This window comes from Oryzias latipes, chromosome 6, assembly GCF_002234675.1.
Source record: "Oryzias latipes chromosome 6, ASM223467v1".
NCBI classification, from domain to species: domain Eukaryota; kingdom Metazoa; phylum Chordata; class Actinopteri; order Beloniformes; family Adrianichthyidae; genus Oryzias; species Oryzias latipes.
The window spans coordinates 3491594-3603398 of NC_019864.2; the positions used below are offsets into that span (position 1 = coordinate 3491594).

General features: G+C 42.1%; 4 protein-coding genes across 7 annotated transcripts; 2 read left to right on the forward strand and 2 right to left on the reverse strand.

Moving 5' to 3' along the window:
- Nucleotides 1–586: 586 nt before the first annotated feature.
- Nucleotides 587–54322, reverse strand: LOC101173614 (plasma membrane calcium-transporting ATPase 1-like). The gene is made up of 21 exons (XM_023955477.1): nucleotides 53953–54322; nucleotides 51734–52026; nucleotides 42913–43110; nucleotides 42447–42704; nucleotides 40328–40453; nucleotides 39687–39842; nucleotides 37850–37873; nucleotides 27589–27735; nucleotides 26736–26950; nucleotides 26267–26509; nucleotides 21932–22173; nucleotides 21582–21819; nucleotides 21310–21489; nucleotides 21143–21230; nucleotides 15623–15729; nucleotides 15340–15531; nucleotides 7169–7382; nucleotides 6814–7025; nucleotides 6632–6739; nucleotides 6087–6275; nucleotides 587–1986 (listed from the first exon to the last, which is right to left on the reverse strand). Exons 2-21 carry the CDS (start codon nucleotides 51927–51929, stop codon nucleotides 1609–1611), a joined length of 3711 nt encoding a protein of 1236 aa, XP_023811245.1. The 5' UTR covers nucleotides 51930–52026; nucleotides 53953–54322; the 3' UTR covers nucleotides 587–1608.
- A 2855-nt stretch (nucleotides 54323–57177) lies between these two features.
- Nucleotides 57178–65111, forward strand: bet1l (Bet1 golgi vesicular membrane trafficking protein like). The gene is made up of 4 exons (XM_004086221.4): nucleotides 57178–57267; nucleotides 59698–59783; nucleotides 60663–60719; nucleotides 64571–65111. The coding sequence occupies exons 1-4, from the start codon at nucleotides 57249–57251 to the stop codon at nucleotides 64736–64738; spliced, it is 330 nt and encodes a 109-aa protein (XP_004086269.1). The 5' UTR covers nucleotides 57178–57248; the 3' UTR covers nucleotides 64739–65111.
- A 1019-nt stretch (nucleotides 65112–66130) lies between these two features.
- Nucleotides 66131–82687, forward strand: deaf1 (DEAF1, transcription factor). Of its 4 annotated transcripts, none has more exons than XM_011472866.3 (13): nucleotides 66131–66590; nucleotides 66955–67049; nucleotides 68757–68883; nucleotides 69615–69764; nucleotides 70290–70429; nucleotides 70532–70597; nucleotides 75033–75077; nucleotides 76464–76587; nucleotides 76666–76794; nucleotides 78509–78801; nucleotides 78893–78976; nucleotides 81094–81183; nucleotides 82037–82687. In XM_011472866.3, the coding sequence occupies exons 1-13, from the start codon at nucleotides 66398–66400 to the stop codon at nucleotides 82136–82138; spliced, it is 1638 nt and encodes a 545-aa protein (XP_011471168.1). In that variant the 5' UTR covers nucleotides 66131–66397; the 3' UTR covers nucleotides 82139–82687. The 4 variants fall into 4 exon arrangements, with proteins under 4 accessions (XP_011471168.1, XP_020557173.1, XP_020557174.1 ...); XM_020701514.2 differs by having other exon boundaries at nucleotides 81097–81183; XM_020701516.2 differs by lacking the exon at nucleotides 66131–66590 and adding an exon at nucleotides 66647–66801.
- Nucleotides 82688–90366: 7679 nt separating this feature from the next.
- LOC101173126 (D(4) dopamine receptor-like) lies at nucleotides 90367–103766 on the reverse strand. Its single transcript, XM_023955478.1, has 4 exons — nucleotides 102945–103766; nucleotides 101214–101326; nucleotides 92710–93293; nucleotides 90367–90785 (listed from the first exon to the last, which is right to left on the reverse strand). The coding sequence occupies exons 1-4, from the start codon at nucleotides 103188–103190 to the stop codon at nucleotides 90580–90582; spliced, it is 1149 nt and encodes a 382-aa protein (XP_023811246.1). The 5' UTR covers nucleotides 103191–103766; the 3' UTR covers nucleotides 90367–90579.
- Nucleotides 103767–111805: the final 8039 nt, after the last annotated feature.

Below are 111805 nucleotides of genomic sequence, written 5' to 3' on the forward strand. Positions count from 1 at the left end.
TTAAGATGTTTAGGTTGTGGGACTTTGGTTAAACACTTCACAATCAGAATAAAACACCACTGAGAACATTTTGATTAAAAACACATTTTCATAAGGGGATTTCAAATGTTCACTACGACCTGTCGCCCGTAGAAAAAATGTGCACGTACATTTTGACTCTACAGGTTCACTATGATCTAGATATTTCATAAAAGCCATCTGCATGCCTTGTAGAGGTTTTGTGCCCACCGTTTTATTTTTCGTGCAGTTTTGACTAAGAATTTCTTAACCCCACAGAGATGTCGATCTTACAAATATTTTTAATTCTATTTCAAATTTTATTTTAAATAGATTTAATTCCATTCTTCAAAAATATGACAGTCATCTGAGTTGGGTCCCTCTTGAAATGTGTTTGCATTCATCACACCTTTTGCATCTCTCAGATACAGTAAACATAAATAAACAACATGCATTAATGACTGCATTTGATTCTAAAGACACTAAATTGTCCACGGAGGATGTCCGGTTGTTCTGACTGTTTCCTGTTTCACGTTACCATGTTGCCTTTGACAGTGTTACCATGTTCTGTTTTGTGCTTAAACAAGTAAACAGTGACAAATATTTTTTTTAAGAGTTTTATTCGCCTGCCAACCAGGCCCCCCCTCCCACACACACACACATGTACACTCACATGAAGAAAATAACTTTTCCGCACAAACGTGTCGTTTTCACACCTGGTGAGGAATGGAAATAGGTTTTTTTCTTAGTTGCCTTTGAAAGGTGAAGCTTATCTAAAACATACATTCCGCCCAAGAATCCCTTTTTTAAACCTTTAATAGCAATTGTTTTACACTTTTTCAGACAACAACAAGCTAAAACATAAAAAAACGCTAAAACATAAAGTTAGGATTTAGGTTAAACCGTCTCCAAACACACATCTGAGAAAAGCCCCGGACACAGCGGACACAGTCAGCGGGTGGAGAGCTGCCGGTTGTGACGGCGATTGACTCCAGACCGTGAGCTTTCCAAACACAGGTTACTGAATACAGATTTAGATGCAGTTTCTTTGTCTGTGATGTAAAACCTCAGCCTGGGAAAAAAGAGGCTCCATGTTTGTTTCTCCATGGTGTTGTCTTCTGGTGGGATTGTGTGGGAGTGGGCAGCACTTCTCTGAAACATCCTGGTGAAGCTTCCAGATGAAGAAAATGAGCTTCACTGGTCTGCAATGTGTCCAGTGTGTCAGGGAGTACCCCCCTCACCCCCCCACCCCCTTCAATAAACAGAAACTACACATCTGTGTGAGGGATTCCTTAAATTACAACGCAGAACACTGACCTTGAACTCATCCCCACCAGTTCACATCAGCTTGACTGATCATAAACTGTGGGTTGAATGAGCTGACTACACCAACAGATTATTTACACATCAGAACCAGAATTGGATCACGTCACAGAAACTCCTCAGCTAAACATCAATAGATAAACTTCCTGTGTGTTAAAGAACAAAGATGTGGGTTCAGCGCCACGGCCGAACCCTCTGCTGCTTCCCCGTCGGTTCCTCCAACTTTCAAATGTCTTTTTATTCCTCATCTTTCAGAGGAACTCCTGAGGTCAAAAGCAAACGGATCTTTTATAGAGAGGTCTCCAGGCTGTGCAGAGGGCTCCCCGGACAAGGGGGCAGCCCCGCTGAGTTGGGGGGGATGAGACCAGACCTCGAGCCGTCTCTGTGGAGAGGGGGAGGGCGGTCCACAGCATTGTTCTCGGTGGGCGAGGACAGAGGCAGAGCTGACAGGTTGGACAGTCCAGTCAGAGGAGGGGGGACGGAGTTTCGCTTAGTGGGGGGCTCATCCTCGCCCTCATTTTCATCGATGAGGGGTATCTGGGGTTCTAAGTCCTCGATGCTGAACTCAGGGTAGTTGCGGAAGTTGTGGATGGAGTTGCGAGACTCGGGGGTCTCCAAACCTTCGTAAGGAGACATGCTGTCTCGGAAAGCGTTCACCACCCGGATCTGAGAGGAGGAAGCAACAGTCGGGACAGAAAACAACTGAATGAGATGAACCATCTGCTGCTGCTATCATTGTCTCAACCTTTATCCAGGAGCATGAAAATCTTTATGTCAAATCTTTGAAAACTGGAAGTTTTGTATAATGTATGTGAAATTGGAGTTGAAGTGTTTGCTTGACTTTATGACAAGTACTCTAAAATAACAAAATTGAATCAAAGATCTTCCTTTCTTGGAGCAGATATTCTAACAACACAGGTGGATACTAAGCAAGGGTCACTGGCCAACGAAGTGTGCATTATCAGAAATTAACGCACGACGAGGAAGCCTGATCGCGTCAGACGGTTGCTTCCGTGAAGTACGTTAATACTGATAATGCATATTTTGAAGGCCTTAACCCGCATATACCATGGTCACTTACAAGGGGGGTCTAAGGGCAGGGATGCCAGTTTAGTTTAGTCTGTTAAGTTAAAGTTTTAGTACCATCCTATTGAATTCTACGCATTTATGATCCTTTTTGATTGTATGTTTACTTTACAATTATCGGCACGAAGCCCACTGAGACGACTGTTGTTGTGAATTTGGGCTATTGGAAAATGTGCAAAATTGTGCATGCATAATTTCTACACAATGCATGTTTACTTTACACAATAACCAACTTAACTAAGCCAGCTCTATATCAACAAGTTGCTACAAGCTAACAAGTTGACTTTTGTGTCTAAATGAGGAACAGTTGGTTTTATGCGCGTTAAAAAGTACAATAAGATGTAACTGTGTCCATTCTTCTTCTTTCTCTTTCGGCTTTTCCCATCAGGGGTCGCCACAGCGAATCATCCTTTTCCACCTCACTCTATCATGAACATCTTCTACCCTAACATTAGCCAACTTCATGTCCTCTGTTAAGACATCCATGTATCTCCTCTTTGGCCGTCCTCTTGCCCTCCTGCCAGGCAGCTCCATCTCCAACATCCTTCTACCAATATATCCACTATCCCTCCTCTGAACATGTCCAAACCATCTCAGTCTGGCTTCTCTGACTTTGTCGCTAACACAGGCAACATGAGCCGTCCCTCTGATGTACTCGTTCCTTATCCTGTCTAACCTGGTCACTCCTAAGGAGAACCTCAACATCTTCATCTCCGCTACCTCCATCTCAGCCTCTTGTCTCTGTCTCACTGCTACCGTCTCTAACCCATAGAGCAGAGCTGGTCTCACCACTGTCTTGTACACCTTTCCTTTGAGTCTTGCTGACACTCTTCTGTCACACAACACTCCTGACACTTTCCTCCACCCGCTCCAACCTGCCTGCACTCGCCTCTTCACCTCTTTTCCACACTCCCCATCACACTGAACTGTTGACCCCAAGTACTTAAACTCCTGCACCTTCTTCACCTCAGCCCCCTGTAACCTAACGCTTCTACCTTGATCCCTCTCGTTCAGACACATGTATTCTGTCTTACTACGACTGACCTTCATGCCTCTTCTTTCCAGAGCAAACCTCCACCTCTCTAGCTGTTCCTCCACCTGCTCTCTACTCTCACTGCAAATTACAATGTCATCTGCAAACATCATTGTCCAGGGAGATTCCTGTCCTACCTCGTCTGTCAGCCTGTCCATCAGCATAGCAAACAAAAAAGGACTCAAAGCTGATCCTTGGTGTAGTCCCACCTCCACCTTGAACTCCTCTGTCTGACCTACAGCACATCTCACCACCGTCATACTTCTCTCATACATGTCCTGAACTACTCTGACATACTTCTCTGCCACTCCAGACAATCTCATACAGTACCACAGCTCCTCCCTCGGCACCCTGTCATACGCCTTCTCTAAATCTACGAACACACAATGCAGCTCCTTCTGACCATCTCTGTACTTTTCCATCAACATTCTCAAAGCAAAAATGGCATCAGTGGTGCTCTTACGGGGCATGAAACCATACTGCTGCTCACAGATCTCCACCTTCTTCCTAAGCCTGGCTTCCACTACTCTTTCCCACAGCTTCATTGTGTGGCTCATCAACTTTATTCCTCTATAGTTGCTGCAGTTCTGCGTGTCACCCTTGTTCTTAAAGATTGGGACCAGAACGCTTCTCCTCCATTCCTCAGGCATCTTCTCACTCTCTAGAATCCTATTGAAAAAACTCGTTAGAAATTCCACTGCTGTCTCTCCTAAGCACTTCCATACCTCCACAGGTACGTCATCAGGACCAACGGCCTTTCCGCTCTTCATCCTTTTCAGAGCCTTCCTAACCTCATCCTTTCCAATCTCTGCTACTTCCTGCTCCACAACAACCACATCTTCCTCCCTTCTTTCCCTGTCATTTTCCACGTTCATCAGCTCCTCAAAATACTCCTTCCATCTTTTCTGTACACTCTCCTGGGTTGTTAGCACCTTTCCATCTCTGTCCTTAATCGCCCTTATCTGTTGCACGTCCTTCCCATCTCTGTCTCTCTGTCTGGCTAGCCTGTACAAGTCCTTCTCTCCTTCCTTTGTGTCTAACCTGTCATATAGCTCATCATAAGCTTTCTGTTTGGCCTTTGCCACCTCTCTCTTCACTCTACGCTGCGCTTCCTTGTACTCCTGTCTACCTTCCTCAGTCCTTTCTACATCCCACTTCTTTTTAGCCAACCTCTTCCTCTGGACGCATTCCTGTACTTCCTCATTCCACCACCAAGTCTCTTTACCGTCTTTCCTCTTTCCAGATGACACACCAAGCACCTTCCTACCTGTTTCCCTGATAATCTCTGCTGTAGTTTCCCAGTCATCTGGAAGCTCATCCTGACCACCCAGGACCTGTCTCAACTTCTGCCTAAATTCCTCACAAGTTTCTTCATTCTGTAGCTTCCACCACTTGGTCTTCTTTTCTGTTTTCCCTCTCTTCTTCTTCCTGACCTCCAGAGTCATCTTACACACCACCATGCGGTGCTGTCTGGCTACACTCTCTCCTACTACCACTTTGCAGTCATTAACCTCTCTCAAATGACCTCGTCTGCATAGGATGTAGTCCACCTGAGTACTCCTACCTCCACTTCTGTATGTCACTCTATGTTCCTCTCTCTTCTGGAAGTAAGTGTTGACTACAGCCATTTCCATCCTCTTCGCAAAGTCCACCACCATCTGTCCTTCCAGATTCCTTTCCTTCACACCAAACCTGCCCATCACCTCCTCATCACCTCTGTTGCCCTCACCAACATGCCCATTAAAGTCTGCTCCAATAACAACTCTCTCTCCTCTGGGAAAACTCTCTATGACCTCATCCAACTCACTCCAGAATCTCTCCTTCACTTCTAACTCACAGCCAACCTGTGGCGCATACCCACTGACTACATTCACCATCACCCCTTCAATTTCCAACTTTAGGCTCATCATCCTGTCTGAGACTCTTTTCACCTCTAGAACCCTGTTTACAAACTCCCCCTTCAGAATCACTCCTACCCCGTTTCTCTTCCTATCAACACCATGATAGAACAGTTTGTATCCTCCTCCAATACTACGTGCCTTGCTGCCCTTCCACCTTGTCTCCTGCACACACAGTACATCTACCTTCCTTCTCTCCATCATGTCTGCCAGCTCTCTGCCTTTCCCTGTCATTGTGCCAACGTTAAGAGTCCCTATTCTCAAACCTATGTTCCTGCCTTTTCCCTTCTCTCTCTGGCCACGGACCCTTCTGCCTCCTCTCTTTCTTCGACCAACAGTAGTCAAATTTCCACCGACACCCTGTAGGTTAACAGCATCGGTGGCGGTCGTTGTTAACCCGGGCCTCGACCGATCCGGTATGTCTAAAGTGGTGTGGATGATTCGCATAGTTATTTTGGCAATTTTTACGCCGGATGCCCTTCCTGACGCAACCCTCTCTATTTATCCGGGCTTGGGACCGGCACAGAGGCAACTGGCTTGCAACCCCTGTGGCTAGGTTATGTAACTGTGTCCATTCATGACAAAAAAAGCACAATGGGAGCAAAACCAAGCAGAATATAAATTCATTTCAGTTTAAGTCCAAACTTTACTTCCTTTATGCATTTAACCAGAGTCCCCATGGCAACGTGACTGAAAAAAAAAACCTCAGGGCAACCAGCTCAAACTGAACCTCCCAGCTTAAATCATACCTGTGTCTGGATGCGATTGAGGCTTCGGACCCAGAGCACCTGGCCCTTCCTCAGCTCCATCTCTGCGTGATCAATTTCATCCTTGTCCTTCATCTCCTCCAGTTCTTCCTCAGGGATCTCCTCCTGCTGCGTCCCGTGACCCGCCGTTTTTAGAAACGTCAGCCACCTTGTAGGGACACTGGAGACAAGCTGAGACGGGAAAAGGGCAGACGAGAAGTGTAGATCAGCTCTTAATACTCGAGATGCAATTCGTTCAGGTGATTCATTTTCCTTCATCTGACATATTTGTCTCAAAGTTAATAAAGACTTCAGCTTTGGAATATTCATTGGTAGTTAATGGTTTTTTACTGAATGTTACAAGCTGTTCAAATAAATTATTGTAGCTTCTGTCAGTTTTTTTTTCTACAATAAACTAAAGTTCCTTCGGGTCACTGGGGTGCCAAAGCCTAAAGGCACTTGCGGGCGAAGGCTGGGGACACCCTGGACAGGTCGCCAGTCTGACGAAGGGCATAAACTAAAGTTGATTTTTCAAAATAAAATCGTACCTGTCCCCACAGAAGGCTGCTGAGGCCCAACAACACACACCAGAGCCACTGCTCCAGGGTGAGAGGAAAGCAGCTGAACGGTTTGCCACCAAACTGCACGATTACAAACTACAGGACAGAAGAAATGGATGGAATTGATATTTTTTTAGGAAACAGATGGTTTTGTAATGAACAGGAGTCACCTGCGCGATGATGGTTCCCAGGACAATGGAGCAGAAGATAGGGTTCCTGAACACGCCGTCAAAGACGTTCCTCTCTCCGTGGATCTTGCGAGCATTGAATTCGTTGAAAATTTGCATCAGCACAAATGTGTTGAAAACAATGGTATAGTGCTCAGAGGGGGGCGCGTGCAGAGGGGTGTTTCTGCCACAGTCAATGTCAAAGATCTCCTCACCTTCAGAAAAATAAAAGCGTCACAGCTATAAAATAGTCTAATGGACACACTGACACATTTACACAAACAGAAAAAAATCTTTTAACTGTTTCATTTGGAGGTTCGTTGACTTTACCCAAAGCAGTTTTAATAGCTACACTCACCAACAAAAAGCAGAGTGAAGATTATGGTCAGCTGGTAGACAGCATGACCCAGAATGTTCTTCATCATTGTGCGCGAGATAAGCGGCTTCTTGCGGCCGTATGGGTTCCTGAGCAGCAGGGCTTCAGTTGGTGGTTCGGTGGCAAGAGCCAGTGAGGCGAAGGTGTCCATGATGAGATTGACCCATAACATCTGGACAGCTTTAAGAGGAGAGTCCTGCAAACACATGCAACACTTTCAGGGTTTGACTTGTCATGGTTTCTCAGAATAAAATGAAAATCCGCTGCCCCCCCCCCCCAACCTTGGCATTCCTACCCCCCCCCCCCCCAAGTGAGCACTGCCTGTAGACGCGCTCTTATGCAGCTACGCTCAGAGTGTATCACAGGGGGACACCCCCCACCCACCCACTCCTCCCCCCGACACTGAACCCTGTGTACTGTGTTGCTCGTGTGAATATGTGCTTTTGTGTTTAAACTTTGTTGTTTTTTTCGTGTATCATTGTATCACAGTGACGAGATATGACTGTCACCAATGCCCCCCCCCCCCCCCCCCCCCCGTAACCCATCTACACCCATCCTAAGCAAGGTGCGCATCCCAAGAAGCTGCAGCCTCAGTCAACCCTGAACTGTATGTGTGTAGTTGTTGTATGTCTGATCTTGTTCGGGTTGTACTGGAACAAATTTCGTATGTCAGTGTAAAAGGATTCTGATTCTATTGGGTTCATGAAAGCAACCTAAGCTTGAGATCACTTCCAAGTGTGTACAAATGCAACATTCCAGGTCTATCCTCTCTTTATGGCAACACTTCATTGACATGACGTTAAACCAAATGAAGATATTTGGAGTTTTGAAACGGAAAAGTAGAATGTTGTGCAATACATTGCAACAGTATTCATTCACCCATCCAAATCCCAATTACTTTTATGGACACAGGAGCATGCAGACTGCATCATAGATTTATCCAGAAGAGTTCTGAAGAGAGCGGGGGATGCAGTAAACCTTTGTTTTGTGCTGAACTTGGTTTAGCGTGAGGCTGGTAGGTCCGTCAGAGTCTCAATTGGGTTCTTTGGTTCTGAAGACCTCTAGGGATGACTTGTTGTTTGAGCGCCGTATTGACAAATTAGCAGTTTTATACCTGTGTGGCCTTTTAACCCTGTACAGTATGAAGAAACAACTCAATCCCATCACTGTGTGTTGCAGAAAGCTCTCACATCTCCTCCTTCTCTCTTTGTCTTCTACTTCACTTGCAGTGTCCAGCAGTAATCCAGAGTTCTGGTGTTCTGCATGGGTCTAATGTTGATTATTTCCTGGAAGCTGCATGTCTGTGACAGAGCAACAGTGGTTTTAACCTCACACTGATCACAGTATCTCGCTCTTGTGTTGCAGTTTCTAAATACACAGCCATATTTGCTCAAAGCTTCATGGTTGAGCGGACAAAGTTTTCCCTCCCATCTAAAACCTTGTGTGTGTCTGAACTATTTATTTCTGAAGCTATCGCACGTTTTCTCAACATAGCGAGACTGTGTTAGACCAGTCAAGGACACAACCAGCAGGAAAGAACAACAAAACAACTTCTGGTGTCAGAAAGAATCCTATCCAATCTGACTCCCCTGAGCTGAGGATGCAGCCCTTGGTTCTTCCAAAACATGTCTGCTTCCACGTGAAAAGCAGCTGTGTGTGGAGGATGACACTGGCTGCTCATCCCACTCTTGACCTTGGCATTCCTGCTACCCCCCCCGTGCAATGTCTGGCGCTTCTTAGCTGCACCATCAACCCCCCAACCCCCCACCTGTTGGACTTTATGTACTGTAGTTTTGTTTGTTTTGTGCTTCTGTGCTAAAATTGTGGATTTGTTTCCTTTTGTCTACACATTAGACATGGTGTGGAGACAACTTTATTTTGTTACCAATATCCTTACCCTCCTCATGAATCCTATCTGCACCTACACTAAGCAAGGCGTGCATGTTTACAGCTGCTCTGAAGTCGAACCTTTAACTGTATGTGTTTATGTCTGTATGCATATGAATGTTGAAATTTGTGGGTGGATAACTTCACATCTGACATTCAGTGAAACCTTTTCATCTCACTAAGGAACTGAGGTTTTTGGAAGTTGTCATTGTTTTGCAACACTGAAGCTACCGTCTTCCTATCAGGGCAAAAGTGCAGGGGTCATTATCAGAAACCAGTTTACTGTAGGATTAGAAACCAATCAACATCTGGTTTAATATTCAAACTGTAGGTTTTCACTGTTGTCAACAAGCAGAAAAAAGTCCTTTTGTTGGAGTTCTAGTTTTCCACAAGTAGGACAAACGTGGCCCCAGTCTAAGGAAAAATAAATCTAGGTTAGAGATGTGTTCATAACCTCACGTTCTGGTCATTGTGGTTCTGTTCAGAATCTCACGTTCTGGTCATTGTGGTTCTGTTCCTAATCTCACGTTCTGGTCATTGTGGTTCTGTTCATAATCTCACGTTCTGGTCATTGTGGTTCTGTTCATAATCTCACGTTCTGGTCATTGTGGTTCTTTTCATAATCTCACGTTCTGGTCAATGTGGTTCTGTTCATAACCTCACGTTCTGTTCATTGTGGTTCTTTTCATAATCTCACGTTCTGGTCATTGTGGTTCTGTTCATAATCTCACGTTCTGGTCATTGTGGTTCTGTTCATAATCTCACGTTCTGGTCATTGTGGTTCTTTTCATAATCTCACGTTCTGGTCATTGTGGTTCTGTTCAAAATCTCACGTTCTGGTCATTGTGGTTCTTTTCATAATCTCACGTTCTGGTCATTGTGGTTCTGTTCAAAATCTCACGTTCTGGTCATTGTGGTTCTGTCCATAATCTCACGTTTTGGTCAATGTGGTTCTGTTCATAACCTCACGTTCTGGTCATTGTGGTTCTGTTCATAACCTCACGTTCTGGTCATTGTGGTTCTGTTCATAATCTCACGTTCTGGTCATTGTGGTTCTGTTCATAATCTCACGTTCTGGTCATTGTGGTTCTGTTCATAATCTCACGTTCTGGTCATTGTGGTTCTGTTCATAACCTCACGTTCTGGTCATTGTGGTTCTGTTCATAATCTCACGTTCTGGTCAATGTGGTTCTGTTCATAATCTCACGATCTGGTCATTGTGGTTCTGTTCAAAATCCATTGTGGTTCTTTTCATAATCTCATGTTCTGGTCATTGTGGTTCTGTTCATAATCTCACGTTCTGGTCATTGTGGTTCTGCTCAAAATCCATTGTGGTTCTTTTCATAATCTCACGTTCTGGTCAATGTGGTTCTGTTCATAACCTCACGTTCTGGTCATTGTGGTTCTGTTCATAATCTCACGTTCTGGTCAATGTGGTTCTGTTCATAATCTCACGATCTGGTCATTGTGGTTCTGTTCAAAATCCATTGTGGTTCTTTTCATAATCTCATGTTCTGGTCATTGTGGTTCTGTTCATAATCTCACGTTCTGGTCATTGTGGTTCTTTTCATAATCTCACGTTCTGGTCAATGTGGTTCTGTTCATAACCTCATCTTCTAGTCATTGTGGTTCTGTTCATAATCTCACGTTCTGGTCATTGTGGTTCTTTTCATAATCTCACGTTCTATTCATTGTGGTTCTTTTCATAATCTCACGTTCTGGTCATTGTGGTTCTGTTCATAACCTCACGTTCTGGTCATTGTGGTTCTGTTCATAATTTCACGTTCTGGTCATTGTGGTTCTTTTCAAAATCTCACGTTCTGGTCATTGTGGTTCTGTCCATAATCTCACGTTCTGGTCAATGTGGTTCTGTTCATAACCTCACGTTCTGGTCATTGTGGTTCTGTTCATAACCTCATGTTCTGGTCATTGTGGTTCTGTTCATAATCTCACGTTCTGGTCATTGTGGTTCTTTTCATAATCTCACGTTCTGGTCATTGTGGTTGTGTTCATAATTTCACGTTCTAGTCATTATGGTTCTTTTCATAATCTCACGTTCTGGTCATTGTGGTTCTGTTTAAAATCTCACGTTCTGGTCATTGTCGTTCTGTTCATAATCTCACGTTCTGGTCATTGTGGTTCTGTTCATAATCTCACGTTCTGGTCATTGTGGTTCTGTTCGTAACCTCACGTTGTAGTCATTGTGGTTCTGTTCATAATTTCACATTCTAGTCATTGTGGTTCTGTTCATAATCTCACGTTCTAGTCATTGTGGTTCTGTCCATAATCTCACGTTCTGGTCATTGTGGTTCTGTTCATAACCTCACGTTCTGGTCATTGTGGTCCTTTTCATAATCTCACGTTCTGGTCATTGTGGTTCTTTTCAAAATCTCACGTTCTGGTCATTGTGGTTCTGTTCATAATCTCACGTTCTGCTCATTGTGGTTCTGTTCATAACCTCACGTTCTGGTCAATGTGGTTCTGTTCATAACATAACGTTTTAGTCATTGTGGTTCTGTTCATAACCTCACGTTCTAGTCATTGTGGTTCTGTTCATAATCTCACGTTCTGGTCATTGTGGTTCTGTTCATAATATCACGTTCTGGTCATTGTGGTTCTGTTCATAACCTCACGTTCTGGTCAATGTGGTTCTGTTCATAACCTCATCTTCTAGTCATTGTGGTTCTGTTCATAATCTCACGTTCTTGTCATTGTGGTTCTTTTCATAATCTCACGTTCTAGTCATTGTGGTTCTTTTCATAATCTCACGTTCTGGTCATTGTGGTTCTGTTCATAATCTCACATTCTGTTCATTGTGGTTCTTTTCAAAATCTCACGTTCTGGTCATTGTGGTTCTGTCCATAATCTCACGTTCTGGTCAATGTGGTTCTGTTCATAACCTCACGTTCTGGTCATTGTGGTTCTGTTCATAACCTCATGTTCTGGTCATTGTGGTTCTGTTCATAATCTCACGATCTGGTCATTGTGGTTCTGTTCAAAATCCATTGTGGTTCTGTTCATAATCTCACGTTCTGGTCATTGTGGTTCTGTTCATAATTTCACGTTCTAGTCATTATGGTTCTTTTCATAATCTCACGTTCTGGTCATTGTGGTTCTGTTTAGAGTCTCACGTTCTGGTCATTGTCGTTCTGTTCAGAATCTCACGTTCTGGTCATTGTGGTTCTGTTCATAATCTCACGTTCTGGTCATTGTGGTTCTGTTCATAACCTCACGTTGTAGTTATTGTGGTTCTGTTCATAATCTCACGTTCTAGTCATTGTGGTTCTGTTCATAATCTCACGTTCTAGTCATTGTGGTTCTGTCCATAATCTCACGTTCTGGTCATTGTGGTTTATGTTCATAACCTCACGTTCTGGTCATTGTGGTTCTTTTCATAATCTCACGTTCTGGTCATTGTGGTTCTTTTCAAAATCTCACGTTCTGGTCATTGTGGTTTTGTTCATAATCTCACGTTCTGCTCATTGTGGTTCTGTTCATAACCTCAGGTTCTGGTCAATGTGGTTCTGTTCATAACATAACGTTTTAGTCATTGTGGTTCTGTTCATAACCTCACGTTCTAGTCATTGTGGTTCTGTTCATAATCTCACGTTCTGGTCATTGTGGTTCTGTTCATAATCTCACGTTCTGGTCATTGTGGTTCTGTTCATAACCTCATCTTCTAGTCATTGTGGTTCTGTTCATAATCTCATCTTCTAATCATTGTGGTTCTGTTCATAACCTCACGTTCTGGTCAATGTGGTTCTGTTCATAACATAACGTTTTAGTCATTGTGGTTCTGTTCATAACCTCACGTTCTAGTCATTGTGGTTCTGTTCATAATCTCACGTTCTGGTCATTGTGGTTCTGTTCATAATCTCACGTTCTGGTCATTGTGGTTTTGTTCATAATCTCACGTTCTGCTCATTGTGGTTCTGTTCATAACCTCACGTTCTGGTCAATGTGGTTCTGTTCATAACATAACGTTTTAGTCATTGTGGTTCTGTTCATAACCTCACGTTCTAGTCATTGTGGTTCTGTTCATAATCTCACGTTCTGGTCATTGTGGTTCTGTTCATAATCTCACGTTCTGGTCATTGTGGTTCTGTTCATAACCTCATCTTCTAGTCATTGTGGTTCTGTTCATAATCTCATCTTCTAATCATTGTGGTTCTGTTCATAACCTCACGTTCTGGTCAATGTGGTTCTGTTCATAACATAACGTTTTAGTCATTGATGTTCTGTTCATAACCTCACGTTCTAGTCATTGTGGTTCTGTTCATAATCTCACGTTCTGGTCATTGTGGTTCTGTTCATAATCTCACGTTCTGGTCATTGTGGTTCTGTTCATAACCTCACGTTCTGGTCAATGTGGTTCTGTTCATAATCTCACGTTCTAGTCATTGTGGTTCTGTTCATAACCTCACGTTCTGGTCAATGTGGTTCTGTTCATAATCTCACGTTCTGGTCATTGTGGTTCTGTTCATAATCTCACGTTCTGGTCATTGTGGTTCTGTTCATAATCTTACATTCTGGTCATTGTGGTTCTGTTCATAATCTCACGATCTGGTCATTGTGGTTCTGTTCAAAATCCATTGTGGTTCTGTTCATAATCTCACGTTCTGGTCATTGTGGTTCTTTTCATAATCTCACGTTCTGGTCATTGTGGTTCTGTTCATAATTTCACGTTCTAGTCATTATGGTTCTTTTCATAATCTCACGTTCTGGTCATTGTGGTTCTGTTTAGAGTCTCACGTTCTGGTCATTGTCGTTCTGTTCAGAATCTCACGTTCTGGTCATTGTGGTTCTGTTCATAATCTCACGTTCTGGTCATTGTGGTTCTGTTCATAACCTCACGTTGTAGTTATTGTGGTTCTGTTCATAATCTCACGTTCTAGTCATTGTGGTTCTGTTCATAATCTCACGTTCTAGTCATTGTGGTTCTGTCCATAATCTCACGTTCTGGTCATTGTGGTTCTGTTCATAACCTCACGTTCTGGTCATTGTGGTTCTTTTCATAATCTCACGTTCTGGTCATTGTGGTTCTTTTCAAAATCTCACGTTCTGGTCATTGTGGTTTTGTTCATAATTTCACGTTCTGCTCATTGTGGTTCTGTTCATAACCTCAGGTTCTGGTCAATGTGGTTCTGTTCATAACATAACGTTTTAGTCATTGTGGTTCTGTTCATAACCTCACATTCTAGTCATTGTGGTTCTGTTCATAATCTCACGTTCTGGTCATTGTGGTTCTGTTCATAATCTCACGTTCTGGTCATTGTGGTTCTGTTCATAACCTCATCTTCTAGTCATTGTGGTTCTGTTCATAATCTCATCTTCTAATCATTGTGGTTCTGTTCATAACCTCACGTTCTGGTCAATGTGGTTCTGTTCATAACATAACGTTTTAGTCATTGTGGTTCTGTTCATAACCTCACGTTCTAGTCATTGTGGTTCTGTTCATAATCTCACGTTCTGGTCATTGTGGTTCTGTTCATAATCTCACGTTCTGGTCATTGTGGTTTTGTTCATAATCTCACGTTCTGCTCATTGTGGTTCTGTTCATAACCTCACGTTCTGGTCAATGTGGTTCTGTTCATAACATAACGTTTTAGTCATTGTGGTTCTGTTCATAACCTCACGTTCTGGTCATTGTGGTTCTGTTCATAATCTCACGTTCTGGTCATTGTGGTTCTGTTCATAACTTCATCTTCTAGTCATTGTGGTTCTGTTCATAATCTCACGTTCTGGTCATTGTGGTTCTGTTCATAACTTCATCTTCTAGTCATTGTGGTTCTGTTCATAATCTCATCTTCTAATCATTGTGGTTCTGTTCATAACCTCACGTTCTGGTCAATGTGGTTCTGTTCATAACATAACGTTTTAGTCATTGTGGTTCTGTTCATAACCTCACGTTCTAGTCATTGTGGTTCTGTTCATAATCTCACGTTCTGGTCATTGTGGTTCTGTTCATAATCTCACGTTCTGGTCATTGTGGTTCTGTTCATAACCTCACGTTCTGGTCAATGTGGTTCTGTTCATAATCTCACGTTCTAGTCATTGTGGTTCTGTTCATAACCTCACGTTCTGATCAATGTGGTTCTGTTCATAATCTCACGTTTTGGTCATTGTGGTTCTGTTCATAATCTCACGTTTTGGTCATTGTGGTTCTGTTCATAATCTTACATTCTGGTCATTGATGTTCTTCTGGCAGCGTAAACAAACACGATGCTCTCATATTCCTGCTTAAAGACGCAGCAGCAGCTGCTGACCTGAGTAATGCAGGCTCCGGTGAATGCAACAGTAACAGCAACCACATTGACTGTGAGCTGGAACTGCAGGAACTTTGAGATGCTGTCGTAGACGTTCCTGCCCCACATGACAGCTTTGACGATGCTGGTGAAGTTGTCATCCGTCAGGATAATGTCCGACGCCTCTTTTGCCACGTCCGTTCCTGCAATGCCCTGTAAACCAAAGATGATGGCGTTTACAGTATAATCAGAAACATCAGCCAATTTAGCTTGAAATTCTTGGGACAGCAATGGCAGTGGTTACCATCGCAAAGCCAACATCTGCTTTTTTGAGGGCGGGGCCATCATTCGTTCCGTCTCCAGTTACTGCGACCACCTGCCTCTGCTCCAGCACTGTACTGTCAATTATACCTGACAGCCAAATAAACATACGGTCAGTGGAGGAGTTTACTATTAAAACTCCTGTAATACACAGAAGGAAAAGCACATATTCAATTTATGATTTTTAAAAAGCGTTTCTAAACAGTCTGATTTCTAAAAATCAATACCAGAATTTTTTCTGATCATCTTTTCCAAACTTCCATTCATACCAATTGAGTTTTTTCTTATACATAAGAACTCCTTTCAAGTCGTTGTCATTTTGGTACCTCTGGTAGTTATTTATAAGCAGTGAGTGTTCAGAGTTTTCTGAAGGATAAAACCTAATTTCCTTTGAGGTTGACGTGGACTTTTATTCCTTTTTTGTTTTTGTTAAAGCTAAGCTAAAGGCCATTTACACCGAGTGTTGCAGGATAGACCGCCCCCCCCCCCCCCCCATGCTTTTCGATACAAAAAAGAAGAAGAAGTGACCTGTAAACTGTGGTTAGGAACTCTATCAGCCACACCAAAGTAAGCAGGATGTGGTTGTATGTTCTTCAGTCTGTATGAGTCACTGATAGTGGAACTGCTTAATAAAAAATCATGAATTTTGTGGTACAAGCACCAAATTTGGCATGGATGAACCTGAGGATGCCCTCTTTCAGAAACATATGTTTCCAAGGGAAAAAATCAAAGATTTAAAAATATAAAAAATTGTATTCTGTAGGTACCCCTCAAGTTAAAAGATTGCAATTTGTGCACGGACAGCCCAAATTGTTGAGGCTGAGGCAAGTAAAATCCATATTTTGTAACAAATGAGTGTATGGCTGTCATCTTTAAAAATAGCCACTGTTTTGGATTTTTCTCATGATAAACATGCTTTTCTGAAAGAGGGGATGTTAAGGTACATCCATGGTAAATTTGGTGCTTGTACCACAGTTTGTGTGAAATATTAATCTAACTGGCTATGAGGAATGGATTAAAGATATCCTGTCAGTTTTCCTGTGTAACCATAAACATGTCTGCGCTGTTCCCTTAAAAATGTCCGGTCCAACCACCTGTTAAACATTAAATGCTAAAAAAAACTAGATTTGAGTTTATTTCGAATTAATATGGCTATATTTATTTCTTCTTCATGTCAACTCTTTGTTTTTTAAATATATAAATATACACCTGCCTCAGATTCAAAATCAGAATAGCTTTATTGTCATTGTACAGGTAAGACAAAATTTAGTTATCAGCAACTCCCTTTTGCAAGTTATGTAAAAAAAAATAAAAAACAAGGAGCTGTTTAAAAGTGAAGCTCATTTGGCTCCTTCATTTATTTCTTCATTTTTAAGAAGCCGGTCTGGAGTTTATTCATTTTATGCTGGAAATAATCACATGGAGGAATGATGGGCTGACATCTGAATCAGCAGTTTCAAACCAAACCCAGCTTTACCACCAATTTTGGATCATTCTTGAAATATTAATTTTAGCTTCATTTGACAAGATTTCAAAGTCGGTTATGGATTTATGGTAAATATTTCACGACCATATCTTTCTGAATTAACCCAGAGATCACTTGCTCTTAGTGCAAATATATGTAAAAGTACTTTGACCAAAGTTTTTCCTGCAACACCTAAATACACAAAGACAAACCAGACTACAACAGAGTTTTATGTACAAGCTTTTAATGAAAAGTTATATCAGAAGAACATTTTAAGAACAGAAAAACTCAAAGGCAACTAATGGCAGATGCTCCTCCCTGTCCTTCTACTGCTGTTAACTAGTGTTTTTTTCTGAATCAAGCATGCACAACTCATGCTCATGAAATATAGAGGAGGAGCTTGTTTCAGCATCTGTGTGAACCACAGGTGTGAACTCAAGTCAGAGAGAAATGAAAAGAACGAAAAAGAGGACAGCTTCCAACCAATCGTGACTTTGTTCCAGTTATTTTCATGAGATGTTGAAAAAAATGTTTTGGTTCATTCGTGATTGTCACAACTCTAGAAGAAAACGTCTCTTAGTCTATCAGATGACAATGACCTGTATGTGAACTGATGTGGGTCCATGGGGAGGCAGATGTTGATGTGCTGAATTGAATTGGTAGAACTTTGAACAGTGCAGTGAGTCGGTAATCATTGAGATTGGCTGTGGGAGGTTTTTTTTGGGGGGGGGGGGGGGGGGGTGATGGTTGCCAGCTTCAGACAGCGTAGGATGTTAACTTGGGTCAGAAACAGGTTGAAAAGGGGATCCCAGGTACACCGTCCAGGCCAGTCGCCATCCTAGGGCCCACTGATTGGAGTAACTGTTTAACGTCCTTTACTCTGAGAGTAAATGGAGCAGCACCAACGGTTGTAATGAGCGTAGTGGCAGGGTATTGTGCTTGAAACCCAAACCCAGTAAAGCTGTTTAGCTCTTCAGGGACCCCCGCAAAGCCTCTATGGTTGGTGGATGTCTAGACCCCTGCCATAACTGTTGGAGGTCTTCCACAAGCCTGTTATAGGCTGCCTTGGCCTCTTTGATGGCTCTCCTGAGGTGGGCACGCACAGCTCTGTAAAGGGTTCTGTCTCCAGACCTGAAGGCTGTTTGGCGGGCACGGAGGAGCATGCGGACCTGATTTGTCATCCAAGGTTTTTGGCGCGTGTGTATCTGAATGGCCTGATCCACAGTGACGTTTCCATGGCAGGACTGGATGTAGTTGAGCACAGTATCTGCAAAAACAGTCAGGCCCTCATGATGGACGGCGTCCCACCGGGTGGTCTCAAAGCAACTCTGAAGTTGGTGGAGGGAACCGTTGGGTTTGGCTCGATGGCAGAGGGGAGAGTAAGCCGGGACAAGTCGCAGTGGGGGGTGGTCCAGATGTGGGAGGGCGGCTGCTCGGTATGCATGTTCGATGTTGGAGTAAACATGATCCAGAGTACGTCCCCCGCTGGGATGTCGGTGGAAGTTTGGCAGCACCGATTGGAGGTTTGCTTTGCTGAACTCCCCGGCTATGATGTGAACACCGTTAGGATGAGCGCGTTGGTGCTTGTCGGTGCGGTGCAGCAGTAGATTCAGGGCGGCGTTTACGTCAGCATCCGGCGGGATGCAGACGGCCGTGATGAAGACGACAGTCAGCTCTCTGGGGAGGTAGAAGGGTCTGCATCTGACCGTCATGAACTCCAGGTTTGTGGAGCGGTGCGTCTCCAGCGCGGCGCTGTTGTTGCACCAGCCTTCGTGAATGTAGAGACTCAGCCCCCCTCCTCCGCTCGTGCCGCTGTCCCCGGCACAGCGGTGTAGCGTGCGACCCGCAAGCGGCACCGGCCCCGTTTCAGTGATTAGTAAAACGCAGCAGTCCCGCACAAAGCGATCTCCCGCCACTTCTAGCTCCAGTGCGTTCGCTCCGAGTGCTGAGGATCTTCCGCTCGACAGGTAAAGGCTCGGTACCGGAGGTCTGAGCGGCTTCTTCCTCAGTTTCAGCCACAGACCGGCCCGACAGCCCCGCTTTCGCTTCCGCCTGCGGCTCCTTCCGGGCCCGGCGACAATCCACGGAGACCCCGCTGGGCGCGCGATCTCCACGGGGATGTTATAAGCGCGGTGAAAGTCACTGGAGATGCTCAGCGTGTGTCCTAATCCAATGTTTATTAAGTCCGACCGACTATAGTGCTGGACAGCGAAAGTAAAAATAACATTTATGCAAAAGAAATAGCATAAATAGGGAGAGCTGTTAGCTGCTGAACCGCCGCCCGCCGCCATATTTGATTACTTTCCAGGGTCCAGGGAAAAATGTGTTTATCTTCTTTTGAAGAAGAAGAAGATCATCTATGTGGCGAACGTTACATTTGTAAGATTATGCTGAGCCCGCCATCAAGAGGTAGAGGTGTGGACATCTGTCAAACTCACTCCTGATTGGCGAGAATGGTTGGCATGGAAACGATTTGGACCAATCACTGCTCACTGACCATGACTGTAAATAAGAACCAGACTGACCCCTGGCGTTGGAAACAGGAAGTACCTGCTAAAGAAGCTAAAATCCCATAGACTTCTACAGAGAAATAAACAGCTATTAACAGTCACGTTGCTCAGAATAAACATTCCTGATCTAATGCGGTTTTTTAAAACATTTTCTTGATAATCCTAATTTTTCCCATATTGTTTTTTCTGTAGTGACAAATTATTCAAGTTCTAGATATTATTGCTCCCTGGGTGTTGTACTATAAACCTTAGAGTTTGAGCCACAAGCGTGGTCTCCTGGATGTGGGTCCTTCATACACCACCAACTCCGTTCACACCGGCCACATGTCTTGCCTTCAACACAAGTTAATGAACGCGTTTTTAAGATTATATGTTGTTGACACAGGAATGTCGAAATGGTGCAAATCTTGCTCCAGACCTTTTCTTTTACAGCTCTATTTCGATATATGAGAGACTTGGGCTATGTCCAAAGGTCCTCCCTACTCTCTAACTACTAAAAGACGATATACCAGTCGTGCAGGACTTTTCAGTGCCCTGGATTTAAAAAAGCAATTCAGACAACATGTTCGTTCCTTCTTTTTTTTTATGAACAACAAATACGACGTCACCATTTTCCAGAATTGAAAACATACCAAATGTGGATGTTTTACAAAGACTGTTTATGAATCCACTGAGTTCTGATGAAGAAAATGTGGATCGTTTATTTTATAAATTGAAATAAAAAAATATTGATGCAATGCATTCTGGTCTATCTTTTTACCACTAGTGACAAGATCGTATTAGTTTTTGCAGACTTCTGGAAAATTTCTAGGGCACTGGATTTAGGAATTGTAGATTCAGACAGCGCCACAAAATGGCAAATGCACCATATAGTTCACTAAGCAGTGAAGGAATTTTGACACAACCCTGATGTCGTATAATTCCAGCTGGGCAGAAACCAAAAATGTTAATTTTTTCTCCATGATATAATTTTCTGTTAGCATTTTACGTGTTTTGAAAAGACAAAAGAGCGGTGTGGACGTAGCATCACAGTTTGAAAATATTGTCAAATGTTATGTTTGTCAAACAGCAATGACTGAGCAGTCGACTATTTCTGAAAAAATGTTCTTTATGAAGCCTTGATTGTGTGAAATGGAAACTTTAAACGCCAAACTGAATTAAAGAACAGATGTTTTTATTTAAATTAGGACAGATGTATTTTGAACTAATCAGAAGTTTAATAAACTGGTCTATTTTGAAAAGTACTTGTGCAAAAAAAACAGATTATCAGAATCAAAGGAGAACATAAACTGTTGAAATATATTAGAGCACATGTGGTGTTCATCAAAGTTCACTTTACATCTCATGGACCAGGAAAGAAGCAGAAAAGTCCTTAGGCCTTGCTATTGTTTGCAAAATCAGCATTTTGTTTAACTGCAAAACCCACGACTGTGCATGCCTGAAAGTTGTTATCATTGGGGATTTAAGCAGCCGTTTAGCAGGACTCATTAGTTCAGCTGAAAGAAAAGGTCTGTAAGTCATGCCTCACCTTTGACTAAAGTGTGTTTGTCTGTCGGAGAGGATCGAGCCAGAACTCTCAGCTTGGGCCAAATCTTGTCTAAACGTTCCTGCTCAATCTGAAGGAAGAAAGGAGCAGAACATCTGACTGCAGTGTACAGAATAATAAATCCATGTCTATGGATCCCTTTCTCTGACCTCGCCTTGCTCGTTGCGAATCCTGCGGTTGAACTCTTTGCCCTCCATGCACAGAAAGTCATCTCCAGGTTGCAAAATGCCACACTTTGTGGCAATGGCCCGGGCAGTATTGATGTTGTCTCCAGTCACCATGCGGACAGTGATTCCCGCACGCTGGCATTTCCTGATGGCTTCTGGCACCTGAACATAAACAACGACAATCCATACAGGGACGTGTCGACTGCTCTACAGATGTAAAAGCCTGGTAAAATTTAAAGCAAAGGATGGTGCACCTCAGGTCTCACAGGATCCTCAATCCCGACCACTCCGATGCATGTGAGTCCAGTGAGGATTTCGGCCTCATTGTCCCAATCAGGTTCTCCTTCAGATACAGGAAAGTCTCTGTAGGCAATGCAGATGGTTCTAAGCCCCTCTGAAGCCATTGGCTCAATCACCTTTTTCACCAGGTCTTCTCGATCGTGAGGTTTGAAGACTTTAGGTTTGCCACTGGCCATCAAGATCTGGCAGCATCTGGAGAAGTTTGACACAAGAAATTAAAAATCATTCCATCCAGTCCATGTGAATTCATCATCTCAAAGAGCTAACATATGAGCACAGGTTCAGTCATCACAAGTAAACCTACTTCTTGAGCAGAATCTCAGAAGCTCCTTTGCTGAACATTTGGTAACTGCCATCGTGGTGCCTCAGAACTGTGCTCATTGACTTCCGTACAGAGTTGAAGGTGTAGACTTTGAAGAGCTTCTCTTCAGGGAACTCATTGCGAATGGTCTGGTAGTCTCGTCGCAGGTCGAGGCAAAGTCCCAGAAGAGCACATTCGGTCTTGTTTCCAATCTGGCGGGGCAGCCCACCTTCCCTCTCCGGAGGCTACAGATATGAGGTGAAAGCAAAAGACTCAAGACAATTTTGAAAACAATGTTTTCAATCAAGCCATCTATTCAGTAGTTTAAAAACAAGGGATTTAACAGAGGATGAATACTGATAGCAGCAGCAATTCTGTTGATTCAACTGATCTCTTCAAAATTCCCATGTACTTTTTACCACGTTTCAAAGCAGACGAAACCCCCTCCGTGTCAGTGTCAGAAATGAGCTGAGCAGGTCATACTTACATCAGCAATAAAACTCAACAAACTACAAAAACTAAAACAACTAGCTACAACAGCAGTAAAATAGTAAATGTAGCAGTTCCAGGTCGGTCTTCCCTGCAATACAGAATTCTTACAGCTGTGTCCCAAATTTCTTGCATTGATTTCTAAGTCAATTTTATTAATACCCGTAAGGGAAATTAAGCTGAGTAGCAGTACAATATATATATGTATATATATATATATATATATATATGTATATATATAACCCTAACCCTATATATATATATATATATATATATATATATATATATATATATATATATATATATATGTAGATATATACATATATATATATATACATATATATATATATATATATATATATATATATATGTATATATCTACATATATATATATATATATATATATATATATATATATATATATATATATATATATATATATATATATATATATATATATATATATTTAGAAATATTGGCATAAATAAATACGAAATATACAGGCAGCGTATTTCAAGTTATCTTAGGTGAGCATTCCCACATCATGACACCCATGGTGAATTGGTTAGTTCAAAAGGGGCCCAAGTCCACAATTTTTTAAAGTAGAGATGTTATATGTTCTATGGTCCTCAAGGGAAAAGCTATCTGATTATGTGCAAAAAAGTCCCAAGTCCGTTGTAATGTATTGACTATGCTTGACATTTAAAATGCATTAAGTGCAAAATTCCTGGACTTGGGCCTCTCTTGCCTGGGTTTTGCTTCATCCCATAGATGGCAGCACCAGTTATAGAATATGGTAGCGCCCCTGTTTAATTCAAGAAGGGCCCAAGTCCAGAGACTTTAATTTGCTAGTCCTCTGAAATGATAAAAGTGAGGTGCTTCATATTGTAGCATTTTTAAGCTATGAACTGGTGCTAAATCAGTGTAAAGTATTAATCATTTGTTGTAGCCTCCCTTTAAGCTATGCAATTAAAATCATTTCCTGGAAAAACAAACCTCTTGGATTTGGGCCCCTTTGGTATGGAAGCGATTCTGTAGCATAATTAAAAGTAAAAGTCAAAACCAGAAATGCTTTTTCATTTTCTAAATGAAGCTGCATTTTTGAGTCAAAATTAAAATGAAAAAGCAATCCGCCAAAATGTTTTTTTTATTTTCTTCTTCAACATTGATTATTCTGTCACTCAATTAAAATGATAAAGAAAATGGTATTTGACATTTCATTTTCAAAAAGTTCTCTGGTAAATGTGTAGAAAAATTCATTTAGAAATGTCTAATTTGACAATTAAAATGGATTAACAGAAATGCTTTTTCATTTTCAAAATGTAACTGCATCAAATGACTCAAAATTAAAATGGAAAATCAATACTTCAAAATGCTTTTTTCATTTTCTACTTAAAAACCGCTTATTCTCTGTCATAATTAAAATGAAAATGCAAAGAGGGGATTGCATTTTCATTTTAACATCCACCCTGCGAACAGTGTCGCATATTTCAATTCCACTTAGCATTTCCAGAGGGGAGGCGGGGCGATGACGTCATTTCTATCTCCGTGTGTCCGGCTGCTAACAGACACATGCTAGGAGCAGTGTAGCTTTGTGTTAGCGGCAGAGGAGAGGGCTTTGTGATGGTTGTGAACTTCTGATGATTTTACACAGCTTCTCAGGACTACGTAGCAGCATTTGCGCCTTCTGCGGTCCTCCTTCGGACGCACCGCGGTTCGTCGAAACTCCCTCCTCCGGACAAGCTTTGTCTTCGGACCGGCAGCCGCCTTCGCATAGCGGAGCGCTAAGCCCCGCAATCAGAAGCTCCAGATTGCTGAAGGAGGAAATGCTGCTAAGATCTGAGAAACCATCATCTGAATTTGTGTTTCCAGTGGTGTCCAGAACAAAATAAAGGATGATGTAATTCCCACATATTTACATCCAAGATGCTCATTGCCCACACAGAGTTTTAAGTCCCTCCACGGCTAATGTTTTTAGCACGTATTAGCCTAATGCTAACTCATCTTTCGGGTCCTTTCAGTGAAGAAAAAATCACTGACCGCACAGATTTAAAAAAATATGAACGAGCAGGCCCTTAATAATAATCATAACTGTAATAAAAGCACATTTAGAAGATAGTCTCCTGCAGCTTCACGCTGTGTGTGTTGGTCCAACCAGCAAACATTTAGCATTGTTAAATCTGCTAAAGCTGTTGATGGGGCACCAGTTGTCCTCAAACAGTAAAATCAACACAAAGCTGCTTTTTTCTTCGCTGCAAGGACCCGACAGACGGGTTAGCATTGGGCTAATATGTGCTAACAACATTAGCTGTGAAGGTACTTAAAATCCGTGCAGGCAATGCCAAAATGAGCATCTTGGATGTAAATATGTGGGAATTACATCATCCTTTATTTTGTTCTGGATATCACTGAAACACAAATTCAGATGATGGTGTCTCAGATCGTGGCAGCATTTCCTCCTTCAGCGATCTGGAGCTTCGGATCGCGGGGCTTAGCGCTCCCCTATGCGAAGGCAGCTGCCGGTCCGAAGACAAAGCTTGTCCGGGTGGGGGGAGGGGGGGGGGGGGTTTCGACAAATTGCGGTGCGTCCGAAGGAGGACTTCATAAGGCGGAAATGCTGCTACGTAGTCCTGAGATGCTGTGTAAAATCATCAGAAGTTCACGACCATCACAAAGCCCTCTCCTCTGACGCTAACACAAAGCTGCACTGCTCCTAGCATGTGTCTGTTAGCAGCCGCACACACAGAGATAGAAATGACATTCATCGACCCGCCTCCCCTCTGGAAATGCTAAGTGGAATTGAATTATGTGACACTATTCGCAGGCTGCATGTTAAAATAAAAATACAATCCCCTCTTTACATTTTTGTTTTAATTATGAATTTTAAGTAGGAAGAAAAAAAGGACTTTGAAGTATTGATTTTTCATTTTCATTTTGAGTCATTTGTTGCAGATTCGTTTTGAAAATGAAAAAGCATTTCTGTTAATCCATTTTAATTGTCAAATTAAACATTTCTAAATGAATTTTTCTACACATTTACCAGAGAACTTTTTGAAAATGAAATGTCAAATACCCTTTTCTTTATCATTTTAATTAATTGACAGAATGAGCAGTGTTAAAGAAAATGAAAAAGCATTTTGGTGGATTGCTTTTCATTTTAATTTTGAGTCAAAAAATGCAGCTTCTTTTACTTTTAATTTGCTACAGAATCGCTTCCATACTTTTGAACTAACCGATTCAATTACTAGAAGGTTCTTTTCTTGGAAGGCCCTGCTGTTGCCAAACCTGGTGTCTGATTGATTTCATTTTAGACCCAAAAAGGCAACAGTCCAGAAATGTTGCCCTTTGTAACGGTTTTTCTTAAGGTGACATTTGTGTGGTCCCTTCATGTTTTCTTCTAATCTATTTTCAACATAATCGTGCAGTTTTTAGCCGAAATCTTTAAAAAATCTGGGACTTAGTTTCTGCAGAGCGGCAGGAGTTCATCTGAAATTCGCCTTTGAGTGGTGGGCAGAACTGTCGACACAGAGCAAACTCGCCCCTACTTCCGGTCACCTACATATTTACCCACTGTCCTGCTAGCTTACAGCCCCTCATAACCTCAACCAAACATTACAGGTGAAACAAAAACCACAAGCAATATTGGAGCTGAGAGCTCTCTGTATAAGTAGGGAGCTTGTGGTCTGCCCAGAGTATTTTCTACGTTACAAATAAGCTATTTTGTTAAATGGCATTTTTCATCTGCTGCTGATGTATTGTTAAAACTGCTGAGCTGCTGCCATGACAGCTCTCCCTATAAATACTTCACTCACAGAGCGTCCTCAACGAAGAGTTATTTTTAAATCTCACCATAATCTTGGTGGTGTAGGCGCTGTTGACTCCAATGCTTAGGATGAGAAGATCTAAGATCTTGGCTGGGAGGAGGTCCGGATCAGGCACCTTTTTGAAGTGTAGTCCAGCGATGTAGATCTGCACCACCCTCATGCGGTTCATTGTGAGTGTGCCAGTCTTATCAGAGCAGATAGCTGTGGCATTGCCCATCGTCTCACAGGCATCCAAATGGCGAACCAGATTATTGTCCTTCATCATTTTCTGAAAAAAAGAGCCAATTTTGATTGTTTAATCTGTTTAAAATGTCAAAAAATGAACAAACTTTGATCCTAAGTTGTCTTAGGAAGGTAAAAATCCCTCATAAGTCCAGATCTGACTTGTGCACCTGATCCATCTAAGAGTTTAGAAACAACTCAATAAACTTTATCCTCTTTCAACCTCCCCAGAGCCCTGGTTTTGATTTATATTCACATAATGGCAAAAAGACCTTGACAGAATATGCCAGGGAGATGGTGACAGCCAGAGGGAGACCTTCAGGCACCGCCACCACCAGCACAGTCACACCAATGATGAAGAACTTGACCAGATACTGCACGTAGACCGGCACACACTCAGGCGCGAAGGGGACGCCCTGAATCCAGAAGCTATCAATCAGGAAGCGAGTGATGAGGATGATGAAAGTCAGAGCAGACATGAGCAAACCTGGAGACAGAACGCAAACATGTTAAGACTCTACAATGCCTAAAGGATGAAGGAGGGTGTCCACAAACTGTCAAAGAAACCTGGGGGGACGACACTAGATAAAATGAGCCTCTTTTTCACAAGAAATCAAGAAGGAAAAACATTTTTAGAAACTCAGAAGCCATTTTTAGGACAAAATAATAGAGATCAGTATATGATTAGCAAAGAAACAAAAAGGCCATCTGTGTATTAAGCTGTAAGTAAGGATGCAACGGATCACAAAACTCACGGTTCGTAACACGTCACGGTATGAGAGTCACGGTTCGGATCATTTTTCGGATCAGTAAAAGAAAAAAACAACAGGAAAAATAACAAGATAAAAGCCTACAGTTTATTTTTTGAAAAGCTTCAAAACATATTTATTTAATATATACTTATTATTATTATATATTTAATATATATATAGGGTGTTTACTTCGTAAAATGGGTGACATCATATGGCCACCCGTTTCAAAGTAGTGAGCATGCTGTCTGAATTGTTCTGAAATCCAGGGCACTACATAGTCCAGCACTTGATAGTCTTTAAGGGGGTTGGGGAGCAGTGAGGGGATTTGGACACATTCATACTGCCTAAAGAGAATGAGTTTCTCCATCTGTACCTGCTTGACCAATCTGAACAGCAAGCTTAGTGAGCTTCCCCTGCAGGACAGATTTCTCCTTCTTGGGTAAATTCTTTTTCTTTTTCTCTAAGTCTCCATCTTCGTTTAGTGGTTGCATCTCCACAGTGGCTCCATCCTTGTTTTTTCCTGCATTTCAGAAGGGAACAAGTCAAACAAGTGTTGACACAGCAGAGAGGTAGCACTGAATGAAAAAGACGAATGTGCACAGGTGTGCATCAGAAATCAAACTCATTTCTCTGACAATTGAACCGATTCTGCAATACTGCAATAACATCTTTAAAATAGAAACAATGAGAGCTATATCTTTGTTACTTAATACATAATTTGCACTTGGACTGAAAACGTATTAAATACTTTAAAAAGCTGTAAAGAACCAGGTAATATGTAAAAACAGTTAACATGTAACAGGGTTGGGATTATATATGCACCACTTCAGTCCCTTTCAAGCAATTAATTTAACTATATTAGACAATCATAACATTCAATGGATTCCATTTGATCTATGTGTGTAGTTTATGTACAGCACAAGCACAAATGTGTCTAGTTTGGATATCGAGTAATTATAATGTCAGGAAGATATCATCATTTTCTTTAATTCATTTTCTAATCATTTTATGAATTATTATCTCAAATAGATTATATCTATTTTTATCATTGTTTTTTCCCTTGTTATTTTTTTAAGTGCTTCAAAATCAACCAACTCTGGAGTCTCAACTGTTGAGAGGGTGTAGAGATGATAACCAATAATGAAGTGTGTCAGCAGTAAACATACCAATTTTTCCCGAACATGAATAACATGGCAGAAATTACAGGTACAAATATAGAAGAGGCAGATCTCACAGAAAATGAAATATTGATCCGACATCAGTGCAGCGTTGGGTGGAAATGCCACATGACTTCCTTCACACAATCGTGCGACCAAATAGGTAATGTTTCTTTCTAATACACATTTATTGTTTAAAATTCTCAATCAAAGTATCCAACAAGAACTTGCTTGAGGCATTCCATTGATTTCACAGGTTCAGTGTGGCCAACTGAGGTGAAAACCAGCAGGTTTGATTCTAGGCCCAGACAAAAGATTCTGCAAAGTGATCATGCAGCTAAAAGTCACATTCCAGTTTAAAAAATGTGCAGAAGCTATAAATGATAAATACCAAACAAGAAAACATTACAAATGAGGGTTAGAAACCAGTCTCTTCTGGAAAGGCATGCTTCTGCAAAGATTCACATCTTATGGGGGTTTCTGGGCTTCTCATTTGATCTGTGCAGGTTGGCTGGATGCTTTGACCTTCCTTGAAACAGTCACAGCTGCCTGCAATCACCAGTAAGGTTTCATTACTTAAGCCTTAGTCACAACTGCCCATAAGGATGGATAGGGGCTGTCTGCAGGTGAATAACTGGTAAATGTGTTCATGCACATTTTTTTCTATGGGCAATAGGTCAGAGTGAACACGTCAACACACATTAGGAAAGTAAGAGTGAATTTAGTGAGACGCAGGGGGAAAGATGAGTTTTCTTTCTTTTTTTTGACCCACCAAACCCAGCGCACTACGCAGGAAGCCTGTTAGTGCTGTTCACATGAAATGTGGACACTCCTCGCTCGTCCATTGTTTGCAGCCTGACTGTTAGAAATGAGGAAATGAGACAATCAGTGCAGTTTGTGGGGACGTCCTACAGGCACTTACCAAAACCATGCTGATCCTGTGTCTGCAGCATTTGCCAAATGTGGTGTCTGACTGATTCCCATTGCTAACGACTAGAGTGCGGCATTAAGGGCGCCATACCACAGCATCACCCGTACGTTTTAAGCAGGGGTGAAAGTAGATTTTTGTGTATGTTGGTACTATAACAAGTTTCATCAACATATTTTTTTCAATAGTGTGAAATGCAGATCAGGGGTGTAATGATCAATCGATTAATTGATTTATCCAACCAAACTAATCTGTCTGATTCAAGTTGTTAATTGAATCAAATCAAACAATACCATTACAAAATCATTTCAAAATGAAATAAATTAATGATAATCAATCTTTAAAAATACCATTCAAATTAAGACACGGTGAGTTTAACTTTAACGTAAAAACTATCAGCGGACAACACTCATGATGACATCATCAAGAACTGATCAGTCCGTCATTCCAGTCCAATGTGTGGACAGACTTTGAATAAAGTCACGTGACCATCCAGTGTCTAGAATGTTCTAAGAATGTGAATGGATTTGAAATTCATTCTAGTTTACTTGTTTGTTTAGACACAGATTTCATTTATACTTGATGATCTGGAAGAAATCCAAGAATCTGGAAAACTTCATCTGTACTGTTCAGTAGCAGGTTTTTCTGTCTGAGTCTCACTGGTTGGAGTTTTGGATAAAGATGACCTGGATTCATTTTAGGTCAGAGAATCAGATTGATCAAAATGAAAAAATATCGACTATGAATCAAATCAGCAACCACAAAATATGATATGAATCGTCGTTAAAATAAATCGTTACACCCCTAATATGGATAAATGCATTTGAGAACAAATCTTGACTGTGAATAAAAATGTAGACAGGGCTTTGTGGAAAAATATTTGAATGGATTATTCTACTAAAGAACTTGGTAAAAGCAGAAAAGGCACCTTTCTCAATTTCTTCTTCTTCTCTTTCAATTCCAGTTTGTACATCTTCATTCTCACTTGCAATCTTCCTCCTGAACAATCTTCCCAGCAGTTTTTTCCCCATTAATTTTTCAAATATAAATGAATTATTCAAAGAAGTAAAGAGGTACACAAGAGATAATGAAGCAAGACGGATGGACAGGCTGTTCGCAACTCAACCTGCGAAAGTGCACGCTCAGTGGCAGGATCAAAACAGCCGATCAGACCCACCAAGGTAGAAACTGAACAGTACTGGAAAAGTATATGGGAGAAAGAGACAGCACATAACAGCCTGAATGGCTGGTCTCTCTGAGAAAAGAACATAGCAACCTCCCTGAACAGAATCCAGTAACCATCACAGTGGCAGATATCTCAGAAAGAGTGTCAGATATGCCTTAGTAAAGATTGCCCTTACAGGAAGATACCACAACCTCGGTACAGGAGCATATAACTAAGGCTTAAGCCAAATGTTATAACATCATGTTGTAACTTTGGTAAAGTCACATCATCTGTTTGAGCTGCATTTGTCTTCTGTACCTCGAGTCCACGCTCTCACTGCCCAATTACTTTTTACAGATTCCTTTATGATAACGTTCATGAAGGTACATTTTGTACAGGCAAACATTTTACTAGTTCATTTTAGAACAAGACTAAAAATGTATCCAAAGTCTAAAAACTCTTTAGATTTCAGTGCGCATGTATCCTTAAATAACACAATTTCAGAACATAAGTGTATTTTTCATTTTGACAACAGAGAATCATTCAAGCGACGTTTTTTTACAGCATCCAGCCAGTCTTAAAACTCTTTTTTTAAAACCATAACCGTGGTGTAATGTCACCCCAGCAAAGCTTTATCCGTTGTCTTAAAAATGGACAGAAATCCCATCAACTGTCTGCAGTGGTAGCATCACGATCAGCCCCTCCAGCAGAGTCAGGTATCTCTGCGACACAGTGGGGGGGGGGGTCTGCAGGAGTGTGTGTACAAGGGCACTGATCTCATCTCTGTAATGAGGTTATTAGTGGACAGGCAGGCAGCAGTAGGCAGGGGAAAAAAGCAGCTGCCACGCTTAAGGCGGAGAATCCTCTTAGTTCTAATCTCGATCAACAGAGTCAGGAGCATCTGCTTCCACTTTAACCACAGACACTGTGGGCGACCCACAGAGGCAGAAACACAGACACACGGGTCATGTGATCATGTGGAGTGACTTTCATCATCAAAACGGAAATCTACCGTCATCATCGCGATAAAGTCTATGGTCATCTGGTTAAAATTCAGAGCTTTAACATCCTCGAATGCAGCATGTGTGTTATGACTGCACCAACAATGACATCAGAATTCATAGGTAAGAGCCTCTAACATGCACAATTTAGCTAAAATTACTTTTTTTAATCCAAAAAATTAAACCTTCAAAAACACAGGGTTGCTGCAACCTATCCCAGCTACCGTTACGTGAAGGCAGGGTACAGGACAACAGTCAGTCTTGAAGGCACACAATCACATGCACACCTAGGTGCAGTTAAGAGTCAACAATGAATGCATGAAGTGGGTTTTTGGACTGTGGGAGGAAACCGGAGACAATGCACAAGGAGAACATGCAAACTTCACACAGAAAGGCCCATGCCGGGATTCAAACCTTCTAGATGGTAGGTGACATTGCTAACCACTACACCACCATGCAGGCCCCTTCAAATACATATAAACACAATATTAAATTCACTATTTGAACTTTCCTTCTGGCTTAGTCCTGATAGTAACTATAAATTGTGTCTGACTGAGGGTCTGAATGATAGATTTCACTGTTGTGTGATAAATGTCTGCAGCCGCATTTCACAAATGACAACGGTTTTCACCTTTATACTTTTATATGACCTAGACTTTAAAAACAATTACAGTTCTTAATATCCTCTGTCCAGGACACTGTTTCACAGCCTCAGTGTTCGTGCTGCTCTCCACTGCCTGAATGCCTCTCAACAGCACACCAATCGGGCCGGGCAGACAGCGCCAGGAGGAGTTGACTGCTCTACGCTCTTCCTGCAGTCAGTGCCCAGGCCTTTGGTTTAGTGTGAAGTGGTCAGCAGTGGTGACAATACATATTAAATAAATACGTTCATCGTAAACTCTTAAGACCCAAGTTAGTGGAATATTAAAGTTAACCTTCTACACACATAGTCATAGGTTCCCAGTTAAGCAGAATTAACCAACCCAAAATGATTCTCGATTTAAATGATGAGCATTTCTTTCCAAAGAGCCACAATGAAGGAATGAACGAGCCTCAGGTTGCAGGAATGACACCAACAACATGGCTGCTCTCACCACAGTCTCCACACCTTTCCTCTCATTCCTGCTAACACTATAGCCACACATCAAAACAGTCCTCCACCTGTTCCAACCTGCTAGCACACACTTCTTCATTTCTTTTTCACACTCTGTTGTTCTGGACTGTTAACCCTAAGAACTTAAAGTCCTCCACCTTCTCCACCTCTGCTCCTTGTAACCTCACTGTTTCTCTTCAGTGCCTCCTATTTACACACAGATACTCTGTCTTGCTGCTGCTGACCTTCGTTCCTCTCCTCTCCAGAACAAAACCACCACCTCTCCAGGTGTTCATGGCATCTGCAAACATTATGATCCAACATGAGATTCCTGTCTAACCTCATCTGTCAGTCTGTCCGCCACCACAGAAACAAGAAGGAGATCAAAGCTGATCCTTGGTGGAGTCCAACCCCCACCTTCAACTCTGCATCATCTGCAGAACATATCACCACTGTCTTCCAGCTCTCATGTCTTATAGGTTCTCATGTCTTCCAGCTCTCATGTCTTATAGGCTCTCATGTCTTATAGGCTCTCATGTCTTCCAGCTCTCATGTCTTCCAGCTCTCATGTCTTCCAGCTCTCATGTTTTCCAGCTCTCATGTCTTATAGGTTTTCATGTCTTCCAGCTCTCATGTCTTATAGGCTCTCATGTCTTATAGGTTCTCATGTTTTCCAGCTCTCGTGTCTTCCAGCTCTCATGTCTTCCAGCTCTCATGTTTTCCAGCTCTCATGTCTTATAGGCTCTCATGTCTTATAGGCTCTCATGTCTTCCAGCTCTCATGTCTTATAGGCTCTCATGTTTTCCAGCTCTCATGTCTTCCAGCTCTCATGTCTTCCAGCTCTCATGTCTTCCAGCTCTCATGTTTTCCAGCTCTCATGTCTTATTGGTTTTTATGTCTTCCAGCTCTCATGTCTTATAGGCTCTCATGTCTTATAGGTTCTCATGTTTTCCAGCTCTCGTGTCTTCCAGCTCTCATGTCTTCCAGCTCTCATGTTTTCCAGCTCTCATGTCTTATAGGCTCTCATGTCTTCCAGCTCTCATGTCTTATAGGCTCTCATGTCTTATAGGTTCTCATGTCTTCCAGCTCTCATGTCTTCCAGCTCTCATGTCTTATAGGTTCTCATGTTTTCCAGCTCTCATGTCTTATAGGCTCTCATGTTTTCCAGCTCTCATGTCTTAAAGGTTCTCATGTCTTATAGGTTCTCATGTCTTCCAGCTCTCATGTCTTATAGGTTTTCATGTCTTCCAGCTCTCATGTCTTATAGGCTCTCATGTCTTCCAGCTCTCATGTCTTCCAGCTCTCATGTCTTATAGGTTCTCATGTCTACCAGCTCTCATGTCTTATAGGTTTTCATGTCTTATAGGTTCTCATGTCTTCCAGCTCTCATGTCTTCCAGCTCTCATGTCTTATAGGCTTTCATGTTTTCCAGCTTTCATGTCTTCCAGCTCTCATGTCTTCCAGCACTCATGTCTTATAGGTTCTCATGTCTTCCAGCTCTCATGTCTTATAGGTTCTCATGTCTTCCAGCTCTCATGTCTTATAGGCTCTCATGTCTTTCAGCTCTCATGTCTTATAGGTTCTCATGTCTTTCAGCTCTCATGTCTTATAGGTTCTCATGTCTCATAGGTTCTCATGTCTTATAGGCTCTCATGTCTTATAGGTTCTCATGTCTTCCAGCTCTCATGTCTTATAGGCTTTCATGTTTTCCAGCTCCCATGTCTTCCAGCTCTCATGTCTTATAGGTTCTCATGTCTTCCAGCTCTCATGTCTTATAGGTTCTCATGTCTCATAGGTTCTCATGTCTTATAGGCTCTCATGTCTTATAGGTTCTCATGTCTTCCAGCTCTCATGTCTTATAGGCTTTCATGTTTTCCAGCTCTCATGTCTTCCAGCTCTCATGTCTTATAGGTTCTCATGTCTTCCAGCTCTCATGTCTTATAGGTTCTCTTGTCTTCCAGCTCTCATGTCTTATAGGCTCTCATGTCTTCCAGCTCTCATGTCTTTCAGCTCTCATGTCTTATAGGTTCTCATGTCTTTCAGCTCTCATGTCTTCCAGCTCTCATGTCTTCCAGCTCTCATGTCTTATAGGTTCTCATGTCTTCCAGCTCTCATGTCTTATAGGCTCTCATGTCTTTCAGCTCTCATGTCTTATAGGTTCTCATGTCTTCCAGCTCTCATGTCTTATAGGCTCTCATGTTTTCCAGCTCTCATGTCTTCCAGCTCTCATGTGTTTCAGCTCTCATGCCTTATAGGTTCTCATGTCTTATAGGCTCTCATGTCTTATAGGTTCTCATGTCTTCCAGCTCTCATGTCTCATAGGCTTTCATGTTTTCCAGCTCTCATGTCTTCCAGCTCTCATGTCTTATAGGTTCTCATGTCTTCCAGCTCTCATGTCTTATAGGTTCTCATGTCTTCCAGCTCTCATGTCTTATAGGCTCTCATGTCTTTCAGCTCTCATGTCTTATAGGTTCTCATGTCTTTCAGCTCTCATGTCTTATAGGTTCTCATGTCTTATAGGTTCTCATGTCTTATAGGCTCTCATGTCTTATAGGCTCTCATGTTTTCCAGCTCTCATGTCTTATAGGCTCTCATGTCTTATAGGTTCTCATGTCTTCCAGCTCTCATGTCTTATAGGTTTTCATGTCTTCCAGCTCTCATGTCTTATAGGCTCTCATGTCTTCCAGCTCTCATGTCTTCCAGCTCTCATGTCTTATAGGTTCTCATGTCTACCAGCTCTCATGTCTTATAGGTTTTCATGTCTTATAGGTTCTCATGTCTTCCAGCTCTCATGTCTTATAGGCTCTCATGTCTTATAGGTTCTCATGTCTTCCAGCTCTCATGTCTTATAGGTTCTCATGTCTTCCAGCTCTCATGTCTTATAGGCTCTCATGTCTTTCAGCTCTCATGTCTTATAGGTTCTCATGTCTTCCATCTCTCATGTCTTATAGGCTCTCATGTTTTCCAGCTCTCATGTCTTCCAGCTCTCATGTCTTCCAGCTCTCATGTCTTTCAGCTCTCATGTCTTATAGGTTCTCATGTCTTATAGGCTCTCATGTCTTATAGGTTCTCATGTCTTCCAGCTCTCATGTCTTATAGGCTTTCATGTTTTCCAGCTCTCATGTCTTCCAGCTCTCATGTCTTCCAGCTCTCATGTCTTATAGGTTCTCATGTCTTCCAGCTCTCATGTCTTATAGGTTCTCATGTCTTTCAGCTCTCATGTCTTATAGGTTCTCATGTCTCATAGGTTCTCATGTCTTATAGGCTCTCATGTCTTATAGGTTCTCATGTCTTCCAGCTCTCATGTCTTATAGGCTTTCATGTTTTCCAGCTCTCATGTCTTCCAGCTCTCATGTCTTATAGGTTCTCATGTCTTCCAGCTCTCATGTCTTATAGGTTCTCTTGTCTTCCAGCTCTCATGTCTTATAGGCTCTCATGTCTTCCAGCTCTCATGTCTTTCAGCTCTCATGTCTTATAGGTTCTCATGTCTTTCAGCTCTCATGTCTTCCAGCTCTCATGTCTTCCAGCTCTCATGTCTTATAGGTTCTCATGTCTTCCAGCTCTCATGTCTTATAGGCTCTCATGTCTTTCAGCTCTCATGTCTTATAGGTTCTCATGTCTTCCAGCTCTCATGTCTTATAGGCTCTCATGTTTTCCAGCTCTCATGTCTTCCAGCTCTCATGTCTTTCAGCTCTCATGCCTTATAGGTTCTCATGTCTTATAGGCTCTCATGTCTTATAGGTTCTCATGTCTTCCAGCTCTCATGTCTCATAGGCTTTCATGTTTTCCAGCTCTCATGTCTTCCAGCTCTCATGTCTTATAGGTTCTCATGTCTTCCAGCTCTCATGTCTTATAGGTTCTCATGTCTTCCAGCTCTCATGTCTTATAGGCTCTCATGTCTTTCAGCTCTCATGTCTTATAGGTTCTCATGTCTTTCAGCTCTCATGTCTTATAGGTTCTCATGTCTTATAGGTTCTCATGTCTTATAGGCTCTCATGTCTTATAGGTTCTCATGTCTTCCAGCTCTCATGTCTTATAGGCTTTCATGTTTTCCAGCTCTCATGTCTTCCAGCTCTCATGTCTTATAGGTTCTCATGTCTTCCAGCTCTCATGTCTTATAGGTTCTCTTGTCTTCCAGCTCTCATGTCTTATAGGCTCTCATGTCTTCCAGCTCTCATGTCTTTCAGCTCTCATGTCTTATAGGTTCTCATGTCTTTCAGCTCTCATGTCTTCCAGCTCTCATGTCTTCCAGCTCTCATACATGTCCTGAACAACTCTACATGTTTTCTAGTTCTATAAAGCCTTGAAGCAGCTCTTTCTGACCTTCTCTGTTCCACTCTGTTTACGTCTCCCTTCTTGAAACTGGAAACAGAACATTTATCTTTCATTTCACACCATCCTCACTCTCCAAGACCAACAGTTCAACAGTCCTGTCAGAATCTCTTCTGCCATTTCCCCTAACCTCTTCCAGACCTCCACAGGTATGTTTTCAGGACCAACTGTCTCTCCACTCGTCATCCTCTTCCTCACTTGCTACTTCTTGCTCTTCAGCATCCTCCTCTGTGCTCTCTGACACGTTCCTCCTTCATCAGCTCCTCAAAGTTCTCCTTTCATCTTTCCATCACACTTGCAGACCCCATCAACACATTTCCATCTCTGTTCTTGATCCATCTAACCTGCTCCTTCCATCTCCGTTTCTCTCTCACCTGTGCAGATCCGCCTCTTCCTCCTTTGTGACCAACCTACTGTAAGTCCTCATCTGCGCTTTGTTTGGTCCAGGCCACCTCCACTTGGGATAGGCTTCACCTTCTCCTTGTTCTTCTGTCCTCTCAGTGTTCCACTTATTCTTAGCTAACCTTTTCCTCTGAACAAACTTCTGAACTTCTTCCTTCCGCCATCAAGTCTCCTGAACTGTTTTCTTCATTTGAGATGTTACTCCAGATTCCTTCCTCCCCATCTCTCTGATCTCTTGAGCTGTAGTTGTCCAATCATCTGGAAGAACATCCTGACCTCTCAAAGTCTGTTCCATCTTCTCCCTAAAAGCTACAAAGCACTCTTCCTTTTTCAGCCACATATATACACACAGTGACACACTTTCAATGAAGCCAAATGTGATGCATAAAAACATATGGACAGGAAACATTTTTGTGGTTACATTATAAGGTACTCAGTAAAATAAACTGTGGGAACCGAGATGAGAACAACCTCAGAATAGTTTTAGATAAATGAGTTATTTTCACTTGGGTTCATTCACTCATGTTTGAGGTTTTTATGTAAATGTGCTGCTTACCTTTCAGATCTTTGTCTTTTTTACCTGTAAAAACACAAAAACGTTTACACACTTTATTGAGAGGACTGAGATTATAGTTTTTCATTTCGTTGTGTTTATAGTTTTCCCTTTAGGGTTGAACTGGATCTTTGTAGTCCTTTGAAAAAGTATGAACTGTTTTATTTTGTCACCTTCAAAAGGGTGTTTCATTTAAAAAAAGTCCCAGGTGCTGATTTCTGAAACATTTTAGTTCTGGGCTCCAGATCTCATGACTTGACTCCTACACGCTTTCAACCTTGATAAGAAAACTACATCAATGGATTCAATTGTAAGCGTTAACTACAAAACATTTAGAAAATTCTTTTATTTTTTAATAAAGTAAACACCTTATAAATTGTTTAAGGTTTTTTTTTTTTTTACTTTAGCAAATATTCGTTTGTTAAGTAAAAACGAGTCCCTTGTAAAAACTCCTGGCCCTTCGAGGGTGTGATAAATAATTTACCCACTCTGATCATCCTTTGTCCCATTTTCTAAGCTTTTCCAGAGGTCTTTGAAGTATGATGAGCCCGTTTTTAGCCCAAAAAAACCCAGCGTCGTTTTCTAGGACTTAGGCGTTCACTGGACATTTGCCTCTGAGTTGTGGGCGGGACCAAGACAAGGAAAACAAAGACGTTCATGGATCCTTTAGTCTCTCAGTGGAGGCATCAGAATGGAGCACAGCAGGGAGCTTTTCCTACCCAGCGTATTTTCTATGTCACAACTGGGATCTTTTTCAAACAGTGTTTTTTCATTTGCTCCTAATTCACAACAGTTTCAATAAAGAAATACTCCAAAATGCAATTTCAACCTTAATTTGTTTATATGGCTTTTCTATATTTGTCTTCCATTATCAGAAAAATGTTAAAAACACCAAAATGACCGTTTTTATTGGAGTGAGTCTTTTAATATTTTAAGAATTTAAAGACATGAGTTACTGAGAAGAGGTGCATGATGCAACTTTACCATTTTTCTCAAAGTCATGTTAAGGATGTGACCTTCATGTCCGTGTCTGTGATTGGCTGACTTAAAAATTAGTAATGTGGTGCCCTGCTCTGTTTCAAGTGCAGAAGAGACAGAATCTCTCTCAGGTGAATATTGTTGTGATTGCAGATATTTTTCAGTTTCAAGAATAGAGTTGTTTTGTGTTTCAAATGCATTTCTTTTGTTGTTTCAAGTGCAAAATAACGTTTTGAGCACACAACATTATTTTAAGGTCAAAACTGTGAGTGTTGCTCTTGGAATATTGGCACAAAAATCACTCCATTAAAAATGACACGGGTTTCTTGATTTTGGTTATAATCAAAGTTAAAAGACCACTGAGAACACTTTTAGAATAGATCAAAAGATGATCAGAGTGGGAGCAGTAATATCTTCTAAATTCCTTCATGGTCAGGAAGAGGTCCTTCAGGGACTAGGAGATCCCTCTGGACCTCCAAAGCACCTCAAGTCAACAGAGGTCTAAAAACAGAACATAATATTGTGTTTTTGCTTCACTAAACACAAACATACTTTATAAAAACCTGAGGGATATTTTCAACTAAAGAAAAGTTTTATCAACACGTTGACTGGTTTTCAGTGGATGAACTGCCTGCCAGTGTTTTGTCCTTCACAGAAACCTGCTAGAGAGGAGGAAGGTTTTTTCCCAGCATGCATTCTGCAGCCTCCCCTGTCAAAAGTAACTGTGGTATTGACCAGGACACTGAACTTCTAAAGCTCCTGGTGATTAGCCTAAAGCATCGGGGCTTACCATCAGTGTGAGTGTACTACATATGTGACTGACTTAATAGCACAAAGGAGCCGCAGTGAATTCTCAACTTACTCTTCTTGTCCTTCTTTTCTTTCTTCTTTTTTTCCTTCTTTTCTTCACTGTCACCTTCATCGCTGGCGCCGAGTAGCGTGAAGATGATTCCAGTCTGAGAGTTGACGCCGACAGCAGTGACCACCATCTTGCCGGATCCCTCCATGACGTGAGTCCCTGAGGAGGAAGGGACAACCCTGAAGGTTAAAATCCACCCTCAAAGACAAACGTGGCTACGTCCCAATTTACAAATGGAAAAGCAAAGAGACAATGAACCTAAGTGAACCTTCTGATTCTATTCCAACATTATACTTCTTAGTGATGTTGCTGCAGAGAAGGAAATGCAGCATTTATTGTAAAAAGATCTTCCTTGTTGCAAACTTTTTTAAATTCTGCATCATGTTTTCTTTGAAATGGCAAAGATTGATTCACACAGCAGACTAAGAATGTAATCATACTGTCTAAAACTCAGGTAAATTGTACCATTTTGAGTTCATTTGTGACAATAATGCATTTATCAGCAGCTTTCATATGAGAAAACCATCTTTTCTGAAGAATAGAAAATGATGTGCACAAATCTGAAGAGAAGAACCAATCATCTGAAAGCAGGTCACCCGGGTCACATGGCTGTAATCTGATGAGACAGAAGTGGAGTCATGTACCTGACAGCAGCATGGGGTCTTTGTCAAGACTCTTTTTGACATGATCTGACTCTCCAGTCAGAGAGCTTTCGTCTATCTTCAGGTCGTTGCCCTGGATCAAGACTCCGTCAGCAGGAAGGAGGTCACCTGGAACAGATTACACTTAATAACTGCAAACACTCACTCCATCAGTGGGTCATCTTCATCATTAAATGCATCCTCTGCAAGCAGGAGGCAAAAGATCCAAACCCATGAGGAGATGAAGGCCTTCTATTAATGATGAAAACATGATGATGCAGCTTTTTCTAAACCCTGAAGTTAAATCATTAGAATGAGGAGAACATTTGTATCAGATTTCTGTTTAAATCTTCAAAACTGCATCTAATTGAGACTACGTCAACCTGAAGCCCTCAATCCATCTCTTTTCAGAACCTGCCTAATCCCTTTTGGAAGGTTGCTGGAGCCTATCCAACTACTGTTGGGCAAGGTTAGGTAAAACCTTCCACAGGTCACTAGGCTGTTTCAGGACCTCACATAGACACCTGTGAAGCATGTTTTTGGACTGTGGGAAGAATCTGAAACAAACTCACTCATACACAAGAAGAAACTCCACATAGAAAGAGTCCAGCTGGGATTTGAACCGAGGCCTTCTCACTGGGAGGTGAGAGTGCTAACCACTACACCGCCATGAAGGAAAACAACAATCGCATGTTCTGTGTGTAACCAGGATGCCATAATCCCAACACCTGACACTGATGGGCTTCCTGGACCAAGTGGACCAGTTTTAGCACGTTTGGGATGAGTTCTGAAGCCAGCAGTCATGCATTTGTGTGAGGATCATATTTTCTCTGTTCATCTTTGAGCTTCTCGCTCTTTTCTCGATGGACCACAGGATTTCTGGATTTTTATACTAGCTTCAGACTGTGGATCCTCAGTTTGGGTTTAATCTTTATTTTCATCCGGTAAATCTGTGTTCTTGAATATTTGTACTTCACGGTTCCTTATTCTTGCCGCTGTTTTGGTTCGCACGTCTGTCTTTCTGCCAAAACAGCAAATCAACCAGAACACATGGACTTCATCAAATGTTAGAATTCAGTTATTAAGCTAAAGCTTTGTGATGACCATGTTATGTTTCTCGCTTTAACTCAGTTCATCCTGTTGACTTTAGGTCCCTTACCTGAGGTGTTACTTTGACTTTACGTTTAGTTTTGCAGTGTGCCATTCTTCTAACTTGCCTTCGTATCTACATGCTGACTGACTGTCCGTACTTCATGCTTGGGTTTCTGATTGAATCCTCTGATCTACATCTTTTTGACACCCATCCAGTGCATGTGGTCTTTGTGTTCTGCCCTCATTTCCAGAACGTTTCTGTTCCGCTTCACATCCATGACTGCTCTGTCTTTAAGCAAGGCATGTCCAAAGTCCGGCTGTGGGCCACATTTCCCCAGCCCACAGGCACCAGTCCTGAAATCCCTAATATGCAGCCCCCAACACCTTCTAAAAACTGATTTCTTAATAGGGATTGGTTGTGTTATCAGCCATTTTGAACCTGTAGCAACATTACCGCACAACCCTTTCTGGTTAATGTCGAGTTCCTCTCTAAAATGTCGACTTTAAAAAAAAAAAAAAGAAAGTTAACAGCGAGGGCTGCGGCTTTTGGGACAAGTGAAAATAGGAGTATTTTCATCAGTAAAATACAAAACAACAGTGTCTTCCTAATCTGGCTGTTTTTTAGAATCTCAGTATCAAGAGGCAGAGAATACATGCTAACTAAACATGCCATGTATGGTCTTTACATATGAAATTCAGAGAGATTTGGGTAACAATGTTGAAATGAATGCCATTGTATATAAATTTCCATTGGATAGTTCAAGGGTTTAAAGAATGCTGGCTCATTGGTCGGACCTCACACATTTTCACTAAATCTGATCCTCTTTGTAAAAAGTTTGGACCCCCCTGCTTTTGGCTGTGAGCTGCTTTGTTCCTTATGCTCACGTTTTGCTTGTTGCTTTTCATCTCCCAGCTGGAATTATTTTGATAAAAATTACATTTCCAGTTTTCCAGTCCTGCTTTTAGAAGTGTAGGGACACGACTTGACATGATGAGAACCAGGCGTGCACATCTTGCTGTGTTTCCTTACCATACTTGACTTGTGCGATGTCACCGACGACAATCTCAGACACTTTGATCTGGACCACCTGTCCCCCTCGGACCACGGTGAACTTCTGCTCCTGCTCGATTCGGTTCTGCAGCCCGCGGAACTGCTTCTCTTTGCTCCAGTCATTGAAGGCTGTCACCAGCACCACACAGACCACCGACAGGAGGATGGCTGCACCTTCAATCCATCCAGTCTCCGCCTCTCCATCCTCCTCAACTCCGCCCGCTGCTTTGCCACATTCTGGTCACAGGCAAACAGAAACACACCTTCCAGGCACTTTCCAGTCTAAAATGAGGTTACAGGATGATTTTGTTGGCTAAAGTTTCGGCATTAAGCACTTGCACAATTCCAGTTTGGAGCAAACCAGATCACAACAGCTCAAATCAGTGATTATTTTCCATTTTCCCGTATGAGGATTGGGTTGAGGATTGAACGCAGGGGTACTTACGCTGTCTTTCGGCATTTGGTGGGCTGTAAAATGAAAGGCCTAGTGAAATGATGGCTGCCACCTCCAGGATAATGAGTGTGACATCCTGCAGGGCTTCCCACACTAACTGTAAAAAGGTTTTTGGCTTTTTGGGAGGTATGAGGTTCTGTCCAAACTCTTCCTTCCTCCTGTTGATGTCCTCTGAATTCCCTTCCAGACCTGCAGCAGGACAAACAACAAAACAACGCTTTCTTTATTACTGTCAAACATTTGATAACTCTTCAAGCACTTCTAAATTTTTTCGGAGAATTCTGTTTTACAATTTATTTTGGGTCCCAAAGTGTTTTGTAATGTTTGTGATTCTTAATTCTTTAATTATTTAGAGATGTGTTTTTACGTCCCAAAGCAGTCCTGAACGGCAGATGTTTTTGCAGTTCTCCTTTCTTTCTACGCTCAGTTTCAGAGATAATTTTGGCCCCGAAACAGACTCCAAAACTCAGCTAAATTTCCCCACACCTGGTACTTGGTGAAAAATGAATTTTGGGCATCGTGAATGACCCCGCCCAAAAATGATGACATCACAGAGCGAGAAACCGTTAAAAAAATGAATGAGGTCAAAATCTCTTATGGGGCTCAAAAGCATTTCAAAACCCACTTATGAAACCAAAATACACGTCTTGGGAATATCCCATGGAAGATTTGAAATTATTATGGGATGGCTACAGGACCTATGACATTTGTGACAAATGGTGAATATGCAGATTTTTGTATTTTTCTACAATATGGGAAATAAAAAAAACCAAAACCAAAGTTGTATTGACCTTTGACCTCAGGAAGAGGCCACCAGGGAATTAAAAAGGCCTTTAGTACCCCAGAGATTTCAGTCTATCTCCTCTCCTCTAACTCCTCGAGCATCATAGGGAAACTTCTTAGAAAATAAAAAGTGGGTTGTAAAGTTAGTAGATTTGGAACAGCATTAGCATGGAGAAGTCGCTAAAGTGGCGTTGCTCTGTTGCTCGCACATTTTTTACCAGAATGTCATGGACCTTCATGAGTCCTTGGCTCAAGATGAACAAAACAGTACAACATATGATATAAACATATTAGGAATGTGGGCGTGGTCAACGATAAACCTTTGTCGCCAAGGAAATTCAGAAGTTTGTTTTGCCGATTCTTCTAAATAATTTTTTTTTTAAAGTGGTAACTATGGAGATGAAACAAATAGAAAAGCAACAACGTTTCTTATTTTTTTCTGAGTTTCGTCATGATCCTGCCTCCTGTCTCGACCTGTGAGGAGCTGACAGGTAAAAAGGGAGGCTCTCCCCTGAGGTCCTTTGTCAACCAGATGATTGCCAACTTCCAATAAACACTACAAAGAAGAAGAAGAAGAAGGCCCTTTGCCACAAAGTCATCTGTAGCCAGAGACTCCCCAGCCATCTGATCAGGGTTTGTGGTCCTCATCGGTTTTTCCAGTTTTGGATTTCCTGGCTTCATGTTTCTGACCCACAGAGTTTGGCTGCTCTTTCCTATGTCTCTGACAAACTTACATGTCAGATAGTTTCCAGGTTTCTGGGGCTCTCTCTGTTTCCTGAGCTTGCCTGTGCATCACTCAGATTTTCCTGCTGTGTCCTCCCCCTCTTCCTCCAATCCCTCCTCTCTGCTGCCACCCAAAAGTGCCCCCCTGTCCTCCCCTTCCTATGTCCCTGATGCCTCCTTAAGGATAAAGGACTTGCCTCATACTTATCAATAAACTCTTTTCTTATAAACTCTGAGCAGTGTGCTTTCCGCAGAATTAATGCAACCCTCATAAAGAAACTCCTAAAAGAGTTGCAGATTTTCCCTTCATAGGTTGAGGAAAGCACTAGCTTGCTGAAAGCCCAGATTTGTGAATGTATCTAAATATTTCTGACATTGTAAATCATAATTTGCTCTCATGCAATGTGAATAGAAATAAAGCTTAGATTAATACCGTCGTGTTTTGTTAGTTTACAACTTAATGTCTTATAAATTAATCCAAACTTATTTGGGTTACTAACAGAAAAACGATTTAGCGAGATTTATATCTGTGTTTTTTTTTCAAAAACACAATGTAGTTTTGTAATTCTGTATTAGGGATGTAAAGGTTAACAAACATACTGTATATCAAACATTGATGTAGTACTGGGAGTAACATTAGAGGAAAACCACTACATAAACCAGATGTTGGTAAAAAGGTAGCAGATCGATCAGGAAGTCAATAATCTGTTTCTGTCAAACTTTGTCAGCTTCTCTTCCTGTTGTGTCTCTACTGTCGTTGTCTCTTTATGAAAATGTGATGTAATCAAAAAGATGTCCAATCACAAGCTAGCTTCTACCAAGTCAGGTCAATTCCAATGGGCTGAATGTGTGTTGTGTTCACTAAACAAATGATACAATTTTAGTTCAAACAATCCCAGAATGAAAAGAAAATGACAAACTTTATGTAACAATACAGAACACAACAGTCTAAGACCTGAAATGCAGGTTTGAATGTTTGAAACTTTTATGTTTTTGTTGATCAAAATACAAAGAAGAAAAAAATGAGTTTCTTTGTTAAAAGACATTTTCATTTATACTTTTACCACCAAATGAATAATAAATGTCTAGATGTGATCGATTTCAGTAAAATAATTGGACTGTAAGTCCTCCTCCCTCGGTGAACCTCCTCTTTGGTCTTCCTCTAGACCTCCATTCCACTATGCGCTACCTTAACAGTGAATAAGAATAGCTTCTCTTCCACTAAGGTAATGGGATCAATGAGAATGCAGTGCAGTTTAGGATTAAACAAAGATGTTATATAAGATTAATTTACAATGTAATTTCAGATTAGGATTTACAGGTCAGAAAAATAACATTGTTTTCCACCATCTGAGCTTGATGTTTTAAAATGTAAAACCTGGTTGACGAAGTCTCGTATTTGGATCTCATTAGGAAAAGGGAGGGAGCTGAAAAGAGACTGGTTTTCCCGCCAGAACAAAACAAGCACAAAGAACGCCGGGACCCTCTAAAATCCCACAATTCTCAGTGCAGCTGCAGTTCTGCTGCAGTAGAATGGTTCCTGTCGGTTTCTACCCAAACATTTTCCAACTGCCATTGAGTGGGATGAAACTACAGATGTGTCCACAGCCATATAGAAACACATGAGCAGAGGAAATGACCTTCACGTCATTTCAAGCCGTGGTGACATTTTCCTTCATTCACCAGCAGGAGAGCAAACACTGGAGGTGTTATCTGGGTGCTTGCAAGATGGACAGACGGGATCAATTAATAATAAGGAGAAAATGTCAGGGCCAGATCAAGAACAGAGAGACCCCATTAAGACATGCTGGAAACACACTGTCATAGGTCATTAAGGGCCACACAAAAATAACCTGCCACAGTTTAAAATTAGCATTTAAGGGAAAACACACCACAGATGAGTCACTGATCTGACACAAGCCGATGTGTTTTCTCAAAGAGCCCAAGAAACAATGAGAACAGACATAAACAGCACTGGGTTCTTCTGTTTCCACATTCACTAGAACAGTTTATAATTAAAATGAGAATCTACAGAGGGTTCAGGCCACAGTTGACTTTGACAAACACATGCAAAACAGTCCTAAAACCAGACTAGGGCACAGAATTACCTAATATGTCTGCCACTGATTTAACGATGTCTGTGCCGGAGGGACAGGCTTCTGAGTCAGGGGTCAAACGCACTACAACACCACCACTAAAATGTAAATCTCTGCAACAAGTGTGGCCTGCATGGGAGAACATGGACGGCTTCAATTCTATGATCTCATTGAAGCTTGAGCTCAGGAGCAAACAGACAAAACCGTCAACTTTAACTCTTACTTTTTTAAGGAGCCATGAAACCCATGCTTCACGGACGGAGTTGCAGTACACAAAGGATGCAACATGCGTGAGCCAGCTTGCAGTTCTCCTCCATGTTTATTGATCATGTCAGTGGCCGAGCAGTTGAGTGTCTGCCCTGCGTTTTGAAAGTGGTGGGTTCAAATCCATGGCCGAGTTACACCAAAGAATCTAAAAATGGGACTCAAAGCCTCCCTGCTTGACATTGAGCTTGAAGGGGCTGGACTGGATTGAATGGATTCAAACGCGGTTATGTCTGCAGCTCACCCTGGGGATGGGTCAAATGTGGAGGACAAGTTTCATTTCATACTGTGTGACAACCATTGACGGTATATGAAAACTGGACTGAGTGACTCCTCCCCCTTTATGTTCCAAACAGGAAGTTCCTGCTGGTTCCATGAAGCTAAAATCCCATCGACTTCTATGGAGAAATAAACAGCTTTTACTTAGAAATTCTATTGGTCAGAATAACCATTCTGGCTCTGATACCTTTTTCTAAAATCTTCTTGATAATCTGTAATGTCTGTTATTCGCCTCACAGCGAGAAGGCCCGAGTTCAAATCCTGGCCCTAACAACGGCTCAGTTAGGTGCGTGTGGACTGGGCACGTTTCCCAGGGGTGCGATGAGTTGAATCCAGTGCGGTTCCTCATGCAAGACCCTTCAAGCTACTCTCTAACCCTTGTGGCCACAAAGGGGCTGGGAACGGGAACGGGGGCCTAAGTCTGGGTCTCCTTGTGCTGGTCCCCAGCCTGAATCCTTTGTGTCAGGCATTTGTAGTAAAAATCTCTGACAAACCACCTGTACAAATCACTGGAAGCTGATTGGCTGTGGCAACAACTGAAAGAATATGCTGAAAAGTGAACAAAGATGCGTCAATAGAAGTGTATGGTCTCACATCCAACGTTCAAAATGATTGACAGATTTCATGTAGCTTGCCTTCAAGTGGTAGGGGCGTGGACTTCCAAAAAACCCACTCATGATTGGTGAGACTACTTTTCTTAGAAATAAGACACAGACCAATCATTGCTTACTGATATTTTGGTAGTTGAATTGACTTTATTCTGTTGGAGCTGTAGTTTAAGTCATTTTCTATGGGTGACGTCATACTCACCCACTCCAGGTTTCAGATACAGTCAATAATGCAACTAATGCAACTTTAAATTAAAAGTGTCTTTATCTTCCTTTAACTATCTTATGTTAATTAACTTCACCGTTGTAGTTTGTGGAGTGTTTGCAGTCAAATGTTTGGTTTCTTCCTATTAATACGAATTTGTCTTCCACTGTTACTAAATTTCAAGCACAGAATTAAGAACCACACCAAAATGAATTCTGTTGATCACAGAGTTTTGAGGTTCCAGCTTCATCCTAGTTTGGTGTTGATGGATGAGTTTGTATTTAGCTAATGTGTAGTTTCATATTTATTAGTTGAATTTGTCTCCACTAAAACCACGATTTTGATTGACACGTGGCCCCCTTCTGTGGGGATGATGGTGAAAAAGGGATCATTTGATCATATTAGATAAATCCAGAATAAACTGGGTTTTTACCACCATAAAACAATCAAAATTATTCAATTCAATTCAGTTTTATCAATATAGCCCAATATTACAACACAGTTGTCTCAGTGGGCTTCACACTGGGAATTGTACAAAACATAAAATCAGTCACAAATACAATAGCTAATTACTAAACTAACCTAAACAGAATGAGATAAAGTGGGCATCCCTGGATTATAATCCCTGGATTATAAATTGCACTAAAACATTGCACTTGATCTGATGGTGACATGCTTTCTGATGTTTTACTGACGCTTTATAAATTAGAAAAATGAAACAAAAAAATGTGATTTTCTTCCAGAAGTTTACCTAAACATGTGCAGGTCTTATTTGATGTATACAGATTTTTTTGTTAAATTGGTTTGATATATTCTACAGCTAATAAAAAAAAAAAAACTAAGTTCAGTATCTTCAAAATGAGGACTTTTTGGGACTGATGGTATCACACTCATCTAAAAATCTATTTCTAATATTTCTTGGCCTTTCCATGGTCTGTCAGTGGAGCAATGAGGCGATAAAATAATTTCAGGAAACCAGGACCAACATCTTTCATGTTAGATTTTACACACAAAACTAAACTGCGGCATTTGATGTATGTCATGAAACAAAACTGTAAAAATGCAATACATGTGGCACTCATGAGTAGCGTGCAGCATTTTGGTCAGAAAAGGACTATTTTAGGTTCACGGAAGACATCCACATGTTTGAGGACATATGACGAGGAAATAATATGAAAATGACATCTATCCAGCTTTGATTTAGCCTTTCATTTTTGTGTTCTCCCCAAATCTCCATTTATTCCCTTTGTTGTGCACAAAAATTTGCACTTGATCTGATCAGAACTGGATTATGAAAACTATGTAAAACTATCAAAGTAGTAGGTTTAGGGGCTGTCATCTGGACTTAGTTTTTAAAGTTAGAAGACATTTCATCTCTTATACAAAAGGCTTTGTCAATTCTGGCATTGGAATTCAGAAGTGACAAAGCTTTATGGATAAGAGGTGAAACGTTCTCTAACTTTAAAAACTAAGTCCAGATGACAACCTTTAAATCTACTACTATGATGGATTCTACCTGGATGAATGAGAGTCTTCATCGACATATGTAAAACTATAAAATTAAATTACTCAGTTGGGGTGGCATTATATAATTTGTAATTTGAGTAATTCTTTTCTTGTAGTGTCTACAATTAATGCTTGAAATAAACCAAATCAATCAATCAATCAATCAATCAATCAATCAATCAATCAATCAATCAATCAATCAATCAATCAATCAATCAAGGCATAGCAGGAAAAACAAATATCTAATGTCAACATCAAGAATAAACCCGGAGATCTCTGCCAGATGGCTCACTTCTCCCAAAATATGAATGAGCCTTTAAACAGAACACAGACTTTTGCATTCTTTGCGTCAAGTCTTACTTAAACAATGACAACATCAGTGGTGTCGCTTCAATGCCAATAATGAAAAAGAACTGCTCAGTGGTCATAGTTCCACTTAGACAAAAGTAAATGTCCAATTCTTTTGGAAATCAAGGTCCTGGTATGTATGCAGGGATCAGTACAAAGTTTTACCAGTCAGTCCCTGTCCAGAACTCAACAGCAGCAGACACAGAGTGGACGCTCTGTCATCTGCTGGTGTTGGTACATGGAGTTATCGCCGCTCAAAAGTTATCGCAATCATCTACCAGAGAGCCTTCAGGCCTTCTTCTGCAGCAAAGCTGTGTGGAAATGTTGATTTCCTTTTCCAGCATCTTTAGGGATCATCACACACAGCTCCAGGATCACATGATCCATGTGTTGATTGGATCAGTGACCCGAATCAAACCCGACAGGAAGTTGTAAGACGGTGGTTCAAAAAAACGAGAAGAGCTGCCAGATCAAGCTGGGTTTTCATAGCAGCTGGAGCTGATCGCCTCCATGCCATGGTGCTGCAGTAAACCATGCAGGAGGAACCTCCATCAAGTGTTCAACATGTCATGAATTTTCTCTGATGAAATCTTTGGGGTTTTTTTTAGCTGAAAGTTAGAACTGTGTTACACAGGCATGTTCAAAGTCTGGCCTGTGGACCAAATGGCCAGAATTCAAATTCCTTCCGGCACCCATTATAACATCAATTATAGCACTTTAACTTTTAACACACCCAGCACTTTTTAAGAACTACAATTTCTTGAAGGTAATTCAAGAAATTGAATTACCTTAACATAACGTGAATTACGTTATGAGCCGTTGTGAACCAGTGGCAACAACCTGTGGATCCTTGACCTTCAGAGTTTTAGGGAAGAACTGATTTCTTTTGTTTCTGTGATCTAAATCACAGTTCTTTTTACTTCTGAATAAGATAACTACAGTATATGTTATTTTTCTGTTTATTGGGACATTGTTTAAATTTAAAATTTTACAGTGAGCATTTACTCATGAATAATTTTTGACAGTTGATTTAAACCCAGATTTAATGTTGACAAAAGTTTTAATTTCAGACTTTTTCTCCATTTTCTTTTTGGTCTTCAAATATGAAATTCACAGTAACTTTGAATGTGATTATCCCTGACGGTTCACATAGATATGATTCTCTTCTATGTGAAAAATGAAAAGCATCCCATTGCTAAAGAAATTCCTTAACCACGTTAACCACATTTATTCCTGTCTGTATGAGACCACCCGTAGTGGATGCCCATGGACTACCACCTTGTCGTGGTTGGGGGGCTTGTGTGTCTTGATGACCTTGGATAGCTGTGCTGGCTGGAGCTTTGTGCTCCTGGTAGGTTCTCCCATGCCAGACGGATCGAGGGGTAGAGGCCAGACTTAGAGCAGTCCACTGGCCCTCCAGGTTGGGGGTTTGGCACAAGGCTAACCACCCGGTCCTAGAAAACTGAGATGGTTACAGAAACAGCTACCAAATCAAAAACCACTCTAACGTGCAACGGGTCTCCAGAGTCCCAACAAGAGACTGTATGAAAGACTGACCTTGGAAGCCACTGACAGGAAGATGGAAGTCTTTAGCACCAAAACCAAGACCAGATAAGGATTCTGGAATTTACGAACAATGTACCAAACAGGAAAAGTAGCACAAGTGACATCATAAAGACAGCACTATACTGGACACCAGATGGAAAAAGAAAAGGAGGGCGGCCGAAGATCACCTGGTGCCGAACAGTAGAAGCCGAGCTAGATGAATGTAGACAAACCTGGGGAACGTCTACACCTTGGCCCGCAACCATCAGAAATTGAACGATTTCGTTGCTGCCCTATGCGTCTCAAGGTGTAAAGCGCAGTAAGAATCCCATTTAATGTGATTTTCAAGGGTTCAAAGAATGCAAGCTGAATGGTTGGCCCTCAGCCATTTTCCCCTCATCAAATCTGGCCTCTAGTGCAATAAGTCAATATAAAATCTGTTTTTATTGATTTACCTTCTACAGATGACGTTCTCAGTTTGAGACAAAGTCCATTAACGTCTCCATAAGACTCCTGGATCCTGGTGATTGCCTCCACTCCTCTTAGTTCCATGAGTGAGCGAAGCTCCAGCAGAGAGCAGCTAAACTCTGCCTCGCGGCTGGCTTCGCCACGCTGCACATATTTGGAGCCACGAAACGAGTTGTTGGCCATGTCTTCTTTGTCAGGAACTCAGAAAGGAACTTCCCCAAAAAAGTCAGACTCAATCTTGAGCCTGAAGCGCAGGTCTGTCCTGACAGGGATCGTGTGCCTGAAGAGGAAAAGAAGAATGGAGGATCAAAATGGCAAAACACCAAATGATGAGATCAATATAGTCTTGGCAAACATTCCTAACATTAAAATGCTTTTGAAAACATTCAGGCAGGAATAAAGTTTGCATGGAAGGGAGAAATATTTGAACGTTTGAACTCAAAGACCACTTTTCCGTTCTTTTTTTTTTTTAAATAAAACCTGCCTTTTCTCTCACTGTACACTTAGTTAAAGTGTCTTCAGTCCTTTAGCAGCCTATTTTATTGGTTTTCTTTACTTTCCATTTGCCAGAGAGGCTCCACTGATTTAAAGATTTAAGCCATAGTCCTTTTTTTTACTTAAGTTTTATTTTACATTTTTTAAACAAACACAAATGTACATGACATCAAACAAAATAAGTCTTACAAACAAAGAGAAGAAGAGTAAAAAAAAACAAGTGAGGCAGAAAAAAAAAAAAACAGGAGAAAAATAAGTCATGACAGCCACCATTCCAGAAATGTAAACAGGTCATACAATGGAGTTTTTATATACAGTCCATCTGTCCCATTTTTCCTTAAAATGTCCTTCTCTCAATCTTAAAACAAAAGCCTTTTTTTCCATGATGTAGATCTCCTCCACTATTTCAGTCCAGTCTGTGAGGGTTAGTGGTTCTGGCTTAAGCCATCTCCTGGTTATTGCTTTCCCTGCTGCAATTAGGAACATTTTCAGCAAATACTGATCTTGAGGAATGACTGTTTCAGAAATCTTATCCAGATGTAATAGTGCCTGAGTGAAGGGCAAAGCCATAGTCTTTTTAAGTTTTTTTTTTTTTTCAAATTTACATTTTGCTCTTCATTTTACATTTAAAAGTGGGATTTTTCTGTGGCAATCCTTGATATCCATCTTTTTAGTTTAACCCTTTTTATTATTATATTACACAATACAGTGAACCTGAAGCTGCCCAAACAAGTCAAGTGTAAAATGTTGTAATTTTCTTTGAAAAAAACAGAGAAATTTACAAAAAGTGAGATCAAACTAGAACAAAGGTCAAATATGTAAAGACAAAATAGAAATGTATAAAATATAAACAAAGTTGAAAGCATGTGAAAAGTGTCTTTAAATACAGGCCGAGCTCTACTCCAAGTTTCCAGGTTTATTCCAAAGTATTGCGCTTGTTTTAAATCTATCATCTCAAACCTAAAACCCTTTCTTAACCTTCTTGTTTCATTTTGAATAAAAACTATACTGATGGGGGGACGGTGTCATTTAAACAGCCCATGAGTTCAGAGACTACTGATGGTCAAATTCCCATAGAGGCATAACCCAGAAGGAGGGTCAGAGGGCAGGGATGTCCAGCTCAGTTTAGCCATTACCTATTGAATTCTGTGACTTCATGTTCTTTATGATTTCATGTTTACCATACAATTACAGCCCATTTAGACAACTGCTGTTGTAATATTGGGTTATATAAATAAAATTGAATTGAACACCTGCACCGTAACACACTCTCCACTTCTGATGCCTTTATAATTGGCAGGAACGTGTTCAGGTATTGCACAGTGCTTTGCCTCGTTTTATGACTCCCTTTTGCATTTGCTCCTCATGGACGGAAAACTCTGCGCCTTCAGCTGTAAGCTGTGTCAATCAGTCAGATCAGGCTTAATCTGAGCAAACGAAAGATAGCCTTCTTGAGGCCGAGGCAGGAGAACAAAAACATGGCTCTCAAATATATTAACACTGTTTTGTCTTTTATAAGAATCCAAAAGCAAAGACAAGCTGATATTTATTGACATGCTTCCCACACAAACTAAACCTACAAAACTCAGAAAAACTCAGGATTTTTGCAAAATGGTTTCTATTATTCCTTTTTTTTTGACTGTAGTCAAATCACTAATTATTCTGGTAAAAACAGACTGATTTCCAATTTGAAAAAAGAGGTTTTACTTACAGAAACTTCCCCCATTGCCTTCTGTTAGTAACAGCAGGTATTAGTGGCAGTGCAATTACTCTGAGCAGCGTCACAATCCAAGCTCCAGGACCGGTCCATAACCAGCCACAACTCTTCAGGGCACTTTCTCAGAAACCACAGTTTCCTCAGCAAACCCTAAATTCACAAATTCACTGGAGCTTCGCTGTCTGACGGGCATAGGCAGCCCTCTCTGTGGTGAAGAAGAAGAAGAAAAAAAAAAAGACAACGAAAAAACAGAGCCGGCTAAATGATTATCTGAGGAAAGCCTCGCCTAATCTAATTAGACAATCTGTGGCTTCAGTGAGCAACAGGGAGACGGTTTCTGCTGCTCCTGCAGCTCCTCCTGCTGAGAAACACTCACACGTCTCCTACTGAGACACACACATAGGTGGAACGGGAATACTCACACAACACCCAACAGCAGCAACTGAAGCTCCTGTGGTCAGGATGAGCAGACCTGAGAGGAAGACGCAATAAAGACAGGTGCTGCATCTTTACGCCACCTCAAATATTCTGCCTCATCCCAGCAGCATCACATACAAATCAAGCTTTACTTACAAAACTCTGAAAACACCCTTGCATCAGGGCTGCCTTTACGGCAAAGTTGTTTTCTTTTGTTGTGCGTGCACACATAGCTGACACAACCCACAAAACACACAAACACGTGACGCACACAAACACAAGCGCAGGTAGGTGGATTACAGCACACAGGAGGATTACTGAACATGCACACACACAGGACTGTTACTCTTTAACATTCAGGACCAGAGTGTGTTTGCACAAAAGAAGACTAACTCTGACCTTTCTGCACACTTTTTAAAGGTGAGCGCTATAAATATGATGTTCTGAACACACCAAAAGCAGGAAGAGTCGCTGTGTCAAAGCCTGCTGCCAAAGGGATTAAACCTGGGTGTGGGACAGATGCCCAGTAGTTTGTGTTACCCACCTGGGTTTGCCTCACACAACATCATCATTTGAATTTGAGTAATTTGCTCTTCTTGGCACTATGCATGCTGCTGCGCATCAAAGCTTGTGTCTCCCACTGGAAAAATATAAAATTAGGTCTTAAGGTATGCCAGCTCAGGCCCCTGCTGTTCTGGTTGTACATCACTGACCTCCCACATCATCCTTACATTGTGACGTATGCCGATGATGCTGTGCAGTTAACACAGGGCAGAGATGATTAGACCAAAGCTACAAACCTCACAGTTCCTCTTAAGACAAACTGCAAAGCTAGTTAAAAACAGACCTGTCTAACGCTTAGTCCGAAAAACACAAGTAATCTGGCCGATGAGGGCGCAGGCGTAACCTGCCTCCACCCTCACACCCCCTACTACCCCCTTTTTACCTGCCCTCACTGGCCTAGGAGATGCTTTGAGCCCTTCACATTCCTCTGCCAGACTGGTCAACATGTGACAAATTCATGAGAAAAACATTTTTTTTCCAAACAGAAGGGTTTACTGTAGTCTCCATAAGAACCATTGTAGTTTTTGTTTGTCTGAGAGTGAAGAACAGATCTACATCACTTTATAAAAATCTGCAATGGTAAACTTTTTCCTTGGCAACTGAGGTTTTTTTGTTAACCACGCCAATTCCTAATATGTTCATATCACATATCAGTTTGTTCAGCTTGAGCCAACATTCATGTATCACTTTTATTTTTTTAATTTTCCAGGAAAAAAAACATGCTACGAATGAAGGAATGCCACTTTTGCTTGTTTAAGTATCTCAGATTTTTGCTCTATTTCAACCTCACATTCAGACATTATCGATCACCCGGACACCAACTCCCTGGCAAGGCAGCAGGGGCAGACGTGACCCCCCAGACACCCACACAGAGAAGCAGATCGAAGGGGTCTGCCCCCCTAGACAAACGGCACCAGCCACCCAGTCCAGAGGTAGCACAAGGTCCAGCGCAAGGTCACACCCACCTGAGAGTTCCCACAGCCGCAGATCAGGCGTCCACCAACACCCAGGCGTCTGCATCCCCCAAGAAACACTCATGTCACAGCCTAGCCAACTACCTCCCTGCCCTGTGGGGAGTCCAGCACAGATCCAGGCAGGAAGAGGGCTCCAGCGAGAGACAAGGATCCCTGCGAAAAATGGTTAGCATGGACCGACCAGGCTCTCTGGTGTTGATGATGATGAGGAGTTACATAGCAAGAATGCACGGACCAGAACCAGAACCAGGGACACAAACACCACCAGGCTCAGATGATGCTAGAAATCTCAAGGATCCCCCTCCCTATATGTGGAGAGAGGATTGCCGGGTCAATGAAGCCAATACCCAAAGAACACAACCAGCACGGCTGAGCCGCTGACACATGATTTCTGTGAGGACTCTCATTCATACAGGAGAGTTCCAGAGCAGAACAGTTTCCAGAAAACAAGGGTCATCCAGACCCAAGACATTTTGTCAATACTGTAAACACAACAACACAAAACACTTCAATTAGGAAAAAGCACAAGCTTGATTAAAAAGGTGTGAACGAGGTATTTCTGCTCATTGTTTTTCAAAAGTGTGATTTGTAAACAAAAATGTTATTCAAGAACTGAAGAATGCAGTCAATTTAAAACGAAACATAGCAAATTAAATTAAAAAAAGAACAGATTTAATCAATAGAAACAAGGGCCTTAGCTTAAGCGTAAACAGTTCAAGAGTGATGTGTTTAGAAATCTTTTTTTTAATCAAATACTTCTTTTTTAAAATAACTATTCCTTCCTTGTGACCTAGATTTGACTAAAATTCACTTTAGAGTCTATAGTTTTAATTTGTTACCTTCTCGCAATAGAAAATAAAATAGTTATTTACCAGAGCAAACTCTTCGCAAAAAGTAGTGTATTTAAGTGTACTACAAGTATACTTAGTCTACACTAAAAGGTAGGCAGTATACTTTAAACTTTTATATCCATGCATTGTAGACTTAAAATGTTCACATTTCTTCAGAAGGACTCAGTTAGTATACTTCTTACACTACATGTACATGGTCTACAGTACACTTGCAATACTCATACTCAAGTAACAAAAACTTCAAGTAATTTTTACTAAAGGAACTTTGAATTGTTCTATAGAGCGTAAGAAAGAAACAAAAAATGAATCTTAAGAAATTATATAAATTGTGTTTTTCATCCCGATGAAAGCAGAGAACATTAATAAATTATGCGGTTCTGGATTAAACTTTCATTTCAACCTGTTCCGTTTCCTTCAGGATCAGAACTGATAACGTGTCGTAGTCACGTGTTCCGGGCAGCTGACTGTGACGTCACAAAGCAAGATGGCGAGCTGGGACAGAGGTAGGAAACCGAACACGTATTCACTTTTTAATATTTGTTCATCTTCGGTGTTTTAATCAGGATAAGACGAGTCCCGTAGATCGGAGGGAGTATTTAAAGCGAAATAAAGTCGGATTAGATTACGACCGGAAATGTGGAGCGTCTGACTCTGAGCTAACAGTAGTTTAGTTAGCTGTTGACAAGTCAGTGTAGCTATCATGAAGTGAACTAACTTTGAGCTGTCAACAAATTCGTTTATTTACATAAAACCACCTTAAGTTCTGAGGGATTTTTTTTCAAATAAATGTTCAAGTTTCACTCTATTTTTTCATCTTTTGGTTCCTATTTAGATAAACAAATTTCCTTTTTTTCGGAATCCGTGTAATTAGTAATACTATGGTCGGAAATGACATTACAATCTCTCATGTCCGTCGGTAACTTTGGTTTAACCTGAAATTCTGTGGTTCTGGTTCTCATTCGAGTTTCTGCTCAGTATTTAAAGACCCACTCCCATGAAAATTGTGTTTTTAACTTGTTCTTGTGCCATTGTTTCTCATTATGGAGAAAAGTAAGTAAGCTTAAAATTGCATTTCTGAGTTTCTTTATTCAAACTATTGTTAATCTGGAACAGACGGAAAATTGCAGTTTGAAAAAACTTGTAGTTGTGACGTAGGAGCTACAATCGGCGAGCCACAAGCTTCCTGCTCCGCTCCATTCTGATTCATCCCCTGTCAGTCAAATGGATCCATCTTCTGTCTTTGTTTTCCTTCTCTGAGCTGGACTCTGGATCTAAGCTGTAGGTGGTGTAGGTACCATAACCGCTACCACACTAGTCCCTGGAATCCACAGATGCATATGGGCCAGTTTGGAGAGCAGAGGGAACACATGCTGTTGAGATTTCCACCACAGCAGTGGATCTTCAGTGAGAGGCAGAGAAGAGGCGTCTTGATATTGTTTGACCTCTTTTTCTGCGAGGCTGCTGCTGTAGAGGCATAAGAGGTCTTCTTGAAGGTTTGACCCAGAAGATCTACTCGTGCAGACTTTCTTTTCTTGGTGGTGCTGGTGTCGCTGCTGGAATGTGGCGGCTCCTCATCCTCCAAATCCTCCTGTAGGTCATCACAAGACACTGGATCCCCTTCCTTTAAAGCTGCTTTTGACTTCAGTTTTGCAGACGTGTCTTGCAGAAACAAAAGAGATTTAAATCTAGGGTCTAGGGCTGAGGACATGCGTAGGAGATCTTTTTCCACCTCAGACTGATATCTCTTTGAAAGGTCTTGATCTCTCGAACCAGAGGAGAATCTTCTTCAGTGCTAGTTGAGTTGTACAGCAGTTTGGCATGAAGAGGAGCAATCATTGAAATGGTTGGATTCTTTTCCACAAGCATTGGTTTAAGTGCTTTAACCATCTCTTCAGCGCTTGAAATGTCATCCTCTGTCAATGCACAGTCTGTCACATTCTTTCTAACCTTGAGAAAAGAAAAAGAAATTCAAATTTTAGTGCTCTCAAGAAATGTATATTTTATCATTTATATTTAACCAATTATGCTTTCTAACTATAATCTTAATGTGTATTAGCAATATATATACATGCCAAGTAAATTTTTTAAGTGTAATGTAATTTACCGTATCCTCAGTCGAAAGGCCCCCGAACGGTTATTGCAGGCGAACGGTTACGGTACCTACACCAGATAGCTCTGATATTGCTCACCATTTTTGTTGCACTGCTAATATTAGTTTGGGGTTCTGAGCGGCTGTACGCTAGCAGTAGAGAATGTAATCACAGGGATCATAGGAAATGAGGACGGGCTTTCTCTGCACCAACAGTTCTGCCCACAACTCAGAGGTGAAGTTCTGATGAACTCCTACCGCTCTGCAGGAACTATGTCCTAGAAAACAACACAGTTATTTAGATTTGGGCTAAAAACATCATCATCATCATCATAAATAAAAAGACCATTTCTGGCTGCTGGTACCATTACAGAGAGTAAAAAGGTCCTCGGAAGTGACTCCTCCCTGAAAGTACACAGGCTCCTCGGCAGTACTGCAGGTACAGTCAGTACAGTCAGTACAGCCTTTCTGCAGGCACACTTCAGTCCAGTTTTTATGAAGGTGTTAGTTATATTCCCCCCTAAATATTCCTGGCTTGGGTGTTCAGTGATGATGGAGCAGCAGGCCGATATCTCATGAGTGAACTATCACCTTTTCTTTGGTTTCCTCCAGGTCATGGTACTTCCTACAGTCTCATCAGTAAATCTGTGATCAAAGATCTTAACATAGCATTCAAAAGTGCAGCTAGAATGAAAGCAAAACTTGAGGTCTGTTTTAAACCCATTCACGTGTAGCTTCTTTTAAATTGGGCTTTATTGACAAAAGTTTTTAATGTGTATGTCTGATTAAATGTAAAACCTTTGGCTAAAACAAATCACTTTTAATTCATCTTGTATGTTTTCAGATCATGACTCAGTGGATGACATGCTGGATGCTAAAAACAAACGTTTGGCTGAGAACCTGGCCACCAAAGTCTCCAGACTGAAATCTGTGAGTCAAACTAGAACATTTCTGCAGATTCCTGAAGATGATGTACTTTTATTTCTCTATTTGTAGCTTGAATGGAAGCAGAGAGACGAATACGTTTATACATTTATGCTTCTGTCAGACCTTACAGGATTTCGCAATGTTGCCATTGCACCAATTCACGGCAGTTTAACCAAATCCCACAACATTTTCTCGTGTTGAATTTCATCCAATTGCCCCAACTTTTTTGCGGCATTCTCATTTTGGAAAAAGTTGGACAGGTCACGCTTCTCAAACAATCAGTTTTAGAGGCTTAATCGTATATTTAATCAGTCAGACGTGTCCATTCTTTGTTCCGCCATGGCTGATAACGTCTCTGTCACATCTGTAGCTTCCTGCAGGTTCTGTTGTCAGGCTATGTCAAAAGTGCATAACTTAATGAAGCTTATGAATGTGTGAGTGTGGAACATCTAAATGGCAGGTGCAGACTTTATGCTTTAATGACTACAGTCAATGTTTCAAAGACTACCACTAGGTTATAGGGCGCAGTTTCAGTTATGGGGGATTTTTCCTGTATTTGACACACAAAAGGCGCTCCGGGGGTTAGGGCGTGGGCACGTTAAAACACCGGTACAACATGCTTGCTAGTGTGTGTTTTAAAAAAAAGGCAGCGGGAGCAAAACTGAGTTGGTTGTGATTTATTTTTTGTTTTTTCAGTCATCAATCAGCATCCAAAAATCCATCAAAGTCCTTTTCTTCTGTCCCGGGTTAAATAAAAAAAATGAATACAACCGCTGCATAGGGCCCCACGTTATTGTTCACCTGGGGCCTCCAAACTGCTAAGTCTGCCACATATCTGTCATCTTATGACTGCAGTTATATTTTCTCCTGCATGTCTGACAGCTGGCGTATGACATCGACAGAGAGGTTGATGATCAGAACGACTACCTGGACGGCATGGTAAGTAATCGGGAAATCCTCTTTTTAAATCTCATCCATCTGTACAAAGATGTTAGGTGGAGTTTTTTTTTTAGCTGTTTTTATCTGAAAACTGTTTTTTTCTTAAAATGATCGAAGCTGTTTCAAAACAGACAATTGTTGCTATACATCCCAGTTTTTATTTAGAATTTGCAGTTTACTTGGTTTATTACAAGTGTTGTGTTCTAAAAATAACCCGGGATAGGTCACATCTGCAAAGTAGGAATACAGATGTTTTAAGGCTGTAAAACTCCTCACTACACACTTTCTACACTCTTTTCAGAGAGACATGAACATTTTCACACTTTTCTCTTTTGTTTAAACTTTTAAAGTTCAAACCTTCCGAGAAAAATAATCCAGGATTATAGAAGGAAAACAAAGATCTGATTGTGATCAAAGATTTATCTTGATTTGGCAAACATAATACATTCTGAACAGGAGACACGCTACAAATGAGATACATTGACTAGATCTACAGCCAATCAGGACACAGAACACTGAAATAAAAAAAACAAAATAAAAACCATGTGAAATTGCATTAAGAAAATCAACGAGACGGTGAAACTGCGATATAGCAAGGGAAGACTGCGAGGAACAATGTTGAAGGCTGGAATGTCGTCACATTATCCAACATGGAGACACTTTCTGATACCAAAATGTTGGATTAAGACCCAATCACAGTTTTGGGCGTAAAATGCTTAGAAATAGAGCTAAATGTTTTTCTTGTTATTTTTATGAGCTACTCCTCTGTGACTCTAAGGGGCGATGAAATCAAATCACTTGTACCTTTTTTGTTTTTTTGAGTGATTTATCAAACAAAGGACTATAATCCAGGAAAGGGACTGCGTTTGTGTTCCCAGGGTTCTGCATAAACAGTTGTCTTGCTGTCACAGACGTAAGTGGAAGTGTTACTGGCTTCTTCACAGATGAGTGTGGAAAACCTGCTGTCTATGTGGTTCTCGCAATCCACCTGGAGAGTTAATCCTCCAAATTCAGGCCTTACAACTGTGTCTCAAGCAGGAAGGCAGTAGATCCCAGAAAGCAGAAGCTGTCAAATGAAGGTGTATTTTCCGCTCCCTGGTGATGATCGTGGAGTTTATAAGAAGCAGAACAAACACTTATTGATATTCCACTAACGTGGTTGTAATGCTGAAGATTTGTCAGTCTCTCTATCTTAAATAAAAAAAAGGCAGATAGTTGTGGGAAATTTCTAGACGGATCAAAGGCTTTAGTCAGACTGGACACATTTGGTTTCCTTAACTTGAACCGGCGTTCGTTTTCCCTGATAATCTGTAACAGATTTTCAGACTGAATACATCCAAGCGGTTGGGGACCAGGAAACGCTCTCTGAGCCATCTTTGGGGCTGTCTCGGTTCGTTTCCAATCAGACTGAGCTTTGGTTCGCTCTGAGATACCTCTGTCTGAATACAATCCGTCCTTGGAGCGAAACACCTGAACCAAAACGGCCACCGTAGCCGATTTAAACAGAGTAGGAATGAAGGAACGGGCGAACAGTTTTCAGCTGTTATTTTAGCACAGATGAAAAAGTTTCTTACACGCATTTCTGTGTCTCGTTACGCGGCATACACTCAGTGCTGCTGTGACGTCACCCTTGTAGTTCAGATATCTCTTCAAAACAATGCCATAACACCACAATGATGAGACAGCAACTCATTGAAATGTGGTCGGATGAGTTCAGACTCATCAACACAATTTTTAACGTGATACAAATCACTTCTCCCAGTTTCCCCAACAATCTAGATGTCATAAACACTCATTAGCGTTCCTTCATACCCAACATCTCCTCATCACTACAGTTGCTAGCATCCTCTGAGTTGAAGCTCACATGGCCCGTCTCCTTGCAGTAGCCGCCTTACAGCATGCCTCTGCCATACCAAAAAAAACAAATAAAACATGTTGTTCCTGACCTTAAAACCTGGTAAGCTTTATTAACCCTTGTGCTATCTTATGGGGTCCAGATGACCCCACCCTTCCATTGACGTGTTCTCCCTACCATGACAACGGTGGATAAAGGTGGAAAGATTTCATGTAATCCATGGACACCAGTGAAGATCACAAATCATTGAAGAAAAAAGGTTCAGAGCACTGTCTAGTGGGTCTAGATGACCCAACTCCCAATGGTAAAGTGCCTAGGATAGCACAAGGGTTACGTTAACAGTCTCAATACGGATTGTAAAGTGCAGCACGTCCGTCTTTCTCTTGTTGCTTTGACCCGTCCTCGTAGTTCCTGGCCAATGACTGAAGAGATCTTTAGTCACATGGTTTTGTTTACAAGCTTTGGTCTGGAACAGAATGGTCTGCTTGATGAAAGTTTGAATACAGACCAAACACAAGGTTTGGGACTCGATCCGGAACAAAGAATTTTTTAAGTCTGAATACACCCTAAAGAAAGTTAGGTTTAGCCTCGTATAGAAAATGTCTACATCCTTTACGGCATGGAAAAGCTCTTTCTGGTTCCATTTAACATCCAAATCCACCTTATTCTACCATACAAACAAAACTGGCGGAAGATGGTAGCAGATGCGTTTCAGCCGGAGTTACTCTAAACCAAACGACTACCCAACCCAAATCTAAAGGCCCGTACACACCGGGACGAATTTCGCCCGCGATATTCGCCGACGTTTAACGCCTCGTGATTAAACAAAGGGCACCAATGTGAGTGTGCACACCGACGCGAAAAAACGCCACGCGTCAAAGCGTCATGTTTTAAAAAAACGCCTCGGGTTCTTTTTTTTGTACGGGCCTCGCCGCGCGTCAAACTATTCGACCAATGAGAATGGCGCTTTTGCACACGTGTCTGGAGCTTCTGAAATTACAGTAAAACACAACTTGGGGGCGCTCAAACACAAAACTGCCTTGCTGAGCACACATACCAGCGAAGAAGATAGACGCCAAGTAGCGTCTACACTGCCGCGAAGAAATAATGACGGACATTCTAAAATATCCCCGAACCAAGCACCAGTTGGAGCAACTGGTGCTTGAAATATTCATGTTTTCTTTGTATGATTCTGAAAAACGCGTAAATACTTGCTCTCTTCTTCTGAGTGAAAAGCGACTTTAAGAAGCGTAAAGTTGCGCAGCGCCACCTTGTGTACAGGAGTATTTCTGTTTACATTAAGCGCCATTTAATGTCAGGGAATGAAATTGCATGTTCGCTCGGCTCATCGTCAGCGAAAATCGCCTGGGTGTGAACACAAAAGACGTGGCGAAAGACGCTGGCGAATAACGCCTGGCGAATATTCGTCCCGGTGTGTACGGCCCTTAAGACTGAAACGACTTCTGTCCCAGGGATGTGGTTTGGATATAAGACTGACTGGGACCAGACGACGGGGTTTTGTAAATATTGTGACTCCCTTCCAACACAACAAACCTATTTAATCAGCAACGATAGAACTACGACAAAAAACACAGTGTATGAGCTAGAGCCGCAGCATAGAGTGATGACATAAGCACTCAAAAAGGTTCAGACACCGTTACAGTGTGCACTCGTACACGTTAAATATTCTAATAGCATAAGTTAAAGATCTTGATTGAAAACAGGTTCTAAATAAAATAAAGATTAAGTTCCAACTAACTTTGTTTAATACTGCATAACTGTCAAACTGCACTTTACTGCACAACTTTATTTAAACTATTTGTTTATTGAATTTACAGACAAAATCGGATTTTGCAGAATATTGATACTGGGATATAAAACGAGACATTTTGGTCATATTTCCTAACCCTACTTCTGAAATGGTTTAGCTGGTCACCAAATAATTAAGATTCAAAGACTTCCAGCAACAACAACTAACTTCTTCTCCCTCTTTCAGGACTCAAATATGATGAGTGCAACAGGGCTGCTGACCGGAAGCGTGAAGCGTTTCTCCACAATGGTTCGATCCGGCAGAGACAACCGCCGCCTCCTCTGCTACGTTTCCTTGGGGCTGGTTCTCATCTTCTTCATGCTCTACTACCTGGTTTCCAGGATCCAGCGGTGATTTCAGAAAAACCTTCTCAGCCAGAGACCTACGGATGATGTGAAGCTGAATCTATAGAGTATAGATCCAAGTTTACATGCAAGGAAGAGGAGTTTTCTTCGAATCCCCAATGGAAGGAACGCCAGACTGATAATCAGAGAGGTGTAGAGAACTCCACTGATGTTGTGGAAACAAAAACCTTACCTTCACTAAAACCCTTCTTGTTCCAACTTGGGGACACCTCACAAGAAAAGATCAGCTCTGCAGCACAGGGGAAGTCAAAGTTTCTGAGCCAAACAAAAAATTATAAATTGGCATCACATGTCAATGATGCTGACAGTTACATACAAGTGACCCCAGACTATGTCTCCATTAAAAATCTACAACAACTGAAGCACTTTATTATTATTAGTTAAAGATTACGCATGATATCACTGCAGAGAAGGAAAGTCCAGAATAGTGAAAAAGGTATCAGCTGTTTTTTTATTGTCCTAAATTCCTTTGGAAATATTTGTTTTTCTCTCTCTCTGTTCTTCTTGCACACATTTATTTTTATCAGTTTTTGTCAAACGAGTTGAAGTCCCACTCCGATCACCTTTTGGTCTATTGTAAAGGTGTTACCCGTGGTCTTTTATGATGATGCGGTTTTCAGCCAAAATCAAAAAGCCTGTGTCATTTTCAAGGACATAGTTTCTGCAGAGCGCCAGGAGTTCATCAGAAATCAACCTCTGAGTCGTGGGCGGGGCTGTTGGCGCACACACTCCCGTTCTAACATTACTGGTGCAACAAAAAATGGCGAGCAATATTGCAGCTATCCAGCTGTACAGTTTGCATCCAGAAAACAAAAGTTCATGGATGTATTTGTCTGACAGTGGATGAATCTGAATGGAGAGCTGCTCAGTGGATTTTTTACATATTAAATACAATCTTTTCCAGCTGATTGTTTTGATCTGATTCCCAATGATTTGAGTAAAGGAAATACTCGATTTTAATCTTAATTTTCCTCATGTTTCCTGTATAAAATGCCACAAGAGCATGTTAAAAACTGAGTTTTCATCCGAGTGGGTCTTTAAAATGAAAGATGAGGGTTTTTTTCTGTTTTCAATTACGTAAATGATTATCTAACAGTAAATTAATATTAAATGAGTAGCTTACTCGCACGGGGGCAACTTTTAAGTTCTGGTTATTCTATAAGTTGAACTGACAGATTCATTTAATTTTTTATTATTAAATTTCACAGCAGGTTTTTAGGATCTTGTTAAATATTTATGTAAAGAAATGTAAACATTTTTATACAATAAAAACCTTTAAGAAACTATATATCGTTCTATTTTAGTGCTTCTGCTTGTAAAAATAAACTTGGTTAATACTGCTGCGCTCATTTTTGAATTCCGATTATGTAGGCGTGATGTTCGTGCTTCGCCTTCGGTGGAGCTCGTGTTTTTCCGGCATTTTCCGGAGTATCTTCTCAGCAGGCTTCTTGCTAACAAACAACAGCAGGCCCCGTTCCCGCTGGCCTAATCGATTTACGCTTTTTCTAAATCTGGACTTGTTTCTGGAGAACCGGTGCAGGCTCCATATCCGTGGTTGCTTTCCGGTTCGTCCAGAGGTAAGCTCGGCTTGCTCCGTGCGTCGTGTTTTCGCTCGGTCATTCTCGGCTATTGTCGTTTCGGCGGAGACATGGAGGAGGCAGACTCGGCGACGAAGGCTTTCGGGCTGGTTGAACCGCCCATCATCGGGCCGCCGGTGGAGGGAGTGGGCTCCGAAACGGAGTCGGAGGCCGAAGTCGCAACGATGGCTGTGATGCCCGAACCGGGAAACATCGACATCGGAGCCGAGTCCATGCCGAACTCAGACGAGGCTTCGTACTCAGGTAGCGGGCTCGCGCCGTTTAGGACGGCCTTCACGTGCAGTGGGAAAAAGGAAACGCAGCGTGAAAATAATATCGCCGTAGTTTCGTTAGCGTAGAACGCAAGAGGAAAGCTTTACTGCTCTAATGGAGAATTCAGAGCCTTTGTTGTTGTCATCGTCAGCGGTGGCAGACATTAGTCTGAGTCTGTATGCGATACAGGGGAGAGATTTAGGTGAACTATCCACCCATATTTGGGACATGTGTACACATTGAGTGGGTCAAATGAATGAACCAATTCAAATAGTTGTTGTAAGCATTTAATAATGATAGATTGTGATGTGATGGTTTTCATTGTGAATTCTTTTCCACTTGTGTTGTTGATCAGAGGTGACAGCGGATCATGCAGATGTTCAGACCACAGAGGACAGTGTTTTCACCACTACAGTGGCAGCATCAGCAGCCCTGTCTGAGCACATGCTGGTAGGTCACATCTGCTTTGTTCCAGCAAGTTTGGATGAGGTCAAGACATTACAATAACCTCACACTCTGGGGGGTGGGGGGGTTCACCGGAACACACAGTGGGATCAGAAAACATACAATTAACAAATCATTTTTACAACGATTTACACCAGAAGGTGTGGTCGCTGATTCAATATACTTCTGATTTTGGTTCATTTTGATCGATCCGATTCCCTGATCCAGAACATCTTTATCCAAAACTACTGCTCCCCCAGGAGATGGATGGGTCAAATGCGGAGAAGAATTTCCCCATTGTGGCATAAATAAAAGTATCAATCAACCAGTGTGACTCAGAGAGAAATACCTGGTAATAACCAGTGCTGGTGAGGTTTTCCAGATTCCTGTATTTCTTCTAGATAGTCAGGTATAAATGAAATCTGTGTCCAAACAAACAAGTAAACTAGAATGAATGTCAAATCCATTCACATGTTAGTTTCCTAAAGTGCAGTCCACATCCAAAGAATCCAGACTTGCCTCAAACAGATTGATCTGGTTGGATCACAGGAATAGAAATCGATTGTGTCGATCAATCAATACACCCCTACATACAACAGCCAAGAAAACAACCCATCAGGATGAGTCCCCTGGTGGGTCTATGTTCACCTGGCAAATGTTAGATTAGTACTTTTGTCCCTTCATGAGGATTCTTTAAGGGGGTCGGATCCTGCAAAAATAAACGCCCACCTTGATGTTTCCTGTAACGTCAACCAGATGTTTCAGTCTAATATCATACGATTTACAGACTGATGATTCACCAGGATTTTCCTCCTAAAATTGACATTATTAATACAATGTTTTTATGCCTGCTCAGCTTTGAAATACACATGCAGAAGAGCAGGCCTAAACCATTATACTACCACCACTGTGCTTTTGACAGGCTTTTATCCCACAGCAGCGTATTTATTCTCATCAGTTTGTTTTCTTTTTCAGTTGCATCTTCACATTTTCTTTGTATTTTTGAGAGTGTTGTCTTTTTTCCTTTGTGTGTTATTTTTGGTCTTCATCTATGTGTTTGTATATTCAATGTTGGCACGTGATGATGGATTTGATATATTGTTCTGAATATTTATAACTTTGTTACGTCTAACTGTACAGGAGTCTGGAAACCTTCCACCTACAGAGCCTCAGTAACTCTCTGTATGAGGTTAAGAACAGACCATAGGCAAAAGCAAAGACCCACTCAAATAAAAAGGGGTTTTGGTTTGTGTTTTTAACAGCTTTCTGTGGCATTTTCTGATGCTGGAGGACATAGAGAAAGACAATTAAGATCAGAAGCGATTTTTGAGTTTTTTCTTCCTTCCAATTGTGAATCGGGAGCAGATCTTCTTTGTGACAGAAATCATGCTGGGTGGCCCACATGCTCCCTTCTCCGAGCTGTCAGTAACTAATGGGAAAGGGGGCGGGCTTACTCTGCGCCAACGTTCCAACCCACAACTCAGAGGGGAATTTCTAATGAACTCCTGCCACTCTGCAGAAACTATGTCTTAGAGAGCTACACCAGTCTGGCTTAAAGCTGTATAATCATAACCAAAAGACCAGTGGACACACTTAAAAAATAAATGAAAGGATGATCAGAAGAGATCTTCAATGTTGAGGATTTTTCTTGTCTTTTCTCTGGACCTGAATGTCCTCCCACTGTTAAACTGTTGTGTGTCTGTGTGCTGACAGAACAACAGGACCACTCTCCAGCTGGGTGAAGGTCTCAGCGCTCAGAAGGCGACTCTGATTGTGGTTCACACTGACGGCAGCATCGTAGAAGCTGCTGGACTGAAGTCTGCTGCCAGCATCACAGCAGGTGCATCTTTGTAGTCATCTGATCTGGAAGAGATCTGGCCTTTTCCCAAGTATTTTAGGATTCCAGCAACAACCCCCCTTGTGGGTGGATACGGGCTGCCTGCGGGTGACGCTCAGGTGGCCTGCACCACATAGCATGGTTGTAGATTGCATGGTGAGCCTTTAGAGCGAAAAAAGTTCATGCACATTTTTCCTGCAGGCCTGCTGTACTATGTAAGTGTAAGTAGGTGAGAAGTCATAAGCATTTTTTTTCACTCCCCCCGATTCTTTTGTGTGCAGCCCGACTATTAGAAATAAGGAGATTATCTGATTGTAGCTTGTCTGGACGTCCTATTGGCATCCTACACCATGTGTATTGTCTGCACACCCTGTGCTGTCAGCCAGGTGCCAGTGGTGAACCTTAGTGACGACTAGAGTGGGGCCTCAGGCCATAGCATCGCCCCACTTCACAAGTGCGATCAACGTCCTTACAAATACGTGACACTGACCACGGGCACAACAATGATACGTTCCATTTTCATGACGTCTATTGAGGCCGTGTCAGCCTCAAGGGCACTAGACACACCTGTAGTCCCCTTAAAATGCAGCCCCTCCTCTCTATGACCCTTGGCTGGCCTGGACCACCCAAAAACCTGCAGGTCGACCCCCCCTTCAAACAAGTGTATGTGACTAAGGCTTAACGCTTAATCGCTTAAGAATAAAAACCTTACGCACTTTCAATGTCTGCTCCAGGCCCTCAGACTCCAACGACCCCCCTGACTCCACCCCAGGACAAGGACTCCTGCTCCAAGTACAACTGGGACCCTTCGGTGTACAACAACGAGCTGCCGGTCCGCTGCAGGAACACCAGCGGGGTTCTGCACAAGCTTCGCCTGGGATCAGGTGATTGTTGGCTTCACTCTGGGAAGCTTTCAAGTTGATCTGCCAACAATTTTTTCTGATCAAAAGTTCTTTCAGCGCCAACGCAGACGGTCCTTAGCTCGGATTTTCAGTGTTTTTCTGTTTACTAGAAGAAAAAATTGTCTCCTGTGTGTTGAATCAGTCGGATAATAAAAACTGGTTTTGCTGTAGTTTAAAGACAGTTGAAGCAAAGGGACGGGTCATTTTCTACCCAGCAGGCCTTGCTGGGACTTTAGACCAGGTTAAGGCTTAAGACAGTAGAGTGGGCGGGGCTGCCTGTGGAGTTCAGCCTGACGCTTATTGTGCTTAGCACAGATCTAGATTTTGATGAATCTAAAATGCAGCTTAAAGTGTTTTTTAGTACTATTTATATCAACAATAAATGAAAGAAAAGGTTTAGAGATGGGATAAAATGACTGGTCAAAGCGTTTTTAAAACTAAAAGCATGTCAGCACGGACAGCAGTAAAGTTGCTTTTTAAACAAATTGATTTTTGTCTTTTTTGTAGGTGGCAAAGGTCGCTGCATTAAACACAACCAGCAGTGGTTCACTCCTACAGAGTTTGAGGCTCTGTCAGGCAGAGCGAGCAGCAAAGACTGGAAGAGAAGCATCAGATACGCCGGCAGACCTCTGCTGTGTCTCATACAGGTTCTGTGACGCTCTGCTCTGCCCAAGTCAATACTAGAGGCTTCCTGTTGTCTGTTTGCAGCGTAAGACGCTGGTCTTCAGTGTGTGTGTGTTTGTTTCTAGGAGAGGATCCTTAACCCTCACGCTGCCTCCTGTACCTGTTTAGCCTGTTGTGATGATCTTACACCGGTGAGTCAACAAGGTTGGTTCTGGTTAATGCAGGAGATCAGTAACTAATGGGTAAAAAATAAAATAGGTGATGAAGCTTGAAAGGGAAATGACTGACTGTGCAAAAGTAGGAAAAAATAAATTGTAAAAAAACAGAATTTTGTCCTTAAAAACTGAGAATATGAAAAGGAGCAACGGAAAAATAACAAACAAAGGGGGTAATTTTGACTCTTTTATGGTCAGTACTGCCAAAGTGAAACAGTCTACCGAGATAAAATCCTGCCAGAGGTTTTGTAAATATGGAGATTCACAGATGTGAAGGTTTACAAATGGGAATTCTAAAACTATCAGCACCTAGGATTTAGAAAAAGAATCCAGGAAATCACTTTGAGTGATTTTTAAGAATATATTTTTAAATTGGAGCAGAAAATAAGCATCTCCTACAAACGATCAATAATTCAATCTTCACAGACATGTTTCTTTTAATTTAAGAAGCTCTTCCATCTTCCACTGGTTACCTGTACTAATGGCTCCAGTTTGAACTGGTTATCTGTCTCAAAGACACCTGTTTACAGCTTTAAACAGTCAGACTGCAACCTCTCCATCATGACCAAAGAGCTGTCAAAGGACACCAAGGGCAAGATTGTAGACCTGAACCCCAACTGGGATGAAGCAATCAAAAAGAAGCAGGCAAGTTGACTGTTAAAGCAATTATTAGGAAATGGAAGAAGTACAACATCACTGATGATCTCCCTCCACCTGGAACTGCTTGCAAGATTTTACCTGGTGGGGTAGAAAATCATCCAGAGAACAGTGTGGAAACAGCTCAGAACTACACAGAAGAACTGGCTGAAGATGTGAAAAGAGCTGGAACCACAGGAGCAAAAGTTACTATAGTAACGCATGAACTCATGGATTCAAATCCGGCAAAGCTTCAAAGGTCCCCCTGCTTAAACCAGTACTTGTGTGGCAGGACCCGTGATTGTTTGGAAGAAAAGAATGCTGAAGAACACCATACCCACTATGAAGCATGGGGGTGGACCGTCATGCTCTGGGACTGGGAAATGACTGATCTGTATTAAGGAATGGATGGATGGATGGATGGATGATGGACGGATGGATGATGGATGGATGGATGATGGATGGATGGATGGATGGATGGATGGATGGACGGATGTATGCATGGATGATGGATGGATGGATGATAGATGGAAAGATGGATGATGGATGGTTGGATGGATGGATGGATGATGGATGGACGGACGGACGGATGGATGGATGGTTGGATGGATGGATAATGGATGGACGGATGGGTGCATGGATGATAGATGATGGATGGATGGAAGGATGGATGATGGACGGATGGATGGATGGATGATGGATGGATGGATGGTTGGATGGTTGGATGGATGGATGGATAATGGATGGACGGATGGATGCATGGATGATGGATGGATGAATGATGGATGGAAGGATGGATGTATGCATGGATGGATGGATAGATGGATGTATGCATTGATGATGGATGGATGGATGTAAGCATGGATGATGGTTGTTGAATGGATGGATGATGGATGGATGGATGGTTGGATGGATGGATGGATGGATGATGGATGGAAAGATGGACGGACGGATGGATGGATGGCTGATGGATGGATGATGGATGGACGGATGGATGATGGATGGATGGATGAACGGATGGACGGATGGATGCATGGATGATGGAGGATGGATGGATGGATGATGGATGGATGATGGATGGTTGGATGGATGGATGGCTGATGGATGGATGGCTGGATGGATGGTTGGATGGATGGATGTATGCATGGTTGGATGGATGGATGGATGATGGATGGACGGATGGATGATGGATGGACGGATGTATGCATGGATGATGGATGGATGGATGATGGATGGATGGATGGATGGACGGATGGATGCATGGATGATGGAGGATGGATGGATGGATGATGGATGGATGATGGATGGACGGATGTATGCATGGATGATGGATGGATGGATGATGGATGGATGGATGGATGGATGGACGGATGGATGCATGGATGATGGAGGATGGATGGATGGATGTATGCATGGATGATGGATGGATGGATGGATGGATGGATGATGGATGGATGGATGGATGGATGGGTGATGGATGGACGGATGGACGCATGGATGTATGCATGGATGATGAATGGATGGATGATGGATGGAAGGATGGATGATGGATGGATGGATGATGGATGGAAGGATGGATGGATGATGGATGGATGATGGATGGATGGATGGATGATTGATGGATGATGGATGGATGATGGATGGATGGATGGATGGATGATGGATGGATGGATGGATGATTGATGGATGGATGATGGATGGATGGATGATGGATGGATGATGGATGGATGGATGGATGGATGGATGATGGATGGACAGACGGACGGACGGATGGATGGATGGATGGTTGGATGGATGGATGGATGATGGATGGATGGGTTGATTGGATGGATGGATGGATGGATGGGTTGATGGATGGATGATGGATGGTTGGACAGATGGACGGGTGTATGCATGGACGTATGCATGGATGATGGATGGACGGATGGATGATGGATGGATGATTGATGGATGGACGGATGTATGCATGGATGATGGATGGATGGACGGATGAACGGATGGACGGATGGATGCATGGATGATGGAGGATGGATGGATGGATGATGGATGGTTGGATGGATGGATGGCTGATGGATGGATGGCTGGATGGATGGTTGGATGGATGGATGTATGCATGGATGGATGGATGTATGCATGGATGATGGATGATGGATGGATGGATGTATGCATGGATGATGGATGATGGATGGATGGATGGATGGATGGATGATGGATGGATGGATGGATGGGTGATGGATGGACGGATGGACGCATGGATGTATGCATGGATGATGAATGGATGGATGATGGATGGAAGGATGGATGGATGATGGATGGATGGATGGATGATGGATGGATGGATGGATGATTGATGGATGGATGATGGATGGATGGATGGATGGATGATGGATGGATGGATGATTGATGGATGGATGATGGATGGATGATGGATGGATGGATGATGGATGGATGGATGATGGATGGATGGATGATTGATGGATGGATGATGGATGGATGGATGGATGGATGATTGATGGATGGATGATGGATGGATGGATGATGGATGGATGGATGATGGATGGATGGATGGATGGATGGATGATGGATGGATGGATGGATGGATGGATGGATGATGGATGGACAGACGGACGGACGGATGGATGGATGATGGATGGATGGTTGGATGGATGGATGGATGATGGATGGATGGGTTGATTGGATGGATGGATGGATGGATGGATGGGTTGATTGATGGATGGATGATGGATGGTTGGACAGATGGACGGGTGTATGCATGGACGTATGCATGGATGATGGATGGATGGATGGATGATTGATGGATGGAGGGATGATGGATGGATGGATGGATGGATGATGGATGGATGGAGGGATGATGGATGGATGGATGGATGATGGATGGATGGATGGACGGACGGATGGATAGATGATGGATGGATGGATGGATGGATGATGGATGGATGGAGGGATGATTGATGGATGGATGGATGATGGATGGATGGATGGATGTGTTCCAGCCAGTTTCTGGACCTCAATCCAATAGAGAATCTGTGGAGGGAGTTGAAAGTCTGTGTTTTCCAGCAACAACCCCAAAACATCATAGCTCTTGAGAAGATCTGCATGGATGAATGGACCAAAACAGCAGCTACAGTGCAAACCTGCTGAAGACCTGCAGGAAACCTTTTGACCTCTGTCATTGAAACCAGGGTTACCATACATTATGAATTAGTGAGGTGAACTTTTGTTATTGAACAAATAGTTTTCTGCACTGATCTGACATTATCACCCATCATCTTACTGCAGAGTGATCCACATGAAGCTGAAGAACTGACAGAATCCTTGTATTCAGAGGAGGGTGCATTACCACACATTGTACATTTATTTGGATGAACTTAATAACACATTCCCAAAGTTACTCTAATGTCAATCCTCATATTTATTGTAAATCTTGCTTCACATTTGTGATCTTCCACAGACATATTTACAAATACCTAAAATAGGATTTTTGGGGGGGGGGGGTCAAAAAGAGATGCTACAAGCCCAGAGGTCGGGAAGGAACACGTTTAAATAAACTGTTGGAAACTATAAAGTGTTGAGTGTTACAGGTGCTGCACTCAACAAGATTAAAAACAAAGAGGACAAAAAGCTGTAAAGGAAAAAGCAGGAAATAATAAACCCGTGAAAGGAAAAAAAGACGAAGAAGATCCTAACAGTTGAACAATTGGAATTACGTTTGTGAGCCTATGTTTATGTGGTTTGTGTTCTCCCCTCTCCACAGTCCTTGAAGGAGGAAAATCCCCTGGCAGCAGAAAACATCAGCATGGTAAAAGCTGGTTCTTCTTTTCACAGGAATGGGGTTCTAGCAAAGTCCTTCAGAGAAAAGTCAATTGTGTGTTTGAATGAATCAGAAATGCTTTTAGATTCTAACAAGCTGAACAGCCATCCTTAGAAACACACTTGGGCTGTGGATCATTATTTAGATGGTGATCGGATTCCATTCATGAATCAAGACCAGAGATTCTCAGATCGAACCACAATTATTTATTAGAAAAACTTCTGCTTGAATAGTTGTTATATGTGTGTCTTTTTACAGGATGTATGAACATTAAAATAATAAGTATTTATTCAGCTTCATTTCTACCTTTATTTAGATCAGAATCAACAACACATTGATGACTTTGAACAAAGTTACACTTCAAACATCTTTTTCTGTCAACTTCCTGGTTAACTTCAGCAGTAAACAAAACCTAAACATCACTGCAGCTTTGGATCCTTTTAGAACCAATCCGGAAAATGTTCTCCATGAAGATAAATGAAGACACAATAAAACCTCAATAAAAATAGAATAAATGAAAAAAACTTTCTTTCATTTTAACTAACTACAGTGTTTCCATGTTTTACAAACCGACTCTTTTCATCTTTAGTGGAAAAACCAACAAAAGACTTCAGATGAACATTTTACAGACTGGTTCTGGTACGGATTCTCCATCACGCCAGCAGACTGTCACATGACGTCACATGATTAATCACAAGACGTTTGTCATATTCTTACTGTCATATTCAATATATTTTTTATTAATACCGTCAATTATATTTAGAACTAAATCAGTTTTTCAAACTCGTTCTGTAAATGTAACTTCAGTCTTATTTTTTTCAAATGCAATAAACACTTGATAGTTTTACTTTGAAAATGAAAACCTTCACTGACACTTTATTTTGAAAGTGTATTCACTTTTCAGTGACCTTCACACATATAGTTTATTTTATTTCCAACATTGTTCTGCAAAGTTAGTGGCATATTTACATAGACTGAAGTGTATTTTTACTATACCAGACCGTGAATCAGTGATCCTGGACGTCACAAATATTCAGACTGGATTTTTCTGGAAATCCGATTGAACTGCTATTAAAAATGTCTTGGCTGCAAATACAGATTTAAGAATTGAAAGAGTTATGGCAGTACAATGGGAATGTTAGTTCAGCACATCATCTACCTGACGTACCATTTTTCTAAAAAGTTACGTAAAAATGAAGAAAAGGAGACGTTAGTTTCTGTAGTGGAGCCATCACAGAAGCAGCGCAGGCCAAACACAGATGCAATGTCACGTTTTCCCACATCATGGGTTTTGTAATATTCATAAATCCTCTGACATGTGTTCTTGTGTTCTTGTCTTTACTTTTCTGACATTTGTGCGCTCTCTTGGTGCAGACTGGTCCAGTTCGCCTTTTTGTTCCATACAAGAGACGTAAGAAAGACTCAGATCTTCCAGTCATCCCCACAAAAAAGGAGCTTCCATCCTTAAAGAACATCACATTGAGCCCTGCAGCTACATGTAGGTCACATGACACTGGACAGACGTCTGATTGGAGGAATTTGAAAGGTGCTTGACACAGCTGCTGTTATCCCACAGTCACGGTGTCTCCATCTGGACAGTTCACCGCCTCAGAAACCCTGACGTTTGACCGAGCTCCAACGGGCGACGCCGCCGCCATCATCTCGGACGGTTCGGCTCAGGGCGAGGTTTATGGTGGCACTGCAGGTGTGGACCCTCACTCGAACAGCATCATCTGCCTTAAACGAGGTTGTTGTCAACATCCTGTCTGCTCAGGATGACGCTCTTCATCCAATCAAGTCTCAGGTTTTCACACATCGATCGAATGTTGAGCATTTCTTCACCAGGAGTTGAGCTCAAATTCCCTCACTGTTTAGTGCTCCAGAGGGGGCGTTCACCTTTTTGTTGGGGGGGATTCAATCCACAACTGTCCTGGGCATTTCCCAGAAATCCGTATAAAGCCAGTGTGCATCAGTGGCGAATGTAAAACACAATGCACTGCATTTAAAAAGACCTTTCAGTAGTTTGAGTTGTATTTGAATTTACCAGGTTTTATCCAGGTTTTTATCATCAGAATACAGTGGATTCATAACTGTGAATCCATAAAATGTTCATTTTTATTAGGTTTTTACTTTGGTAAAACTGCTGTTTGCTATTTAAAAAAGAAAAAAAAGGGTCTGAATTGCCTTAAAATTCAGAGCTCTGGATAGTTTGTCTCCATTCATCAAAGACAAAGTCACCATCGTCTCTGAAATAACTGACTACATGGATTTCAGTGTAAGTTGTTTTTTTTAAATACAACATGTGTTTGGTTCAGTTTAAATTCAAGGAGAGAATAAATTACACCAATACTTTTATTCTTATGAGGTTTACAGATTAATTAGACATCAAAGAGAGTCAAGAAAAACGTATACTAGTGTTTGAGTATTATTTTGACAAAATAATTCTTTTACCTGAGTACAACTTCCTCTTGTACTATAATAGGTCTGACATTTTCTTCTTCAGGACTTTAGTCTTCTGTCAGAAATCAATGGAAACTGCAGAAACGTCAACGTGAAGCCCAAAGAGCAACGCCTCTACAGTTAAAGTCCCACTCCCATCAGCTTTTGACCTTTTGTCAAAGTTCCCAGTGGTCTTTTAATGATGATTATGCAGTTTTAGCCAAAATGGAAGAATAAAACTGTTGATTTCTAAGACATAGTTTCTACAGAGCGGCAGGATTTCCTTAGAAATTCATCTCTAAGTTGTGGACTGGACTGTTGGCACTGAGCAAGCCCGCCCCACTTCTAGTCCTCCACCTGTTTATATTCTCCCACTAGCTTACAGCCCTTCACACCCTCAAGCTAACATTAGTGGTGTAACAAAAATGGCGAACAAGACTGCAGCCATCCAGCCGTACAGTTTAGATCCAGATTCCAGCTCAAACGAGGAAAACAAAGACGTTCATGGATCTGTTTGTCTGCAAGTGGATGCATCAGAATGGAGCAGAACAGAGAGACCGAGGCCCATCCAGCATATTTTCTGCCACAAACGGCATTTTTCCATCTACTCCTGAATCACAACAACTTGAATTTTCTTTATGTATGCCCTCCATCATCCATAGAATACCACAAGAACATGTTTAAAGAACCTAAAACACCATTTGCCTCGTAACGGGTTTCAGTGGTAGGGGTGTGGCCTTCCAACAAGCTCACTCCTGATTGGTGAGAGTGGTTGCCAGAGAAATAATGACTCGGACCAATCACCCCTCAGTGACGCCTGGCTCCAACATGGCGGTGTCATGAAAAAATGGCGCCTGAAGTAAACCACTCTCATTCAGTCCAGTTCTTATATACAGTCAATGAGCTCCAACCTTATGCTCGTCATGTCCTCTTCCAGTGTCATTCCCAGTAACATTTCTCCTCCTGTCACTCCTTCCCAGTGCTGACAGCATTGCCTGCGTTGTCCATGACTCCTCAGCCCATTCAAGCCAAAGTGGCCGTGTCAACAGCGGCGGCGTCTCCATCGGAAACACTGGTTACAGGGCTGGACGTGGCGCCCGCTGGGGCTTCAGAGCCCGCCGGGGGGGATGGGCAGAAGCACACGTGGCTGTATCTGGAGGAGCTGGCCAACACGCTGCTCGCCAACGTTCAGCAGCTGAAGGCTCTGATCGAACAGGCCAAGAGCGCGTCAGGAGAGGCCGCAGACCTCAAGGGTCAGGAGGTCAGGAAGGAGGTGAGGCCACGCCCTGAAGGTCCAAATGAAAGTTACGACAAAGAATGTTCCGCAACGTCCTGTGTGTTCTTCTGTGTTCCGTCCCAACCAGCCTCACCAGAACCAGATCTCATTTCAGCAGCCAGAGGACTCGGAGGCCAAGAGGAATTCTGACATCACAGAGATAATCATCAACGTATGACAAACACACAAACGCACTCTTGTCTAGCAGCAGGTTTTTACTTCACAGACAACAGAAACCTGAAGGCCACCATCACATACGCTGCTGGGGGTTTCTCTGGGTGTCATAAAGAGAGCATTGGTTGTTTGTGGGTTTTTGTTACGGATATTGTTGAAGTGGAACAAGCCAAGAAAAGTACACAAAGTGTACAATTTAAAATATTTCCAACAATTTAATTTTCTAGAGTTATTTTTTGAAGATCACTTTTAGTGTAAATCTTGTAAATTGACACCAAAGGAGACTTTTTTCATCTGAACTGAGAACCAGTTTTACACTCCTGATCCAAATCTTCTCAGCAGTCAAGAAAATGATCACAGCTGGGCTTAAATGGAGCTTCAAAATGAGGAGAAGAAATGTTTTCAGCTGAAACAAGTTCAATGCAAAGGACTGTTCATTATTGAATCAAAGTCTCCTGATGGCAAAAAAGCTCAACTTCTTTGATCATTGCAGGATTGTTGAGCGGCATAAGCAACGCCTTTCACAAAACGGCGTCGCTGCTGAGGTTGGACGCAGTTTGGAAAGGTTTTGAGATCTGAGGGTTATGGAGCAAAAAAGTCAAATGACAAAAAGATGTCACCGTCACTGAACTGGAGGATCTAAACCTGCAGGAGAAGGACTTCAATATCGGCCACGTCTCCATCAATGCCACTAAATGGCCCGTTTGGACTTTGCAAGGAAACATCAAACGTGGGACATTCAGAAGTGGAAATAAGTTCTCTTCTGTGATGAGAAACCTTGATGGTCCCGATGGTTTCCAACGCTACCGCCATGACACAGAGGTCGAGGTTTTTTACACAGCACCATGGAGGAAGAGCCATCGGGGTCTGGGGTTGTGGAAGGCCGTCAAACCGCAGCGGTCTATGTGGAGATGCTGCTCATCTGTCATGACTGGGGTCCTCGTCTGTGTGGTGACGACTAGGCCTGCACAATAAATCGCAAATTTATCGATATCGCAATATTAAGCTGTGCAATACGCATATTGCAAAAGATGGCGAAAATTGCAATAAATGGTTACTTTAAAAGTGCTAAAACAATCTTATGGCAGCTCGAAGTATTTAACGAATCAAATGAATCCGTTCGACCAATCGGATGGACTCTTTAATGTTAGACGTTCACTTCCAATGTAGACGAGGGTCACTTGGAGTATAATTTAAGACACTCATTTTCACTGATATAACTTATACATGGAACTAAATGTAATGAAAAATAAACCTAACCACTCCTTAATGTTAATAACTCATTATTTATTCAATATAACGTTTTAAAGTGACAATTCCAGTTGCATAGAAAACATGTTTGCTTGTTACTTTAGCATGAATCCTTTTACATTTTGTCTGCTTATTAAAACCCACATAACTCCATTAATGAAGGATCAAACTGTCCAAAGACAAATAACATAAAACTGAGCTAGAAAGAACATTTATGACACGTGTAACATTTTACCAAAAAAGGCTGCACACAGCGTTGGATCCAACTGATGGTTTGATGACAACGATATGTCTGCATACACACATAAGACCTGCAAACAACGCATAATTACAACAGCAGCTACACATAAATAATATGTCTAACAGTTTATGTCTCTCTCAGGCCCCATGAAATAACATGGTGGGCCACATTTGGCCCCGGGCCTTGAGTTGGACACATGTGAGTTAAGATATTGGTTGTGTTGCTATTTGTTCTTTTTCATTGCAATATTGATCACCATTATGGCTTATCACGAGTTGTCCTCATATGCAGCCTTAGCTACAGTTCACAGCGCCGCCTGACAAAGGACTTCCTCAGGTGAATAACATCCCTCTTTTGGACCATCCTGCATGTTCTCCTGATTTCAGTCCATTTAGGAACTTTTGAATGGTGATTGTTCGAATCTTGCCATGCAAAATGCAAATTCGTGCCATTTCTGAAGCGGTCTTGAGCTTTGGATCAGGAGTGTAAATTCTACTGATTGTTATTGATCTGTTGTCATGGCGGCTCGTTGCAGATTTACCTGGTATTTCAGTATCAGTCATGATCATTGATCAACGTCTTTTTCCGTCACACTCTCCTGGTTTCCTGTCGGCGCTCCACAGCAGATGTGTGTGAACTGTGGTCGGGTGGCAATGAACGAGTGCACAGGCTGTCACAAAGTCAACTACTGCTCCACCTTCTGCCAAAGAAAGGTACTGCATGCCGAGCGGCGTGAGCTCTGACACTTCCCTGCAGAGACCACAGCACCACCTGTGCACAGTGCATCCCAAACCCACGAGGCTGCACGGCTGGTTCAAATCCCAGCTGGTTTCTTTCTGCGTGGAGTTTGAATGTTCTCCCCATGCATGATCCCCGGCTTCCAAAAACGTGCCTCCTCATAGGCAGAGGGATTAGTAGAAGTTGTCACCAGGTGTTCGTCTGAGTGTGTGTCCCTGCAACAGAGCGGTCAGCTGTTTCCCCGCCTTCACCCAACAGTTCAGGGGTCGGCTGTGACCCAGCACAACATTATACATCAATAATTTGTATGAAATAGGATTTCTTAAAACAAATAATTTGAGCACAGTTCTTATTGTTTCAAGAAAAGTCGTTTTAGGGTCTGAAAGTTTTAGGTTGATCTAAATGATGATTTTTTTAATACCACAATACTTTTGTTGATAATCTGGACTATTTACTGACAATATTTAATAAGATAACAAGTAAGGAAGTAAATATTTCATTTTTAGCAGTTTTGTTGTTGTTATTAGCACATTTTCTGCTTCACTTTTAGAGAATGGTATTCTCCTTTTTCTGACAGACTTGTTTGTGGACTGAGGCTTTCCATAAGAGGAAATGTTTCTGCCAGCTGAATAAGAACATCCTCTTTAAAATTCCAATAAACCTTTTTTCATGTGTGTTTTTTTTTAAGTTTGGGTGTTAAAAGCAGATCAGCTGTTGATCAATTCAAAGAAGAGGAAACAAATGTAGAAGTTAGATATTCACGCCGTCATTGGTGGCTGCAATTTAACTAGATGTGTTTAAAACAGATCCTGGGTTTTGTGTCTGCAGGACTGGAAAGATCATCAGCACTCCTGCTGTCAGCCAGCAGGGGGCCTCGCTGGCCAGGAGGAGGAGCCAGGCTCAGCCATGGAGATGGACAAAGTGAAGTGAAGAAGATCCACCGTGGACTAAACAGTGGAGGACTGTCTCATATTTCCTCAGCAGGAGGCACTCACAGAGACATCTTAATGATACTTTTAGAACGATATTGATCCCAGAGGAAACTGAAAAGAGTTTGAGGTGTCACAGAAACGCCAAAGGAATGCAGGTCTCCTGGTCTGCAGATGTCGTCATTGGGTCTACTTCACCCTAACAGCTGAAAACTGTAGCGACAAACTTCACCAGGATCCAGTTTTTTCAGTGATTTCCTACATTAGTTTTTTTTGCTGGACTTTTTTAAGTTTGGCAGCAACAGCAAGTGTTTTTTTTTTTTTTTTTTTACTGTATTTCAGATTAAAACAACATCTGATGAGATTGAAGCATAAAATGCATGACTAAACAACGCAATCAGAACTGGTTTGCTTGTCCACACTGCGGTCATGTGACATGTGCTGTCATGTGACGTGTGCTGTTGTGTGTCTGTTCCTCTGGTTTTCATTCTAAAGCACCTTGAGATACTCAAAGCGTGACCAGCGATTTTTATAACAAAGTTTGATTTGATTTGAAAATGAGTCGCTATAAAGTGCACAGTGGAGTAGTGTTTAGAGCTCTCGCACAGCAAGAAGGCCGGGGTTTGATTCCCGGCGGGGTCCTATCTGTGTGGAGTGTGCATGTTCTCCTCCTGCACGTGTACACACAGTCCCTATGTTTGAATGTAAATGTGTGAGACCCTGCAGCAGACTGGTGACCCGTTCAGGGAATCCCACGCCTTTGCCTGACGGTAGCTGGGTTGGCTCCAGCAACCGGTGACTGTGGGTTCTGAAGATGGATGGAGCAGCCGTTACAACAGTCTAGATCAGGTGTGACAGAGGGCGACATCTGCTGGGTTTTCAGAAACCCTCCCTGATCTGCTGCTGAGTATCTAAATGTTTTGCCAATAGTAGCAGGACACCAGTTCTCAAGGACTAGACTTTGACTCCTGTGGTCTAGATTCTTAATATTATGTGTGCAGATACACTCACTGGACACTTTGCTCGTTACTGAAAGCTTCTAATCACGTGGCAGCATCACAATGCATTTAGGAATGTAGACGTGGTCAAGGCGATCGGCTGCAGTTCAAACCGAACTTCAGCATGAAGAACAAGAAAGGTGATTGAAGGGACTCTGAACATGACATGGTGGTTGGTGCCAGACGGGCTGGTCTGAGGATTTCAGAAACTGCTGATCTACTGTGATTTTCACCCACAACCATTTCTAGAGTTTACAGAGAATGGTCAGAAAAAGAGAAAACATCCAGTGAGTTCTGTGGGTGGAAAGCTTTGTTTATATCAGAGGTCAGAGGCCAGACTGGTTCCAGCTGATAGAAAGGCAACAATAACCCATAGAATCACTGGTTCCAACCGAGGTCTGCAGAAGAGCATCTCTGAATGCACAACACATCCAACCTTAACCCTTGTGCTATCCTAGGCACTTTAACGTTGGGAGTTGGGTCATCTAGACCCACTAGACAGTGCTCTGAACCTTTTTTCTTCAATGATTTGTGATCTTCACTGGTGTCCATGGATTACATGAAATCTTTCCACCTTTATCCACCTTTGTCACGGTAGGGAGAACACGTCAATTGTCATCTTGACCCCATAGGATAGCACAAGGGTTAAAGGCAGATGGACTACAGCTGCAGAAGACCACACCAGGTGTGACTCCTGTCAGCTAAGAAACTGAGGCGACAATTCACACAGACTCAGCAAATGTGGACAATAGAAGATGGAAAAACGTGGCCCTCTGGTCTGATGAGTCTCCATTTCTGATGCCATATTCAGATAGTAGGGCCTTGTGTCAACAGTTCAGGCTGGTGGTGGTGGTGTCATGGTGTGGGGGATGTTTTCTTGACACACTTTGGACCCTTTAGTCACAGTTGAGCATGGTTCCAACGCCACAGTCTACCAGAGTAATGTTGCTGACCATGTCCATCCCTTTATGACCACAGTGTAACATCTTCTGATGCTACTTCCAGCAGGATAAGGCGCCATGTCATAAAGCTGGAATCATCTCAGACTGCTTTCTTGGACATGACAATGACTTCCCTGGACTCAAACGGTCTCCAGAGTCACCAGATCTCAACCCAATAGACAACCTTTGGGATGTGGTGGAACGGGAGATCTGCATCATGGATGTTCAGACGACAAATCTGCAGCAGCTGTGATACTATCATGTCTATATGGACCAAACTATCTGAGGAATGTTTCCAGTACCTTGTTGGATCTCTGCCACCAAGGACTGTGGAAGTTCTGAAGGCAAAAGTACTAAAAAAGGTGGACGTAATTAGGTGACCAGTATCATAGCTTCTGACAATAAATGTCCAAGACGGGACAGAAATGATGATACTGGAGTAGCAAAGTAGAAAAATAAGACTTCATTTATAGCTAAAAACAAAAACTGTAGGAAGAATAGAAGATCGGTCTGACAAAAAGGCGGTCAACACAACAAAACACAGAACACTTCAGCTTCATTGTGGAACAGATATTGCTCCACAATGAAAGCGGCATCCTTATTTTCTAACCTTCTCCATGAATACATGAAAAAAAGCAAAAACAGGCGTTCAGGGAGTGAGGAGGACTGGAAGCCTCCTGCTCCCTCATGAGCTTCTCTGAAGGCCTAAGGGCATCGTTCAGAGACCATTCAATTAGGAACAGAGGAATAGTTTGAAGCAAAAGCTGCATCTGAGTTCCTCCTCGAAATCATCCGTTTTCTCTCCATTTCCCCCCTCCGGTCAGTTTCTTGGTCCTTGCCCTGGGAAGTGTGCTTTGCAGCCCAGCTCTGGATGAAAACCTTCACACATTTCTTTTCTGTCTTCACAGTTGAAAGGGTCAAAGCAGACGTCCAGTAAGACCACTCTGTTCAGGGCGTAAGCAGATCTTCCAGAAGGAGTAATCGTGGACAGAATCAACCCCCCTGCAGTAATCCTCAAGGAGCTTCTTGTCCCTCCCTTCCAGCTTGTCTTTAGCTCTGATCATCACAGCCCTTGAGAAAATCCGTATGGAAGAATGGCCAAGAAAATAGCATGCAATGCAAACCTGCTGAAAGGAATCTTTGGCCTCTGTCATCAACAACAGCTTCCCTGTTTGCCCTGACCACGGTCTGGGCGAGGAAAGCAAAAAAGGTGAACATGATGGTCGTGTGGTTCTTGCTAGAGATAGATACATGTTTGTGTCCTTGTAACAGGATTCACAAGCGATAATGACACTTCCTTGTTTGGAGTTGATTCAACACAGTGCAATCAATGGTAACCGCATGAATGTAACGTTTACACCGTCTCCTGAGACAAAATCCTCGAACACATCACTGTAGGAAACAAAATGAAACATACTTTTAAGGATGTATAAGTTGCAGAGCTAGGTGGATCCTGTAAGCCTGCCTGCTGTAGTTTGAGATCTGAAGGATCTGAGCTCAATGCTAAGGTCACGTTAATGATTTCCTCTCATAATCAATCTTTAATGACAGAAACTGGCTGCAAACAGTTTGGAAGCGGGGCTGCATGTTGGTGCGATGGTGAGCCATTGCTGTTATAGTGCGAGATCCTGCTTTGAATCCTGACTTCTCTGTGGAGTTTGCATGCGCTCCTCATACGTAGACAGAGTTTCTCTAACATGCTAGAAGAGAAGAGAACATGTAATATTAATAACTCTCTGTGTTCAATCATGTCAGGCTAATCCTCGGCCTCACTCGTTGACATCCAGGACGGACTCTAAAGTCCACTTCTGAGAAATGGATGCCTTAGTCCCCAATTGCCCTTCTAGGTGGACAGAAGCTGTCTGCAGGTGAAAAATGGAGAAATGCTGCGGGCGACAGGTCATGGCAAACACCTATTCAACACACAAGGGTAAGGGTGAAGTAGGTTAGGTGCAGGCGTGTTGTTTGGATTCTTAACCCCCCAAACCCTGTGGGCTGAGCATGGAGCCCGTCAGTGCTGTTCCCATAATAAGGAAGGGCTCCTTGCGTGCGGCAAAGGCGTTTGTTTGTGTGGATGTCCTACGGACATGTGTGTATCACATGCACACCCTGTGCGTGCAGCATTTGCACCTGGTCAGTGAGGAGCCAGTATTCACACCTAATGACGTATGCCACCGTATGGTTTAGCATCACCGATACGTCATAAGTTCATATTACTTCCATTAGCCTTGCAAATCCTTCACACAGACATCAATGGTACCTTCCGTTTTCATGACGTCCTATAAAGAGGAAACTACAAGACACACCTGCACTCTCTAAGATGCAGCTGCTCCTCGCTACAACCCTCTATGGGCCCAGACAACCCAAGAACCCATACCGGTCAACAACCCCCGTAAGGGGGCGTGTGACTAAGGCCTGAGGCTTTAACCGCTGACTTGACATTGCTATAAAGCATTCAGCCCACTGCTTTCCTGTTTCTCTTTCCTTTTTTTTTTTTTTTTTTATTAAAGTGTCTTCCGCCACTTTTTTGGCGCTTAATTCCTACAATTTTTCAGTTATTTTAACCATTCAACTATTAAAATGTTCAACTCTTTCAGCTTTTTCCAGCTATGACATTTGGTCCTTCAAATCCTTGAACTTTTCAAGAAATTCCAGGATTTCCAGGATTTTTGCCTCCATTGAAATCCAAGGGGAATCTTTGGTGCAGAAACTCGCTGGTTCGAGACCCGGCGCTGGCATTTTTCACAAAAACATCTTTTTTGTTGTTGTGCTGTTTTCACTTTATTTATGGTCAACTTTGATAATTTCTTTATTTAAATTTCTTTCGCCAACTGTCATCCTTTAAGTTTCATTTTCATTCAGCAATACAGCACTCAACCCTGCATTCTCTTCTGGAAATGCAGCTCCTTCCGGTTGGAAATGGCTTTAAGATGATGACATGGCAGATTGATCTGCTGCAACAAATCCCCTGATGTTGTCATTAAGGTCGCTTTTTGGGCACAACATGAAGGCATCTGAAAGCTCCAGAACATTATTATTAAAAACAAAAACACTGAAAAACTAAAGGTATTGGTTTGTTGGCTTTTCCTACATTGTATTTGCTCAGTACATAGTAGAAATATCTTTAATTGTACACACAACTGTCAGTGGGACTGTAAATATGTTAGATGAAACACAAAAGTTACAAATAATTTATTTACTTTTTGACATTTAAGTGGATGAGATTAGGGCAGTTAGAATAAAAACCTTTCCAAATATTTGGAGTCTCATCTTTAAGAGCATCTTTCAAAATGTAAACTTTTTTATTTTTTTTTACAAAATCTGTTTTCCTTACATTTTCATATAAATGCATAAAAAATAATACATCAGAAAGGTAGCTGCTGATGTGAAAAAGGCCTTAAACACACAGCAGAACCCTTACATGGCACAAACAATGACGGTCATTCACACTAACCTCTACAATGCAAGTGAAGGACAGTCACACCCATGAATGAAAAGAGGCTTCCGTCTCTAAACAATAGTCTGGCATAAACTGCAACATAAAAACCTGACCAAACTGCTTGGAATAGTTCAACCAAATGCAGGATGCATAGATTAGAATCAGTATGAAACATTTGCATGAAGAAGCACATCAGTTTATGAAAAGTGCAAGTACTGCAGTCTTTTGTCAGCGTGCCCCTCAGTCGGTAAAAGTTCTTGGTCTGAATTAGAAAGTGTATTACAGTTTTTCTCAGTCGCTTTAGTACAATTCTCAGATCGGAATGAAATTCCCAAAACTATTTGTTCAATCTTCACATCATGATGTCACTTGTGCACGTCATATAAGCAGTTTCTCACTTCTTTGAACAAGTTGCAATTGCTTTGGTACATCCATGCAAATGATTATGTACAACTCTCTGCTCTTTGCTACATTATCAATTGTTTATGTCATGTTGATCAAAATGTATTATATAGTTCACTGTGCAATAGTCTTACTCCTCAAAACACCTAGTCATTAGTTTATCATATGTCATTAACTGCAAAATGGTTGACCAAGTTGTCAAAATGTGACAAACATATTTCTATACATCTCCATTATATGTTTTTGTCTAAATCTGTCCTGAATTGGTAAATTGCTCTCAGGTGACTTGACTTCCTCTAACAAAGGTGCATCTCATTGACAATGAATGGGCAAGTATATACTGTATATGGCTGAAGCACAACACAATGTTCTATGTCTGACAATGGAAGGACAAGGAATTGGACGGGGTCAACAGCCAGAGAGAAGACGAAGAGGAAGAGGAGTGAGGCTGCGTGGTGGAGGAGATAGGGGGCAAAACCGAGGAAGAGGCCGAAGACATGTACGTGTTCCTGATGAGATAAGAGCCACACTTGTAGACCATGTTGTCAACCATGGGCTCACAATGGCTGAGGCTTGTAGAAGGGTGCAGCCAAATGTTGGGAGAACAACTGTGTCCTCAATCATTCAGACCTTTCGTCGAGAGAACAGGTATGTAATCTAAAATATGAACTGTTCTGTGATGTTTCATACAATATTACAGTATTTTTACAATATGTAAAGCTTTTTGCAAGATTCAGTAAGTACTGTAAGTAGGCTTACATTTTACACAGTGACATTTTATCTTCCTGAATTTTGCATTACTGTATCTTTTCCACATAGGACTGCAAGACAACTTCACAGGGGCGGCAGAGGGCCCCTTTTCACTGCTCAACAGGAGGAGGCGTTTTGCACCATGATTGTAGAAAACAATGCGATAAGACTAAGAGAGATAAAGAGTGCCATTATAGAGGACAACAACATATTTGCAAATATCCAAACAGTCAGCATCTCAACCATTTAACAGAGTGCTGAAAGGACACCAGATGAAAATGAAGCAGCTCTAACTGTGAAAGAGTGAAGGAACTACGCTACCAGTATGTACAGGTAAAACATGCATGGACATGCAGTAACTGTACTGCACAGTAAACACTATGTATATCATACAACGATATACATTACAGTAAGCGGGTTTTTACACATTACACAAATCTTTACACATTTGCTATGGCTGTAGAAAAGTAATGCAATATGTGATTTATACATTTGATGTAACTCTATCTTGGCCAAAATGTAAATTCTTGTAATTCATAAAACTCATTTTGTGTCTTCTGTATTTAGCGTATGATGGAACTGGAAGCAAGTGAACAGCCACACAGCTTCATCTACATGGATGAGGCTGGCTTCAACCTAACAAAATGTACAAGGCGTGGCCGAAATATCATCGGCCGCAGGGCCGCAGTTGATGTGCCAGGCCAACGGGGCGGGAACATAACCATGGGTGCGGCCATCTGTGACAATGGTGTGCTTACTCATATTCCCATAATAGGTCCATACAACACAGAACATCTTATAACCTTTCTAGAAACTCTCTACAGAGATCTCATCCCTGAAGAAGAGAGGGGTCAGAGTGGAGATCACCTGCCAACGTGTGTGATAGTTTGGGACAATGTGAGTTTTCATCACTCCAACATCATCAGGCAATGGTTTGCAGCCCACAACAGGATGCGGATGGAGTTCATTTCACCCTACTCTCCATTCCTTAACCCTATTGAGGAATTTTTATTAGCATGGAGATGGAAAGTTTATGATCGCCAGCCACATACACAAATGACCCTCCTGGCTGCCATGGATGCAGCGTGTGATGACATCACAGCAGACGCCTGCAGAGGCTGGATAAGACACTCTAAAAGATTCTTTCCACGCTGCATTGCAAGAGAGGATATTCGCTGTGATGTGGATGAGAATTTGTGGCCTAACATACAGGAACGATAAGAGGTGTAGGAGGACCACACCAATTCCTACTGCACTGCCTGTACTGTTGTACAGAGTATTGTCCTATCTTTTTTTCCCTTTGTGTTACTGTTTTCAGTGGGTTTTTTCTATGTTGGTATGACATGGTCTGTCAAAAAATTACAATATGAACAATAAAAGTGTTAATGTGAATCTTGTCCAGTCTCTTGCAATCAAACAAAAAAGGTGTAACTTCCATTTTACAATAATTGTCATCCAAACTTTAGCCATAGTTTACATCAGAACCTCCCTCTAAAGTACACAGTTATATTGACAACATGACAAAGTCATTTGACTGTCTTGTTCGTAGACAATGACACAAGGACTTGACATTCTGATGGCACTGACATGTTCAATGACAAAGACTTAGTTTGGAGAGATGAACTAAAGATTTTTAGCAAGTTACAGGCTTTTGCAAGAAATCCATAGTGTTTTGCTGTTTGTACACATTGTTTTGAGAAATGCACACACGTATTTGCAAACTTCAATTCTGATCTGAGAAATGTACTAAAGCGACTGAGAAAAACTGTAAATGAAGTTTTACCTTAAAGCTGTTGAAAGTGCTGATAAGAAGACAAACTGTACTGTTAGAAGTAGAAACCTCAGAGGACAGAGATTGAGGGCGTGAGCAGACTCCAGATGTTTAGAGTCTTCCCAGCAGCTGGGGGTTCTTCTATGAGCAGCAGCGGTGCAAAACCTTTTTGAAAAAGTTCCTGAACTCAGTGTTGAAGATGGTGTAGATGATGGGGTTGAGGGCGCTGTTGACGTAGCCGAGCCACGTTACCAAGCTCATCAAAGCCGATGGGATTTGGCAGTCATGACAACGCGCTCGCATGATGTGAAGAACAAAGAAGGGGGTCCAGCAAAAGAGAAAGGCACCTGCAGAGGGACAGAAGAGTCTGGATCAAACAGAATGCGGATTCATTTGGAGGGGGACACAACTGTATTTTTATGTCACGTTCACAACAAAGGTTTCACCATGAACCAACCACGACTGTATTTTGGGCTGTATCTGAATTTATCCCCCTAAACTGGATGAATTCACCTGAAGGCACTAAGTGACGTTTTCAGCTGCACCTTGAACTGGCTTCAAGATTCAGTCAGCAAGACTGTCAAAGTTAAAGACCTTCTCCAATGAAAATAGTGTTTTTTTAGGTGTTTTTAACAGTTTTTTGTGGCTTTTCTTTCATGATGGATTTCAATTCAACTCTGTTCAATTTTATTTTTATAGCCCAACATTACAACAATAGTTGTCTCAATAGGCTTCATACCGGTAATTGTATAAGAACATGAAATCATTAATAGCATGAAGTTTTAGAATTCAATCGGTTATGGCTAAACTAAACTGGACATCCCTGCCTGTAAAACACCATTCGCGGTAAGGAAAAACTCCTAAAAAAGACGGATTCCGGAAAAAAAGAAGAAACCTCAGGGGTGTCCACATGAAGGTGGGATCCTCCCCCAGGACGGACAGGCGATGTACCAGAACTCTTAGAGAAGAATTAGCTTATCTAATGCTACAACTACATGTTTAAATAGTCCAGCAGATGGGCTTCATAGGTTTTCTTAGAGTCCACAACCAGTGTAGAAGCAGGAGCACAGACGAGCCAGAGACGAGGACATTTAGGAAGAATATAAGGATTCAAATTTCGTTTGTGATTATTGATGTGAATCAGGAGTACACAAAAAATGGTGTTTAAAAAAGAGCTTATTTGCAACAGAAAATATGCCGGGAGAGCCGCAAGCTTCAGAGCTTCCTGCTGTGCTCCATTCTGATGCATCCACTCATAGACAAATGGATCCATGAACGTCTTTGTTTTCCTCGTCTGAGCTGGAATCTGGATCTAAACTGTACAACTGGATAACTGATATTACTCACTATCTATTTTTGTTGCACCGCTAATGTTATGCTGGGGGTGTGAGGGGTTGTAAGCTACTGGGAGGGCATGTAAACAGAGAGCTCTCAGTTATCGGTGATAGAAAGAGGGGCGGGGTTGCTCTATACCTGCTAGTCGCACCCACGACAGAAGTATTTTTCTAATGACCTCCTGTTGCTGGTGAGAAACTATGTCCTAGAAAATGCTAGATTCTTTTGTTTTGGCTAAAAATGTCATAACCCTAACATAATCATAATTAAAAGACCACTGGGAACGCAGTGAAACTAGATAAAAAGAGGATCAGAGTGGGAGTCCTAAATAAAATAAAATGTATCTGTTATTGTGTTTTACTGTGGAGGTCCTTCCTATTAAGAGGTCTCTGCCAAGGATTGTTTCAGGCTGCAGAAATCTAAACCCAAAATATCGCAAAATTCCATGTATTTTTTTTTTTTATATTGCCAGAACATACATGCATTCCAGGTTTTGCCTCAGCTTTCCCCAAACTGTCATGTCAGCTTGTAGAACAAACTCATTAGTATTACATGGACACCTAAAAAGCCGTCTGACAGTCTTAGGTTGTAATTGGATTTCAGATTATGAAGCTGGTGGGATTAGTTGCCGTGTGGAAAAGAGGAGCAGTGGCACAGCTATTAATAGGCTGACCCATTCTGCCTGATGCGTTGGTGCTTTGGGTCGGGCGCCTGAGGTGTCAGCGGGGAGCCCCGTTACAGTGCGAGTCGTTATATCACAGTAAATAATACCTGAGGGAGTTTCCATCTTGCTCATTGAGTTTGCTTCAGTCTGTCTTTAATTTTCAAACTAAGGACTCATGTTTCACTACATTACAGAAACAGACAGATTGGGATCTTTTTAGCTGTCAGTTTTTCAAGTTATGGAATAACCAGTTCCTTTAGAACCAAACTTACCGACAACAACCGGAAGCACCCTCATGGCTTTCCTCTCTCGGCTGTTGATTTTGGCCCTCTTTTTTCTGTTAGGGTTAGGGTCAAACTTGATTTCTGCAAAGCTTACAGTGGGTACAGAGCGTTTGCACTCAGAATTATGTGGCTGGTCCACAGGCGGCAATTCGGGCTGCTCGCCCGGCATATCACTCGGTTCCCTCTCTATGATGGGGGGCAGTGGCGGAGGCAGGGAGGCCAAAGGAGGCAGGGAGGACGCAGCCTCCTGCAGTTTGCGGCAGGCCTGGATGCTGCTCTTGAGCTTGGCTCTCCGGGCCTCCTCCCAGCGGTGCAGTCCTCGAAACATCCCGCAGTATAGCAGCACCATGATGGGACAGGGGATGAAGAAGGAGCACACGGACGAGTAGAGCACATAGTCGTCGTTCTCCAGCTTACACTCTCCACGGTCCCGGTTTGGGATGTTGTTGATACCAAACAAGATTGGGGAGGCCACGGCCAGGGCCAAGATCCAAGTGGCTGACAGCAGAACAGTTTGACGCAGGTCCACGTGCTTCCTGTTGTAGTTCAGAGGGATCGACACAGCAATGAACCTGAAATGATACAATTTTACAACAAAGTCATTCTAAAAAGCAACTTCATCTTATTTTCAAGTACAATAATAAATACTGCAGTTCAGTACCATTTTATTCCTTCTTATACTCTTCAAATACTTCTTTAACCCAGTTCTTAGATTATTGTTGGATTTTTGGATTCATTTTTTTTGGAGCAACACTGATTTTTTCAGTTATAGTGGTTTCATTTAAACCCAGTTTATAGTTCTTTCCTGAGTCACTGGAAAAAGTTTTTGTAGTTCCATAGAACTAGATTAAAATGAGGAAATAATAGGATACAAATGAAAAAAATGGTGGTAATCCAACCCAACAATTAATGTAATTAACAATGAATCCGATAATGTAATTACAGTCACACATTTTTAAAGCTTCTAGAACATCTTACTATGGAGAAAAATCAGTCTCAAAGCATATGTGTTTGAGTACTTGATTTGTAACTTATAAAATAGATTTTGTGTGTAACTGTATGTGCTTGCAATTGTGGATTTGCATGTGCTACGAATAACAAAATCTTAGAAACACAAAATGCAATTTACACTTTAAATGATTAATGATTGGGGCGGCAGTGGCTCAGTAGGTTGAGCAGGTCATCCAATGATCGAAGGGTCGGCGGTTTGATCCCCGCTCCCCCAGTTGACTGTCGCTGTGTCCTTGGTTCCTTTGGTTCATCAGAGCTAGCTTGTGTTTTTGATTCACAAACCTGATGAGGATCGCTAGTTTATCCGTCTTCTTTCTCCTGGGGAGCAGGTGTTAGGTCTCCATGGTATTAAGATCCAGGGAAATCCCTTTAGACGTGAGAAATGAATCCACTTGGTGTTCCAGAGACTCTCCACCGCTCTCCGTTTCAGAACTGCTAGCAATGCTAGCGCTATTAGCATTAGCAATGCTAACTCCAGCTGCATTTAGCTTTGCCCGAGGTTTGATCGGTACTCCAGTGAGAATGACATTATTCATCCTTACTTGTTGTTCCACATCGTCCAGTCTTTTCTCCAGAATGTCGACCCGGTTTTCTCGTTGCTCATTTTGAGCTCGGAGCCCCAGGAATTCTTCCATTAGCACTAAAAGCGGAGTTAGCTTCGCGTTAACTTGTTTCATAAAGGGACACAACGCAGCTTGGATGTCATCAAGAGTCTTTTTAAGGTCTTCGTATTCATGGTTTTTCTTAGGGGCCATAGTCAGCTCTCTTTTTTGGGAGAAAATCAACTTTTTAAGTCATTTGTAGATAGTTGTAAAGCCGCCCTCGGCCACACGCGTCCGTGCTGTAATCCGGAACCGGAAACATTTGAAGGCAAAGTGGCACAAACAATGCTTCACACTGAGCTCTGCTCAGTGCTGTGCTTAAATATGCTGTGGTTAATTGTGTGAATGAGTCAGGTGTGCAGCATCCAGGAAGTGCGGTTAGAACTCAAGAGATAGTTACTGCCGGGGACCAGAGGGGGAGGGGTTTTCTCAGCACTCAAAGTTTTTCTTTTAAAACATAAACTAGTAAAAAGACATGCATCTCTTTTTTTTTTTTTTTTTTTTTTACTTGTCCTGTCCAACAGCTGGGCAGGCAGATCAGAGCTGAGGGCCTCTTGTGTTGGACATATTTTACCTTAACAAGAGGGGTTATTAATCTTCAGACAAACCAAAGGTATGTCTGAATAAACCCCTTTTTAAATTAGGCCAAACTTTATTAATTTCAACCATGTTTGAAAATCTTTGGTGTTGGACCGGACGGAAAAGGAAAGAAGGGAAGAAAAGGGAGGGATGTTAGAGAGAGAGGGGGGTAGGAGGGTGATAATAGGAGGGGAGGGGGGATAAGACCATGAAGCAGCATAAAGCAACAAGTTTACTGGTTGTTAATCATTACGGTAAGGTTCAAATGTAGTACAAAAAGGGCGGGGCCTGTCCACACACACACTCAAATGTTATCAACACACCTGTTAGCTGCAAAAATGTCCACATGTCGACATGTACTCAAAACAGATAGTGTTCACACGCATGCTTATGCCTTAAAACCAACTAGTGTGAAATATTTCAGTCATTCAATCATACAAACCGTTAGTGCAAAGGTGAGCTAACACTTGTGCTCAGGTGAGTGTTTATGTTCTTCTAAAATAGAGGGAAAGAGAGCGCCGCCCCAGCCCCACCAGGAGAGCAGCCCCCCCGCCGCGCCGGGAGAGCCCAACGCAGGGCCCCACCGGAGAAGGACGCCCACAGCCCCAGACGAGCACCCCATCACCACCCAGGAGTTCCGGGCATCCCCCCGCCCCAACCCCAGGTACAAGCCAGGACCCCCCAAGGAAGACCCGCTCCGCACTCCAGGCAGCCACCCACCTGGCCCACGGTTGGTCCAGGGAGGAGCAAGGCAGGGGCCCGCCGCCCCCACCCAGGAGGGGGGAACCCCGGGGTAAAAAGGGGGCCCACAAGGGGTGTTGTAAATATGGCCCGACCAGGCTCGGCCACAGTTGGAAATTTGGCGGGGCCTAGCGCTCAGGGGCAAGGACCAGGACCCACCCCCCAGGGACACGAACACCCCCAGCTCAGGTATAATGTGAACCCCCCCACCGCACGGAGAGAGCACCGCCGGGCCCAGGAAGCCGGCACCCAGGGGACACGGCCGCCGTTGCCAAGGGGCCCACAGCCCCCACCAGGGAAGGGGTAGGGGACAGATGGTCCTAGGTCCCACCTTCCTTGCAAAATGTGTGTGCGTGTATGGGTGTTTGAGAGGGTGTGTGTGCATGTGTGTGTGTGTTTATGTTGGAATGTATATATTGCGGGGGGGAGGGGTGTGTGTAAGCTGTACTGGTCAAACAGCTATCCCCCCCCCCCCCCCCCAGCAAAGGGGCCAGGCCCACCCAGCCCAGGGGCCCCATCCCCGGAGGCGCCGACACCCCAGGCCCGGCACCACCCACCCCACACAGAAAGAGAGGAGCCAGAAAGCGTCGCCCCCCCCCCGGAGCAAGCCCAGGCCCCCAAACGCCAGCCCTAGAAGAGCTCTGGTCAGGCCTCGACGGGACCGAGGCAGCCAACCGGCCGGGGCAACCACCGATTGGCTGAGACATGCATCTCTGAGACGTTGAAATGTTATGATGTGGGGAACAGACGGACCGCTTAGGAGAGGACTGGTAGTTTTTCCAGAAAAATCAGAACATAGCGAGACTAAAAGGCAAGAAGAGGGGGAATGGCGGCACCTCTCGGTGGTTACTTAATAAAAGAGCAGGTAAAAACAGATTATTTTCCAAATATCTACAGTTGATGATTGTTGGTCTTCACAGCTCTGTAAACTCTTTATGATGTTTGATTTGCATCCTCTGGTTCAGGTGAAACACCTGCTTTGCTAAATTCAACCTCTCATGCATGAATGAGTGTTTCCTTTGGAATGTGAGGTAGACCAGAAGAGCGCTCTCCTCAGCACCTGGATTCCCACTCCTCCATTATTCAGATCCTGTCGTTCGGTGAGTGAATGAATGTGACTGGCTGCTTCAGACATCATCAACCTGACTCAGTCTGCTGTTCCCAACAGGTTTCATGGAAGCAAGTTTTTCTATGAGGTTTGATGCAGCGAATGACAGGAACAGCTCAGGGTTTTTGGCTCATGGTGTCATTCTTGGACCTCAGCTGACAGTTTAGTCATCTTATCGAGACAAACTGATCAAACGTTGGGAACAGCTGGACGTTTAGCTCATTAAAAATATTTCTCCTTTAGTGTTTTCAATTGTTTTGTTTCCGATTCGTCTCAATTGAAACATTAGTAGGAAACAACACAAAAATGTGATGCAGCTGAAGGTGTCCATTGTGACCACGACACACACAGTTATGCTTCGACTAACCTGACGGATGTTTCTAAAAATCCCTGATGTGACCCTATAATGACACTGCAAGCTTGTGCTTTAGTCACATGCATGGTTGTCCTGGCTCATAGAGGGTCGTAGAGAGGAGGGGCTGCATCTTAAAGGGAGCACAGGTGTGTCTTGAGGTTTTTATAGCCACCTTAAGGGACCTCATGAAAATGAAATGTACCATTGTTGTGCATGTGGTAAGTGCATCGTGATGTATTTGTAAGGGTAATGGAAGTTACGACACACTTATGACGTACGGGTGATGCTGACATACGGGGCCTTTATGCAACACTAGTCCTTAGTAAGGTGAGCGGACAGGCTCATTACTGACTGCACACACGGGTGAGCATGTGATACATAAGTGCGCATATAGATCCATGTATGATCTCCACACAAACTACACTCTATCGTCTCATTTCCTCATTTCTAACAGTCAGGGTGCACACAAAGAGTACACACTTGTCACTTGAACAGCACTAATGGGTGCGTTGTGCAGTGTGCAGGGTTTGGGAGGGGTAAAAAACATAATAAATCTGTACGACACGCCTTCGTCTCACCTACTTCAACCTTATGTGTTGTTTACGTATTCGCCACAACCTGTTGCTCTCAACATGCCCTTAGAAAAAAATGTGCATGAACATTTTCTCTTTATATGCTCAACGTCCTGGACGTCGAGGATCTTAACATTCCATGTGGACCACTTGTGTGGTCCGAACAGGTTTTTCACCCGCAGACTGCTCGTCCCGCCCATATCCACAGTTTTGACTAAGGCACTGACAAACAGATTGTCACTTCATTCTAAAGTTAAGGAGAAAATGAATCAGCATCCTCAGAGAATGTCTTTTTTGGAAAGCAGAGCTGAGGCAGTTTTTACACTTCATTCTGGATGTCTGTTTATGTACTCTCCGTTCATTGGGATAGAGCTTAATGAATTTGACCACACCTTGAATTTCATTTTACCTTAGTAGTGAAAACACATTTTAAATGTATGGTTTACAACTTATTGTCAATAAAATGTAGTTTTAAAGTGATGCTGTTTCCAGGAGGATTTTCAGTTTAAAAGACATTATTTCTGCATTTAGAACCATTCTTACATTGAACTGGTCAAAGATTTTCGCCAATTCTGGTACTTATAACCTACTACACTGATAGATTTGCAAATTTCCTTTCCAATCTCACTGTCAAACTGCTGAGTTGAGGAATTCAAGCTTCTGACTGGATAAACAGAACAGGCAACGGTGACATGCAGAGGGATGGCTCGGAAATAGGAAGCAGATCGATCCTGCCATTAGGGATGGGCCAATAAAATGTCGTTTTCGGTCAATTCCGATAAATGACATTTCTCCTGTAACTGTAGCCGATAGCCGATATTTGCCGATACCGATACTTAAGTGGCTACATTAACACAAAGTTTAGATTTCCTTTTTGTTTCCTTTTATAAATGCACAACTTTTCTTTTACAGAACACTGTACTTGTCCTTTTTTAACATACAGCAAAGTATCTCATTGTCACGGTTTCAGGTTCTTTGCCTTTATGTTCTAGTTGTTTTATGTTCGGGCCTGTTTGAGTTACTTCCTGTTTTATTTGGTAGCATTTCCTGTTTTGTTGTTGTCTCAAGTTTTACCTTTCCCCATCAGTCCTGAGTGTTTCCACCTGTGTCTTGTTCCCTTGTATGTATTTAAGTCTTGTCTTTCCCTTCCTCCTGTGCTGGTCCATATTGTGCTGTTCCCTGTTTTCGAGCGTTGTGTATTTTCAAGTTTCGAGTTTCTAGCCTGCTAAGCAGTGGATTTTGGTTTGTAGTCATTTGTTATTATTAAAGCCCCGTTCCCCTGCAACCTCCTGCCTCCTCTCCTCTCTGCGCCTGGGTACTCCCTCTTCCTCTCCCCGTAACACTCATAGGAACAAGTACCACTTTAAAAGTGTCATACGAATATATCTGTAAGCATTCAGAGCATATATTGAATATTGGACATAACTTTAAACCATAAGCTCCCCATTGCAGGGATCTATTAGGTACGACATGGATCCCTATCAAAAATAACATTTACCTGAAAACAGTCAATGGCTGACCATGACTATAAACATAAGCTTCCCAATCTATTAGGAACAACATGTATACATTTAAAAAATAAAGCGTTTCTGAAAACAGTCAGAAGAAAATCAGGTTTTTTGAATATCGAACTGATACCGATAAACTCAAATTATGTAAATATCAGCCGATACCAATACTGGCGCCGATATATCACTCATCCCTATCTCCAATAAAGCTTTTTACAATGTGGGCTACTAAAGAAACAAATGCTAACTCATCTAGTGAACAGACAGAAGCACATTTATGTAAAAATTTGATGTGTGCACAAGAAGTCATTGCAACAGGAACACACAGATTTAAAGGGATTAGCTTCATACACTTCACACTAAGTTAGGGATATGGTGAAAAACTCAGTGGATGCCGTAAACAGTGTTTCACTTCACAGATTTTCAGGATAGGGAGGCAGTAGTAGTGATGGTCTCACTGTGTTCAGTGTGTCTGACTTACTGGGGCCAAAACCAAAAACACCCATACAAAAAATCTTTTCAATGCAGCATCAATGTCAAAATTCTGTGAGGATAAAGAGCTGATTTTGTCAGCACGTCATTCCAAGTTCATCATTGAAACAGCCATGAACACATGACGCTGCTCAACAGACGGCCAGCTCCACCTGGGCACAGCGCCTTCAGGTTGGCTGTAGACAGTCAGATGTTGCAGGTGAACTCGGTGTGTCCAAGGTGTCATCATCAGACTTGCATCAAGAAACAGAACTGCTGGCTAAGTTTGGGATAGACCCAGATGTGGAATCCCACCAGAGACATACCACAACCATTACCAGTGCCTAACCATGACCTCAGACATGGTTCTGCAACTGTCACTCAGCTGTAGGCCCATTTAACATATGTGAGGGGTGCTGGGGTTCACAAGCAAACCAATCACAACCAACTCCACCGCTTTGACTTGAATGACGGAGGATTGTTCCAGGGGACTCCACTGAGACCAAGACACCGCCGCAAACGTTTGAAGTGGAGATCAGACCATGTGACCTAGACAATGCAGCAACAGTCTACTGTCCTGTTCACTTCCACAGAAATTATGGTCGTCAGCATTGCTGGAGAAGGCGAGGTGAGTGACACGGTCAATATGATCCCCAGGGTTGGCTTTGGTGGAGGAGGTGCAACAGTCTGGGCAGAAATCACCAGTCAGCATTAAACCCATGTGGTTATTGTGGATGGTCCAATTACTGCAGAGTCTTACCTCAGAGACATCATATACCCAATCATCATCCCCCAATTCCACCAGCATGCCCCCAACTTTCTGTTCATGGATGATAATGCTCCACCACATGGTGCCAGAATTGCCACAACTCAACTTCAGGAAGTGGGAGTGCCTCATATGGTTCGACCTGCAATGACCCCTGACCTGAACCGAATAGAGCATGTCTAGGATCAGTTGAAGCAGAGACATTGGATGATCGTAACCCCAGGTGACCTGGCAGAACTGCATGTAGAACATGTGGAAAAGTGAAACGCCTTAGAACAACATCAGGAAAATATTGAGGAACATGAGACGTCACTGTCAAGCTGCTGTTGCAGCAAATGGTGGAAATATGTCAACAATGTCAATGTTTTTTATTTGGGTCTATCTTTACTATTGTCCTTATTTATGGGGGTAAAAAATAACAAACCAATTCAAATGGTGTTTCTTCTCATCAATGATCGGTAATACCAAATGGATTTTTACGTTTTTACATTATATAGAAAAGGCACTCATATAGATAACAATATCCTGAACTTATTGGGAGTAGTGTATTTGTGCTGTCTAATCCAAAAACAACAATTAAAAAAATAATAATACCGTGTTTATAAAAACGACTTTTTCCTCTAACGAACTGCTCAGCTTTAAAGGACGACTGTATCATTTGTTGGTTCCTTCAGGAGAAGTTTCCCTTCATGTTCCTAATCTTCAGGGTTCACTCTGGGGAGTTATCAAATGTTGCCACAATCCAAATGATCTTCATTTTCTGCTCCGGGGATACTGACCTGTCGATGCTGATGGCGCAGAGGTTGAAGATGGAGGCGGTGCACAGCATGACGTCCATGGTCATTAACCCATCACAGATCGTGGTACTGAGGGTCCAGACACCATCCTGGAACTAGAACATTCACTCCGATTCAATCAGCACTCAGTCAACACAGGAAAAAAGACGGGAATATGCACCAACAAAACAAAGGCTGTGATGGCCAAAACCAGACTCTTCAGGTTAATGTTATCGGGAGGAGCAAATTGGATCAGCAAACAGACAAGAGGCCAAACCCACAAATACCCAGCTGTGTTATGGGTCTATTGTGGCTCCTGATTTTCTGAGAATCCATTATGGGGGTGGAGTCCACATGAGGTTTACAAAATGATTTTTCTTTGCTTTTCTGCTGCTCCCTTTCAGGGTCTTGTGATTCACACATTTGCTTTGCATTTCCTGACAAAACACTCTCCATTTGCCGGATTTGTGACAGGCTCATAAAAGCACTCGATTCTTCTCTCTAAAGGCCCATAATGCGAAATCAATGTTGAACATTAATTTCCTTCAACTAATCAGATTTTGAGTTGGTGTCAGCAGGGCCTTCTAGCAGGCTTAGGCAACATCACAGTATTCAGACCTTCTGATTGGACATAAGTTATTGAGGGGTTGAGTGATTCAGACATAGCACTACTAAAGGCCCAGGTGTGTAATGCACAGTCCGCCACTGAAGGCAGCTTGCAAAAGTGAGCCTAACTTCTCATTTCGTTATTTTTAGGCTGAACTGTCTGTTCAGCCTAAAAATGCATTATTACTGTTTCAAATGCATTTTTTGCCACGGTGTAACTGTATTCATGGGAATTAATGAGAATTAATTATCAAGACATGCATTCTTTCAATACAGCAAGTAGTCATTAAAAAACAAATGCCAATAGATGAGTTATTCTCTATATGAAGTTAAAAATGATGGGTAAAACGTTTCCCGCCTAAAGTGCTTTTGAGACTTCATGGAAGCAGCTATTTTGCATTAAGAATTAAAATGCCTTCTATTGCCTCTAGTAGTGGACCGATGATGAGCTGCAGGGTAGAAAACATGGAGGAATTTATTTACAATAAGATTTTAGGGAAAATGTGGATCATATTAATGTTATATGGGTCTCAGAAATAAATGTGTGTGTGTATAATATGATAGGGTAATTGTTTACTCTAAATTGTCCCTGGGTGTGAATGTGTGTGTGCATAGGTGTGTGATCCGGGTCCTGTGTCAGAACGTGACCTGTCCAGGATGCCCCCTGCCTTTGCCCACAAGTGGCTGGGATAGACTCCAGCAAGCCAGTGACCCCGAAAGGGACAAAAACAAGTTTAGAGGATGAATGAATGAATAAAATATGATAGAATTGTTATATAGCATTAAGCCATGACCTCCATACTCATCCATGTCTTTGTTCTCACTGTAGTTTACAGAAATTATGTTAAATAATATAAAAATGTGCAATAAAATCAAATACTTTATGTGATTTTAAAAAAAGGAATTTCTTTAGGGATGCAAATATAGAATAGCAAAAATGCCTCTTAAATTCATGCCCAATGGGGACAATGAAGAGAGTTTGGTCTGCAGAGGGATTTCTGTGTTTCCACGTGTGTATTCAGAAAAACACCTCCTTGTTTAGTGGGGGTGTGAAGAGTTTAGGCGTGTTTGTAGGACTGTGAAGAGTTTGCAGACAGAGCGGGATTCCCCCCCCCCGGCTGATCTCACCTCCGAGTAGACGAAGAGCGGCAGGACGAGCACCGCCAGCATCAGGTCTGCGACCGCCAGACTCACGATGAAGTAGTTGGTGGTGGTCTTCAGAGCCCTCTCCGTGATGACGCTCAGACACACCAGCAGGTTCCCGCAGATGATCACCACGATCAGCAGCACGCCGAACACCAGCGCCAGCGGGTTGTGTCCCGCCGCCGCGTCCTGCCCCGCCGCCGCCGCCGCCGCGCTCGCGTTGGCCGCCATCTCCGCCGCGGCTCTGCGGTCGGTGCGTCCCGGGGAGAGCCACAGCACTGCGGCCAGCGTCCTGTCATCAAGGGCGGGGTGGACTTTGGGGAAAGTTCCTGCTTCTCATCATGTTGCTAATAAGGGGCTGAGGTGAAGAGCAGATGCGCCTCCGCGTCTCAAAGGAACAACTAACGGGAAAGTCTGGGAGCGCGCGCTCCGAAAAGTTCCCCCCGCGCAGAAAAGCAGGACGAAGCGCGCGAAGTTGAAGCTCGAGGACGGAATCGAGGCCAGACAGCGGGCGGATGTGGCTTCACCAGCTTCACCTGAGCACCTGCAAAGGCCACACTGGGCAAAATTAAACGATTAGAGCAGATTATCAGCTGTGCGTCTTTCAGCCTCTGAGCTGCAGCAGGACACGCGCTGTCCATATGCTGCGCGCGCGCGCTCCACATTCACTCAGATGAGATGAGAGGGGTTTGAAAAAACAAACGAGGGAGACAAAACAACGATACCTGAAGATATGCAGCAGAAAAATGAGAAAGAAGAAAAAAATACACATTTAACATTTTGGCTTAGAAAGGACAGTAGCATAAATAAACAAACCTATAAAGCTACTGATCTAAATATTTGAGTAAAACGTTCTTTTATCAGACTTTTTTAAAATAAAGCTTCTCAAAAACCCACTCCAATGAAAACTGTGTTTTTTGTGTGTTTGTAACATGTTCTTGTGGCATTGTTCTCATAATGGAGGACAAATTTGGAGAAAATCAAGCTCACAATTGCATTTCTGAACTTTTTTTTATTCAAATTGTGAATCAGCAGCAGACCAAAAAAATTGCCATTTGAAAAAGAGAACATTTGTTGCATAGAAAATAGTCTGGGCATCAGAGTGGATGCTCTATTCTGATGCATCCTCTGTCAGACCAACAGATCCATTAATGTCTTTGTTTTCCTCGTCTGAGCTGGAATCTGGATCCAAACTGTACGACTGGATAGATCAAATATTGGTCGCCATTTTTGTTGCGGTAATGTTAGGTGTAAGCTAGTGAGAGAGCATGTAAACAGAGAGCTCTCATCAACGGGAAGGGGGTGGGGTTGCTCCACACCAACAGTCCCCCCTACCCCCCCACAACCAGAGTTAGTGAATTTCTAATGAACTCCTGCTGCTCTGCAGAAACTCAGTCATAGAAAGGGACACAGGTTTATCGATTTTTTCAAAAAATGGCATAATCGCGATAAAAAGACCACCGGGACATTGAAAGCATTTTTGTGTAATAGTTCTCTGTTGTTCACACAAAGCCGTTTCAGCGTTTGTATCCCCTTACATCTGAGGTATTTTAGAAAGAAAGTCTCCTCAAGAGCAGACAGAGCAATGATCAGACTGTCACTGAGATGTTTGGAGACATGAGATGTTTCATGTGTAAATGAATGTGTCTGTTCTCCTCCAAAACCAACTCGTTGTCCTGCAGTCAGACTAGAACGGCTGTCATGAAGACAGACTTTGATTGATTGATTGATTGATTGATCCTCATTAGTCTAAACCAAATACTACTCTTTCTGGGGTCAGCTTTAAACGAATACATGCATCATTACACAACATCATAAAAATCCATACACCAAGAAACTCAATACATGTTACTCCACGTGGATGAAGCCCATCTGCAGTAATGTATACATTCAAAATAAACTCCAAAAAATCAGAGAAACCATCTTATTAAAACAAATGACTCAGTTGGATGTAGACCTGTAATGTAGTTCAACTGAATTATTTCTATGAGGAGCCACCAGCATCAATTTTTGAATTAGAAAGAGAAAAATTAAATGTGTTGCAGTTCCTTAAAACACACTTGCCATGTTGCTTTGTTAGGTGTTTTTTTTATCGTACACTCTGACATTTTATTTAATGATGTTGAATTGAACAGAGTAAATTCACATAGGTGTACACCTAAGGCTCGTTTTGGCCCGTAGACTAACATGGATTATATAAGAGATTATCTCTCCAGTCTACGAGGAGAAAGCACCTGCTCCCTTTCTGGATTCAAACCATCTGCATATAGGAAAATGCACACTTATGCTTTTGTAATCTAAACTTTATTAACATCTATCTACTGTCATACTTTGTTACTTCCCTATAAAGTAAAACTTGCTAGAATTTTCTGCTTCAAAGTTCCTCATAGTTTCTGTGATATTATTCTTGTGCTGAGAAGAAAAGGAGCTGGCATGACTTCATGATTTGAACTGATTGTGATGACTGTTTGCAGCATCTTGTGATTCATGACCCTCTCCAGCTACCATAGAGGAGGTGGTGTACACCCAGGGCGCCACACGCAGACAAATACACACTGTGGGTGGGCTCCGAACAAAACACACACCTGCTCAAGGACAACATGCAAACAGAAAGGAACCCATCTGAGATTTGATCCAGGACCAACAGTGCTAACCACTACACCAGAGCTGACCAGCCTTGGGATCTACCACCCTGCTTTTGTTCCAGCCCTCCCTGTATTTCATGCTGCTGCCCAGCTTGTTCAGTTGTGTTCAAGCACACACCTGATCCAGGTAATCATCGGCGAAGGGTGGTAGATCTCAGGGTTGGGCAGACCTGCTCTAATCCATCCACTGATAAAACGAAGCTCAAAAAGTGCCATGGGCAAACTGACAGTTTTGTTCTTTTTCCTGCTTGCCTCCTAATAAAAAAAGTCAAAGCTGTACACATTTTTAAGCCTCAGACCAGAATGCCCAGTTGTCAACAGGTGTGCCGACTCAGCTAAAAAAGATGGGTTTGTGACTGCATCAGAAAATTCAAATAGCATCAAGTCTTTTTGTTCTCTGCTCCTGCAGCAGCTGTGTCTGGCCTCTTTCTCACACACATAAAAGTTATTGGGAAATAAGGGTTCAATTCCCGGGGGGCACAATGAGCTTCATCCACTGCCTAACAATGTTGCCACAAGGGGCCTGTTGAAGAAACTATATACTTAATTATCATTGTAACTGCTTTTTCTTTTATACTGTGTTTAAATTCCGTGTGAACTATATGCTGAGATTGAAGGAGTCCCCTCTGCGCACAGAAAACTTCCCACGCACCACTCTGAGATTATAGCTCAAGCGCTGTCCTGAGAAAGGAAATGCACAGCAAACGTATGCAGCGCAGTTGTTACTCAAGTTGACAATTGTTTAGCAGTTTCCCAGCCCAAACAGCCCAAACTAAGAATGACAAATGTTCTAACCCCACATAAATTGTGCAGACCTTAGACTTACCCCTCCCTTTTGTATTTAAGGGCTTCCCAAAACTCCATTTAAAGAGGTGGTTGTTGCAGGAGAGTCTCACAGCTGCTTGGCAGGGTTTCTAAATTTTGTCTTTCTTGGCTCTCTTCCAGGGAAATTGTGCTCTGACGCCCGTCTCGTTATTTACCGGCAGTTAACCTTGACAGGATCCAAGTCTGGGTGTCCCTGTGCCAGTCCCCAGCCCGGATAAAACACAGGGTTGTGTCAGGAAGGGCTTCTCTGCCTAAACCACATGTGTGAATCAATGAAAGCTGATTCACTGTGGCGACCCCTGAAGGGAAATGCTGAAAGCTGAACTACAACCCAATTCTGCTGAACACAATGACAAACAAGTAAAAACAACAATCACAACATTTCCAAAATAGCATAAGTCATAATAGTCTGTAAAGGAAAATGGGATTGTGTTCAAATCTGTTAAATGTTTTCACCGGTGAAAATGTTGTTTTTGTCTTTTATTAACATTTTGGCGGAAGGGGATTTTTGAACAATTTTAAAATTTAAATAAATGTTACACCAAAGCCTCAAGAAATTCTTGCATTTCTGTTTGTAAAGCAGTTCTTTGGTGAAAATGGTTTAGTTTTTTTTAAATATGTGACCTCATGGTCAGGTATGTGTCCTGAATGTGCTGTCTGCTTACCATTCTTACCAGTACACCTGTCTATTTATAGATCCACTCCAATGAAAATGGTGTTTTGGGTGATTTTAACATGTTCCTGAGGTATCTTTCTGATGATGGAGGACATATATAAATAAAATTACATTTAAAATTGTGTTTCTAAAGCTCCGCTCCTCTCTATTCCAATGCTTCCACTGTCAGAAAATAGATCTATGAACGTCTTTGTTTTCTTCGCCTGAGCTGGAATCTGGATCTAAACTGTATGGCTGGATACATTTCATAAGGAAGGTGGGACCTTGGACCACCTGTCCCCTACCCCATCCCTGGCGGGGGGAACCAGGCCCTCGGCAATGGCGGCCGTGTCCCTTGGGTGCTGGCATCCTGGGCCCAGCGGCCCTCTCTTCATGCAGGGAGAGGGTTCCATGTGGTCTCCGGTAAGACCAAGAACCGGGGATCACACCACTTCTGAGCTGGGGGTGTCCGTGTCCCTGTGGTGTGGGTTCTGGTCCTTACCCTCGAGGCTGGCCTTCTCCAAAATTGGGATCTAGGCCAACTATTTGAAATGAAATGTTTGACATGTGTTGGTCTGAAGGCATAAGTATGCGTGTGAACATTAGTTGTATTGTGTACATGTTTGTATGTGGACATTTTTGGAGCCAACAGGTGTGTTTATAACATTTGAGTGTGTGTGTGTGGACAGACCCCGCCCCTTCTGAATTTGTCTTGTATCTGAACCTCACCATAAAGAATATAAACATCCAGCAACTTGTTGCTTTATGCTACTTCATGGTTTAACCCCCTTTCTATAATCATCCTTCCTTCTACCCCCCCCTCTCTCTAACACTCCTCTCTCTTCTTTCCTCTTTTTTTCCCGTCCGGTCCAACAAAAGAATGTTACAAATATAATAAATAAATAAATAAAAAAGAGGTTTATTCAAATATACATCTGGTGTTTTAAAAGACTCATAACCCCATGTTGAAACAGTAAAACATGTCTAACACAACAGGCCTTCAGCTCTCATCCGTCTGCTCAGCTGTTGGACAGGACAAGTTAAAAAAAAAACTGTACAGCTGGACAGCTCTGATACTGCTCACTGCTTTTGTTGCATCGCTAATGTTAAATTGGGGGTGTGACTTAGCCGGAAAGATTGTAAAAAAAAGCATAATGGGAAATGAGTAAAGGATCACAACTCCAAGGTGAATTTCTGATGAAGTCCTGCTGCTCTGCAGAAACTATGTCCTAGAAAATGACAGATTTTTAAAATTATGTCTAAAAACAGCATAACAATATTTAAAGACCACTGGGAAAACTTTGAAAATAGATCAACAGATGATGGGAGTGTAACTTTAAAGACTTGTTTTCCCATCACAAAACCTGTGGGGGTGTCAAGACTTCCATCCATCCATTCATCCTCAGAACCTACTGAATCCCTTTTGGGAGCTGAACAGGTCGCCAGCCTGTTGAAGGCCCACACACTCACTTTCACACTCAGGGGCAATTTGAATGGTAAATGGTGTATACTTTACAGTCACAGTCCTATTCATCTATTCACAAACTCATTCACACACTGATGACAGCTCTGCTGCCAAACACCGCCAACCTGTAACCATCAGGAGCAATGCAGGATTCAGTGTCTTGCTCAAGGACACTAAAGCCCATGAGTGCGTGGGGTGCAATCTCCCGTCCTGGGGTCAGCTGTTCTACCCCATTAAGAGATACTAATGAACCTTTAAAGTCTGTTTTTCTGACTGTGGGAGGAAGCCAGAGCACCTGGGGGAAAAGCCACACATGCACAAGGAGAACATGCAAATTTCCCACAGAAAGGTCCCAGCAGGATAAGAACCAGGGTCTTACGGCTGCCCTGTCCCCTTACAGAGCTCCTCTCATGAAGTTTAATTTAGGAGCTCGTTTCTGACACCTTGTGTCAAAACTGTGCATTGCAGAGCAGAAAAGTTGGTGTCACTGGCTGCTGTCATCTTCTACAGTAAATGAGAAGTTATCTTTATTTAACATAGATTTATAGATCAGTGTGCCTTTATGTAAGTTTTGTTATGGATGACTATTTAAAACATTGATTTTTCAATATTGGAACAGTTTCCCATTCTGAGAGGACTTTTACAGCCTTTCAGAACATGGTTCTACTTGGTACTGACAGAGCGCACATAGAAAATGAGTGTATTGGTGAGAATACGGCTACATGTCCCAAGATGAGGGCAGTGTCATCAATGCAGCTCTAAGTCAAACAGCGAGCACTTCGCCCAAAGACAGGTAAAAATAGACTCGATCTGCTGATGAAATTAAGGGAAGAGAAAACCAATTCATGAGGTCAGGCTCAGCATAGACACCAGGATGTAATTCAGTTGTTTCAATGGGCACTTCAAGGAAAGGGCAAACCTTTCCTCCAGCTATGTTTTTCCCCCAAAACCAAATCAACCCTCTTCAATGGGAAAACTCGGGCTGCAGAAAACACCTCAGACTAACTCTGTTTTCAGACAAATCTGGTGAGGAAGTGCAGGCACACAACTCATCCCAACAACTCTTACCATGGTCCTTACTCTGTTAGCACAGGCAGAAAGAAGATGTGTGAAGTTATTGAGATAACACTTTAGGTACAGTTAAGACAGTCCTTCTGGATCCCACTGATTTAAATCGTTTGTCCCAATCTTCTTATTTCAGAACATTCTGAATAGAGTAATATAGAATAGAAAGTTATGGTGCATTAAGAACACTGAGAAAAAAATAATATAATTAGAGCAAAAATAAAAATTCAATTCAATTCAATTCAGTTTTATTTGTATAGCCCAAATTCACAACAACAGTCGTCTCGATGGGTTTTGTATCGGTTATTGAAAAGGTAAAACATAAAATCAAAAGGATCATGAATACATAGAGTTCAATGGGAAAAATACTAAATTAAACTAACAAACTGACTAAGCTATACTGGCATCCCTGCCCTTAGACCCCCCTTTGCGGTAAGGAAAAACTCCTAAAAAACTGGATTCCGGAAAAAATGAAGAAACCTCAGGGGTGTCTACATGAAGGAGGGAATCCTCCCCCAGGACGGACAGGCGATTTACTAGAACTCTTAAAGAATAATTAACTTATCTAACACTACAACTACATATTTAAAGTCCAGCAGACGAGCTTCATCCAGACGGAGTCGGGGGACGGCTGGGGGTGCGAGTCGAGTATTTCATGAATAAATACAACTCATCTGCAAAACAGTGAAAATTAATGCTGTGTTTCCTGATTATGTTTCCTAAGAGTAGCATGTAAATCATAAACAGGATGGGTCCTAAAACTGAGCCCTGTGGGACTCCGTAGCTGACTCGAGTGCAATGAGAGGACTGTCCATTTACACTAGACACTCATAACTGAAAACTGACTCAAAGATGACGTGTCGACTTTGCCCTGCAATATCTTAATAACCATAGAGAAATTTCAAAATAAAAATACAAGTTCAAGAGCCCAAAGTCTGCTGAGTAGCTTAAAAGTTGAATGGTTTCTGTAGTTGAAAGTCTTCTTGAGTTCTATTGTTTTGTAGAGCTGACAGGTTTAGTTGAAAAAGGGGCATTTGAAGATTCTGTAAACCAATTTAATGGGAATTTAAAAAGCGTTATTTAAACAGATTAAGAAGCTGAACAATTTGATAGTTGAATGAGTTGACACACACACATGTGTGTGTCAAATTTGTTCTCCACACTTGACTGGTAGCTGCAGACACAGCCACGGTCAGGAACCGTTTGGTGGTTTAACCCCCCAACCCAGCCCCTTAATGCGGAGTGTCAAGCAGGGAGGCTAAATCGTAGGAACTTAGAGTTAACTTAAGACTCAGTCTCTAAAAAACTGTTGGGGGAACTCAATGACAACTTTGACTTCAAGGCAAAATGCAGTTTCTTTCAAACATGAACACATATGCTGAATAAAATGGGGAAATTAAGATGGCGACAATAAGTCAGAGAACTGAAGAGACAGTAAAACAACATTTATTGTTTGAACTCAAATATTTCAGATAGTTTAGTGACTGCTGTTGCATTATTTTGACGCACTGCTAACATTAATCCCAGAGATTTGATATTTTTGAGATAATACTCTCAAACTCTATTGAAATGAAGGAAATTATAATTCTTTTGAATTAATTTAGTTTGACAAAATAGCATCAGTTTTTGATCATTTTTATAAAATGTTTTTTTTACCAAACAAGTTTAACACAGGACTGCACTTATTGTGTTGTAGTATTTCTTCAGCATATTTATCAGTAAATAAACTGCAGGACCAGATTAACATTATGCAATAACTCCTTGTTGATCTAAATCAAACCAGTTTCATTTGTTTTATTAGCAGCCGAGTTTGGGCTAAATTTATCTAGGATTAAATAATCTTGTTTTTATGTTTGATCTTCACATTTTTACTTCCAGGAAATTATGGACGAGTTTAGCTGAATCCTGGCTACATGGTTGATGCTAGCTTGGTGCAATCATAAAAGTCATTGACTGTATGCGAGTCCTGGACTCAGGTAGTGTGATGTCATCCATAGAAAATGGTTTAGTTCTGGTTCCAACCAAATGAAGTCAATTCAGTCGCCATTTATTCCCAATATGGACGCTTCCATGTAGGAGCTAGATGATGTCATTAGATAGCGATTGATCTTGAACTTGTTGGAAGTCCGCACCTCTACCACTTTAAAGTAGACTCAGGAGAATCTGTCAATCAAATGTCCAGAACGTTCAC

Coding starts and splice junctions, on each gene's coding strand:
- bet1l (XM_004086221.4), top strand. Junction 59,784..60,662: donor AAGTCTCCAGACTGAAATCT/GTGAGTCAAACT, acceptor CATGTCTGACAG/CTGGCGTATGACATCGACAG. Junction 60,720..64,570: donor ACGACTACCTGGACGGCATG/GTAAGTAATCGG, acceptor TCCCTCTTTCAG/GACTCAAATATGATGAGTGC.
- deaf1 (XM_011472866.3), top strand. CDS start 66,398: ATGGAGGAGGCAGACTCGGCGACGAAGGCTTTCGGGCTGGTTGAACCG. Junction 68,884..69,614: donor TGCTGCCAGCATCACAGCAG/GTGCATCTTTGT, acceptor TGTCTGCTCCAG/GCCCTCAGACTCCAACGACC. Junction 76,588..76,665: donor ATTGAGCCCTGCAGCTACAT/GTAGGTCACATG, acceptor GTTATCCCACAG/TCACGGTGTCTCCATCTGGA.
- LOC101173126 (XM_023955478.1), bottom strand. CDS start 103,190: ATGGCGGCCAACGCGAGCGCGGCGGCGGCGGCGGCGGGGCAGGACGCG. Junction 101,327..102,944: donor CGCTCTTCGTCTACTCGGAG/GTGAGATCAGCC, acceptor TGAATGTTCTAG/TTCCAGGATGGTGTCTGGAC. Junction 90,786..92,709: donor GGTGCTTCCGGTTGTTGTCG/GTAAGTTTGGTT, acceptor GTCCCTCTGCAG/GTGCCTTTCTCTTTTGCTGG.
- LOC101173614 (XM_023955477.1), bottom strand. CDS start 51,929: ATGGCCAACAACTCGTTTCGTGGCTCCAAATATGTGCAGCGTGGCGAA. Junction 39,843..40,327: donor AGACCCCATGCTGCTGTCAG/GTACATGACTCC, acceptor CTTCCTCCTCAG/GGACTCACGTCATGGAGGGA. Junction 6,276..6,631: donor GCAGCCTTCTGTGGGGACAG/GTACGATTTTAT, acceptor TTCCCGTCTCAG/CTTGTCTCCAGTGTCCCTAC.